Source organism: Hirundo rustica, chromosome Z (genome assembly GCF_015227805.2).
Source record: "Hirundo rustica isolate bHirRus1 chromosome Z, bHirRus1.pri.v3, whole genome shotgun sequence".
Lineage (NCBI taxonomy): Eukaryota > Metazoa > Chordata > Aves > Passeriformes > Hirundinidae > Hirundo > Hirundo rustica.
In genome coordinates, this window is record NC_053488.1 from 74,420,230 (window position 1) to 74,564,408 (window position 144,179).

The 144,179-nt window shown below is 42.4% G+C and overlaps 2 protein-coding genes across 3 annotated transcripts; one reads left to right on the forward strand and one right to left on the reverse strand.

Annotated features, from left to right (window-relative positions):
• The first annotated feature begins 9,415 nt into the window (after window positions 1-9,415).
• NIPSNAP3A (nipsnap homolog 3A) lies at window positions 9,416-18,345 on the forward strand. Its single transcript, XM_040091292.2, has 6 exons — window positions 9,416-9,500; window positions 11,479-11,680; window positions 14,663-14,824; window positions 16,342-16,491; window positions 17,239-17,325; window positions 17,436-18,345. Exons 1-6 carry the CDS (start codon window positions 9,426-9,428, stop codon window positions 17,510-17,512), a joined length of 753 nt encoding a protein of 250 aa, XP_039947226.1. The 5' UTR covers window positions 9,416-9,425; the 3' UTR covers window positions 17,513-18,345.
• A 3,319-nt stretch (window positions 18,346-21,664) lies between these two features.
• ABCA1 (ATP binding cassette subfamily A member 1) lies at window positions 21,665-113,401 on the reverse strand. 2 transcript variants are annotated; one of them, XM_040089368.2, is made up of 50 exons: window positions 113,304-113,401; window positions 98,247-98,389; window positions 92,185-92,278; window positions 88,765-88,906; window positions 87,728-87,849; window positions 69,332-69,453; window positions 65,144-65,335; window positions 58,097-58,183; window positions 53,425-53,665; window positions 52,723-52,862; window positions 52,367-52,483; window positions 49,983-50,171; window positions 48,921-49,126; window positions 48,652-48,828; window positions 47,824-48,046; window positions 47,248-47,469; window positions 46,448-46,652; window positions 45,805-45,918; window positions 45,169-45,340; window positions 44,532-44,663; window positions 43,885-44,024; window positions 42,711-42,848; window positions 41,973-42,193; window positions 41,479-41,551; window positions 40,799-41,001; window positions 39,745-39,793; window positions 38,953-39,066; window positions 38,463-38,614; window positions 37,891-38,015; window positions 37,425-37,523; window positions 36,059-36,248; window positions 35,809-35,903; window positions 35,417-35,449; window positions 34,758-34,863; window positions 33,997-34,071; window positions 33,420-33,589; window positions 32,328-32,505; window positions 31,680-31,795; window positions 31,448-31,592; window positions 30,033-30,156; window positions 29,305-29,434; window positions 29,054-29,174; window positions 28,817-28,879; window positions 28,062-28,168; window positions 27,574-27,715; window positions 26,217-26,351; window positions 25,894-25,997; window positions 25,676-25,768; window positions 25,261-25,504; window positions 21,665-25,059 (listed from the first exon to the last, which is right to left on the reverse strand). In XM_040089368.2, the coding sequence occupies exons 2-50, from the start codon at window positions 98,310-98,312 to the stop codon at window positions 24,919-24,921; spliced, it is 6,789 nt and encodes a 2,262-aa protein (XP_039945302.1). In that variant the 5' UTR covers window positions 98,313-98,389; window positions 113,304-113,401; the 3' UTR covers window positions 21,665-24,918. The 2 variants fall into 2 exon arrangements, with proteins under 2 accessions (XP_039945302.1, XP_039945303.1); XM_040089369.2 differs by having other exon boundaries at window positions 21,666-25,059; window positions 38,463-38,611.
• Between the last annotated feature and the right edge of the window lie 30,778 nt (window positions 113,402-144,179).

Consider the following 144,179-nt stretch of genomic DNA (forward strand, 5'->3'; position numbering starts at 1 on the left):
AAGTGTTGACCAAGGTTTTACAGAATGATATTTTTGCTCCCAAAATGTCAAATAATGCCTCAGTGTAGGGGCAGAGATAGGAGGCTAGGTGCAGATGGGGGGGTATCTTTGTTTTCCCATTGCCCTTGCCAACTGCATGGGCCATGTACGTCTTACGGACTGTTACTCTGTAGTCCATATTTCGCAGGATAAAGATGCTAATCTAGCCCATACCAGCTGTGTGAATGCATGAACATAATTTTAACCATCCTTATTATTTTTGGGCTTGATATCCTTCTTTCTCCCATGTAATCTTTTCAGATGTGTCACTATCTTAACAAGTGGAAAACATCTAATCTATATTTCCCTTCCTGTAATTTCAGCCAGTTGTATTTATCTTATCGAGCAGAGAAAACAGATTATACCTTTCTCTCCTGAAGCACTCCTGTAATTACATGAACAAAGATCATATGACCCCCAAGTTACCTCTTCTCTAAATTAAAACAACCCTGGCTTTTGTTCAGCACTCCTTATAAGTCCTGCTGCCTGTGTAACTTGTTTGTATTGAGACAGGCCTAGCAGCCAGATAAAGCAAAATGTGCAACAGTCCACCTTCTCATTGGACCTGAGCAGTGATTACTGAAGCTACCAAGTGTGAAGAAAATGTCCTGGCTTGCAGACTATAGATTTTGGGACATGGAGCTAGAAATACCTAGATTCAAATTCAGGTTCTGATGCTGCCAGTCTGATCCTGGGCAAATTCAATCCCAGTTCATAGCTCCTTCATTTGACAAGACAGGTCTAGAAATAACAACTTGCTTTACTGAACAAAGGATGGCCAAAGTAATTTAAAACTGAAGATTGTGCAGATGTTGTAAATTCTGATGGAAGAGCTTACTCTTATTACAGTCTTCCAGGTGGCCAGGTGTCCTCTTTTAGAAGTTATTCGATTATTTTTTTTTTTTTTTAAATGTTCCAGGTGTTCTTTTAAAAAATTGAAGTTCTTCAGGAGGACTACATCAAACTGTTGGGATATCAGTAGCTTCCAAGTAAACATGGGAAGTTCAGGACTTCAGAATACCAGGAACCCCCTGGGTAAGTATTGATATTTGAAGCTCTCCAAGTGAATGATTAAACCAATTTGCCTGATGTTGCTGTGACGCATGAGTTTCCCAATATCAAGCTATCCAAGCCTGCTGGAAGGATTCTCTCTGTAATAGGTGTATTCCTTCCTGCAAGTTGATTACAAGTAACAGACTACTTTCCAGTGCAGGCTGTTTTTATTCTTGTTTCACTGTAGGAGAGATCTATATGGAGACACTAAAAACACTAACTGATGAGACTTTTTCTCCAGAGTGGAACTTTCCATAAAATCACCTTCTCTTAATTGTGCTAGCTGAGTGACTCTGTGTCAAAGTTTCACACACATTTCCTAACCTAAAACAAGAAGGGTTTGATTTGTTCTGGATTTAATGATTAAATTCTAGGAAAGATCTCTCTTCAGAAGTATTCACAGAGAATACCATTTCAGAGCATTTTCTGAAATAGTGTGGGCATATGAAAAGACACAAACTTCATTTAACTCTTTATTGAAAGAATATGTCCAATGAGTTGATGTAAGCAAGCAAAAAGAACCCTGTATTTTTTCTTGTAAAAGGGGGTGTACACTGATGTAAATTAACAATCCCCAGGAAAGTCAAGCCCACTTGCAAGCATTCCTCACATTGCGCATCCACTCATTGCACTACAGCCACTCCTGTGTGATAGCAGGAGTGCTGAGGTTTAATCTCACAGCTTTTCTGCTTAATACTACTCTAGGATCTGCTTTGAGGAGCATGGTGGAAGAACTTGTCTGTTCTGCTCCCAGTCTCCATCGTCTTACCCCGTTGGGTTATTTAACTGAGCTATACCCAGCTTAGCATGTTTAACCTGTGTTAACCAGAGCTCACTCACAAGTATATGAAGCAGTTCAGCCTACAGCTCTGCCCATTACACAAGCATCCAGATCAGAAAGACAGAGACAGGGCTGGCACCATGCTGGATAAATGCTGAGGTAGCTGACATGTACTGCTGCAAATTTGCCCTGTGTGATTAGCACCAACCTGCAGCTCATTGCCCTAAAGAAAGATCAGTAGTGCCTCCTGAATTTTAGCAAGAGGCATGGTATAGCAGGGAACCTCTCATCTTGCAATACCAAGAAAAGCAAGTTTTTTAAGGCTTGAGGGAAGAGCAACCAAGGCAGAAACAGACTCCTATTATCAGTGCTCATTTCAATGCAACTTCAAGCAGAGGAAGCCTTGAAAGAGGTTATTTACTAAGAGTGACAGAAGGAACAACTTTTCTAGGCAAGAGGGACAAGGCTGTTTTTTCTACAAAAAAGAGATATTTATCTAAGCAATGCATCAATAATTAGGAGAGGTGAGCATCTGGAATTATTAAGACTTGCTTAGAAATCTCACTCATTATTTTTGGCTTTTTAAAAAATCTTCTAGGACTTTATCCCAAACTCAGGAGCTGAACTAGGACAGAGGAACTTGCTCACAACAAAAGAGCAACAAGGCTTGCTGCCTCTGACCCTAAGGAGGCCAAGTGCAGCCATCAGGGAGTTCCTTTCATTAACACAGGCATTGGGACTTTCGCTGCAGGCTGCATGGGTCGTCTCATGAGCAGTATTACTGGTATTACAGTGGGTAACATATAAAGAGATAAAGAACAAAATACCTAGAAATTAGATGCTTACTATGTGCCAGCATTGGTGGATCTCCACCCAGCTTGATGAGTCCCACAGTAAATGAGCAGTGGTGTCCTTAGACTTGGGGCAGCACAAGGGTCAGTCACGCCCTCCCCACACACACTTGTTACACCTGCAGAGGACTGTGTCTTTTCCCCACCTATGGGCTGGGCCTGGCATGACATTGCAAGGTAAAGAAGGTGCCTTCTCCAGTCAGCTGCTGGACATTGGACTCTCTCTTCCTTTACAAAAATTTGAGGCAAGGGGTATTTTGTCACCTCTATGACATAGGGCATAGGGGTATTTTGTCACCTCTATGACATAAGGCATAGGGGTATTTTGTCACCTCTATGACATATGGTCTCAGAAAAACTAGGAGGTTAGAAGGCATATTATTGTTCCTCAGCTGAAACCACTCAGGATTTCTGCAAGTTAAATATGGCCAGGTCTCTATGTAGAAGACAGAAAACATGGGGCCAAGGAATGGTGGGATGCCCCTGAAATAATGATCTGTGCTACCTGGCTTTACCTGCTGTCATACAAGAGATGTTAGAGCCTAAAACAATATTTAGCTCCCCTCTTACATTCACTTCTCTTCAAGAAAGCAGGAGTTCACAATGATGTCCAGGTGTAGAAAGACAAATTACTTGTTGGTAGAACTGTCTTGTTAAGGTTTAAAACTTAACATGCTTCAGTAATTTCAGAGCTAGTGGGAGGTTAACAAAGCTTGGGGAGAAGGATGTACTGCTGATAGTGGACAAAAACAAAGCAGAATTTATGTGCCACAAGGACTTTTGGCACAACTCCTACAATAAGGAAGAAACTAATAAAGCAAACAGAGCAACTGCGCTGAGACCAGCTCAGACTGGGTAAAAAGCAATTCTGGAAGAAGGACACAGAAATCCCCAACTCACAGCCCACCAACTAAAGAAACCTACTGCCTCAAAAGAAAAAAAATCTGCAAGTGTGAACTAATTATTCACTAATTGTCATACACATAAAGGAGAAGTATGTAAGAGAAGCCTATAGAGAGTTTTAACTAAGGAGAGGTGATTGGGGTGATTTATCAGCATCATTTAAGATCTTAATTTTATTAGGGAAAATGTTAATTGAGCTAGTTAGTACCAGTGAAGTAAAAAGTCAACCCAGTTAGGTCTTCCCCATATAAGCTTCTCATGCTGAATCTTTTCAGTGCTCTTTGTAGCAAAGGCCTCCCAGTTCTCAGCTTCATCATGCTTTAAATACTCTACAGTGTGAGAAGCTACCTTATGTCACCCCATCTGTGAAGACATGCAAGCACAGCATTCATTTTTTTTTTTCCCAATTAACTAAAAATGGATTTATTAAAAGGAATATTTCACTCTCAGCTTCTAAAAATATAATTTGCAAAGCCCAAGTAGATATTCTGAAAGGAACCACTGCAATTAGACTGGTAAAGTAATAAGCATAAACAATACAATTTTTAAATATTGTAATATTTTTGGCCTGTTGACATGGAAGAGGTTTTTTTAATATATATAATTCAGAAGTTTTGAATAAAGCCCTTTGTACAAAAACAAGTGGAGGATTTCGGAGTGTGCATTAACATGTCCTTCTTCTGTAATCATTAAACTTTTACAGATTTCCCAGGAAATAAAAAGAAAGGAAAAATCCATTAATGAAGTGTGTAAGAAACAGGCCTTCTAAAAAAAGAACAGGGAGCATTTATGAATATTTTCTTTTGAGCTTAATTCAAATGGGCACAGTGCTACGAGGTTTGTGCTACTTGAGCAGAGAGCACTTTGATACAGTAGAATTTATCTCCTCCAAGATTTGATATAAGCATTGACACAAAGTGTCATGATGACAAACATCAGAATTAAGTGTTTTAAAAAACCCAAGCAGTATGAAGCAGTTCCCTAATTTCCTTCTACACAGCCATAAGTACCTGCTCTACCCTTTTTCTTCCAACTGTGCAGCTCTGGAAGGCAGTCTCTCAACCAGTCCAAGAGAACTGATGTTCTCCATGCTGGTGTGGTCAGAGAATGTGCCAAAGCTCAGCGTATATTTGGGTGTGGAGTGGATAAATCCAGAGGGAACAACACAGACCTGCTTCTCAGAGAGACAAAGTGCTATGTTGTTGTCCTGCTGCCTTCTCCATCAAAGCAAAAACATAGAACCAATTTTCTCTGTGCTCATTCACTGCCTGGTAGAGCACCTGCATATGACTCTGGTTCAACCATGTCCCCAGGCCCTAGGTACAAAGAATGCTAAGGTGACTCTTACCCCTGTTAAACACAAAGATGGCATTGGTTCTTTCAGGCATTCTAATCAGTTCTACACAATAAATATTTATACACAAAACAGATTGTTTTAATGAGATAAGGAATGCATACTGGCTAGGAAAAATAGGGAAGAAAATACCAAGTTTGCTAAGTTGTTATCCAGATTTTCATATGTTACAGCTGAGAGAATGGAAACCAGAGGATATTTACATGTTCTGACCTACTGGGAACATACCAAGAGGCTGCATTACATTCAGGAATGCTGCCTTGTGTGCATAGCAGGAAACCACTTGTTGCTTGCTCACACAGCAGCAGATTGAGAGAGAGGAAGAGAAGCACTCAGTGTGAGAGATCTGTGAAAAGCTAGCAGCAAAAACCCCATGTCTAACAAACTAAACAAGCTTGTTGCACATCTTTCTCAAGCCTACAAACAGCACAGCACTATGTAATGGAAACCCTACTGCTACTGAAAGAAAATGCGTGGTGTGTTATACCCTCCTATACTTTTGAAAACTTCCTTTCTGAGAAAGGAATTCAAGCTAAAAGATTTATGAAGAAATAGAAGTAAATGTTCTTGTTTTATCACTCATGCAATAGCAAACTGGAAGCTGTGATTTGCTGGAAGCAAATGGGAACATCCCCCCAGCAAAGGAACAGGTATTGTGCTTTCTTGTTTTTCAAAATTCTGAGTTACCTGGTGTTTAAGTAAACATCACAAAGGAAGTTTAAGCTGCTTTTGAAAGCATTGAACCTTTTGGTACTTTTATCCATTACCACTGTCTCACATGGAGTATAACCCCATCCCACACCTTCATGCCCACATTCACAAAACACATACAGGTAAGAATAAAAGTGTTTCCTGTTCCCTGGCAAAATGAGAATGGATGAAAATATTTCATGCAGGGATTACAATGTGCACATATCACCTTCTTACATTTTGTCTACGTGGAGCTGTGGCTTTCAATAGAAAAAACCCAGCTTTAATAAACTTCTTGTACTTGGGCAGCTCTGTCAGTCACAGCTATAAAAATTGAACATAGCATATGATTCATGAATTCAGTACCAAACTAAAAACATCTCATCAAAAACAGGATACTACTCAGTATGAGTTCTTCCACAAGATCAATACAGTCATTCCCAGATGTTCAGTACCATGTAAGTTGTCTGTGAAGCACAGCTCTGGTTCACCATTCTGTGTATTGGAAAACAGCCTTTCAAGTGGCTGACAGGAGTTGGAGCTACAATCCTCTCTTCTTCACTGTTGCTGCCACATCCTCATAAAAAGACAGAGATACCCATGGACTTCTAGAAGAATATGAATAAGAAAACCAGGAAGTATGACAAACCCAAATTCCAGGCAAAATCAAGCTGAAATAACAGTCTTCTCAACAAATTTCATCTTAGTCACTTATTTGACTGCAGTTTTCTCAGATTTACTTGCTGTGCAAAATCATTTGCTTGTTTCAGGGAATCATTTCAGGCCTTCATTGAATTCCAGCACAGTTTTGTACATTTTAACTCTGCACCGTTTTGAACTGTTATGCTCAGTTATGACAATCATGATCACTTTTGTATTTCCTGACTGCACAAAAATAAATTAAAAATCAAAGCTTCTTCTTGGCTATTCAGGTTAGCAAGAACAAAAACTGCTTTTTATCACTACTCACTTCAAATCCTGGCTTGTGTGAACTTTACTGATGAGAAACCAAACACAGAAAATGTTCAAACAATAGAAATAATAATAATAAAATATTTTAGAAATGTGAAGGAATATTCCACTACGTGGTTATGAAGAGCATTACTTCAACCATACAAAGAGATAACAATGGAGAAGTTTAAATATTTTAGAATTTGTCGTCTCATTCTTTGCCTTCAGCTGAAACACAATTTTTTCATAAGTGAAAAAAAAAACCCTTCCATGTTAAACCAATTTTAAACTGGCAGCAACTGCATCAGTAATCACATTTCATGTCATTCTGTGATTATGTGATTCTGCTGGAGAAACTCCGAGACTTATTTCATGCTATATTGCAAAAAATCCGTAACAAATGTAACCACTTGCAAAATAACATATAACATATACAAAACAGAGGTGTTTCTTTCTTTCTTTCCACAATACTCTTTTAATATGTTAAAACAACTTTTTCTATCTTATGTTAATTTAGACAATCTCTCTTCCTGAATTTGTCTTTAACAAAATAAAAAATTGTTTATTGTGAGAAAAAGCATGAAAGCTCTACAGGCATGAATTATAATTCCTCTTATCACGTTTAATTCCATGCAGAGACTGTCAAAATCAATTATTTGGTGTAGAGGAAGGAATGTGCTGCCCTTGTTAAGAGGAATCATAAAAGATGCCTTGCAAATTTAGGTAGTCTTCCATAAAGCATCCTTTCCTAGGAGCTGATTTGTCTCCCAAGGTAAAACTCTAGATTTCACAGATACCAGAAGAAAGCTTATCTTTATGTTCATCATAGTGAATATTTGACCCTGTGTCTTGGTTTGAAAGACAGGTAACTGCTAGGGAGGGGTGGGGCCTCTCTAGGAATGGGGAATTCCAATCCCTTCCCTCCAAATTATTATAATTAAGAAGATTAAAGAAGCATTTCAGGCAGAGCTATGGGGAAAGGAATAACAGTTCTTCACTAGCAAGTATAACAAGACAAACAAACAACAACAACTACAGCATTAATAATAAACAGAACCAGGAATCTCGAGGGGCTTTGTTTCACAAAGCCCGGGGCAGTCTGATCCCTTGGGACTCTGAGAGCACCAAGGTGGAACGGTGGAAACTCCCGGGCTGGTGGCTGGAATGGCAGGATGTCCCCAGCAGGCAGGGGGGTGTCTCGGCAAAGTCAGCAGTGCTGAAGGAGCTGCGACAGCTGGGCAGGGCTGGCCCAGCTCCAGCTGGGCAGGCGAAGGGGCTCAGAATTCCTGGGCACTCCAGCAGATGATGGATGGTGGCAGAATTCCCAGGACCGGACCCTCCGTTAACAGTGAACTCCTCACGCAGCTAGCCGTCGCCCGACAGTCCTCTCTGAAACCGAGAGCAGAAAAACACCCTGAGCTCCCGAAGCCCCCAAGCCTTTCCCCGCCCCCCCCCAAACTAAGTGATCTACCGCCCTTATCACTTCTTTTGTGTGGGTCAAGTACCCTTTAAGTATCAATATTTAGCCTCTTAGCAACTTGGGGGGGGGGGGGGGGGTAGAATTCTAGAGGGAAAGAAAACATAAGAAATCAAAACAACAACAACAACCACCAAACTTAACCCCTAACACCCTGCAAAGATAAAGTCTCAGCCATCATAAAATCTCATCCCTTAGTAACTATGTGGTTAGAAGAAGTATACAATTAGGCCCAGAGCTGTAATGGGGTGAGGATTCCTGGTGCTGTGCACTGCTGGCACCTCTGGTTTCACCCAAAAGAACACAACAGAAGTGTGCCATACGATTTTCTTATGGAGGAGAACTGCTGATGAAGGATTTGTGTCTGCACAATTTGAAGTTTGATTCTGCAAAGGAGGATCAGTATGGGCAGTTTGATCAGTTTGAATTTCATCGTGGGCTGCGGGTGACTTATAGTGACTGATTTTCCCCAGGGCAGCCTGTGAGGAACAAGGTCTCCCCAAGCAGTTAGGATACTTTTTATTGTATTCAGGAGCATGGGCAGAGGTACAGATACCACATTTCAGGCATCGATGCCGGGTAATTTAAACGAGCAATTTTTAGCTGTTGCCCCTAGTTACAGCTAAGGTAGAGTTAGCATCTTCTTCGTAGATACTACAGGGCTGTGTTTTGGATTTGGAATAAGAATGCTCTTGATAACACACTGATGGTTCGGTATTTTGCCAAACCCTAAATCAAGAACTTTTTCCACCCCCCCCCCTTCTCTCTGCCAGGGAGGTGGTTCGGTAATGAAAGTGGGAGGGAGCATGGCCAGGGCAGGTGACCAGAGCTGACCAAAGGGATGTTCCACATACAGAACGTCACGCCCGGCATTTGAACTGGCGAAAGTAACCTGGAAGGGTGCATGATCTGGTTTCGGGCAGGGGCGTCTGGCCCAGTCCGGGGGTAGAGAGCAACTTCATTGTTGCGTTTGTTGTTGCTTCAATTATTAAACTCTTCTTATGTCAACATACAGCTTTTAATTCGATTCTCCTCCGCATTGCACCGACATGAGGGGAAAAGAAAGGGAGGGGCGGGAAGAAGTTGAGCGGGGACACGCTTCATCTCCAGCTGAGCTTAAAAGCACAACAGCTACGCCTTCCACATCCCAGTCCGTGCCCCCCGCCCCGCTCCATGCAGCGACGGCTCGCTGCGCGGGCGGCAGGCCGGCTCGCAGAGGCGGCCCCGGCGGCGCCCCGCCCGCAGCAGGGAGGGCCCGGCCCCCGTGCACGCCCCGTGGCGGGCGGGCAGCGGCGGGGCGGTGTCTGTGGCCGGGCCGTGCCCGCCATGCTGCCGCCGGTGCTGCTCCGCCGCCCGCTCGCCGCCGCCGCCCGCCTGGCCCTGCCGCTGGCCGGCCCGCAGGTAGCGGCGGGGGCGCGGGGCGGGGCGGGGGCGATATGCGCTCCGGCGGGGCCTGTCGCTGCGCCGTCTGTCACGAGCCTGGCGCCGGGCCCTGCCCAGAGTCTTGTGGGGTCCTTTGGGATCCATCCCCGGGTCACGGGGTCGATCCGGTTGGAAAAGACCGCTGAGATCAGCGAGTCCAACCCATGCTCGAACACCAACACTGGGTGAAGCAGATCGTGGCACCGTGTCACGTCCAGCCTTTCCTTAAAACACCTCGAGGAACGGGGATTCTACCACGTCCCTGGGCAGCCCATTCCCATGTCCTGTCGCCCCTTCTGTCAAGAATTTCTTTCTGATGTCCAATCTGCACCTTTCCCGCTGCAGCTTGAGACTATAACGTCTTGTCCTGTCACTGTCCTCGGCCTGTAAGAAGAGGCTGGGCCCCACCTGGCTATATCCTCCTTTCAGGCAGTTGTGGAGGGTGATAAGGTCACCCCTGAGCCTCTTTTTCTCCAGGATAAACAAACCCAATTCCCTGAGCTTCTCAAAAGACTTGTGTTCCAGACTCTCCACCAGCTCAGCTGCCCTTCTCTGGAACAGACGTGGTCCTGCAGGGTCCCAGTTTCTGCCCAAGCAGCAGAAGGCTTCAGAGCCTCTCATTTCCTGCAGAAATCCAGTGTGGAATGGGTCACTACTGCCAGCTCCCCACTCAGGATCCTGCAGGGGTTTATAACAGCCCCAAGGAGCTGTGACTCGTGGCAGCCAGTACTAGATGTGTCATGCTGCACAGGGCCATTGAAGAACAGAGCCATTGGTTTTCATCTTCTGTATTCCACGACCTGGAAGTGCAGGCAATGGGGTCTCAGGCTCTCCTCCCAGGTAACAAGTGACAGAATTAGAGGAAGTGGCCTCAAACCAGGGGAGGTTTAGATTGGATATTAGGAAAAATATTCACTGAAAGTGTTGTAAAACACTGAAACAGGCTGCACAGGGGAGTGGTAGAGTCACCATCTCGGGAAGTGTTCAAAAAACGGGTAGATAAGTTACCTGAGGATACAGTTTAGTGGTGGACATGGCACACTTGGATTCACAATGGATAGGATAATCTTAAAGTAATTTCTAAACGTAAAATTCTGTTTTGTGGCTTGAGTTGCATGGTGCTCATGCCTGCAAATTCTTGTGAAGTAAACATGTCTAAAATCCATCCTGTATCTGCCTCTGTTCAAATATGGGTTAAGGCCAAAGCTGTGTTTTGGCCTTAATTTTTCATGTTTCATTTGAGAGGCAAGTAGCATGTTCCAGGTTATTGATGTAGTTGCAAAAGTACACTTGGTCTGGGACTCCCAACGGGTTTTGTCTAATTTGAACAGAAAAACTGTTCTTGATCAGCTCTTGGGAAGCAGCCAATAAAGGGCTAGGATGCGGACTTAAGCAATTTTGTATTGGAACAAATCACTCTTTCACAAGTGTTGGTATCTTTTTCTTTCATTTGCCAGTAATATGTAATTTGCTAATACTGGTATAAGATTATAAGTAGAAAACACGATGCAGCACCCTGAGTTGGTTGGGTAAGTGCAACACAGGCAGATGTTGGTGTTGCTTCCTCTTTGGTGGCATCTCCGCAGTCTTGATTTTGAATAAAGCCAAATGCATCTTGCTGCTGACTTGTGGAGGAAGAGGTTGAGAAAAGGAAAATCCTGCTTTGTTATGAGCTAATAATTAAACAGTTGAATGCATCAAATAAAAGACACATCACAGTCTGTTGCCTTGCCAAAAGGAGTGGCAGTAAATAGTGGACATTGGAAGTACTTCCAAGAAAAGTGTCAAGAGGTATTTTTTTTGTAGTGGATGTCATGAAGTAAGTACTTCTCTCTCAACCTGCAGTAACAGATCCTTCTGTAGTATTGCATTAATTTAAAAAAAAAAAAAAATAGGCAGAATACAATTTTCTGGCTTGAGGATTATTTTTACTATTTTTCTTACTATTTTCTTTCAGGTACGCCTTACTACAGGGCCCAGACAAAATAATGGCATTTTCTATGAAATTCGTACATATGATATTAAGCCAGCAAAGATGAAGGAGTTTTTGGAAATGGTCAACAAGTACTTTCACTTTCGCACAGCTCACTCAGAGCTGGTGGGATTCTGGTACTCGGAGCTGGGAGCGATGAACAAGGTGTTTCACATTTGGAAGTACGGTATGGTCGGCATCCCTTTGCGCTGCTCTGCTCTCTCTGTGTCCCCTGTCTCCTAGGCAAGAAGGTGAGGGGCATGCTTACCGGGCATGCTTACCAGGCATTTGTTGCACTTATTGTAAGGAGGTGCCCCCAAAACATTGCTCCTGTACTTCTTAGTGACAAGAACATTTCAGAGCTTGTCAGGACAACTTTGATGTGATGGGATGAGAAAGTTACAAATGTTCTTGATCAGCAGTCTCTGTTCAAAACAGGTATAATAAGGAGCTGTGACAGACTGGCTCATTCTTGGTAAATATTTTTAACTTAGGGTCAGTTCCACACATGTCTTGAAACTTTCAAAATGAATGGAAGAAAGGAAATGCGCACACATATGCAGTCTGTGTGTGTTATATGCATGTATAATTTTGTTGTATTTTAGCTCAGAGTACCAGTCACTCCCATTAAAAAATGTGCATGCAATTTGCATGATTAAACTCCCTTCTGCAGTGGGCCTGCAGTACTGAGGTAGGAAACCACTCCACCAGGTCTGACTTCTCAAGTGTGCAGTGTTTTTGTTACAGCTTAAACCTTGCCAGCAATGTAATTTTTGCAGTATGATCAACTTTGTGTGTTGTTGGAGTTGGTGCTGACATGGAAGGTGCAGGTGAACCAAAAAAAGCTACTGTTATCCTAAAAACTAGGCGTGCTGGCTGTGCTTTTTGTGGAGCTCAAGGGAAGTGTTACTTGGGTTACAGAGGGGTGGGAAGGCACACTGGTATAATTCCCCTTGAACACCTGCGGCAGTCCAGGTATATCTGCATGCTGAGGCTGTGCTCACTGAAGTCCAGTGTGATCACAGTACCTGTTTAGACTAAAGGATCCCCCTTTTTGTTTTGGAGGTAAGAATTGTGGAATCATAGACTCAGAGAATTGTTTGGTTCCTCTCAACCATGTTGCTCAGGGCCACATCCGGCCCGGCCTCTAACCCTTCCAGGGATCGGGCATCCACAGCTTCTCTGAGCAATCTGCTCCAGTGCCTCAACATTCTCACAGTGAAGAATTCCTTCATTATATCTAATCTAAATCTTGCTCCATCCCAGAAGGTATTTAAGGCCAGGCTGGATGGATCTCTGAGCAACCTGGTCTAGTGGCAGGTGTCCCTGCACATGGCCAAGGGGTTGAAACTTGGTGATGTTTAGGGATTCTTCCAATCCAAAACATCTTGTCATTCTAAACCTCCCCTCTGTCAGTTCAAAGCCATTCCCTCTTGTCCTGTCACTACATACCCTTGTAAAAAGTGCCTCTCCAGCTCTCTACAGGCTCTCTTTAGGTGCTGGAATCCTGCTGTAAGGTCTCCCTCAAGCCTTCTATTCTTCAGGCTGAATAGCCCAAACTGTTTCAGCCTGTCTTCACAGGAGAGATGTTTGAGCATTTGGATCATTTTTGTCACTTCCTCTGGTCATTCTTCCCACATCCACCAAAGCTATAACCCCATCACAGAAGGCCATGAAAATAGCTAGGCACAATTTGCCCTTTAGTGAAGCCATGTTGGTTGTCACCAGTCACCTCACGGTCTTCTGTGAACCTTAGCATAGTTTCCATAAGGATCTGCACCTTGATCTTTCCATGCACAGAGGTGAGACTGACCAAGCTGTAGTTCTGCAGTTCTTCCGTACGTTCCTTTTTAAAAATGGGTTGCCATGACTTCTCAAATACAACAAATTGTGGCTTAGCCACTTCCTCTGACAGTTTCCTCAGGACCTGTATCTCATTTGAGCCCCACTGATTTGTGCACCTTCATGTCCCTTAGATGGTATCATACCTGAACTTTTCCTATAGCAGGTGGTTCTTCATTCTCACAGTCCCTGCCTTTGCCTTCTGTGACTAGCGAGATCTGGCTGGAGCACTTGCAGTGCAGACCAAGGCAAAAAAGGACACTGAGTACCTCAACATTTTTCATGACCTGGGCAGCCGTGTCTTTTCCTTCAAGAGAGGGCCATTCATTTGGCAATTTTTTGAGTTTGCTTATTTGAATTTATAAATTGTCTTGCTTCTCAGAACATTTTAGTCTTGGCTATTGTTACAATCACAAAATAAAATAAAATAAAATAATCTATGGGAAACCTTTGAAATGCAAAACTAAGGGAAAACTGGTGCCTTTTGTTTCCTAACAGTGTTTTACATGTCTGACTGTGGTGGTTCCTACCCCCACCCTGAGACCACACTATGATCTGAGAAATTAACAAACTTTACAACATCCTTCCTCCTTGATTCATCAGACCCCTGCTTACATAATTGCTATATTTACCTCTTAGTCTCAGGATACTGGTATTTCTCAAGGTTCTTCCCATTGTCATATGCTGGATTTTTCTTTCGTAATACTGGGGCTGTCTGCATAATTATATTGCTTAAGATACCGCTGTAGCCTAAGCAGTTGAAATTCACACTCTTAATTAAGTGGATTTGTTTTCCATTAAGGAAAAAAAAAAAAAAAAAAGAAGAAAAGGTTTTGCTCTTGGGCATTTAGCATCTTTTTATGTTAACTGAACACACAAACATTAATTCTACACTTTTAATGTCATTTTATGTAAGCCAAACCACATTTATGCATTTTTTCTTGATAGGAAAGATTCTTCTGATTTTTTTTCCACTTCATTCCAAATCTTATCCTTGGTGACTGTTACCACATCCAGTAGTCGCTGCAATTGCCATGTGTAAATCCTTTTTAACAGTAAAATTGCTTAACTTGTTACAGCTTCTGTGAACTTTCTGGGAAAATTTCATTTGGCTTGACTCCATTTTAATCTGAGAGCTAAAGCAGATTTTAAAGGAAGTTTTCCAGAATTTAAAGGAAACTTGCCACATCTGCTTTGAGCTAATATGATATCTAAAAAGACCAGTTTCAAAATCAGTTAAGTATAGTTTGCCTTCTTGTAATCATACATTTTGATTGAGTCTGACATATGGTTTTGGGGTTTTTTGGGTTTTTTTCCTTTCTTACAGATAATTTTGCCCACAGAACAGCAGTCCGGCATGCACTAGCAAATGACAAAGACTGGCAGGGGAAATTCATCTCTGCAGCTCTCCCCTTGATAGAGAAGCAGCACAATGAGGTTGCTTACCTGGTGCCCTGGTGTCAACTTGGGAAGCCTCCAAAGGAAGGGGGTGAGCTTATATTTTCTTTTGCTGATTAAAGTTACTAACAAAAAATGGTTTAAACTTTAAACCAGGTATTGCGTAGTTTTATGACCCTTTATGTGACAAATGGTACATGCACCCATGCAGAAAAGGTGACATAACACAGATGAGGGACAGAGTTTTTCAGAAGTATTTTACACTAACATACATCAATAACTGACTAGAGTGCTGATCATTAAGGTTGTTAATGATCAGAATTGTGACTTGCTAAATGAAAATGCAAAATGGCAATGCCATAGTAGTTTTCAGAGCAGTCATCACTGACTTGTCCATCAGTGAGAGGGCATTTCCTTGTCCTCTTTCACAGTGATTTTCCTCTTATCAATTTGTTTTGGCATTACTGCTTCTTTCAGATAAAGTTTAAAAGATTTCCTACTTTTTTAAAGATACACCAAAGTCAAACATAAGGATCTGCTCCATGATCTTGCCAGGTACAGAGGTAAGACTGACCAAGCTGTAGTTCTGCAGTTCTTCCTTATGTTTCTTTTAGTAACAATCATAGATTAGGTGTAGAAGTCATCTTCCTATATATTTTAATTCTCTCTGTAGCAAAATCTGATGTTAATATTGACTGTTCCCCAATTTATGAACATCAGCAGGCTTTCTTGCATGAAGTGACAGGGAACAGACCTTGCTTCAGCCCTCAGCACATGTATAGATATAGTAGTCTTAGTTCTTTATTTCCCCAGGATTTGGAATTTTATGCTGCTACTGTTGAATTTGACAGCAGTCCAGTTTTCTCTAAAACCTGGAGAGACGACTTCAAACATTGTTGTAGTTTATCTCCAGCCCTTTGCTGGAGAAAGACACCTTACTGCCAAGTAGTGTCTGGCTTTCTAATACCATGTCAACAGCTGTGATCTGAAGTAATCGCCTGAACAGAAAGAAGACAAGTAGCTTTTAGCAGGACTGGAGTATTTGTAGGATCTCCGTACAAGCAAGGGAGATCGGCACAGCAGAGGTGCTAAACTAGTCCTGGTGTGTTGGTTATACTGTCAGATCTTATTGTGGCTAGCTGCCAGGGGTCAAAGGGCTTTGTAATGTCAAAAACCCACTTCAATGCCAGAAACTATATCCAGTATTACAAAAGACAGTCCTTGCTTAAGCAGACACCAAATCCCTGAAACAAGTATGAGCATTTGTGATATCTGCAAAATAGTCTGAATGTCCCAGGGTTTCCACACAACATTGAAAATTGCAAAGTTGGGCTTTGTGTGAAGCCTTCTGTTCTTCAGGGCCCAGGTACTTAGATTTACACTTGAACTAACTGCAGTTAGTGAACCTGTGCTCTTGTGAGTCTCTGTAAGCTGTGAGTTCTTGTGCATGTTGGGAGGAAGGAGCAGTTTCCTGCTGACCCCAAATGACAGGGAAATGTCATACTGGTCTCACAGCAAATACACTGTGGCCATTAGACATGGTTCAACATATCTGGTTATATTATTTTGTATTTCCTTCCTTGTGGTAGTGTTTGCCTTTTCTTCTAGGTGTATATGAATGGGTTACTTTCCAGATGAAGCCTGGTGGGCCAGCATTGTGGGGTGAAGCATTTCGAGCTGCAATCAATGCTCACATCAACACAGGTTATACAAGCCTAATTGGTGTTTTCCACACAGAATATGGATTACTTAACACAGGTAATCATCAATTTCTGATACAGACTTTGGCATGGGAAGGGACAGAGGCAGAGGAGCAAGACCGCATCCCGGATCAGGAGCGGCCAGCTTACTGAAAGTGTTGATCACCGAAGTCCTGTAAACAGTCCTTGAACCCGGCTTCGTGTATGGGGTTATAGACTTAAGACAGTGGCCACAACCTTAAAAGATGCAGATCTGATGTTATAGTCTGTTGTAATGCATTTATTGGGTTTATATTGTGTTTCATTGGATTTGTAATGTTTTCCCCGTTCCCCTTGGAAACTGTATCACGTTGTTGGTCCCTGCTCAGCGGTGCCCATCCCACACGCTGGAATGTAACCCAACTCTGTTCCAGTCCCACCTTATCCCTGATTGGGCAGTGGCTTGTCCCTGCCTCTGGGCCCGTGCCCCCTGGGAAAAAGCCCGGGCACAGGCCGGGGGGCTCGGACTCTGGCACCGGCGAGGACGGGAAAATAAAGCTGTAACTTCCCCCAGACAAAGAGCAGGCTCTTTCCTTTTGCCATCAGCAGTCGTCTGGGTCTCACTAAAGAAATTCTACAACAGTCAAAGCATTTTACTGAGCTGTACGGTGGCTCAGTAAAAGATTATCCCACCACTGGCATGCCTGGAGAATTATTTCTGCTAACTGCAAGGCATGTGACAGTTGAAGGCAGATTGCTAGAACTTAGGGTTCATGTTGTATTGCAGCATAATAGTGCTCAGCTGACTTTATTTGTACTTTCTCAGTCCATGTGTTATGGTGGAACGAGAGCCCAGATCACCGGGCAGCAGGAAGACACAGTGCCCATGAAGATGCCAGAGTTGTAGCAGCTGGTAAGACATGATGAATCTAGAGAACTCACTTATGTTACCTGCATGCATGCTGAGAAAAGTATTATTTTTCATTGGAGTACTGCCTTAATTAAACATGTGTTTAATTTTAGTGCGTGATAGCGTCAGATTCTTGGAGTCCCAGCAAAATGTGCTTCTGATTCCTCTGCAATGCTCACCGCTGAAGTAACCTTTTTCTAAAGGATGTAACTGATGGCAGAAGAGACGAGATGTAAGTGCTGTCAGCAAGTGATATGGATCCCCATACCCTCATGAGCTGAGCTGTTCTGCAGTTGACAAAAAATGGATGCATATTGCTGATCCACTATGATCAGCACTTTGATACCAGTTGTTAAACAGAAGTTTATGGTGATGTTCCTTCGTCTCCAGGACAAAGAACTTGATCCATATCATAACACAAATCTTGCTTCACCAATCATCAGTTTTAATCCCTAAGTTCTTCATAATTTTTTGCATAGCTAGATCACTTACCAGACTAAGTACTCTTGTCCAGCATTCCAGCCAGGGATGGTATCATTTTTATAACATACTTTGATGCCTCTTATAATTATCACATCTTAGTTATTCCATACAGTTTAAGAAGGAAACCTCCCACATATATATTACCCAATTATGTTTTAATCAGACTTCTCACTGGGATGCTTTGTATTAATTCTGAGCAATGTACAATATCAGTGTTGCTGGAATTGCACTTAAGTGCAACAGTGGGACTGATTAGGTAGTGCATCCTAACAATCTCTGCCATGACACTTTTTACTTAATAACTTGTTAGGGTTCATTTCAGCCTTTTCCTTTTTTGTTCATTAAACACTGCCTCAAAACTATGAATTATCCACACAAGTTTTGCCTTGAGTATTTTAATATTTGTTTAGGGTGCTAAAGGTGATTAGCGCTTCTTGTTCAATTGTGTTATCAGACTCATCTGATTTACATGTGCTGGTATTCTTTGAAATACTTTTTGTCAGACTGTTAAAAGCTAAATAAATGAGCATAAAGCATTAATTTTTAGTGTTTATGGCTCAAGCTCTTACTCTTTTTAAACTATGAAATGATAAATCCCATTCTCCGAAGTACAGTATTCATTTTGCAGGTCTTGGCTTTTGGTCAACAACAAATTGCTTTAGAACCAGTAAACTAGAGTGAATAGCATTAGGGCAGAGGGCACATGGGCTGAGAAGTCAAACTTCTATTTTGTGTACAGTGGTACAGTGCGCCCTCTTCTGCAATTTGTAGGTATTGACTGTAAATTGCAGAGCCCTTGGGAGGCTTTTCTACGTTAAGCATGGATTTGCAGTGAGCAATTGAGTACTGAAGTGTCTTTGTGCAGTTTACCTAATGATTATTGCTTCTTTAAAGTGCATTAAGATCTCACAGAAAGCACTAAAACAAGCTGTAGGCCATTATGCTTGTGTTCAAGGCAGGTGCATGGGATATGGCTGCTGTAGTTAAAGGAGTGTAACAGGTCCCAGCCGCTATATACATATCTTCATACACTGCTCCTTCTAACAAAGCCGTGTTTAGCATTCTCAGGGTGGAACAAACACTACTTCAGAGACCCCTGTCTTACATTTTACAAATCAGCTTTTTAAGGTACAAAGAGCTGATGAACCAGTATATTGTTCAGAACATTGCCTCACAACAGTTCTTTCAGAGGAAGATTTTTTTTTACTAACAAAAACATGGGTGGAAAAACAGGGAGAGGGAGTTAAAAAGACCCTTCTTTTTTTCATTTCAATGTAATAATTGTTCAATGCAATAATTGTTTCACTAAGGTATTTTGGGTGGTTGGTTGGTTTTCTTTTTTTTTTTTTTTTTCCCTAATTTAAACTATTTTCCTTAACACAAGCATTGAGGGTTGACACAGTGCCTGGGAAAACCCCGACTAGCCCCTTCCTGGACCATGCCAAGAGTGGCCACTCCCTGACCACTACTGGTCTGCGTAGCCATTGAGCAGGGCTGCTGCTTTCCTGCACAGCAGCAATGCTGCTCCACAGGACACCTTGGATGCCGAGGCTCAGAGTAAGAGACAACAGAGGGATATTCTGTGGGTTTCCCAAAGAAGGTTTATTTCTGAGGAAGGGTCAGGGACAGAAGACAAAGGACAGGGCTTGACACTGATTTTTAAACGGGGGAGGAACAAGGGGTGGGTACAATCCATTAACCCATAAGGGAAACACCAGGGAGGAGTTTAATGGAGGGCTCACAACGTAACAACCAATGGGGAACAGCAAGGGGAGGATACGTCTTCAAACAACCAATGGGACATTGAAGAACATAGAAACTTCTAGATCTGAAGGTGGGGTTGGTTGTGGATTGACAAACGGGGGAGGCAGGGTCAGGGAGTTTAGCCAAGGTGGGCAGGTCAACAAGGAATGACAGGGAGGTTTCTAGAACAATGGGCAGGAAACAACAAGGATTGACACCTAGGCAGGCAGGTTCAGGGTTTGATGGGCAATAGGGAGAGGGAGGTGACAACTCAGGAGATAACCAAACAACATGGGGGAAAACAGGAATGAACCATTATAGGAAAACCAACAACAACGTACTCTTCTAGAAACCACACACCACCACAGAGAGTAAAGAACATTCAAGATGTTAGGGGTGTGCTTTACCCTGAGGTGCCAGCTGTACACTAGATCAAAATAGAAAACCCAGGAAATTAAAGAGGGCTGGACACTCATCAACTGTATGAAGTTCAACGAGGGAAAGTGCCGGACTCTGCAGATGGGGTAGGGCAACCCTGGCTGTACAGAGAGGCTGGGGAACAAGATGTTAGAAAAGAGCAGGAATGGGCCCTGGGGAGTCCTAGGCGATGACAAGCTGAATGAAATCAGCAATGCTCTGGCAGCCAGGAGGGCCAGCTGTGTCCTGGGGTGCATCAGGCACAGCATCCCCACTCAGGCCAGGGAGGGGATTGTACCGCTCTGCTCTGCACTGGGGCGGCCTCACCTTGAGTGCTGCGGGCAGGTTTGGGTGCCACTGATGCCTTTTGGGACTGCCTAAAAATAGAGGCCAGGCAAAATTAAGGGGAATAAAAAGCAGTTATATTTATTGAAGGGCCTTCAGCTACTTTTCAGGCAGACAAAGCCCCCCCACCCAGGGGCTATACCCAAAAATGGACAACAGGTTTGGGCTTTCAGAGTTTTACAAGTTTGGTCCATTTGCAGATTGGGAGTTAATCTTCCAGTTACAGCTCCAGGTAATGAAGTAATTTACCCAAGTTTGCTCCCCGCCCACTCACTTTTGTTTACATTTCTCAGAGCCTGAGACAGTAAGGTGTCCTTGATTTCCAGGCCAGGAGAAGAATTGTTTTGTCTGACCAAAATGAAAAAACAATAGCTAACACTCTGTATGAAGTTTAGAGTTATACACTAAAGAATTGCAGGATTACAAATATATGAAAAACACGAAAGCTAAAATCCTAAGGCATCGTTACAATGTAAAAAAGATATTAAGCCATTAGAGAGGCTTAACAAGGATGGTGAAGGACCCTCAGAGGAAGTCAAATGAGGAGGATCTCAGGTCCCTTGGTTTGTTCAGCCTGGAGAAGATTGAGGGGAGACCTCATTGCAGTTAAAACTTCCTCCTGAGGGGAAGAGGAGGGGCAGACACTGATCTTTTCTCTCTGGCACCCAGTGACAGGACCTCAGGGAATGGCCTGAAGTTGTGTCATGGGAGGTTTAGGCTGGGTATTGGAAAAATGTTCTTCCCTCAGAGGATGATTGGGCACAGGCTCTCCAGGGAAGTTGATCACAGCACCAGGCCTGACAGAGTTCAAGAAGTATTTGGACAATGCTCTCAGGCACAGGGTGTGACTCTTGGAGATGGTGTGGTGCAGGGCCAGGAATGGGACCTCATGATCCTTTATGATCCATTCCAACTCGGCATATTCTGTGGTACTGTGAAATTTTAATTGGCATCTTATTTCAGGATGAATTTTCCTGATGAGTGTAACTTCATGATTGGTTAGATAGTGGAAGTAGGTTGATGATGATACTATAGACAGTAGCAGACAACATTGTAGGATCAGTTTATCCTTGAACAATTACACCATTGTTCTGCTTTCATTTGTAAACTGTTCAAAATCAGCTGAGTGTATAGGGTGTTTTTAGTAAGGAGGAGCAATCAGCAACTCACATCTCTGTAATAAAAATTCAGAGGCAGGTATTTGAGTTGGGATTTAAACATCCAGAGAAGTTTGTTATGCTTTGGATTTGACAGTTAACCAATTGCTTGGTAGAGACCTTTTTATTTATTAACTTTAGAAGTCTAATGTAGCATGTACCTTTATATCTTGCATTTCCTCATTTACCTGAAAATAGTCTATCTATTCCGTAGTTGTTTTTAGAGCTATTGAAATCTCATGCATCAAAGTTCACAACAAAATAAAACCAGGCAAAACAAAAGCTTCTAGCATGCTCCTTGAAATAACATGCAAAAATTACACTTGTGAAGACCATTGGTGCTATAACAGCTTTATTTTTTACTTAATACAAGGCAATTAGAGTGCCTTTTAATACTTCACATGACAGATATTAGCAAATACAAATATATATACTTTTTTTTTGCTTTTAATGAAAATGTCCATTTTTAAGGGTTTAACTTAGAAATTTCAGTTGTGAAATCTCTCTAGATTTTTGCAAAGTTAACAGATATTCCAGTGCAAAAATAGATCCCATTACAGATAGCATAAAGTGCTTGGACCGAAGGACCAACTATAATTCAGGAGGGAAAGATAAGCACAAAAGTGGTTGTTTAACCATGGGGAAAATACAACAAACTCCTTACTGAAATACAAATGTACTACAAAGAGGGATGCAACATGTCAATAGTACTGAAGTTTAAAATAAGTTAACACCTCAGTGTAGTTTCATTATCAAGAGTGGTTCATATAATGTGTATGACTCTAGAGTGATTTTTCCCCAACACACACTTGAATGAGTAAAAATTAGTGGCTGTCTGAATGTATTCCATGACAAACCTTCATGCCAGTGTTGCATTATGCTGTCTGTTCAGTACAAACAATGCAGATCAGAGCTGTCAAGTAGTTTGGTTAATATCCACATTTACTGCAACATTTTGTCACAGATAGCAGACCCTGTAAGCATGACAGTCATGGGGCGATAGAAATCAAGAACCTGTTTGGTGCGCTAAGGAAAAGTATTACCATGTAACTGTTGTCTCCTGATACATGAATAATTTAAATGAGCAGTTACCACGAGCAAACCACAACCCTTTCAGGACCAAATGTGAATCCTCCTAGAACTCGTTCTAGCTCTACATGCACTAGTTTGGTGCAGTGCAAAACGTTAGCCCTTCACTTCAGTGATGTAATGCTGATTTGTAATAGTGACTTTTAGCAGTGGCAAGCCTCCAGTACACACTACTTGTTTCAATGATACTACAACATACTTGCAAGCCTGTTCTGGAGTAGTCCTGGCTGTAGCTCTGCTGTTTCTGCACCTGGAAGTCTGGTGTATTCATCACCCTGTAACTCATCCCCATAGAGTGATGATGTCATAAAGGTAATAACAAAGCATGTTTTAAGTGAGGTATACCAATCCCCTTTACACTCCTTTTCTCAATCCCCTTAGCAATGAATTATACAGATTTAAAAAAAAAAAAAAAAAAAAAAAAAAAAAAAAAAAAAGTATGAAAAAGGCACTTCAGCAGAGCCTGTACTAAGCTCTTACTTTACCTCAAGGCAGGACACAGAGGGACAAAGAAATTGTTTTAACTGTGTTTTAAAAATATTGAGTTGGCCAGTGTTACCAAGTATACTTGGAAATATGTAATCAATCTTCTTCAGGCTCATACTAGCCTTTTCAGTATTTGCTGGGCCGCTGTGGTCATTCACAGAACAAAATGGTCCATGATTGATTCATGGAGTAGCATCAAAACTAGTGCAGAACCTGTGTGGGTATTTAAGGCAGAGGCACGGCATACAGGAACAGCTCAGGAACTGCACTTGTGTTCAAACCACATTACTGAACCAATTTTTGAATATAAAAGCAACACAGAGGGGCCCAAAAAGCATACTCTCCCATGACCGTTGTACAACGTGAACAAGAATTGGTTATTCTTACTATATAATTTCCCCTCTAATATTAGTCTGGCTTTGTAATACTTGAAAAATTGACTGATGAACTGTAGCACTATTATCTTGAACTCTCTTGTTTTTCAGGGGAATTTTTACTGAAACAGTTGTTTGTCACATGTATAATATAGGTGTATTCTCCAGTTAGGGATCACCTAATGACTGAAACTACACAACAGAAGCAGTAACTTACACATTAAGGTTATATCGGTTTCCAAACAGGAAAAATTTAGGTGAACAACTTGCAGTTGTTTGCAGATAGCAGCTGATTGCTAGAATCTGGAACATGGTCAGATCATGAATGCAGCTATCCACCACATGGATAGAAAGAGAGCATACAGGCATAATGTAAAGAAATACCATGGCTACAAAGATCAACTGAAAGCATCTTCAATCCCTAATTATGCTACCTACCTATTTAAAGTCATAAATAATACTGTTAAAAAAAAAAAAAAATCTACATCTCGTTTCTAGTTTTATCTGGCAAAACCAGAAACAGCAACATGCTTGTGCTAAGCAGTAATTCCAGATGATGGGTACCTTTCTGGTGCAAAGCAGGGGTTAAAGAGCAGATATTACAAATCTGAGTGACATCTCATGATTTAGAATTTGCTCCTGGCATTTAGCAGCTTGTCCAACTACTGAGTTTGCTGCTGTGGTCCAAACCCTATGTCTGCTTCTCACCCACTTCTTTCTACTAGATGTTCATGCAGCTGCGACAGTACCTCAGAGGAGCAGGAAAGTACTTAACTGCACAAACACCTAGTTAGAGTATGTTGTTGTGATGCTGGTGGGACAATCATGCATTTGGAGGGTTCACAGTTCTGCATATTACCACTTGCTGATGAAGATGTATGGTTATGATGGCTTGTCTCTTGCCATCCCACCTGCACAGTACTGCTTTGTGGTCTCAGCTTTGTCACCACTGACCTAACACCAGCCTAGAGAAAGCCAGTTGGTCAGGTAAGTTTTCACACCTTAGGGCTACAACACTGGTGGTGACTTTTCTTGCCACTGACTGTTTTGGTGCTTTCATTGCCAGCAATGGATATAGCACCAGCACATTCACACACCTGACATGAATGTTCTAAAGACTAAAACATGCATGTCTAAAATATCTGTAAATAACCACTGGCCATGATTCCTCAATGAATTATTTTAGCAACCCTAATAAAAACATACTGTACAGAACAAGATACAGTATGGTTGATAGCCCACAGCATCTAGTGGGTGCTTTACCACAGCTTCAGAGTTATCCTGTAATGAGCTAAGTTCAAGTCTTTCACTGGAGAACAGTACAAGACGACTCCATGAGGCACTGCCCCTGTAAAGGAATTGTTTTCATTGCATTGAATTGCATTGCATTGAATGGTTATCAGTAGAGTGTCCAGTTGCTTTTCTTCTAGCTTCTTCGGGAACATCTTATCCCAGGAAAAGGAAGTTTGCATTCTGCTCATCATTTCTTTGACAAAATTGTCTCACACACAACTTTCTTTTACCTTCTCATCTTGCAGGAAGGAGTTAAGGATTGCAATGTCTACCACAGTCTGGTTTTTGTGCAATGACAGGTCCTTAGTGTGGTCGTCGTCACTTTGGTCCTTAGCAAAATTTACAAAAACCTACAAGGAAAAAAAGGCCATGTCACACATGTCACACACCATTAATTCATGGCATTTTGAGCACTGGACATCCTGAAATAGTCCTGGGATTCAGTACTCTACTTTGTTTAAATGCCTTTATAAGACAGGTCAATTAAATTGGTGGATGTACTCCTACCTCTACAAAAGAATCTTTCGGCATCCAAGATACTAAAAACTTACTTGGTCAAGCGTGGTCTGAGAAACGGAGTAGTCTTCTATGTGGAGTCTCTTCTTGTTCTGGGAGAGAATACTGAATATTTTGGCCAGGGAGGATGGTGAAGAGGGAAGTTGGTACTGCAACATATTCCGATGCTTTTCCTTTAGGACACTTCCAGGGAAGGCATGCCCAAAGAACTCCTCAACAGGCTTCAGATCTGGGTTTGCCCCTGCAATTCTCACCACTATAGTGTAACCATCTCCAAACCTGCAAACGAAAATGTCAGTACAAGAGTTAAGTGCTTCTCAAATACAAGTGAGCTAAAAAGCTAGCAGCATTTTTCCTATAGTCAGAATAGCCATGAAAATGCTGCATAAGCCTAACTGTATCTCCCAAAAAATGCAAACTCTGTGGTGTAAGCAAAAATAAACCACCTACCTGTTCTTTAGGTGCTGGACACTGCCCAGGCACCTGAATCGCCCATTGACCATTATCGCCATTCGAGTGCACAGGGCTTCACATTCTTCCATGCTGCAGGCAAAAATAACTTCATTAGTACTGCAAACAACATTGAAGGGCAGAGCAGAAAGGCTGAGCTTAGCATCCGGCCCTGGTAGATGTAAAAGCCAAGGTATGACAAGTGGGTTGCTACTTACCTGTGAGATGTGAGCACCACTGATCTCCCCTCCTTGATTACACTCAGAGCACAGTTCCACAAGAAGCGACGTGCTTTGGGATCCATCCCCGTTGTTGGCTCATCCTGCAAAATGTATAAGAAAAGCTTGTGCTGCTACATTCTACTGATAAATGCCTCATCTTTGAAATGACCTGTCCATTCCTGATTATGGAAACATTGAAAATAAGCAAGTTTGACTCATTTTCTAAAATGAGAAAGTAATTTATGCACCAGAATTTTAATTAGTCTTAATTTCAACCTGTTTTTCAAGAAAATATTGATGAGCAAAGGTTGCAGACTCACCAGGAACACCACAGGTGGCCCTCCAATGAGGGCAATGGCTGTGGAAAGCTTGCGTCTGTTCCCTCCACTGTAATTCCCAGCATATTTTTCTCCATACTTCACAAGGCCCAGTTTCCGAATTGCCCACTCGCCAACCTATGACAGACAGCACACCACCGCCTTCAATCAAGCATAGCAACATCTGCACAAAGAGATTTTTCTTACAACCTTTGGCTTCAAAAGCAGCTTTCAGAAGGGCCGTTCATCTGAGGATCCAATGTGGCATGGATATGGGTTTTGAAATACCCTGCGCGCCCTCTGGATCTGGACATATGTAACCCTGTCCCCAAGAGGCCTGAAAAATCAAACAGCTGCAACTTATTGGCCAGTGGGCATGCGTTCAACATCAGCTGACCCGTATTAACCAACAGTCTAGTGCTCTTAGCAGCATCAACTTCAGCAACCTTTTCTATTGCTGCGAGCTTACAGCAGGGACATGGACACTGCTGACCCACAGCACTCACACCATAGTGTTTCTTAGCCCTTTGGATAGATGGAATCTGGTTTGTTGTTCAGTAAAATCCCTAATGGTGCCAACAGGTAGGCATTGTTGCCCTGCAGACTAAAGCGTGCTATGGGGAATTGGATTCAGCTACAACACAAATCGCACCCAGAACAGGCTCCCTTTTTATATGGAGCTGGTGAGAACATCACATAGAAACACTTGGCAGCAATCTTAGAAGGAGATTGCAGTTTCCACCCTCACAGAAGGACTTGAGCTACTTGGACATACCCTAGATACCATCTACCTAGAGCACTCAGGTGTCATATAGTAAAAACCATTAATTGCAGGAAACAGAGCTTACAAGGGTGCTGCATGGTCCTGGCAGCTGTCATTAATTGCCTAAAGACTGTTACTGTAACCTCATGTCTGAATGCTGAAATAGCAGCACTTTAATGATGCACCACGATCAACTGGAAAGCTTTTAAAACTCAGCACAAGGCTTTTGCTAAGCTCTGGAGTGTTTGCTTCTGGGGACTGTAAAGAATTAACACTGGACAGCAAGTGAGGCTCTGCATGACCTTCAGTTCCACAGCCCTTAAATTCTTAAAGGAAGAAAGATGTTCAGTGGAGAAGAGCATTCATTATGAGAACATAGGACCCAAATTATCTGCCCTTCCATTTAGTACATTTTGCTAGGCAATACTGAAAAAACCGGGCAACTCTAGGATTGCCCTGAAGAAAAGGGGGGCAGATTTCACCACACAGTATCGTCAACAGCTGCACATCATGGCATTACATGACTTGCAGGAGGGTGCATGCAAGCAAGAACTTGCAAACTGGTCACTGGGTTGGTTCCTATGGTCTTTCCTTTACCTTGCAGACTTCTTTTTCTGGAACACCTCTCAGGAGTGCAAAGAACTCCAAGTGCTCTCGCCCGGTCAGCAGTTCATTAACAGCATCAAACTGTGGGCAGTAGCCCATGTTCTGATGAACTTCCTGGATGTTGGACAAGATACTGTAAAAGAAAAAAACCTTTGTCAGGATTTCATGAGCATATGATGCTATTTCAGATGTTTAAAACAGTGTGAAACTGTTTCTGGAATCACTGAAGTAACAAAAATACAGGATCCTAGAAGCCCATCTTGATCAAGTTACTTTTTATCTCTCTCCCTTTTCCCCTCCTTTTTTTATTAAAAATGAAGGGCTGTTAACACAGAAATGACTACCAGACTAAATCGACTTTCCTAAGCCACTAAACAAGGGCTGAAACAGATGCCAGGAGTCATGGAAGAGAGTTTTGACATGGAAAATAACTGTGAAAACTGGAGGAGAAAGCAGAGAAAAGATGCATTGTCTTTCACCTGTTTCCTTTGAGGAAAGCTTCTCCTCCCGTCACATCTGTATCACCAGTTAGCATCTTAAAAGTGGATGACTTGCCAGCACCATTTACTCCCAGGAGTCCAAAACACTGGGGATATAAATGAGCACAGTGTATTTGAGAACAGGATCCAGCTGCATCACTTTCAGCACTGACGAGATGGGAAGAAGCAAACTTGACCCTCAGGACAGCTAGAGGGATTCTTAAGTCCGTTTTCAGAAAAAAAAACAAAACAAAACAAAACAAAACAAAACAAAACAAAAAAAAAAAAAAACAAAAAAAAAAAAAAAAAAAAAAAAAAAAAAAAAACACACATTCCAAACAAAACCAAAAACAAACACACACAAACAAAAATAACAACAAAAAACCACACCAAACAAACAAACTCCCCTCAAAACAAACAAACTCCCCAAACACCTTCTGGGCTTTTATTTTAGGTATAAATCTTTTAGGCTGCGAAGATGAACAAACTGTGGGGTCACATTGCTACACTGTCACCACTGTTCATCTGTGCCAAATCCTGCACACTGGAGTTTGGCTTCTGGTCCTAGACACTGAGAGTTAAGTATCTTCTTCAAAGGCAGAGACGCACAGAACCAGAAATTGCTTCAGTTTCTAATTTCTTTTTGTGTAATTTGAACATTCATCTGGTTTTGATCTTAACTCTACCCTGTGCTGTCTTGCAGCTCCTAAATTCTGCCGTAATAGCAAAACAATGCATTTAACAAATACGCTTACCTCTCCAGGAGGGATTCCAACACAAATCCTGTCAACTGCTGGCTTTCTCTTCATTCTGTAAATCTGAAACCATAAGAAAAAAGAATGAGAAGGACAATGTCAAAGAATTTAAATTAGAGCTGTACATATTCAATACTCCCAACTTGATACAGTTTCGACCCCACTAAATTCCTCTGATGAGGCACAGTGAACTGTGTAGTTTTGTGTCAATGAGTATGAATTCAGAAGTTCTGTCACCTTGGTTAGCTCCTTGATTTCCAAAATGTCACTCTGTCCTCCTCCACTAATTATCCTCTGCCTCTCTCTGGTTACATCCTCATCTTCATCATTCACAGGAGGCAGTTTGGCATAGACAGGCCTGAAGAAAGCAACATGATAAAGCCTTAGCAGAAAGTGACAGGGTCTTCATAGGTAATATTCTCCCCATTTCACAGGTGACGCCAATGAAAACTTCACCTGCCTTAGCAGCACAGTAGAGGACAACCTACCTGGGTTTGATGAAGAACCTGTACTGGATGAGCACTGTGATAAGAAAAAACACAACACCTTCTACTGCCATGGCAAAGAGGTTCCTTCCCACCAGGTCCCATGACAGAGGGGACACAAAACGATTCTCCCCTGCCAAAATGAGATTAAAAGCACAATCACTTTTCCAGAACCAGGGGAGCTGTCTAGCATTTCTTCCAGCAGAGCTCACCAAGTTGGGCACTGGGACAACTGGTGATCAGCCAGTTGCAGGAGGGAAGAGTTAGACCACACAAGGGGCCAGCTGTGGCTGCATGCACATTTTTTACCGTAGCAAAGGTGGGACTCAAGCCCAGAGAATTCAGTCTGCCAAAGAGCTAGCCCACCTTTCCAAAAGGTTAGTGAAGCACAGAAAGACTATGACTCAGGCCTGGCATCTGCATGCCAGAAAAAAAAAATGCATCTTTCCAGAACCTCAGCCAATGCTTACACTAGGCCTAATGATCTCCATATAACTGTCTTTATGCATTTTTATTTAATGCTCTTAATTTAAAACTCTTTGGATCTACCTACCAGTTTCTCTTAACAACTTAGAGTGGAAGGCTATGATGACTTGCCATGTTTGACCAGGTCTGTGCTGCAAATTGTGCACTTTCAGTTCCTGGAAAGTTAGAGGAGCTTGTCTGGAGCAGATTCTAGATTTCTCTGTTCCTTTCAGGCCATGGTCCCTCCAATACACAATTTCACTTACCAAATCTCTCCAGAGCATCAGCCATAGCCTGGTTTTTCACCATGTCAATGAGTCCCCGGCCCAGGCAGAAGTGGGGGAAGATGAGGAAGACAGACTTCAGGATATCATTGATGTCCTTCAGCTTCTGTTAAAAAAAAAATCAAGTGCCAGTGAGCCAGCTGAGCAGAATGCAGCCACCACCTCCCAAGAGTGACCCATGTTGTGACTGACCCCTCCTTCCCTTCCCCAACACTGCAACCCCACAAAAATTCAAGGATTAGAATTGTTCTCCCACGAGCCAGGGCCATGGCTCCTCTAAACAGTCAGTGTTGTTGTGTTGCTCAAGATTATATTAACCCAAGCAAACTGCAATAAAAGTTTTTTTCCAAATAGACACAGTCTAAAAGGCAGTGTCAGCAAACAATGATATGCAAAAAGGCTACTGGGTGAGGACACAGGGAAGTTGAACTTGCACAGACTGGTTATGTCAGTGCCTGTAGGGAGTTCCTTCCTATCCCATATTGGAAGCTTTAATGCTTTTTCTTTGTTATCTTCCAGATGGCTTAGCCCATGGATTGAACTGATAGCACCCTGAGTTCTTGTTCTGCCAGATAATCATCCCTGAGCATGTACTCATTTTTACTGAGCTAGAACAGGCTTTGTAACAAAAGGAACTATCATCAAGGACTGTGTCCTTATGCCCACAGGAAGAGGTACAATCACCATGGTGTCTCCTGAGCCTCCTCCCACAAGGAACATTTCACACCACTGTGGGTCAAACAGTGCTTGCTAAGACACCTTGTTGTCTACAAGCATGAGAGAAACTTGTACCTTCCCCAGGAGGCATCTGGTGTTGAAAAACTGAAGTGTAATGTGTAAGTTCCCCAACATAGCTAGAGAGGTACCTACAACAGGAGGCAAAATTCAGGACAACTAAATTGTTGGGTGATTAAATGACCTTCATAGATGGAAAATGTCCTTCATTAAGAACATACAAGAAACTCCATTTCAAAAATTCTATTTTTTTTTTTACTCTAAGAATGACTATAAAGTGGAAAAGGTTGTCCAGAGAGACTATGGAGCCTCTCCCTGGAAATGTAAAAAAACTAATGGCCCTGAGCAACGTGCTTTGTAGTAGTTTGACCTTGGCCCCCACTATGGAAAACCAGGCCACGCAAACCCAATACACTGCTGTATCTTGAGGTTGGATTAAACAATCTGAGGAGCTCCTTCCCTACCTTAACTACTCTGTGAGCTTTTCTAAAGGGGTCTTTAACCCATTTCCACCAGAACCCTATTTAAACTGCTGCTGAAGCTAATGCATGCAGGCCAGGGCCTAGCTTTTCTGGAGATCTGGCTGGTAAAAGCAACATAGAACCAACATGGAACTAGATTGTAGCAGCACAAGACAGTGAGGAGTCTCTGGAAAAACATACATTGTTGGTGAAGAGCTCCAGGACAAAGGTGGCCACACTCCCATTGATACCAATGAAGAGATTCACACTGGTCAGCACAACATATGCCGTGCTAGGGATTTTGAACACAAAGGAGGCCGGATACATGAGAGGGGTGATGGACCACCTGGCAAGAGAAAAGGCAGCAACATCAGGTAAGAACCTTCCAAGTCCAAGAGCCTTCCCAGCCATCCTCTGATGAGAAATCCCTTACCCATACAGAAACAGAAGGAGAGCCAGCACAGGCAAGTTGGAGGAGGATACATAGGACTTCTGTTGGAAGCAGATGAAGATGATGACAACTAGTGTGGCTGGAACAATGTAGTTGCACTGGAAGGTGAAAAACATGACCTTGGTTTTCTTTCCAGATGACATAAAAAAGGAGAGATGTTTTTCTGCTCTAATCCAATAGTTTTCAAAACTCTTCAGTGTTCTCGAAGTTGTTTTCAATGGGAGACTCTTAAAAGTGTCACATGTGTGAACCGTAATACAGTACATGCGAATTTACATTTCTTGGTCTCTCTGGAAGTAGTCAGTAGACTCTCAGAGGTTTCAGACACCACAGGTTGAGAAAACCTGCTTTGGACAGAGCAGAACAAGGGGCTACCCAAATAAATGGGTTTGGGCAAGTATTTTAGCGTGACATAATAAATGCTAATGATTGAGCTTATGGTGTCCTTCCATCCTCTGTTGTATTCCTTGACCCACTGAGGTGAACCACTGCCCCATGACAGTAAACACAAAAGTCACAGTCACAGTTATTATTCACGGAAATAATGTAGTGCCCACTGGCCCAAACTGCACTTCAAGACACGCTGGAAGAACAGAATGGAAGATAATTTAGCCCAGCCTAAGTCCTTACCATATCCCACACGAAGTTGGCCAGCCAGTAGATCACAGGCTTCACACCACTGATGAACTGTAAGTGCTTAGCCTTGCTGACACGTTCCTGAATAAGGAAAACCACAAAGCTGGCAGGAACAAAGGACATGGCAAAGATCACACAGATGGATACAAGGACATCCACAGAGGTGGTCATCCTGGATAAAAAAAGGAAGAAAGCAAATAGTTTGTATGCTGGCACTGGCTCCTTTGAGATGAAATGACGCAGCTCATGAAGGGCAGAAACTATTTCTTCTTCTGCTATCCTTATTGTGTCTTTACACTCAGAATCCTGAGTAAAGGATTACCGTGCAAGACTCTCTTAATCAAACAGTTCTTCTCCAGCCTTATAGCAAAGGCAACATACACAGTCTGTTGGCATCTCAAGCATAGCATCATGACCTGGAGACTGGTTAATAACTTCAGCATAATAATCTGCTTTCTGCTTTCCTTATCACCACCACTTTGTTTCCCACAAAACCCATTTTCTGGGGTTGTTGGGGTTTGTCTTTTTTGGTGGTGTTTCAAAGTTCAGAAGTATCTGCTCATCATCTGCCACTGTTTTATGGATTGAAGGATATATATGCATACAGATTATGAGTTCTGACCCTGATCGTAGTGGGAGTGGACTAGTCAATGCCTCAGTGAAGTTAACCTGTGTGCCCCCCAGTTTGAGACAAGGGGCAAAACTCAACAAGGACCTATTAGTGGTTCCTAGTCAAATGATGGGGACAAGAGAATGACCATATTCATGGACAGACACCTTTCTGAAGGTGGCTGAGAGGAATTTCCTAGAGTTGCAGAAGGTCTGGTTCCTGGAAAGGACTGGTTCTTAGAAACTACAGCTTCCAGGGACTCAAAGACAGAGAAAGTCTGTACAGCAGTGCTGTTCAACAGCAAGTTCTCAGCAGCACAGTTTGCCATCTGCCCAGACCAGAGAAAATAAGGCCCGCATGTTAAGAGCCTTAATGGCAGAAGCCAGACTGTGCACAGTGACTCCAAAACCCCATGTTGCCTGTTTCCAGTTATCAGCAATGAGTCCAAACCCACCCATATCCATGTCCCAACTTACAGAGCTACTTCAGAGAGCTGCTGCTTGGTGAGGTTGAGTGGGTGATTGAAGGCAGTGATCCCATAAGCACTGGGGTTTTCACCCTGCTGGAGATTGGCTCGAAGGATGGCATTGTTGATCACATTCAGGAAGGATGCAATGGCATGCCAGCCTTTGTTGTTAAACCACACCTACAAGACACCACATCAGCATCAGAAAGGCACCAGGTACATTAGCTACCCAAAAGCTTCCTAAGCCCTGCAGAACACCCCTTCCTCTGTTGAGGGCATATTTCTTCCCACATCCTTCCAAGCCAGCTTGCTGAGGGGCAGAACACACCATTTAATCAATAAGCAGAAGAGGCTGCTGGAAACTATTACTGATCCAGCACTGAACTCCTTTTGGCATCTAGGCCTAGACTCCACAGGAGATTTTGAGGAAGCCCACATAAAACTACAAGCTGCATTTACTCCACTAGCAAACTCTGAGAGCAAACTAGAGAACTCTGGTCTACACAGTTTTCCAAGACAAACTGCTGTGACTCCAAGTCACCAGACCTTCGAATAGCAGGCACAGAAATGAGGATTGGTTAATTTACCTTCACGTTGTTCTTTGTATCCAGACCTTTCATGAAACTTGATAAACTGTTGAGAAATCGATCCCCAGAACTCCCCTGCAAACAGCAAAGGGACAGTTACTTCCCTTCTAGGAATACCTTTATTCATGCCGTGTGGTCTGGCAGAGACTACACAATGTTTTCCACAGCTCTGACAGTTTTCTGCCAATTCAACAGCCTCTACCCACCAAACTGGAGCTGGTAAGAAGGCTGAATAACTGCAGCTTCCTATCACCCTTTCCATTCTGTAGTCTCACTAGCAAGAAGGGTCAGTCTTACGCCTGCTTTTTTCCCAGCAAAATGTATTTACCTAAGTCGCATGCAACCTTCAGAGACACTGCAGCCTACAGGCTGGCAGTCTCAGAGGAAAACAGTGGCCCAAATTCTCTTCTGAGCCAGGGCAGACTCAGCACAGGAAGGTTCAGCTGAGGTTTTGAAGATGACAGCAACTCCAAGACAGCCCACCCTATCCTGCCCACAAAACTTTCAGATGCTTGCAGTCTCCACTGGCTTGCAACTGGTGTTGGGCAGAACCCACATCAGCACTGCAGGCTGAGTTTGTCTTCAAGCCTTCTGCTACTCCCAGACAACAGCTTTGGAGATCCCAGCTCAGAGGTAGTGGGGAGAAGTCAGTGGACACAACTAACATACACATGCTCCTCATTTTATGACTTCCAAATCATCTCCCAAGTAACAAGACTCAGTATTAGTGCACCCTGGGCTTATAGGGAACAACTGCTCACCTGTGCCAGCTCCAAAATCTTCTTCACCTGTTTAATGGCATCAGTGACTTCATGGCTTGGAGGAAGCACAAGGGAACTGCTGGCTCCCAAGGAAAAGCCACCATACCTGAAAGTTCAGATAGACAGAAAGTGATACTAAATCGTGACTATTCACTGACCTCCAGAAAATATCACTCCTCATCCCTCTCCACGTGTCTCCTCTTCCCACAGGACACCCAAAGCTACTGTCCCCACTCTTACATGAAGGGATGACTTTTATTCTCCTACATGGTTGCTTAGCCATGGAATGTTCTACTCTTTGTTTCTGGGGTTAAATACTCATATTACAATTGCTCAGCATGCTGTCCATTTAATAAAGGCAGCTGTTCTCCACTGCATGCAAGGGCAGCTATTCCCCCTGCTGCCCTTGCTTGGAAGAATAGCTTCTTCCAGAATAGAGTACCAGCACGCTAGTCATGCAAATGTTTTCAAGACTGCTCTCTGCATAAGGCAGACATGCTGTCCAGTACTCTGGTGTTGTCCTAGTTTATCTTTAAACATGTTCCTCCAACAGTTGAGTCCTATAATAGAAACTGCAAAGCAGGGTGGATGTGTTCTGCTAAATAGTATGCTCAAGGTTTAGTGGACACTTACAAGCTAAGGAAAAGGCAGTAACTCACCTGAACTCATTCACCCAGATTTTATTCTTTAAGCTGCAGAGAGAAAAAAAGAGTTGATATACAATACCATGTAACCAGAGGAGACACAGACCAAAAAAGCTGCAGGCACATGGCAAGGGAAAAGTGGAAAGGACAAGTGCAATAGCCTCTCACATCTGTTATAGCTCCCACCATTCCTCTTCAGTGTAATCCCTAGGCTTCCCCCATAATCTGCCTATGAGGGTCAGCATACAGAATCACTAACAAAGCAGAAACATTACTTGAGCTGAGGATCAGGACTATCTGAGCACCTGAGTGGATTTGGCTGCTAGAGCTTATTTGCCTGATCTGTGCATCACCCATAGAGCAAGCAGTGTTTCTCAGGGAGGGAAAGGGGAGTGTTCAACAGCTACCTTTTCCCAATGATCTGTGCGTAGGTCTTCACTAGGTAGTCTGATATATTGCGGCCTGTCAGATTCTGGAGAACGTCAGTTGTGTCTTGCTCACGCTGGTGTCACCAGTGAAAACACAGATAAGTGCACATCAGAAAACACAGGTGCTGAGTGAAATAAATCCTGTGCAATGCTGCATGCAAGAACCACACCTAGCCACTCTGCTCTTCATGAACATTCCTCACTGCAGTACCACTGAGCTCCCTCCTACCTGTGGTGGGGGCAGGCCACCTGCACCAGGGGGACACACAGGCAGCATCTTCTTGATCTTCTCACTGCTGCACTCACAAGATGGGGAAGGATTCTCCATGCTCCAGTTGCCTTGCAGGAAGATGTCCCGGACTGACTCTGGGACTGAAGCAGTGGTCCATTCCTTCTGCCCCACAGTGCAAGGAGTGTCTCTGTGTTTCGAAAGAAGAAAGAAAAAAGCAGTGTTTAAGACAAATATGATGGCCTTTGCCTACAAGACATTTAAAGATCAAACTCCACAGTCCCCAGAAGAGGCAGTGTGTTTCTCAAAGGAGCTTGACCTCACTGAGAGAAACTGCCCAGAGCAAAACATCAGACTCTACAGCTTTTAACAGACCCCACTGCCAAAGAAACTGAGGCTGGCCAACACTGAGTACGCCAGACACTCCCCTCTTTGCATTTTAATTAAATGCTTTGTTTCAGTCAGGCCCAACAGGCACATTGTCCAGAGTTCAGGGAGCATCTGGAGAATGCTTTTGGTCATATGGTTTAGTTCGAAGTAGTCCTCTGAGGAGCAGATAGTTGGACTCCATGATTCTCATGGGTCTCTTCCAACTTGAGATATCCTGTGATTTTAAGATCACAGCAGACAATCTTCTTGGACGACTCCTTGGATAATATTTCTGTCTTTGGGGCATCAAAACACTGCTCTTCCCCAAGGTTGCAGTGGGAAGCTTTCTTCCCATGGCTCATTGGTGGAATAGATCAGCTTTCATGCCTGTTATGAAGGATGCAGCTCACTTTCCACCACTGGCCAGTCTATCAGATACATTGCCTCCCTCCCCATCATCCTGTGAACATGAGCTGCAGGTCTTCTGGACACACCATCCCAGACTCTTGGAGTATATACCTCTTCTACATTCCCAGACTAGATCTTCAGTGACTTGCCCAAGGCCATGCACCAAGTCAGGTGGCAGAGTTAGGAAACAACACAAATGCTGTCTGGCTCTCCACTCCTTCTGCTGGTATTTGTGGGGAGCTAACTCAGGTTTCTAATGCAGCTGGAAACAAAGGATCATGGAGTGGGAATAGCTACAGTCAACATACAGCAACATAAATAGGTCCTTTATCATGTTCAGGACTGAACAGTAATTTGAGTGATTTGCTCTCTCCTTTCCATCTATGTCAGCAAGTACTTACACTCAACCTGACTTCCTCACCAGATTGAGGGCTGGCAACTTTTTAGAAGGTTCTGAGCAGAAAATCTGAATGTAATTACAACTCTTTTGGCTAAAATCCTGCTCTGGCCATGTATTACTATAATTTCCTAAAGTCAGCTAGAGCTACCAGGGGTGTGCTTCCTGCTCCCAGACCAGAGTTCTACTTACGGGATGGAATGTCCCTGCATACAGCGTGTCCCAAACCCTGGCTTATCCAGAAGGGCGTCCAAAAGCTTGTGTGTGCCTGCATCTTCTGGAGCATCATTGCTATGGGAACAGCAGAAAAACACTATCGGTCAGCCTGGTAACAAGCACTCGGCAAAAGAAGCAACAGCAAGGCCAAAAGCACAGCGAAAGGAGGTGGGTGGGGATTTGCCCTTGAAGAATGCTTGGCCTAAGAGCATACACACATTCCAAGTATTTGTACACAGTATTAGGAGAGTCGTAGCATCAGTCAGAAATGGATAGGACCTTGCCTGTACTTAGAGCTGGCATTCAAAGGTCAAAGAAGAAAACACCAAGACTTTTTTAAAATGTGCTTCTGAGATAAGAACAAAAACCCGAAACAACCTTTTAACGAACTCAGTAAATCAAGATTGCAAAGATGATAATTTATAGGCCACACAAAACATACCTAATGAAAGTGTACTGCTCATCATACATCCAGGGTTGTAATTCCAGGCTGGGATACTTCCCAAAAGGAGGAACAATCAGACTGAACATGAGAGCGATACACACAAAGACAGCCGGCAGCACAATCTGAAATTGCAAGGAAAAAACAAGTCCTTTTTTTAAGCAAATGTTTCCAGAGGCATCAGGAGTTACGTATGAATCACTTATTGGATCAAAACTTCTTCAAAGTTTCCCAGGAATACCTTTGCTGTTTACACCAAATGCTAGACACCAATGCAAGATCTGTCTTGACATTCAGTCAGGGAATTCACTTCAGATGCAGAGGATTTAGCATACATATGCTGTTTCTCAAGGGCAAAATTACATTCTTCTGCGCAAGAATACTGCAACCACATGGTTTATCATGCAATTCCTTTCACTTGCACAGGCCTCCTTCTGCCCACATGTGCTGTGAAGGCTAATTTTGGCTATCTGCATTCCCTTGAGATTTTCAGCCCACCATCAACTCAGACTACAATACATGGTCCAGAGCTGATCCTGCTGAGGGAGTCTGCTCATGTTGGAGGCTCTCACCTGGGCAAAAAAGCCTTTCCGGCTTCTCTTGGCAATGAGCATCCTCTTCCACAACAGAGCCATGAACTGCTGCTGGGTGAGCTTCCAGCCCTTCATCTGGTAGGAGCCTTTCCCATCCATGCCACTGAGGAGGTCTGTCTCTCTGGATTCTGCTAGCAAGAAGAAATGACCCTCATTCAAAAATTCATATATTCTCTCTGTGCTGAAGCTATCACAAGGTGATAGCTGGAATAGCCACTCCCACTCATCAAAAAAAATCATAGTTAGCAGCAATAAAACCATAAATTTACAGGAATGTATTTTTTCCCCTTTTCTCTGAGCTTTGGAGGGAGGATTGAGCAGGCTGCACATCCTGCTCTGTCCACTATTTCTATAGGCAAACATATCACCACATCACCACTCCTTTGGCAGTCTCAGCCTTCAGATCCACAGTTCTTATAATGTAAAAGAGCATCCACAGGAAGAAAACAGTCTTGAACTCTAGCAATACCTGGATCTATGTCTGAGTCATTAGGATCAAATGCATCATCTTCTGTAAATGGACGAAGGCAGCTCTGTCTGTCTCCAAACACACGTCTGTTCCTTCTGGCTGGCAATGTACCATCTGTAAATAATGAAGTTATGATTAGCTGAACTGCTTCAGGTAATCTCCACCTAGCCCCAGAAAAACCAAAGCAATATCATTTGCATTTTACATGTCTTCCATTTGCAAACTGAAGAGTTGATCTGGAGTGACTTCAGTGCAGGTAAAAGCAAAACCAAGACTGTCACACTGCAATGGGTCATGTTTTATGCATCACACTTTGTATCATGTTCCAGAAACTTCTTCTAGTGCACTTAATGCCTTTTTTTTTTTTCTCCCAAGAGAACAGCCGGCTGCTCTCATTGTAAGAAAACTCACTTGCCACGTGAGAGTCAAATGCAGCCACGTGACTACAAGTGCAATTTGCTGCTATTAGCACTGAGTGTAGTAATCTGCTCTCAGAGAAAGTAATTTGGACCTTGCTGTGGTCTGATGTGTCAGGAGCTCTTCAGAGCAGACAACATTGTCAGTCAAGTAATATGCAATACACTGAAACACTAGAAAGTCTTCACTGTAACAAAATAAACATGCTACCGAGTCAATTGACCTTTACAGCACATAAAAGCAAGCATTAAATACACTAAACCCAGCTATTTCAGGTCATTAAGAATACTAGGGCAGAAGACCTTCAGTTCAGTCTCAATCAGGGTCTGTGACACTTTGGCACGTGTTACTCCTGTAGGGGACAACTGTACCCACCTGAGGTTTCTGCATCCACACCGCTATCATCAGCCACTTTCAGGAAGATCTGAAAAGGAATGATAAGTGTCAGTGAAAAGAAAAAGAGGAGAGATATTATAGGTTTTGCTTCAGAAGATGCCATGTGAGACTGGCAGGTGCAATGAGAGAAGTGAGGACACTGAGTTTATCCTCTGCATGATGGAGATATGGACTTTGTGGCTTCTCTCCATTTTCCGTGAGCCAGACTGCTACCAGCTGGTCCTCTTTTCCAGTATCAATTCTCAGGCCATCCCAAACATGAGCTCTTTCCCGTGTCTCAGAAACAGGCCTAGTAACCAAACTTGGTGAATCTTGTATTACCCCATGTCTAACACCGGTCTTGCTCTTGCTTGAGTAGGCACCTTCATGGAGCTTGACCTATGGACTCTCCTAAACCAGAAATAACCCATTTTCAAATTGCAGATAATGACCAAGGTCTTCACAGCTGTGAAGGACCTAGAGGGCAACCTCAGTAAGTGACAACACCACTGTTTCAGTTTCCCTTGTCCTTCATTAAAAATAAACAAATAAAGATTCCACATAGAGATAATGTACATACTTCTGTGATTTAAAAAAGTGACTTGGCAGCTGGAACACAGTCACATGGAATAAACTCTGAAACCATTAAAAAAATCCCTGTCAAGGGCATATGTCTAAACTGTTTATGTAATGTATGTATCCATACATCAGTACTGAAATGTATGTTTTCAGTTAAATGCAACACAAAGCAGCTCTAAAAATAACACAGACATTAGAAGCCAAATCAGGGGACAACCTACACAGGATATCTCAGCAAAGTGCAGATGAGTACATAGGACCTGTCTGTGCTTGTCTATACCATATTTGAGTTTTTAATGCACACCTCTATGAGCACACACTTACACAGGCAGAAGACAATCCATTTTGGAGACGAATGCAAAGCTGCCCGTTCTGTTTATTTTTACAGGAAGCAACAAGGCTTCATCTCATTCTTAATTCGGCCATGATTTATTTTGCCTAGTTTAAGGCAAATGGGAATCAGCAACTCACTAACCTCCTCCAGAGTAGTTTCAGAGATGCCATAGCTGGAAATGCCAAGATCAGAAAGACGGTCATCAATTTCATGGAACAGCTCCACAAAAGCTCCCTCTTTAGCAGCTTTGTATGGCAAGACATAGGTTAATTCATGACCAATGTCCTCCACCAGTCTCGCCTCAGGAACATGTTTTGTAATGAGATTTGAAATTGCAGAGACATCTAGAAAAAACAAATGTAAAAGATAGTTCTGTTCTGGTTACCGCTCATTATGTGGAAAAAATTCAGTCTTAAAAATCCTGCCAGAAGGACAAAGAGGACATCTCTAGAAATAAGCTCATTTCCATGAAAAGTCTAATTTGTTTTTAATTTAACACAAGCCTGGATAAAAGCCTGGCTACATTTTTCATGCACAGAACTTGGGAGAGCTTATATGTGCTACTGGAAGACCAACAAATCATTGATGTACAGCTTACCAACATTATATATTGTTAACAGGCCAAGCAGCTACATAATTAACTCTCAGGACAGTTTGAATTCAAATGGCTCACTCAAGAAAAGTAATCCAATATTTGTGAATTTAATAATTGTCCCAAGGCTCTAGCTACATAGGAGCAACGAGATTAAGGCAGCTGTCCAAGGTAAGCTACAGAGATATGTCAACTGGGATTCAATCTTAAATTCTTTTCCAAGCCTCACCTATTGTCAATGTGTCACTTTCATGGTCACTGCCAAGGCCAGCATCAGAGCTGCTCTGGGAGACACTGTCATCCTGGTCACAAAAGAGAAGACAAACATTATTTCCTGTTGTTTATTCAGAATGGGGCCCACCTGATGCTACACTCTAGCAGATGCTGCAGATGGTGACATAGCACTGCAAAGAGCTAAAACAGAAGTAAGAGGTCAGGGACATAGGAGCAAGTGTTACAAAAGTGTACTTTACTATTTTGTATCTCTCTAATCAGTTTGGGACTACTGCCACTGAAAGAAACTATAATGGAGATGCATGTCCTACACAACAGTTTAATTAGACATGGTCTGGCACAGTATCCCCAAAACAGGTAATACTTTTTTTATAGAACAAGGGATTTTCCTTTGAGACAGTCTACTAGGGAAAATCTTAGCTGCAGCTTCCAAAAAGCCTACAATTTCATGAAGAAAGAATAAACATGAACAGAAAAGGCCAGCTGTACCTTTTTGAGATAGGAAACTGTGCTGCTGCTGTTTCGGCAGGAGCTCAGAGAGGAATCTACATCCTTTTTGACCAGGGTCAAATAATAGCCTGTTCCCAGCTGGTTCTTCAGGAAGAGAGAAGAGCCGACACAGCAGAGCTTGCCATGAGAAATGATGGCAATCCGGTCCCCCAGAATGTCTGCCTCATCCATGTGGTGCGTGGAGAGAATGATAGTGCGACCTGGAAGAGAGCAAGGAAGACGTGGTAAGTCAAACAAACCTGTGTTGTGATGCCAGAGCCACAATAACCTGCCATGAAGTTGGATGGGGGAGGTTGATGTCACAAGTTTGGCTCCTTTGAACAGGACTAAGAGTATGGAGAAGATTCACAACTGCTGTCATGGGTTTATTCTCCCCACTGCTGGCTCTTGTGCTCAGCAAAGGCAGGTTTACTTTCATGTCTGCATGGAGTACAACAGGACATTGCTCAACACCAAGGGTGATTTTCTGACTTTACCTGCCCTCCCTCATAATCCAGTAAAAATTTTGTTCATGAATTCTGACATGAATAGGAGGAGAAAGGAATACAGATGAGAGATCTGAGCACCCTTGTCCTGCACTATCTTTGTTTATTCGTTGGTAATGCAACAATACATTCACAAAGACACATTGCTATTTTGAGAACAGTCATGAATCAGACTGATTTTCTTTCGCTTTCTACAATGCATTTATTAAGAGTAGAGAAAAAGATGACATACCCTGCCGATACTTCAGAAGCAGTTCCCATATTCCTCTGCGAGAATAAGGATCCACCCCAGCTGTAGGCTCATCCAGAATGACAACCTTGGAGCCACCGACAAACGCTAGGGCAACAGAGAGCTTCCTCTGCATGCCACCTGTCAGGCATGGAAAAAAGAGGTGTTCAGGCTGATGCAGAGATGAGCAGAACAGCAATACTTGCAGCATGATGGATAATAAGCGCTCTGAAAGATGGCAGACTGAGGAGAACAGGTACTGCTGATGTTTCAGGCCTTCAGGGTCCCACTAATTTCTGGACAGTGGATAATTCATCTGGATAGTCACTCATCAGTGGAGTCTAACTCTCCTACTGCAGGGAACCACACCTTGCATGCCCCTCTGTAGGTGAATTATACTGTCTCAGCACCAGGGGTAGCAAATCGCCAGCTTGGAGGCCTAAGCATATTGGAGGATCTGGAATACAGGTCTCCAGAGCCTGAGCTGCAGAAATGTCCCCATGAGACTCCCCTTCCATGGAAGTGTTCCAGGGGAAAAAGCAAGGAATTATATTGCATTGTTCAAAGCAAGGAATTATATTGCATTGTTCAATACTAAAGTCAACTGTGGTCATCTGCCCCCATCCCCAGAGTCAAATCTGCAATCTGTACTGACAGTTGAGTAAGACAAAGGCATCTCAGTCCCTCTAGTATCTGGTACAGACTGGTACAGAAATTCTGCCCCTCCTGAACAAAGGAGAAGGACACTCCAGGTCACCCCTTCTGAAGGGGCAGAAGTCAGCATAAGGAATGCACGTATGGTTCACAAACATCAAGAGACTTGGAGACTATGGTCCAGGCCACTCTCACCTAAACTCATACACCCCAAATATATCAGTAAACTTTGGACCACACACACCAAATGCAGCTGGACTATGTCATAATGGAAACAAGTACAAAATAATCAGAGAAAATTAGTTACTTGCTATGGCCATTAGATAGCTTCAGTCTGTGCAAGATTGTGATGTTTACTAGGATACACTGATTAGGTACTTAATAAATAACTGACATCCTTAGATGCTTAATTGTATAGTAGTCTATATATAATTGCAGGATCTCATCAAGGTCCATAACACAGCCTCTGCAAAAGCTGATGGATTGTTTCTGAGACTGAAAAATGTAAGATATCTGAACCTACCAGAGAGCCTGCTTGTCCTAGCTTTCAGTTTGTGAGGCAAACCAACATCTGTTGCCATCTGCTCCATCTCCTCTTTCACCTTCTTTTCTGGCAGCCCTTTGAGCCGAGCATAGAACCAGATGTGCTCCTCCACAGTCAGCCTAAGGAACAAATGCAGCCTCAGGGCACAGTTTGAAAGCACCATGATGCAATTCATCCCTTTTATTAGCATTACTGCAGGCATTTCTGTTTGCTCAGAAAAACATCTTTTAAGGCTGAGGTTTCAGGCAGAAGCCACAGGCTGGGTGCACTCAGCTTGAGCCTGATTTCAGGGTGTGGCTCTATTCAGCACCCATGTAAGAAATCCTTTTTTAAGAGTGGTTGACAGTACCACAACGCACCCAAATCACTAGGCACTGATTGACCTAGCTGAGTGAAGTAGATTATTAACAGACATGAAAGATGAAAGTATAAGCTTTTGCTGATCATTCCAAGGTACTTAGGAATGTGCTAATAAACAGAATGTTCCCGTACCAATCTCACACCATCTCCTTGTCTCACACCATGCACACACAGATAAAGGGCTGTCTGAAAGCCCACTGCTGTGTCCTAGAGAACCCAAATATCTGCTGGATAGCATCAGTCCTGTGTCTCCAGATGATACTCACAAGTCAAACAGCACATTGTGTTGTGGACATACACCCAGGTTCTGCCTGATGGTGCTAAGCTCAGAGCGGATATCTTTGCCCAGGATGAAGGCTGTACCTGAAGTTGGGGGGAACAAGCCAGTCAAAATGGACCTGAAAGAAAAATAAGAGCAGATCAGCAGGTTCCACCACTAGGAAACAGTAGAAGGCTGAATTAAGAGTAGATAGAAATCCTGGGGAAATACCATATCAAGAAAGTAGCCTGAAAAACACCTCACTAATGGATTTTAAATAAACCAAAGCACAAATCAGCTCCAGTGGTGACCAAAGAACACCCACATAGCTGCTTGAAAGATTTTTTTCCTGTACAAGCTTCTTGTTTTTTCAGTACCAGCTTGCTTTCCTTCACCGGTAAGTCAGAATCACAAACAGCATTACTACAAAATGCCACCTGCAGATTTATTTAACCCAGCCTCAACCTGAACCCCCTGTGGTTCCAGCCCCTTGTATCTGTAGGGCTAACTAGACTAAATCAGCAAAGGCACTCTAGTCTGCACCAGCTTGCACACTGCAGTTATATTGCTAGTTCTACTATATGGATAAGAGTTGCAGTATTCAGTCACTTCCCTACGGTCCTGAATCATTATTTTGTTCTTACATGGTAGTGGTTTTCCCTGCTCCATTATGTCCCAGAAAGGAGGTGATTTGTCCTTCATAGAAGTTAAGTGTGAGACCATCTACAGCAACTTTCTTTCCATCACGATAAACCTTGACCAGGTTCTGGATAGAAACACCAAGACTCAGGTGCATCGGCTCTTCTTCCTTGCATACTGGAAGAAAACACAACAAGGCTGAGAGATATGATAGATTTTAACAGAAATTGCATTGGAGTTGTAACAGACATCACATTCCTCCAAGCCTGTGAAGAAATGAACTATATGAAGAACTGACCACATTTCTTCCTCAGAGACAGGAATCTTCCACAGAAGATTTATCATTTAGCTATTTTCTCTCTCCTGGGCTAATCTGGGAGCTAGAGATCTCCAGTGTTATCAGAGTCAGCAAAAATACAAGCATTTCTCAACTCCATGAGCCTGGAGTATCCAGCTGCACTCAGGTCAGTGGGTTTACATGGATGCACCCACCTGATCGGCACACTCAAACTCTGATAACAAAAGGGGGAGCAGTTTCATCTATCCATGCCAGTACTGCTCCTGCTGTCCTTGGACTCTCATTTCAGAAAAAGGTAGACCTTAACACCTCACTTCAGAAAGGCTCTGTATCCAGCACTTACCTTCTGAAGACCCCTTCTGGTCAGGATGGGGGTGCTGCCTGTCCTGTGCTTCCTCCCCAAACCAATAGGACTTTGTGAAAGGAAAGTACCAGGGTCTGGGAATCCCATACTGGCCTAAAGAGAAAAGCATTACATGAGCCTGAGTGCATTTGTCCCTTTTCTCTTATTAGCTTTCAGGACAAGAAGGGAAGTACTCCAACCCCAGTAAGCCTCCAGATGAAGCAGGACTAAGAAGAAATCTTCCCATATGAAGGCATTGACAGACCCTGGGTAAGAGACATCTAACTTCACTTTAGAGTTAAAAACCCTGTGCTGAAAGGTGCTAAGTAGCACATGTAGTGGTGATACTCTTGACTCCTCCCTTGCAGCACAGTTTGTGAACTTCAGAGGAAGGAACAAGTGAAGTAAGGCAAAGCTTCTGGAGTTAGATCAGCCATGGCCACAATGGGGTCATGCTTCTGTGCTGGACAATACTCACTGCTAGCAGCAGGCACAACCTTGCTCTGATGCTAGTTTTGCCCCATGACCTTTATATAGCTCAGCTTAAAAATGGGCCAAATTTGCATCTTAGTAAGTGAAAAGGGTGAAAGGATTTATTTAAAAAAGCCTTAAGACATTATTACCCCCCAGAAGTAGACCTCACCTGGGAAGACAGATTCAATGTACCAGGTCATGATTCCATACAGGAAGGTATCAAACAACATCATGACAGCTGATGTGGTGATGCTAAAGCCATCTTCTTCCAATGGGCTCTCAAAAAAGTTGTCCCACTGAACGCCAACTCCCTGCTCCTCAAACAGTGCAAAGTACTCGCAACCGAAACCAAAGGCTACTGGAGACAGCAGGCTCTGAAATGGGAGGCATGAACATGCATCGAGTTTTTTACATCTACTCTCCAACTAGTCATCTCAGTTGTAGCACAAGGCTAGGGGACATTGTCCACATGAAAAGTTACATTTCCAAGGACTGTCACTGTATTTGCAGATAGAGAGTGATATATTTGGTCTAGGTTCCAAGAGGCCTGAAATGTCTAGCAGACCTCCATCCAGAATTGTTTGTTTCCCTGTCTTCTTTCCCTTACTCTTTGGATTTTCCTGGAAGGGAACAGGTTGCTAACAGGCACTCTCTCTGGACAGCTGCTGTGCAGAGGAAAGGCTGGTGGTTCCTTCAGCCTGCATGTCTGGTGGTACAGTATCACAGCATACAGAGATCAAGGCAGCTTAGTCCAGATGCATAACTTCTACTACCAAAGCAAACAAAACCCTCCCAGCAGCTTCTACCAGGTTCAGTAAACCTCTTTATCAAGCCCAACCCTGATAGACTCTTACACTGAAAATTACCCTTCCGTTGCCACTTTCCCCTTGTAACAGTGTCCAGCTAGAGAGCTGCTGAGCGCCATACTGGAGGAAACCCAATGCCCAGGAGAGTTTCATCAAGACTCACCGCAAAAATCTTGAGTGAGAAGCTGATGTGGTCCTGCCAGGCAACACACAGCACATAAGGCAGGTAGAGCGTGAAGTAGACAATGCCCCCACAGGCAGCTGCCAGGTTGGCCCTGGAGAACACGGTGCTGATGAGGAAGCACTGGAGGATGGTCACAACACCGAAGATTGAGAGGAAAATGAACACCACGCTAGGATCACTATAAGGCAGCAGATTCCCCATCTGGTGGGCGAAAAATAAGTGCATCAGGTTTTGAAAGGGCTCTCCACGGTACCTCTGCTATAGGCAGCTCTGAAGAGGGGCTGCTCAGGGAAGGCAGGGCTCCCTGCAATTTGCACAACAGCCTTCCCACAGCTGAGGCAGTACCAGAGGCATCTTTTCAAGAGAACTGAATCTACAACATTCCCTCCTGCTGTTTTCAGACACACAGTCCAGTTGTTCCAAAATCCTCTTCCCCAAAAGTGACTGGTCAACACACACCCGCAAACTCCTCCCTACTGTGTCAGCGCAGACCCCTGCTTAGTAGGCTCTAAAAACTCTAGATTCTGCTGCCACAGCCCAAACCTGGAAACTCACCTTCAGGATCAGCACCAGCAGTCCTGCACTCATCAGGAGAGGTACAAGGCTGCTAATGAACCAGCTTAACCAAAGGATGCCATTGTCAAGTCCCATAATCCTCATTGTTTCTTTCAGTCGGGCTTCCTTCTCATACACAATGCCCTTAATTATCACAGCCACTGAGTAGATCCAAGCTAGTGTCATAAAGAGAGGCATGGAGCGGCTCATGACACGCAGAAATCTGAGAAAATGAAGGAAAGGGGCCAGGAGAACTGAGTGAGAAACATCATGGAAACTTCAGACACCGCTTCAAGGACTGTCAGAGCATTGTGACAGCTAAGGCTTCACTGCACAAAGCAGCTGATGTGCAAAGCCTGACACAGGATCCATGTCCCACCGTGAGGTGAGGAGGATGGGTTTAGAGAACGTTGCCAGTTAGGAGTGGAAGCTGGACCTGCAATTGTCATTCAGTGGAAGAGTGGGGGTAAAGAGCTGCCTTGCCTGAGGACTGCTCTCAATTGCCCTCTTTCCCCACTCCTGTGCCTGTCTGCTTTTCTCCCCACTGCTATTTTTGCTTGCATCAGGTGTGGGGATATGGTCACACCTCAGGAAGGTACTTTGCATGTTTAACTCCAGTGCTCACAGTCCCTCTCCTGGGCAGGACTCTGCAGGTCATTACATATTCCAATTCCTCCATGTGGGTGCCCTAATTCTAGGGATTAGGAACACTATGGAGATTGCCTCCTCACTGATAATAGGGACATAAACCATGCCTGAGGAGTGACAAAAGCCCATGCCTCCCAAGCTCATCCTCCTGGGAGCTTTTGAAGCAGCCTGCATACATACATGTCATCCACATAACATGGGTAGGGCATCTGCTGCACATAAACTCCTGTCTTCTTCTCCGTGCCTGTCTGAACCCTGATGATGGCCTGTTCTACCACATCCTGCAGGTAGACAAAGCCTCCCCAGACATAGCGCATGTCCTCAAAGGGGTCAGCACGGGGACCAGGATCCCAGTACCTGCGCCAAGGGAACAAGACGTTTTCATTAGAAATCCTCCTCACCCCATCCTTTGTAAGAAATTGATCATAAGGCAGGATGTCAGGGCTCACCCATCCTTGATCTTGTTGGTCCTTTCCACATTATCAATGTCCATGCGTATCTTGTATTTCACATGTTGAGGAAGATCTGTGCTGTCAGGAGCTATTTCAGTGAAGACTATGCCAGCCCAAAACCTCCGTTCATCCAGAAGCTCCAAGGACTTGTTAATGAGCCGGACTTCTGTGGGCACAGGCTCCAGTTTGTCCAAGTTTACACACTAGACGGGGACAGAATTAGAAGCATCTATGGGATACACCGCCAAATCATAACAGACCTTGTTTAGTTGTGGGGTAGAGGGAAAGTAGAGAACACTCCAATGACAATGTCATGCCCAAGAAAAAGAAAACAGCATCAGACTGTTTTGCAACGGTTTGTTGTAGCCCAGCAAGTTGAAGTCATTACTTCCTGCTTGACAGTCACCTACCAGTCAAATATATATCAATAAGAAATACCTCAGCAAAGACATTTCCTGTACAAGAGGTTAGAGGGCAGTGCAGTATTACCTACAGGATCTCATCTAAGTATCAATTTCCATATATAGTCCTATTTCATCTGTTACCAATAAATCAAGTCTGATTCAAAGCCTCTAAACATCAATGGGGAGACCTAAGGCTTTGGACCAGGCCCTTAACAAGCCATGGCCTGTTTCTGTTCACACTCATCTCCCAAGCTAATGAGGTAAAAAGTAGAACTAATTTTGTTCCCTCAATTTAAAGCAGCTTCTAGCTTCACAACAGCCCCCAGCAAAACCCCAGACTAAAGTATGAGCTGCTACACTGCTGGAGACAGCAGCAGCTTTCAGTCACACAGTAACAGAAGGGCAGGAAACCACACGCAGTGACAAAAGCAAAAACTTCAAAAACAAGGCCTGCAGTTAGGGTCCTACATCTATACTTAGGCATCTGAATAAATGATAATTTTCTCACACACTACTCAGCCCTACTAATGCCTGGCTGTATCCAGAAAATGGATAGAGGAACATCTATCTTCCCTTTCCAGAACACCCACCTGCATGAGCAGAGATCAAGCTGCTGCCCTCCCCCAGCGCCTTACCCACACTAACAGGATCTCACCTCCATGAAGCGGGAGATGGTCTGGATAGCCCGGTCTGTCTCATTGAAGGCATCCACCCAGGTGTACACAGAGCCATTTTCTGTCTCCAAGTCCTCTGGGCTGTTTGACAGGAAACGAGCAATGTCCTCCACTGTCCAGTTGGAAGCTGGCAAGGGCAGGTCCCAGAGGGCTTTGCCTTTCAGCAATGTCTGCAAGTATATTGTTTTCAAAGAAGAAATAATTGTGAGAAGTAATGTTAGATTCCTCTCATAACAAAAACAAGCACTGCAGAGAAACAGCTGTCAAAAAGTGCAGGTTGATGGCCTCTGTCACACTGAGAGGATCAGCTCAGAGGTGTCCTTCCCCTCACCTTCCCTTTGAGAAGGATGTCTCTCCGTCGGTACAGCTGCACCGTAACTGCGTGCTTTGCAGGCTGGCTGGCTGCCCCCATGTCCTGCCGCCCCTCTCCCAAGGAGAGGGCAGCAGAGAGCCATGCACAGCTCTGCACCTCACACACGCAAACCAGGGAAGAGGGAGATGTTTTCCCAGCAGAAACACATTTGGCTAATACTGGTTGCCTAGATCTGCTCACTTCTCCCCGAAAAAATTCTCCTCCTGGCTGGGATGAAGAGCAACTGAGGCATGGCTGAAGGCTCAGTGGTCACTGCGCTGAGCAGAAATACCAGCACCAGAGGCCAGGTGGTTTTTGTATTTTGCTTTTGTGCCATCAGGGCTGGCTGAAGCAGCCCTGTACAGCCATGATGTCCTGCCTTTGACCTCCTGTCTGGGACAGTGTTTTCTTCACCCAGTTTAACTGCTAGCTTTCCAAGGACAGGCTACTGTATGCACAACGCCAGCACAAACGCAGAAACCGGTCCACTGGACAGACAACGTAAGGCCAGGCAGGAAGGGAACCGTAATTGTAAAGGATATAGTTGAATTGAAGTCAGGGAGATAAAAAGAAAAACCTGCACAAGAGAGAAAACTGCAAAAATCCTTATGATTAAGAACAGGAAGTGGATTTTTTTTGCCACAACAAAAAAGAAAGCGAGGTAAAGAGCTTCCCCATACTTTGCTGTTACCAGCAAACCAGAAAGTAGTGGGTCACAGTTACAGAACCAGCTTTGCAAACTGGAAAAACAGAACAGACGAAGCTAGCAAAGGAAAACATACAAAAAGAAAATCCAAGCAAACAGGTACTGGATGTGCTGTGCTCTCTTCTCATTTGGTCTCCAAAGTTAACTTCTGTCATCACGCCTGCAAGGGATATGGCTCAACCTCATCTTGTTCAAGTCCAGCATTAAAGCTCATTAACCGTAGGGGCATGTGTCGCCCTTCCTGAAGTTCACAGGTGCATTAGCATCAAGCTAGAAGTGGCAGAGATGGGCAAGCAAAGCACTTTAGTCTCCCTCAGCAGGAAGAAATATGCCAAACAGATTGTACAACCCAGAAAGTTGAGAGATGATGGCTGCTTAACCCAGAAGCAGGGCAACTGAAGGGGATGCTGTCTGGAAGCTGGCAAGGAGTTGAAAATGAAGCACTCCTACTTGTGTGAATGTCAACGGGTGAGAACAAAGGGACCCCTGTTATTACACTGGTACAGAGAACACCAGATTACTGGTAAGATAAATAATTAACTACCAGAGGCAATAGGTTAACAAGCAACATAAAATAATGAAACCATAAAAATCCAGAGCTATGTAAAATTAAAAAGTAGGAACAACATTCAGTTTTCAGAGGACGTCACTGCAAATCAATGTTTTGGACTTCAACCTTCTGCTTGAACTTCCCAACAATCTGTTAAACTGTCTCTGGCACTCTAGTATGTCATGTTGATGGAGAAGTACAACAGGGCAGGTCACAGATTATTCAGCAGAGCATTTCACTCAGGTAAAAAAGGAATGAATGTCAAGGTTTATAAGACCTGGAGAGGTCTCTGTACACAAGAAGATGCACTGTGATACCCAACCGTGTTCCAGAGACAGCTGGAAAAGCTACTCTGCACTGGTCCCTCTGTTTCTTGATGCCAGTTTTACACTGCTGCGCTTCCCAAGACATCAGCACAGGGTGCAAAAGATCCACCCCTTAGAGCTGCACCTGTGGAACCACGGTGATGCACTTATGACACATTTGGGCAACACCGTGGACAAAACAGCACATTTTCCAACAGAATTAGAATTGGTTGTTAAATGTGCACTGCTCCTGTTTGCAGAAGACTGTTACAAGAAAGAAGGAATGCCAAGCACAATACAAGATGAGTATAATCAAAATCTCTTTCAAGAAGGGGTCCCATCCATAATAATTATCTGCCCAATTCAGCACTGAAGCACCATCTAAAATAAATATTTCATCACTTATGGCAAAAAAACAACAGTGATGGTTCAAGCAAAGACAGCATACTGACCCGAATGAGATCCATTTCCTGACTACTTTCCATAAATGTCCAAATCTTTGGGCTTATCTCCTCCCACATTCCCCCAAGGTCACGAAACACACCCAGCTCCTGGAATGTCCTGTTCACCTGTCACAAAGAGGAGAGGAAGGTTATTTCCAAAAGCTGGCAGAGACCCATCACAGGCTGAGAGGGTGCATTGAGCCTTCAACAGTAAGTGCATGGGAGGTGAGAGATTAGGGAGGCTGTGCTTTTGCAGGCAATCCTTTCTAGGCTTGTGTTTGGGTCCAGTTCAACTAGAGAGGATCAGCTGCACAGCCAGAGGACTTAGCTAATGCTACATTATCAGAGGACAGGGGTAGAGTTACCTCAGACATGACCTTCCTTACAGCTGGCGTATCTGGAGTGTACAAGATCTTCCCAATCAGCAAGGGTTTCAAAGCCCTCCAGATAATCCTGGAAAGAGGGCTAGATTCCAGGTTCTTCATTAGCTCATTGCAGTAGGGTGCTGAGGAAGAGTACAAAGGTGAGTGGCTGAACAGCACAGTGATAACTGCAGAAGGCATAGAGCTTCAAGAACAATCAAAGCTGAAAGCAAAGCAATTTTCAGACACAAACCCCCTCCTTTACTGCAAAGGTCCACAAAAAGCCCCTTTCAGCCCAAGCCTGCATAGTCTGCCTAGTGAACAAGGAGCGAGCAGGTAGCCTCCAACACTAAGAGCCACAGTACTAGTTCTACAACACTCCCACAACCCCGATGCATAGCACAAACAAAATTTGTCCAGAAAAGGTCAGATTTCCAGAGGCTGCACATGACTGTGCTCCCTCTCTCACTAAAACAGGTCCACTGCACAGCTTTCTGTGGACTCTGCAGAAGGTCACTGGGAGACTGCAGTTGGTAACTTACTGGCCTTAAGGGAATATGCAGGACAATATGCGTATGCCTTTCTAAAACAGCAGTGAATATGTCCCTCAGGAACACCTGCTTTCATCTGTGGAAGTTTGGAAAACACTAGTGATGACAATCATGAAGTAGATGGGATCTCAGACCATGCCATTGTTACACTTACTTGTGGAGTTATCATAGAAGTTAATCACATCATCTTCAGTGCTGTTGCCTCCAAAGAGTGCTTTGTAATTGTTATCCTCATACCAGTTGAGGGATTTAATTTTGAGTCCTCCACCTTCAGGATGGCCACACACAATGCGTGACACAGCCTGATAGATCTGCGTAGACGAGTTTGAAGCATTCACATTGGTCAGGAACATCACCTCCTGCCTCATGTCACTCCAGCTCTTCATGCTCAGCAGCTGGAGGGGAAGGGCAGAGAAAAGAATTGAAGCAAGTATTAAACAGGATTAGCAAAAGGAGAAGTTCTTTCCATGTACCTTCAAACCACAGAACAGATTTTTGAAGAGATGAGAATCCCCTTGAACACAACAACAAAGTAAGAACCAGGGAAAGCATTTGCCTTCCACCAGATTGAAGACTGTAGAGGGAAGTCTCTTCTGTGCAAGTACTTGGAATGTATCACTGCCAAGTTCTTTACTCTTGAGTTTTCTCCTCCAGTGATGTGGCTGGCTGGCTCTTGGCCTCTCTGCCCTCTAACATGGAAGCTGCTTGTCCTCCTGGTTGCACAATGGCTTACATTCCACTGGAGTACCCTCACAAGGACAGGTGGGGTGGGGTACATCGAGTCAGAATAGGAATTAAAGGAACAGCACCAAGTGACTGCAGCTCATGAGTCACAAACTGGATGAGCCACAGGTCACAGCAGTGTCACCTGGCACAATTTCACCAAGCCTCCACTGATTTACACCAGGCAGTCAAGTTTGACCTCCTAAACTGGCATCACTTATCCCTGCCCCAGAAACTCCTTTTCCCATTGTCAACAGCATTCCCAGAAAATCCTTGAAATCCTGCCCTGCTGCAGAGCCAGGAGCCTGAATTACAGCATAAGCTTTGCACACAGCCAGTCACAGCAAGGAGCCTTCTCCTGGCCAGCTGACCTGACACCAGGCCTGAGGTGATAACATACAACCAGCCAGCATGATTAGTACTTCTAGACTCATTTGAGTGGCATATGCCAGACAGTAAGCCTGCAATGTGTCATGAACAAAAGCACCTTGCCCTCAGCCTGAGATACTCATTTGCATTAATGCTGCCATACTTGGGCATGGCCAAGCCCACCACAACAGGAAAAGCAACCCACCTGCATGAGCACTGGTTTCATGCTACACTGGAGTGTTGCTTTGAGACCCCTGTATCTTGAGATGTCACAACATCACCTCTTTGATGACGACAATAAGTAGATGTTATGAAGAAATAAGACAAAGGCAAGAATCTAGGATACTTCCCCTAAGTAACCTTCCATCTTCCATTTATTTTCAGCTCACTTCTATATCCTAACACTCAATGAATTTCTTCCATGGTAAACTCCTAGAATTTAGAATATCCACAAGTATTCAATATTCAGCATCACAGAAAAGAACCTCTTCTCTCTCTCCTTATCTGGCTATGGTTAGTTTCATCTGGTGTCGTGTGTTTTTTGGTTTTTTTTACTGCAAGAGACAGTGAATGTTCAATCCCTATCTCCTCTTCATGTGCCACTCAACTCTATAGGTCTTTGTCATATCCCCAACTCATCTCTATTGCAAGCTGAACATTCTCAACCTATTCTCTTGTTCCTTTTGTGAAAGCCATTATACTCATAAATGTCCTAACTGCCCTTCTCTGAACTTTATTCCAGTTCTGCTATCCCTTTTCAGAGAACCAGAGCCTAGATCTGTGTTCTGTATCAAAGGGTTTTGTATAGTATCATGGTAAGATGCTACAGCTGGTTCTCTATCCCTTTTTAAGTGTTTTCTAGAATTTTATCTTGAGTACTGCTGAAGTATCAAGTGACATTAACTTGGACGTTCTTACTGTGCTGTCCAGAACAGGTACATGTGCTAAACAGGGCAAGCAGAGCTGCTTATTTGTAACTGCCCATCAACCTCAACTCAGAAACAACTTCAGATGCTGTGCTCCAACTGCCCTGTTTTCAGAGACAATAACAGAGTCAAAGACCATCTGCCACTTTTTCTCACTGTGCATTGGTCTGTCACCTTTGTTTAAATAAAATGCAGATAACCAAAGTCTAAGACAGCTGGTAAAGTCAGTCAGCAGGAACGCTGAAAGCAGCAGTGTGCTGGACAATTCAATCCAAGTTTACATAAGGAAAGCACACTCGAGACTCTTTGGCCTTACAGTGGGAAGTAAACCTGACCCTTTGTGTGACCCATCTGTAGAACTGTGCATGTTTTTTAGGTGTGTCAGCATCTGGAGAAAAATTCTTAATACTGAACAACAGCTACTACATGTCACCTACACAAGAAGCCTCTATTTTCAGATGCCTAAAAGCACATGACACACTGATACATTGGAAGACAGCTGTGAGAACAGCAAAAGCCTATGTGCAAATGTCCAGATTAACTGATCCAAGTGTACTTTCATTTCCTTGCTACTCACTGCTGCCTTTGCCTGCAGCCTGGTGCCACTCAACCTGGCTACACAGGTTCAGGTGGCCTACAGGGCACCAGCATCGTGGAACACGAATGAAAACTGTCACACAACTATTTTTGTTTGTTACATATGTTCATGCAGATTTTTGGATTTGATTATTCCTCACTCAAAAGGCCCAGGCTGCATTTCAGGTGTGACAGTTTGAGTGTGCAATTCAAAGTTTTTGGAGAGTTTTTGATGTCTTAGCTAAAACAGCTCATTTTTGCTCAGCAAAAAGTAACAAACTCCTCAGCATAATGACCAAAGGTACTCAAATCAGAAGTGCAGCTAATTCCCATGAACATATGAAGTGTTAACCATCTTAAAGACGAATTGCACTTGCAAATACATTTCTACATATTATTTTGAAACAGCTTGAGCAAGGAACTTTGTTTCATCTTCAGCACCAGCATCTTTACAATTTACATGCAGAACTGATCTTTTTACCCTCTGGAAGCAAACATCTCAAACATGAAGGGTTACTAAGCTATTTCTTCTCCCAGACATCAGACCTGGCTCCCTAAGCATTTCTAAATAGTTGTCCTTGCTCTTGGTGTTTAATCTGTCCTCCTAGAATTTGATTTAAAGAGTCCAAGGACACAGATCCAATCAATCCTCATACTCCAAGACAAATATTTCGTTCAGACCATTTTCTAATTAAAATTCCCTGCTAGAAAGACTCCTAGACATGGCACAAACAACCGTTCTCCCCACCCCCTCAAGCTGCTGCTCTTTGAAACGAGGGCGCAAGTCCCTCCTTTTCACACAGAAATCTGCCTGACAGACAATAAGAAGTAACTTTCGGTCAAGCCATCTGGAGCAGCTCATGCTGTACACAGAGCAAAAAGCTGCCTTTGTTTGCACAGCAGGGCAGAATAAAAGGCAGTCCCTACCCATAACAGCTGCCAAGCAAAAGGCACGTTACCCTGGGACGTTTTCGGCCACATCAGCAAACTGAGTATCACGTGGTTTCAATTATTTTTATCCCAGACATGAAAAAAAGCCAAGCTTAAATGACGTAACAGGAAACAGCTGTAGTCAAACTCTGAAGGGCAGCCTCCCTACTAAGCAACAAAAGCTATTCCATGGTCCTAAATGGAGTTGATCCTGGAATCGTCTTAATTTCGATGTGAAGGGGACTGCACAGCAGGTTGTAGGACTCGGGGAGGGGTGCGTGCCAGGAATTGTTGGCTGGCATGGCGCAGGCTCCCGGCAGCTGCCCCTCCGTGGGAGTGAGGCGCGTGTTAACCTGGAGTGACCTGCTCTCGTGCATGCTCCCAGAGGTTACTGCCGTTCACGGGCGCGGAGCTCTCTCGCTCTGATGCGAAGACGGAAGACTGGTGAAGGGAGGAGGAGGCAGCAGCATTGTTTAGCTTAGACGGAGGCGGCGGCACTGTTTAGCTTAGATGGTTGTGATTTCTGCTCCAGGGAGAGAATGTTTTTGACTAATAGCAGCACTTCAAAGTCAGAGCCAGACAAAAAAAACTAGGCTAAGTTTCTGGCTCAACAACCACCTCCTATCCCAGAAGTCCAGAATATGGACTTCTGATTCCTACTTAGGTATGCAGGGCTTTTTTTCTTAATCGATCATTTCACCTGCAAAACCAAATACTTGCAGCCTCTAGAATGTCAGTTTGACTATGCAAATTGCTGTTTATGTTTACTGTTGTGATGCCATTGTACTGAGTGCCCCACAAGACTGGAAAGCAATCTCTGGCCCAAAAAGCAAGATTAAGAGGAAACAGTAGCCTACCACTACTAATTTAAATTATAACAGCCACAGCACCTTTTCCACATGCCGTACCCTCACTGCACACAAAACCCAGCAGATACAACCAAGTAATAACCCTGATGTGGGTTGGCAACTGGATGGAAAAAAATAGAAAGGAAAGCCTCAACATGTAGTTTGCAAGGCACTACCCAGCAGCAGATGTACTGCAAGCCCAATCATTGTGCCACTGTGAAAAGGCAAAACAGTACAGAAAATGTCCTAATTTCTATTATGTTATTTGTAACTTGAAGTGCCAAGAGGTTGCAAAGTGCATGCTGCCTGCACTGACACAGGGAAAACAGCAGTAGGACAGGGAAAAGTTTCAAAACAAGCCGGAGATTTGACTTTGAGTTGCCTCTTGTACTCAATCACAGGCTAAGATAGCAACTACAGTGCTGGGTTCTCCTGACAAAAATACTCTTCTTACCTCTTTAACAAGCTTCCCAATGCTCTCTCTCAAAGTTTCCACAGTTTCTGACAGATCCCACAAGGAAGAATTGAAAGAAAGTTGTCTCTGCAGGAATAGAGAAATGGAAACTAGAAGTTATTGCAAAGCACAAATGAAGAAATTAAACTCTTATAAACATTCTTGTATAGAGCAGTTAAGACTGTTTACATTGGTGAGGAAGATGGAGCTGGCTTTCTGTCTAACCTTGAACTTAAAATACCATGGGCTTCTGCACCCTGCAACATGCCAGGATCACGCCTTTCTCTTTTCACAGGTTAAGTACATAGACATCATAATCAGAACCATACCAATAAAATGTTACATGCATGCACATACGCTTACAATGCAAAGGGATGGCTTGCATTCCTGGTCACAAAACAAGGACAGTTTACAGTACAGCACATGAAATCCTGCAAGCCAGTGCTAAGAAGGGGATGCAAAGTCAGTACAGTGGTGGAAAAGACAATTTGGTGGGTACAAGTTTTCAGTGAGACTACACAGATACCAGCTCAGATACAAAGGACTCCCTACTGCAGTGCACATTATCACTCAAGTCCTCCCATCACGTCTTGAAGTTCTTTATCCAAACCAAGGGTGTATTTTAAAACAAACAGCTTCCAGGACACAGCTGGCATCCACTGTTACTGCATGCCAAAGAGCAAGACTAATGGGCTTCCAGAAGTGGAAGGCATAGTTTTCAGGAAATTATTTGTCACGTTGAAGACAACTCCTTGTTTCCAATTGCTCTACATGTAACTCGTGGCCTGGAGTTTGGTTTGTGGGGCTCTTTTTGCCTTCTGTTCACATATCTAGACTACCTTGCATGGAAAACATTGGGGCACAATCCTTGTTTCAAGGGAATGAAGAATAAAATAAATTAATAAGATTTCACATTAGTAGCTGCATGTTGCAGCATTTGAAAGCATACTAAAGTTACAGCATTGCAACACACAGATGAACAACCAGGGCCCTTGATTTTAGCACACATCTTTTGAGCTGAATCTCTTCATTTTAATATCTTTCTTGGGGCAATCTCTGGAAACAAAACTGTGAGGTTTAGACTTGACCTGCTGGAGATGGGTAAGACCTGGCCAGTGCCAGCTGGTGCAAATGGGCATTCTTCTGCTGATCTGCTGAGATGTTTAAAACTCAGCTAACTTTTCTGAGTGCACAGTTAGTCTTTGCTCCAGTGCAGTTGCAAATTCAGGGAGGATTCTCTAACCTCTGTGAATCTCTACTAAATGCAGTCCTTAAGGTTTGGATAATAAAAACCATATCATCTAGGAGAAAAGCAATTAAAAATCCCCACAGGCTTAGACCTTAAAGACATATTTAAAGAAATTTAGCCAGCAATACATATCTGCTCTATCAGTTCAACTTCAGCAGTAAAATGAGGTAGAAAGTTCCAGATTCATGCATAACAAGAGATGTGTTTGTTCAGCTCCAGATAGTTCATCAATTTCCACACAGATTTGCGTTCACTGCACCCAAAGGTGATTCTGGGACAGAGTGGATGAGGAAAAGTTTTCTGAAGATTCTAATTGGTTCAGAACAGTGAAAAGTCAAAATCCAATTGCAAAGGATTAGTGAACATCCTCCTACTGACACACTGTTACAAAGTGCCAGACAAAATTCAGCACTGCAAAGTAAAGTATATAGGGAAAAGACAGTTCTACCTAAAGATACCCCTTATATGGCCCTGAATTAGCTAATGCCACTCAAAAAGAGAGAGACATTAGAAATACAGTGATAAAACAGATCAACATCAACATAAATCCACAATGTAATCCTGGTTCTCAAGTATTATGTGTAATTTTGGGTTCTCCATCTCTGAAGGAGCTCAGGTACAAAGGCCACAATTCAAGGTAAGAATGGTTTTTGAAGGAAGGACAATAGACCGCAATTCTTCCAATGGGACATGTAAGGACAAACAGAGGTTATGACAAAGGTCTGTAGTCTTACAAGTGGGATGTGGAATGGAAGTGGGATGATTGCTTTCTGTGCCTCACCATACGTAGAAAGCTTCCAATGAAATGATCAGTTTAAAAAAAAAAAAAAAAAACCACACACCAAAGGAATGTCTGCATACACAACTTAGTCAAAACAGAAAAAAATCAATGCAATGCTGAAAGTGAGTTTGAGGAAGACTTAAAAGAATTCACTGAACATAAAAGTCTTACCAAATGCTATTAAACAAGATGCAGTACCTCTTGCACATCTTGCAGTACATCTACAAGCAGTAGATGAGAAAGTCTGGGCTGCAAGCCCCCTGAAGAACAGGACATTGCACTGAAGAAACATTGTTATGTACTTGCCCAATGGCTGCATCCTTTCACATGCCTCCATTAAGGGCCACTGCTGGACTATCAGTCGAGGACACTGAGCTTAACAAGACTTTTTCCTGACCTCATACATAAGTCTTAGGTGATTAAAGGAGCTTGCAAACCTTACCCTTAAATGTGAGGAGTACCCATCTATCCTTTGATAGCACAGCACCCTGACTTCCCTTCCCTAAGAAATTCATATAACTTCAAGATAATTTCTCACCAGAACTTGCAATATTATCATTGATATGGAGAAAATGTTACTCTCTCTACCACTTCTTGAAACTCAAAGCCCACTCAGGAAGCCTCTCATAAGTGATCTCCTGAAACAAAACAAACCCCAAAAACCCAAACAAACAAACAATCAAAAACACACACACACAAAAAAACCCAAACAAACAAAAAACCAAAACAAAACAAAAACCCCCCAAGAGTCACAAAGGTCAGTCTTCTCTGAACAGATGAGCATGACATTAATTTACCTGTAATATACATCTTTGTAGTAACTCACTAAGTAGTTAATTACATTAATAAGAAACATCTAGATTCAGGGTAGATCCTGGAAGACTGTTCCTACTGTGAGACTGTCTTTAGCAGATATCTGCACTACATCTAGGGGCTGGGGAGGGCATTGACTAATTCACTGGCGATGTGCAGCAAAAACATCACCTGTCTGTTCTAGGCACACTGCAGAAAGACAAAGCTCTAGCAGATTTTGAACACAACTGCCCTCTACAATTACTGTGGTTGTGGCTAGCAAGTCACTAAATTTGTCTTTTGGAGCAGCTAACATCGAAATACTCTTGAGGTACTGAGTGCACTGGGTGGGGGACAGGGACTCTGTGCTAGTATGTGCGTGCTGCAAGATTTACTCTAGTGACAAGTACTTGAGATTGCTGGAGTTGACAGACAAGCCTTGAATAGATTCACGTGAGACTTACAGGGGATGGACAAATCTGTTTAACATACATGAGAATGCATGCGTATAAAGTGTTGGGAAGTCAAAACATTCAGCCAAAAATCAGTCTGCATCATACATCTGACATACATCTTGACTGTTTCTCCTTAATAAAGACAACTCTGCCACATTTGTTTTGAAATAGTTATTACAACTTTATACTGATCTTACCAGAAACTTTCCACTGGCCTCTGCAGAAAAGTCATGTGCTTTAAGCTTCTGCTTTTGTTTCCTGAGAGTGGAAGTCTCAAACCACTGCTGTTTAAAAGGATGATATCATTCTGCTTGACTGAAAATGCTCTCAAAAGACCAAGGAAAGCTATGAGTTCAATTGCAGCACATATTTTCATTAGGAAACCTTTTCTAAAAGCCATTTTTCAACTGCAATGCATTTATTATCTAATGCTTAGTTCATGCTAACCATTTGACAAAACACCACCCATATTTAGGAGGGAGAAAAAACCATTGGATTTTCATGTGCTCATCCACAGTCATCCAAGGACCACTGTAGTATACAAGGCACAGCATACTTATGGCTTATTACAGATCCATACAACTGGAAGTGACTATGGCAAAGCCCTTATAGGCAGTGCTGTCTAAGAGATGAAATCCCACAGGAGCAGTCTGAATTACCATTTGACTTTCTCCCACCAAATCACATTCAAAACTGGGGAGAATTGCAGAGGAGCTTGTACAATGTGTCCGATGTTCCGTAGTATTATTGGTCAAAAGGCTTCAGAGAATGGATGCTGATTAAGACATAGGTCATGGAACAGGGAATTTGACATTTTGAAACATTTTTTTCATCTTGTGGAGTGAACATGCAGAGAAGAAGGAAACTTGATCCTTTGCCTTGATGCCCTGTGATCACACCCAGATTTTCTGCTGGGTTTTGATCTAGACAGCCTGCCTCAAGTAAGTTCTTACATGCAAATGAGTAAGGACACAGATCTTAACCTCCATACCATATCTCCATGTGCTTGGCTGTTTTACTACAGAAGAGGATAAACTGAAGTAATACAAAAGATCGGTGACAGAACTAGAATCCTAGTGTGAAAGTTTAATTAGAAGTTCTTGTCTTAACTGTATCACTGCCCTTTGGGCAACACTCAGGGATCTCTGGATAGAACTAAGAAGCAGGTATGTGAAGTGTTTTTTCCTTGACTTTCTTTTTAAAGAAACTCAACGGTGCTGTGATATTTAGAGCTCATACCTTTCATCATGCATGCACTTTATTTTTTTTAAAACCTTGATCTGTCCATAATTTGCTAGTGATTACCACACTTTTGAGAGCTACTTATAACACTTAGAATTTCCCTGAGGCTGCAAATGCACACACACTTTAAGCCAGCAGAACTGAGTGTTAGCATCAGGGTCTCAGCCCACACACACTCCCTCATCATAGGGTTCTCAATCTTCCAGCCTCCCCTTTAACATAAATACTTTTGTAAACATACAATTAGGTCAAACACTTTTAATCCGGATCAATTCCATGATGAAATTTACCGCATCATCTTGCAGAGGGAACAACAAACAGGAATGCAGAGGGGAAAACAAACAAAACAAACAAAAAAAAATCCAACACAGGTGGATGTCAGGCTAAGTCATATGTATTAAAACACTTCAAGCAACCATAGCCACTTCACTGACCAGATAACAGAGAGGCACAAATTCCCCGTTTACAATTCAAGCCTTTGGTGTTGAATTTACAGAGTTCTTGCACACAGTTGCAAGCCTTTGTATTAACCTTCTTGTACTAAGACACTGCCTCTCAATTAATCACAAAATAGTGCAACCAGTGAAGCCCATGTCCAATCACACAAGCTAAAAACGTGTCTCCAAATTGCTGTTGCACCTGCACTTGACTTGGCCCTTATTTTGCTTACTGAAACACCTTGATGAAAAGTACATCAAAAGAATTAAGAGAAAAAAAATAATTAATCTCTTGACAAATTGTTGGCATTGGTTTACAGACTCTGTAGTAGATACAGAGCATGCTATCTTCAGTGTGCATGTCCAAGATTTGACACAATGCCTTCAATAAGCTGCATCAAAAGCCTCCTTTGTTCATGAACAGAAAGTTCCCTCTTTGTTCAAAGATGTTACTGCAGGTCAGGGCACTTTTTAGCATCTAAAGATACTAAGTTTCAAACCTGTTGGGTGCAATCCTACAGTTCATTTATCCATTTTGCCTGGCCATATTGAAGCCAGTTAGTTTTTGCTTCAGTCACAACAACGGGATACACTGTGACACATTTCTGAGGAAAACTGCGGACCTTAACCAGACAACCATGCACAGCAGGTTTAGAACTGCTGGCTTCTAGACTCCAGCTTTTTTCCCCTTGGAGACAAGATCGTGACTCAGCTTCTCAGAAGCCCCCCAAAACTGCACATAAAGTCTTAAACCTACACTGCTGTTGCCAAGAGGCACGGAGTGGTTTATGAGTGTTTCCTTTCACCAACAAGCAATATAGACCTAAGAACAGACATACTCACTACCTGCTTCAGTCAGCTAAGCTGCAGAAGCTTCCATAAATAAGAAAATCAAGCCTGAGTCTCCACAGGGCCCAGAAAACCAGTTCTGAGTGGTACAATAGCTGGCTATTTGCAACCCTCTCAGACCCCAAAATTCTAGCATCTTTGAATGGTTTAAAGTAAAATATGTATATATGTGCACATACACATACAACTGAAGACAAGAAACAAGTTACAGCCATTCCTCTCTAAACAGCCCATCTTAGTTACAATTTAGTGCTGTTACCCCATCTCTTAATGCTTATGGGTTGTCTCGCTCTTCCAGCAGGAAAGACAAAGTGCAGATGGAGGACATGTGGAAAACAGAAGATGAGCTGTGGAGGGAGGAAGTCACTGACCGCTAGTGTGCAGAAGAGTAATATGATTCCAGTACTTGATAATGACCTTCTTTGACTGGGGACAAAGCCAAGCAAGTGGTACATGACTTCTGAGTACTGAAAGACTCATCAAATCTGAAAACTCACACAGCACACAATAGAATATTTGTTTTAGTGGGTTTAATGTTTAGTGTGGGTTTAGGGTTTAGTGTGGGTTTAGGGTTTAGTGTGGCCCCTTTTTCACTCTACTGTCATTTCCAGCACTGAATTCCTCAAACTTCCACATTTTAACAGATATTACAAATCTGTACAAAACACCACTGGAGTTTCCTAGATCCAAGTCTTCTCTAATCTCCAGTCACCCTGCAGATACTGTATTTGTTTGAAGATGAATGAATTCTTCCGCCAATACCCATTCAGTTGGTTAATTTTTGAAACAGGACTTTAAAACTTGACCCACTTCACATGATCAAAACCTACTTAAAGACTGTGTGAATGGCTAGAAACTTCTGCACTTGGTACATCCTTGCTAAGGGCAGTGGCATATATAGCACAAGCTAGGCTTGTATCTGAGCTCATTTCAGCCAAGATACAGCCATTTGACTAAAACACAGGGACAGCCAAGAGCCTGTTTTTTATTGTGCAACATAAAGACTTTCCTCTTGACAAACTGAACTGCAGACCATGTACACTTATGCTCTGCAAGTAGCAGACTGAACAGGAAGGGTAAGAATGACAGGAAGAAGCAATGTTGTTCATGACAAAGACCGTCCTTCTTCCTAATTGCCTCTAAGCAGTTCTGGAAATGCAGGGATGAGTTCCTAAACTGAAAGTCATGGAAAATGTCACTGTGTCAATGACAGACTCTCACTGGTGGGGCCAGTGAACTCACCTGAAGAGGCTTCAAAGGATTCAGGTTAGCACGGAAGGCTTGCTCAGCTGCATGGAGTTTTTCCTTTGACAAGGAGCAAATGAAGGCTTCAGAGTCCATGGCCGCTGTCTGATTTTGGGCCATAAGAAATTCAGACAATGTCGAGCTGTTGCAGAGATCTTGCAGGCGCATTCGATAACCATACACAAAGACCTATGAAAGCGAGAAAAGCATGTCAGCCTGCCTTCATCTCCAACAAAAGAACTTTGCTCAAGTTATTGCTCAGACAAAGTAAACCATTCATAACATTTCCAGATAGAGGTGAGGGGGCATTCTTCTCTCCAGGTTGAGCAGCCCTGATTCATATGCAACTCAGTTCCAAGAAAAACTCTTCCCTGCTGAGAACATGGGAGAGAAGTCCTGGGGGAGGCAGGTCTCTCTTCACTTCCCTGCAAATATGCACAAAGCAGCAGTGAGCCTGTACTCCACAGCAGCCATTTCCTCCAACCAAGGGTACATGCATTGCCTAACGTTCAGTCTTCTGGGAACTGAGCCACAGAGAAAAACAAGGCTTGTGACCAGACACAAGTCTGACAAATCTATGTGAAGGGCAAAAAACCTATGTCCCAAACTACTTAGATGTATCTGGCAGCCACATTTTCTGTGCAGCAGTGATTCAGAAACATCTCCCTTAAATCTGAAGTACGTACTCACTAACTGCTGTGACAAACATTTTGTAGAGTTTTTGAGCAAATAATGTATCAGCAAAAAAAAGTTATCTTACTGGCTGCAACAAAAGAGATAAGATCCTAGAGTCTTCCTTCACAGGCATACTTTCTTAAGGCAATGGTTCCCTTGTCAATAATGTTTCCTAATCCACATGCAATCACCTTATTAACGAAATTGATAAAATCCCTCTGGGTTATCACCAGACTGTTTCAGATCTGATAAACAAATTCTTTTAATAAGGTCAGTTACCAACTTCATGTTTGCTGAACAACAAAGTCCATGTCAAAAAGCTGCATGCTCCTCAAAGGTGATAAACAAGGAAAAATCCAGAGTCTACTATTGGAAAGAAACTTTTGTTTGCCTTGGGACTAGACAGATGGAACCATTTTACTGTAAATGCACAGGTAACAACAGCTGTGGACTTAATTTCTTCTTTCTGTCATTTCGTAACACCTAGTGTGCATTGCCCAACTTACAACAACAACTAAAGAGGATTGATCTACATTCCACAAGAGTTAGCAGCTCCTGAACCAGGCTGGTAAGTCAGAAATTTTTTTGCTGTCAAAACCAAAGGAGTAGGCACAATCTGGGGGAAAAGGTGAATTACGTTCAGGAAACAAGCAAATGGAACTGACAGGAGAGAAAAGGGATTTTTAATGCAATACTCATGCAATCCTTTAACTTAGGTCTGAATCCATATGCCAAAAATAGGATCTTTCAATGTTGCACAGTTCTCACATCCAAAAGACTTGCCCTTTGAAAGTTTGTGATATTTTTTCTCTTGCTAGCAGAGATACTACAACCAGTGTTACAGCCAGGAGGTATTTGTGGGGCACTGAAATAACACTCCCAGAACAAGCTTCCCTGGGTGGATATATAGAAAAAACAGTGTTTCCCAGTGCCTCAGTGTTCACTCACAGAAAGTGAAGGTGACCAACCTTCCACTCTTCTGAAAATGTCCACCTTTTTCACCCAGATTTTATACTCCCTTGGAGAGAATTTCCCTTTTCAAGCACTGAGGTCCATAGCATGAGACCTGAGAAAAAACACTCTACCTATCCACCCCAGACTGAAACTCCTAGTCTTACCAAGTCAGCAAGTTCTCTAACCACTTGCAGTCATCTGAATCCATGGTGTCTTCAGCAGGCAAAAATACAGCCTAAATGACAGTTTTAGCACCCCCTAAGGAGTCTTAAAATGCCAGGCTCATGCTTGCAAGTAGTCTTAGGTAATTGCTCAGTCCTTACATGTCACATAATTCTCCCTTTTCCTGCTTCATGAGACAGATTTGTTCCAAGCAGAATATGCACTGGTCATTACTACTGGCCATTCTTCACTGCTATTCAATGCATCAGGCTGCAGCACAGGCCCAGGACCTCACTGTGCCTTCACCTTTTCAGAGGGACAGCACCTACTCCTACCTCCAAGCCACATGAGAGCTGTCTGGCCACACCTGTGCAACAGCAGCATACCAGACTTGATTACATAGCTGCCTGCCCACTGCTGACCCAGGCACCTTCCAAATCCCACACCCTTCTGAGCACACCTGCCACCACTGGAAAAACAGAGGACTGAGCCACTCAGCCCCAGGAAGCAACATGCCCATCAAGACAAGGCTTTGGTCACTGTTATCTGTTTGCACTAATTCTAGTATGCTGGACACACAACCCTGCTGGACACGCTGGAGCGCTGTCCTTACAGTAACATTGGTGAGCAGTCCCATCTCCTTGGCGACTTCAGTTCCTTACGTGATGGCATATCATAACATCCAGCCTCACTGAACAACCCCAGGGCACCAACAGACTGCCAAAGAAGGCTGCATTTTCTGTGAAAAGTTAGCATACTCTGGATAGGCCCTTTTACTATATGACTACTGAATGAAGCTGTGGCCCACTCATTCAGAGACTAACAAATACTGCCTATTAATACTGAAGTCAATAGTCAGCTCAGTCAGCAGAGAGGTCAGATCTCCAGCAAAATCAAAGAAGTCCATTTTGTGAGTCAGATACAAGTCATTCTGCAGGAAGGGAGAGGTCTGCATCTCTCATTACCGTCTGTATTAGAAAAGTGCTCAAAGATAATTTGGTGGATCAGTGCTCTGCTCTGCAGCTTAATGTCCTGATGCTCAAGATTAGCTTTTCTTGCCATCCCTTTCTTGCCATCACAGAACGCTGTTATGACTTAGCAGCATCACTCCCAAGCTTTTAGCAGAATCAGCTCAAAAATTACACAAGACCACAGCTCAAAGCGTTCAAGGAAGAACTAGGTGACTGACCAGCCTTTCACCACCCTCCAGCCACACTGTGTAGATAAAAACTAAGCTTTTATCCTCCTTCCGTTTCCATATACAACCAATACAGTATGGCCATCGCACAATGTATGGTGAGGTTTTTTTCTCTTTGAAAATTTTTCTGCCTCTCCACTAACTTAGGGAGAATGATGAGAATTCTGTTGCTGCAATCTTCCAGCTGCCCTCTCAGAATCATCTGTAGCATGATTCTGTCTTAATCTGATCAGTTTCAAGTAAAACAAAGCTTGCAGCCTAAAACGGGTAAGAACTTTTTCTCTGCTTTACATTTTTTATGCTTGGAGGATAACTTATCAAACTGCACTAAAACAGATGGCTTGAAAGAAGTCACTGAAAAACAAGACAATGCGTACATCTGTAACTATAGGAAAGACTAAAAGGACAACTAATCCATTCCACTTCAATGGAAAGATCTGATATGGAGTTGAGGATCAAAATGGATTTCCTCCTCCTTTTGCATACCATCTTTTGCACGCTTTCAAGAGAACCCGGGTCTTTCTTTGCAGTCTGTTCTGCCTTCTTCATTAGAAAGGATGCAGGTGGACTAATTCATCAAGCCTAGCAAAAAACATGTCACAAGCTTGACAATGACAGACAGCCATCACAAGACAGGGCTCTAGCCCACTGTCACCACCAGCTATGTTTATGTCACTGCAGTTAAGACTGCAACCATGGAGCACTCAGGATAGCAGGACTCTTGTACTAAATAATTTATAAGGTGTCTGTCTTGATGCATTGGCCACAAACCTAAAAGAAATGCTCCTTCTGCTGTACAGCAATGTAAGGCACAGCAAGACCTAGAAACCCTGCTCCAGTTCAAGTTGAGTGACTGAAAACAATCAGAACAGTGCTAGCAGCTTAATTAATGTTTTACTTCCATTAAAAAAAAAAAAAAAAAAAAAAAAGGAAGGAAAAAAGACCAGTTTAGCTTGAGGATATTATTTTCTTATGCAGGTCAAAACATTTGCTCAAGGGGTCCCAGTGTCCTTTTACAGCTTAAAATCGTATAAGACAGTAAATTGAGGGCAAGAGGGAGGACAGAGGCAGGGAATACATTTTCTTCCCTGTTTCTACAGCACCTAGCACAGAGGGTTCCAGAGCTGTGGATCTTGGCACTACAGCTAAACAAACAACAGACAAGCATTATGTTAGGAGTTGAAAGTACTCTTTACCTGCTGGAGGTTGATCCCTGCATCCAGTAGCTCCTCTACTGCAGATGATGGCATGGACATATTATGATGGAGGAAGTCAGAGAATGTCTCATTGTCAATCAGGAAATCCCGAAGTTTCAAGTCTGGAAAATGACAAAACAAGAAAAATTCTGGTCACAGCAAAGCCAAAAGTAAACTCAGATGTGAAAGCACTGAACAGGAAAAGTCAGGCTGACAAATGGGGGAGAGGGAATTACATAAATTATAATACAAAAGGAAGAGAAGCTGCTGGTAAAAGTGCTCTGAAACTTGGCAGGCTTCAGAAATGTCAATCCATGATGTCTTGGTCTCATAAAAACTCCTGAACCAACAACAAAAAAAGCAATCAGCCTTCAAAACTAACTCCCATTAATATCATTACTTCAGGTCAATTTGCTCATACATACACAGAAGCAAGGCACACCAAGTTGCTCCACTGATCTGAAACCTACCACAGCATTAGCACTTAATCCCTGTATTGTTACTGAACACAGGACTGAGCTGGTGCATGGACCACTGAGGGATTTACTAGCCTTTAGTTAATTATGTGAACAGCTAATGTACTCTACCATAAATTTGCAAACCTGACATATGCAGACACACAGGTATGACACAGAAGTGCACATAGACCTAGGAAACAATCTTAGCTACTTGGAATTCAAAAACACATTTGCAGCATTGTTTCCATTTTCTTTCCCCAGTGCCCCACCTTCTCAAGCCATGGGTATTTCAGCTCTTGACTTTGAAACAAATTTGTATCTACATGACAGCAGAGGGGAACCATCTGGAAATTACAATCCAAGCATACTAATAAAGTCCACAAAACTGGATCTTCAGAAGCTGACTCTCAGAGCTGACACTGTTTGGGGGGGTGGTGGGGATTTTTCTGTGTGGGGTTTTTTTGTGTGTGTGTGTGTATGTGTGTGTGTTTTTGTTTGTTTCTGGGAGAGGTTTTGTTTGGGGGTTTTTTGTGGTTTTCATTTGCTTGTTTGTTTTGTGGTTGGTTGGGGTTTTTGGGGGGGTGGGGGAGCAGTGTTTAGTTTTGGTTTGTTTTTCGTTGATTCTGTTTCTTTAAGAGACAGAGAGGACAATTCTATCTCCACAATGCTTAAACAAGAAGCGATGAGCAAAGCAGCTACGTCAGGAGGAGGTGAGAGACCAAGTCCTGTAGGAGTTAGCAGAGTGAGGTAAGACAACTAGCTAGGTGTCATGCTATATTTTCTACTTTAGGAAGACAGGATTCTGCAACCCCAAACCAATACTGGAAAGCAATGAGCTCTAAAGAGAAAGTAATGATATGGAAGAATGAGGGGCTTGTACCTTTCCCGTCCTATAAGGGACAGCTGTAACAAACTTGTCCCTCACCTCTTAGGCTGGAGGGGTTGTTTGGTTTGGGATTTTGTTTTCTTGTTGTTTGGTTTGGGGTTTGCTTTTTTTGGGGTTTTTTTTTTGTGGGTTTGGGTTTTATTTTTGTTTGTTGTTGTTGTTGCTTTGTTTTGTTGGGGGGGGTTGGTTTGTTTTGTTTGTTTGGGGTTTTTTGGGTTGGCTTTTGTTTTGTAGGGAGTGGGGGTTTGGCTTAGCTTGGGTAGGTGATTCTGTCACAAATGGGCCCCATCAGCAAAAAGTATGGTCTGCAGCTGGGGTGGCACTGGAGGTGACAGGGAGACGGGCAGTTCGGGTGCCACTTCTGTTTCCCAGCCTTCCTGGTGAAGGAGCCGGCAAGGGGAGGAACCACAAGGGGAGGAACCACGCGCTCTGCTCTTGAGGCATGAAGTACACGGGGTTACTGACGGTCATTGCTCCCTCATCTACATATCCAGTTACAAATTCCCCGTTGCCTTTTTGTTCCACACGAAAAAGTAAATCACCCGCCTCAGCTGAGGCAACGCAGAGGTTACTCTGGGGCAGAAGTTTCTCCCTCACCCTCCTCTCTCCCACGCAGCAGGACCACTCATGAATATGCTGGTTTTGAGCAACACCCCTCTTGAACCCCGCTAGCAAAATCCACCATCACCCCCCACTCCCTTCCCAGGGAAAGGCTGGGAAAAGATCTGGCTCCTGCAATAACATAAAACCATACTTTTCTTTCCAGCACCCTCCTTCACTGCAAGTGGAGGAAAAACTTCGCCCACCCCGATTCCTTGGTTACTTCCTACATGTGCCAAACTCCCGTAACACTCCTGCAGCTTGTTTATTTTTTGGTGAGATCATCAAATGTTCAGAAAGTCAGATGGACAAAGGGGTGGCTGACTGAAGGCACACTGGCATGCAAAGATCAGATGTTTGCAAGCTTTTTCATTGAATCTGCCCCTACTTAAGATATTTTTCAAGCTTCTCTTAAAGGACCACATGCCTTATTAAAAATAAATAAATAATAATAATAATAATATTTTTTTAAAAAAAGTAGCCAAGCAATAATTTTTCCACTTTTCTGTTTCCTCAGTGACTCAGTGATGTGCTGCTTTTTGGTTTGGCTAGTCTATTTTTTCTGGGTTTGGCTTGGAGGTTTTGTGCCATATGGAGGCATGATTGCCACGGTCAGGGAGATATTCTATAAGCAATTGCAGGAATGCAACCAGAACTACACTGAGATTCCTGCTGACCCCCCTGTAATCATGAGGGGGGGTAACAAAGAATCACTATCTTTCACAGTTGTAATTAACCAGCCCAGCATTAGCAGAGCATTCATCCCCTGCCCTTCTTGTCATGCCAAGTTTTTTCAGACTTGCTTAGCTCTAGAATTTGCTGAAAATCAATGCTCCCTTCCAAGGAACTCCTACAAACATCTGAACAAGTTTTCATCATCATTTGGAGCAAACCATGAAGGAAATAGAACAAAGTTACCAGAACTGCAGGGCAGTGTTTGGCTTCCAGACAGCTGATCATGAAGCTGCGATCACTACCCAAGACCACATGTGAAAGCTCTGCAAGACCAAGGCACCAAACCCCAACACCACGGTCCTGGCTGCTGTGCCCTAAGCCAGCCTTTTGTACCATACATTTTCTCCCCCCACCCCATCTGGTCCTACTTCCAGAACTTGTGGGTCAGTGTCTTATGCAATCCCTCTTGAATATGGAGGTGTGTGTAACAGCTTACACATGAAACCACGGAAAGCACCAAACCCTGCAATGCATCTAAAGTCTTTCTCTGGATACCTTAAAAAGTCGAGAGTTAACAGAGTTTTCTCTTGAAAACAGCCCTTCCCATCCAACATGACTGCTTGCCCACTAAGGCCTAAGGAAATTATTTAGAAAAAGCCCTCCAAAAATAGAAAGCAAACAAAACAGACAAGTCTTCTGAAGGCTAATAACAAGGTTACTTAATAATGGAAACACTTGGAGTGGAAGAACACATTTTACCACCATGGGCCTACTACTGCAATATTTTCCTGCCATAAAAATTTAGATGCACTATCAAGTTACTCAAATACACGAGACAAAGTGTCAGCTCAAACATGATAAAACTTGCGCATCCCTTCTCTTGCTTGAGACAGGCCAAGAGCATCATTACAGGCAGGCACTGCAAGCTTGTAGGCGCAGAACAATGCCAGGCAGCACACTGGAGAGCAATCTCTCCATGTACTTTGACATGGAACTCAGCCTCTCCTTGCCCCCTGCCTCATCCTCCACAGAAAAGCAAGGGAGCTGCAGCCCTGCAGGCTCGCTCAACCCCAGCACAGGGTTCAGCAAGCAAGCCAAGCCCTAGGCACAAATGGGGAGATAAACTTGAGGTCACACTGAGCAAACACACACAAAGACTCTCAAATCTGATGTCAACCATCTTGCTGATTCAGTGGTGGGATAGTCAGCAGAAATAATACTGAGACAGCTTTTCCCCATGGCAGACTACTTTTGCAGTTTCAGTCCTGACATCGAGGTAGCAACAGCAGACAGAGACCTTTGCTTATAAACCATGCAAATAACCCCTAAAACCAGCAACAGGGCTGAAATGTCTTTTTTGTAGTCAGCTCCAGTTTGGGCACAATATGACAACACAACAGGAGACCATCCCCATCCACAAGAAACAAGCAGAAGAGATGTCCATATCCCACAGGGGACAGGGAGAAAGATCCTTCGTATGGTCCCATAAAGAAGCTTCCAGCACAAGTCAGAACTCCCAGACCTGGAGGTCTTGTGCCTTAACCACGAAACATCCCTTCCTCTCTGAAGTCACCAGTCAGGATTAGACAATCACACATGGCAGCATTTAACAGATATTGTGTTCACAAAAGGCACAGCTGTCCTTCATTTCCATACAGCTCAAATGAACATGTATTCTGGGCATTAAAACCAGAAACTCCCAGATTTTCGAATTGCGGAGCATGTCCTACTGTAACACTGTATTACATTCTAAAATTTACATTTTACTGACAACCTAACCTTTTTGCAGAACCTTCATGCCTGGGCACAGCTGTAGGCCAGCAGCCAGTCCTTGCTTAATAATCAAATCCTTGTGACCAAAAAAACAAACCCAAAACCCAAAAAATGTATACAAAGAGCTCAAGACAATTGCATGAATCAGTGAAGAAAAACAACCTCTATGCTTGCTATATTACTGATTAAAATGAACATCAAAATAAAAATATGCATTATAAAAAAATAGCAAATCAGTGCTACGTGGGGCTCTCTGGTTCCATGCAGACCAGAGCTGAACACTGATTGTGCAGTGAAGGAAGTATCTGTGGTCCGAAAGCTGCAGGATTTTAGTTTCTTCATTCCAGAAACACATTCCTAGTTACTTTCACAAGTTCAAAAGGTGGGTCAAAGTGCAAGAGAAGCCACAGCTAGGAAGCAGTTCTAATTTGCTGATCTTACTACAGTTATGATTGTAACAGGTCCCATAGTGAGCAATGACAATTCTCAACTGGGAAGATCGACAGAGGAGTGAAGAAACTAAAAGCTTCTAGGGGCAGGTTACAGGACAAGACTCTTCTCAAACTTCTCTCCTATTATTTCTTCCTTCACTAAGAAGCACAGAGGTCTCTTACCTTCCTTCAGAAACTTAATGGTGCAGTGTCCTTTAAAATTAAACGGCAGAGTGGGAAAACAGAACCCCACAGAAATTGTCACTATGTTTTTCATATCCTGAATGCCGTGTTCTAAAAATAAAAGGCACGCAAATGGTATTCAACGTTATCTCAACCCACTGTAGAGTACAAAGCTCACCAAATCTCATGTTAATTTGTGGGGGGTTTGCCCATAATCTACAATATACCAGGTTTTCAGCCACTTTAAAGTTAACAAGCTCAGTGTGACAGTCAGACCTAATTCCCAGCTTCACACACCTTAACTCCCTATAAAAAACAAATTAAGGGAAAGGGAGAAAGAGCTTCATGCCTAAAGTTAATTCAGCATCTAAGTGGAAAAGAGGGCAATATGTCTGATCTACAGACATGGCTTTTTGTCATCAGATTTCTCTCTACTGAATAAACATGCAAGAGTGAAAACAATAACACTGCTTTCTTTATATCCACTGCAGCTGGGGACACTTGGTAACCTTTGGCTAAACCTGTATTCATCATAGCCAAATATCAACCCAACACATAAGCTGGTAGACTGCTCATAGGGCAACCCAATCATTTTTGCAACAGCAGCTAAGGTATCACAGCAAGATGTAACAGTGAGATAGTATGAGACACAAGACACTAGCTTAGCTTCCCTTTTTTTTTTTTTTTTTTTTTTTTGAATCTGCAAGGTTCCACAAGTCCCCAAAGGAGCCAAAAGAAAGAGAAGTTGTCTCCCAGCTCAGCACCTGTCTCCACCAATTAACAGAAGGAGCAAAGCAAGGAAGAATGTCAAGCATGCAAACAAGGTACTTTCTTGTCCCTGTTCAAAGACTTCAGATTCACAATTCTCCATCCAGGTAAAACTACACTTCTACAGTAAGGGAAGGCCCAGCCCGATTGCACATCTTGGTGTCAAGTCTGTGCAAAACTGTGCCCAGGCGTGGCTGGAGAACAAGGTCACAAGGCACCCTGGTCACACAGGCCTGCTTCTTCACTGATCATGCTTCCAGCAACAGGAGATTTGGACAACACAGGCCCATGGAGATGCTGAAGCAGAGACCAAGAGCAGAAGCTCCAGCAGCTGAGAGCATTTACTGGTAGCACCATTACAAAGATTCTGGCTAGAAACCTGTCTTTTAGGAAAAACATGGTGAGATGACCAGGGCAGGCAAATCAAATGCTGTCACAGAATTACCTTGTGCTCTGGAAGTTTGAACTAATTTTTCATTATCTGGGAAATATTCCTCTTGAATAGGTGACAGGTCCACGTGGAACACCTGATTCACACTCATTACCTATCACTGTGATTTATTGACAAAAGATGTCTGAAGCTACTTCCCATAAAAATAAAAATGGGCTCTGAAATAATTTCAACAGTAGAACCAAAGATTAAATGACTTGTAATTTTATGGCCATCTGGAGTAAACTGACAACCATCCAGAGGAAACAGTAATCTCCTAATGGTGAATCATGCTACTGCAGTGTACCCTACTGAGCCAATGACCATGACTGACAATGTGAAAAGCAAATTTTCACAGTGCTGGGCAAACAATAAGTTTTCACCTGCCTTCAGTATACCCCTAACCTTGGACAACACATCCAAAAAGCATGATAAAGTAATATTTTTAAAGATTTTTGGTCCTGGCTTTTTTAGCAGTTACAATGTTTTAATGATTCTTTCCCTCTAGGGCAGCTTTTATCCTGTGAGGGGAGACCAGCTCTCAGAGCTGCCTGCATACCTATTAATGCTGGCAAGAACTAAACTGTCCTCTGAAAAAGCTGGACAGCCATACCCTGATTTGCTTACAAGAAATCAAGCAGCTCAGCAGGCCTGTTGTACAGGATCGACTAGTGTGAAAATACAAGCCTAATTTGCTCACAGTCAAAGTGCTGTTCCTTCCTCAGCCACAGCCTGACCTGTATTTATAGCAGGCCAGAGCTCTCTGCTCTGAAGCCATCACACATCAAACAGTGCTGCCTCTGCAGACACTAGATAATACCAAAGTGAGCACCCCATTAACCAGGGCCCATCATCTTCATATATTTGCCATGCCCAAAGGGTGATGTGAGTAAAGAGGAGGCAGCCTGCCATCAATCTCCAGCAGCTAGCATCTCTCCTGAGAGAAAGGAAAATGCTGCACAACAGTCCCAGGTCTTCCCTCTTATCTTGGGACTGTGACATTGGGACCACCTCCATTCCTCCATAAGTCACTATTTTTGCCTAGAAGAGCTTTAAATAGAAAAAAAGTCCAGCACAATTACTCTGGCAGAAAGCACAGCTCTCAGCATGTACTAACACACATACACAAACCAGTTCTCAGCTAGCCTTCACTGGGGGTACACTGCCTTCAGGCGTGCAGAGCCCATGAAGCTGAGATCCCACCTCTGCCCTGCGTGGGAAGCCAGCAGCAAACACAAGGCTAATACACCCCTTTGTGCAGCTGTTTTGTGTGAAAGCCATCAGCCCCTCTTCCTGTATGACACACAGAACAAGAGAAAGACTGTGTCAGAAAGCCAAGACACAAGGCACAGAGGCAAAAGCCTCAGGCTGGTCACCACAGCCCTGCCAGAAACAGCCTGCAGAGCTCCTGCCTGAGGAAGGTCACACCCAACAATCTCCCCCAAGCCCCACATTATGGCTCAGAATAGATATTCTCATGACTTTCCCCACTACAAGGCAATTTCTGTTGTCTGCACTGACAACCGTGAAATAGAGCTCACCGATGAAAAAGCAGAAAGAAATAACACAGACTTCTCACAATGCAAAGAAATTAAGCAGGCTTAAAGAAACACCCCACAAATAGTCATTGTATTACTTTAAAAAGCAAATCCTGAGCAGTGCTCCAAGCTGTATGGCATTATTACTTGTTGAAAATTCTTCTGCTAATGTTCACAAAATAAGGACAAACTGCAAATTTCTTAGCCTCTGAACTGGCTTGCCAGTCACAGAGATGATGAACCAGAGATGTGATGATACAAAATATTTCATTATTACAGCAAAATTATTTTCAGGAGTGGTAAACCAAACACATTCAGGGATGGTATAAACCACGAAGAAGGCCCTCCAAAGGTCAAACCCAGCTCAGGGCAAGATGGGTTCTTCCTTCTGCATTAGGAATATTATGCCCTGGATAATACACAGGTTTTAGATGTTTCAAAACTTCAGTTCAGAAAGTAAAAGATATTAAAAAACCTTCAAACAATAGAGAGACTAAAAACTAAATGCCGTGGTCACATCCAGTCACATACCACGATTCCAATGGCAAACATAAGCACATAAGGAATGGCACTATGCTATTAAAAATGCATGGAGCTAAGTGGAATTTGAAGGAGTAAGCTGTCACCAAGGAGGAACCTGACCAGAATTCCTTGTGCTTGAGCAAGTGGCCGTAAATTTAGGAAAAAGCAGGGCTGGACATTTTAATTAAATGACTATTACTAATAGCAGAAGTGTTTTCATAAGCTGGCTATGTAAGCATGCATCCATGAGACTGGTTCAAATGCAACCAGAAGACACTTAGATAAGAATCATTCTGAACCCCTAAAACAAGCAGGCATAATGAATACAGCAGCATCTTCCTACTTGGAAATTGTCACAGCACCACCTAACCAGTCTGAAGCACTTCTCCCATGAAACTGGCATTGGTAATGAACCTTAAGCAAAACAGCAGGCAGAGCTTTCCAAGATCAAAGCACACTGACTGTCCTGCACTCATACAATTTCTCCTTACACAGAAAGGCTGATGAGAAGAGAAAAAGCTACCCCTCCCTTGGGTGTGAAGGTTCATCCTGCCAGATATCTGTTCCTCTCACTTGTCACAAATTCTGGGAACCCAACTGGCATCTGACTTATTCTAAAGTTTAGCAAGATACCAAGTCTGCAGTCAGCAGATCATAGTAGCTCTTACTTCTTCTGTGTTCAGGAAGACCTGACACTTCTGCATTCAGTGCCAAGTCCTAATGCTCCTTTATCTAGGACACTGCAGCATAAGCCACCTTCAGAAGAAAGAGTAAAACCAATCAAAAAATGCTGACAATTAACAATAAGCCGATCATCATACTGCACTTAGTTTAACCAGAAACACTGTCTACTTCCACTGAAAACTTATGTACATCTAAATCATTTCAACATCCCATGACTGCTCCCCGCATTTCAATTTAGTTGGTCACTGCAAAGTTACCCTAATAGATAGTTGTTTGGGTTTGCTTTTGAGTCTCAAGTCCAATGGCAGGGAATAAAACTCTCAAACTTCAGCACTAAAGAAAAGATGATGTCTTCTGTGCCTAGTTTAGGGCAATCTTTGCAACCATTCAAGCCCTTCACAACTATAAATCAGACTGTTGAGCAACAGCTCTTCAAAATAATAGAAGAACTTTCTCACTCTTTGGGAAAGACTGAAAAACAGATGCTTAGTAGATAATGACTGCACAAATTCACATAAAGTTTTGGCTAGAAATCATGTCTCTCATATTCCAAGTGTGACACTATACTACACTACATCAGGATGGTCCCAACAGACCCTGCCTTGGTAGTGTCAGGAGCTCATCCTTCCAGCTGGTTTTCTATTGGACTGTTGACATACTAACCAGTCCTTCCCTTTGGTACTGACATAACTTGCTGGCTGAAAATAGACCCTGGAGTATTTGCACCACTCTGTTTTACACAGACCACTGGATTACTTCTAGGCACATAGAAGAGCAGTGCCTCCTGGTACTTTAGGAACGTGATTCTGTGTGCCAGAGTCACAAACCACTCAATTACCTGAAGAAAATGGAGTATGAACTGCTGGAGAGGCCTTATGCATCATTTCTATGGATACACTGGTAAAATTCCTTTCACTTAGCAGTAGCAGCAGAGCTAACATGAAAAAGAAGGAAAAAGACCAGGTAGGTGAAGACACTTGGGGTCTTAAAGGGCTGCTTCATTGTTTAGATTTGTGTTCTCTGTTTTTACAGCACAGTGTTCCCCACCTGCTAGGCAGGAAGCATAAGAACAGAGGAAGGTATGACCATAGGTGATGGCTCCTGACCTCGTCGTCAGAGAGTTGTGCCTTTGCCACCATGAAAATTGTTGGGACAATGGATTTCCAATAGATGTCCACATCATGTCTCGAGTGTCAAAACCACTTTTTTTTTCTCCCTACTGTTCTGAAGTCGTTTTTGTTGGGTAGACAGCAGTGCTGCTTTCTTAAGGAGGTGTTTGGCACAATCCAGAATAGGCACTCAGACTTCAGATATCTTTGCAGTAAGCTGTTTTTGCCCTATCAGCAAATCACCTTCTGGCACATATCTATTCTCAGTCAGCTTCAGATATGGTCCAGTTACATTTCAGCCGCACTCATTAGAATAGATAGAGAACTATAAGGAAAAGACCTCCAAATTTATTAATAGTTTATGCTTATTAAGTTCTGACTGTCTGTGGTTACGTAAACCCTCTGACAATGAACACAAGAAAAATACACCTACATACTACCTCAGGTAGTATGTTCCTCTAAAGACATGTTTAGAAGAACAGAAAGGTTCAGGGAGGGCAAAAAAATCCCACTACCAAACACCAAAACTCACAGGAAAGGGTCTTATTTTTAAATCCTTTTAAAGGGTCTTTTATTGCACCATTCTTAAAACTAAAGCTAAATTAGAAAGGGAAGGAAACTCTGGCTGTTTACAGAGGACGTGTGTCACAGAACAGCATGAATCTCCCCCACATACAGCACACAGAGTGCTGCCAGGTCAGCATAATAAAAAAGCTAGGGCAAGATCTTCAGCTAACAGATGAAGTACACTCCACTAAATTTTCAAAGCTACACCAATTTTTTATCAGCTGAGGATTCCTGATACACAGGCCTAAGCACTATGCAGTTTTAACAAACTGATAATTATTGACACCCAGTAAATACATAAGCACATGCCCATTTTTTTTTTTTAAATTCTGCAGCTCTTGCATTTAATTCAATGGATTTTTCCATTGAAATTTTGAAAATAAAGCATATGAACGTGTGAACATAAAACCCATAAACTGAACTAAAAACATATTTCAAACAACTCACAACTACTAAATAAAACACAACAAAAAATTCTAGGGTTGGAAGTGGAGAATGTCATTTTAATGAAGCTGCAAAAAAATTCAGCAACAGGTGGCAGAATTTTTTGCTCCATTTTAGTCAGGATCCTGGAATTAACACTCATTTTATGACCAAAAATATTTAAATAGAACATGAAAGACTGACATGTATTTAAAAAAAAAAAAAAAAAAAAAAAATCAGGCAAGCAGTGCTCTGTCCTCTTGCCTGAGTAAAAAAGATCTTGAGAGATCATCAACATTTTTTAAAAGCCATCAACTTTCATTGCATCCTGACTGCATTGAAAACTGCCACATCCTACTGTTTCAGAATGAGGGCAGCTGTTTATTTATTTAGCTCACAGGAAGGCTGTAAAACTCAGGTAATGAGTGTTCATAAAGTATGCTGAAGATAAAATGTATTATTACTAAAGACAGCTCCAAAGCTGAATATTAACTTGAGAGATATGGGAGGTCAGACCCAAATTAGGCACTCTGGCCTTAGTACCAATCAAACACAGAAGTGTACAGGGCTTTTTCCAAATGAGGCAATTTCATAATGTCCACTCTCATGAGAGCTCAGGCCCACAGAAATCCCTCGAGAAAGCTGAACTTTTCATCAGATAACAGTGTTACAAATTTCCTAGGGGACTACTAACGCTAAGCTCAATGTGGAAATTCTCTATCCTGCTGTCTCAACAAACCTCAGACTGCAGCTCAAACAAATCCAGTGGAATCTTCCACAAATCAGGCAGTTTCTCAAGATTCTGAGATTAGACGTCAATGAAAACAAATGCAGAATTTGCCAGAGTGGAAAACAGAAAATAAATGCAAATTGAAACTAAAACAGCATAAATTTCGGCAACATAGTTCTGACATTAACAGGCCGTACTGACAAGGCTACATACAAAGAGGGAGATAATAGCAAAGTGTGAGAGGTTAAACGTCACTTAACGCTGACCACCTTATTAGCTGGTTTAAAATGAAAGTCAGTGTTGACACACACGGCTAAAGACTAAAGAGAACACCCAGAACTTTTAAAAATGGTCCTACCTCTGCAGCACGCACTGATACTAAATACTGACAAGCACAGCAAGCAACTCCTGTTTTCCTTTATCATAGTGTCTTTATCTAGACTAGCTAAGAAAGATAAAAGTAAGAAAATTAATTAATTGCAATTCAGTATCTACTGGAATAGTTCTGTTGCTAATTGCAGTTATCAGCGCTGTTGATGCCCCTACACACAGTCAAACCATCAGGTTAGCTGGTTCTAAAGTAACCATACTGCTTGTGATCCTCATGCTGACAAGCTTGCAGTTTTCCTCGTGTTTAACGGATTTCACACAATCTTCTGCGACAGGATTCTCAACTGTTTTTCTCAAGCTCCTGTCACCTAGTATAATTCAGGCACCACAGCAAGGCCAGATTTAACATAACACTACATATGTATTTTCAATTCCACATTCAAAGAGATTTCGGTCTTGCTCAATTGTATCCATACACATCTACCTGGAATCCAAGCTGGCATAATTCTAAACTTCTGTCTTCAAAAGCATCCCTGTACAAAGGATGTTCAGACTAAAAAAGAAAGCCCAGTTCTACAGAATCAAAATACAGCAACACACATTATATGTTTACCCATCTCAGCCTCTAAGCAAAGCCATATAGTAACAACTGCTCACGAACAGTCCCAGGGAAAACAAGAATGATTCTCCTGGAAACAGATTTTAAAGTACAGGAGACCTTTGTACCTTGACCTCTATCAAGATAATTTTATTAGTTTAATCACATCTTTGGCTTCCAAATAATAAGGAAAGCAGAAGCAGGCTCTACTGAAAGTGATAATTCCATACCTAGTTATACTGTAGTTACAGGATGCTGTTTTCTGAATTATGCAAATATCATGCTACCTAACTAATTAAAGCTATATACCTAATTGCCCAATAAAAAACCTGAGACCAATGCTGCCCTAAGAATCCTTTTCTACCTTTGCCTGTCTCTTGACTGACAGCCTCCCCATTTCAGTTGAGGACAGAAAAAAATAACAGACCCACTGGATTCACAGAGAGACTTTGTCCACAACCTGTAGTAAGGGACCTAAAGTGCCCTTCCAAGAATATTTTAGAAATGTTTTCCCAGAAGATCTGCAGTTGCCTAAACAATTTCCATTAACTTGAAAAAATAAACTCTAAGGACATTCATGTCTATGCCTGTTCAGCAGCACAGATATTTAAAGAAAAAATTAATTAGGAAAATATGGGAAAAACTGCCATATGTACCTGAATCTCCTATTCAGTCAACATGGCACACCACAATCTTTTTGCGACCCAAGTACCCAGCACTGGCCACTTCCCTCCACTTGCTCATTGTGACAGGCTGCATCTGACCACAGCAGAAATCACAGTGGTTCCCACACAGACCCAGACTCCCCTTCCTGGAGGGATGCTTTAGGCTGGGAGGCAGTAGCAGCCAGGAATGACCTAGGGAGTTCTTCTGAGGGCTAGTCCAAGGTAACTGGTACTGAAAACACAAAGGCAAAGTAGCTTTCCTACCTTCCCCAATAAATCAAGACCTCTTTGATACCACAGGGCAGCATTTTCTGCACGTTTTTCCCTGGCCTAAAGGAAAGGCAAGGACCTGAATGTCGTATGGAGCACACTATCAGGGAACCCAGGTGTGTATTTATGTGCAGCCAACAGGAATGCCACCCTGCCACAGTCGGTGCTTGCAAGTGTTTCTGGGCATGAAGGCCACCAGGACATATGGTTTGCTAATCTTCATTCTAGCCTGGCTGGTTTTTGCTAGGATTCTTCCCAAAGGAAGTCAGGGAGGAAACCAGTGTAATTAGGCAGGTGTAGGCAGGTATAAGAATCAATCTGAAAGTTTAGCTTGAGGGTGTGGGTTTAATTTTGTTAGGAACAAGACACTGAGGAGGGAATTAGCTATCACCTTAATGTCCCCTAGCAGATAATGTATGACATCCTGTTTCTCTGAGCACCCTGTAATCATACAGTAATACACAAGCCAGCAGAAAACCTCTCCAAAGGCTGTTCTTTAGCACAAGCCTTCTACCATCCTTCACCTGTTAAATTAAAGAACTACTAATAGCACTGACCAGACAGGTTGCAAACTCCTTCAGTCTCAACATCTCTGTGCAGCAGAGTGCAACATCAGCAAAGAATGCCACCCAGCTGATGTTTGTCTCTTCTACCACAAGCAATGTTAATCCAGCAAACAACCAGGACAGGCAGGGCACATGTGGAATAATAGCCCGAGATCTGATGCAATTTCTTAGGCGATGTTTGTTTCCCTCTGCCTGTTTCATTGTTCCATTTTTGTTTAGTTGGGTTGGCTTCAAGAAAAATAGAACAGTGCCCTTTGGGATCACTGAAAACTAAAAGCAATGCAATAAATACTAGCGAGGCAGGCTTATATCTGCAACTTTTAGCACCAACAAAAGAAGATGCCTTTAATTATACCTGTGGCACTGCAGAACGAAGTATTTTGGAGTCTTGTTGATAAGAGGAATAAAGGCAGTGTGCCTCAGAGTCAATAGCAAGCTGTATCTCCATCTTTCAAAACAGAAGAAAAGCTTAGCTCTTGTAAACACTTAGCCTGATAAAATGCAACTGAGGCCAGCTACAAATACAGTGCCTGCAAGCAGCAATCCAAACCTACTGCAGCTGGCAATCCCAGCAGCCTTGTCATGCTCTTGAAAGTGCCGTCACCAAGGTCTTTGACTCCCTGTACTGATTTGCACTCTGCCTTATCATGAGTGTTAAAGACCTTGGTGACATTGCTGGACAGAGATGTAACAAGTGGGAACAGAGAGGGCACCTGGCACCTGCCTGCAAAATTGATTATGTTATGGTATGTGTGTGCCTGCACGTAGATTTCACTGCTCAGGGCTTGCTGGAAGCAGCCACACAACAGCAGCTCCCATAGAGTGTGACAGCTGCAAATGTTGAACTCCCTCACACCAGCACTTAGACTTGTATCCTGGCATCCTGGCCAAAAAAGGTGCTACATGAAGCAACTGGACTGTTCCCTACTGATAACACCTTCCTCTCCAACAGAGAGCTCTTCTCTGCTGTTCCTCCTTGAACTCCTGCACAAACAACTGTAGTGAGGAATATTCCTATTATAAGGAATTATCTCCCACCTTATCAAGAAGTACCTAAGGAACAAACCCTGTTGGAATGAGTGAATAGTGCAGCCTAGAACAAAACCTTTCTGTCCTACCTAGTCTTTAACAAAGGCACTGATTTGCACATACCTGTGCCAGGAACGTGAGCAATCTGCCATCTTAAGCAAGTCTCTCATCCCCAAGGTTCAGCTCATTCCTAACTTCAGATGAGATGACTAAGAGTCACACCTTGAACATTAGTTTGTGAAGGTTGTTTTAAAGAAGGTTCAAGCGAAAGGACTTTGGCAAATGCTCTCTGAACAGGTTTAGACATCAGAAGCCAGATACAGACATGAATGCTCTGCATGACTAGCATTAGCTCCAATTTATATGCTAGCAATGAGAGATCAACTCCTAGAAGTCTGTTTCAAAATTATCAGGAAGTAGTGGGAAGAGTGTGTGACAGGAGAAGGGGACTGCGGACACTCCAACAGAGTCCATGTCACACACCAAGGAGCATACAGTCTGTCCCACTGGGGAAGCTGCAGAGTTGCACCTGTCTGCACAATTCACATGGCTTCAGGTCAAGGACAGAGTTAAAACATACAGGATATTACCTTTTCAATTATTAGCTTATCAATAATTAGCCCTCCTGCTACTGGGGGAAACACTTGTATAAAGACAGTGCTTTCAGGCTGGGTGGTGTACTTATATCTGACATCCACTCCTGTTGTCTCCTTAAGTTCCCAGAGCCACTGAAGGAAATGCCCCAGAGTGAAGAGGATTTGCATCTCTCACACCTCATCATCAACAGCAACAGAGTTGACCTTCCTTGCACAAGAATCTAAGCACTGCTAAGTATAAATGAGTGCTTCTAAGATTAGAGGATGCTGTTTCATGCCTGCTGTCAGAGAATGAATCATACAGCCAAGGAGTGGGCAGCAGGGTCCACCAATCTGGATGGCTTTGTAAATGAGCATGAGAAAGACAAACAGGCTTTGTCCTTCAAAACCCTTACCAACAATGGACATTCTGTCATTCTAATGACACAGAGGCCTGATTTTTTGATTACACATTTGAAGTATAATCTGTGATGACTGGGTCTGAGGCTTGTTTTTGCAGTCAGTCCACTAGTCTTTACAGTAGAGAGAAACATGAGCCTTCTGACTTCCAGCTTGCATAGTATTCCATATGCAAAACTCTTCTTGGATCACGCCTCTCCCTCAGACGTTCCCAGAAGCAAGAACTTCAGCTTATGGCTTTGATAGTGTCCATGTCTGACATTCACTGCATGTCTCAATACAAAACACCATGCCAGGATCTACTCTTTGGAAAACTAACTTGCCAATAAAAGTTTAAAAGTAGTACTACTAAAGAGTAAAACACTACTACTAGAAGTATAAAATCAGTGACAACAATACCTGTCATTCTGATGGAGAGCTTGTTCCCAGCATATCAAACCAGGTAACTGAAGATACCCATGAAAACAGTGTCAAACTTCTCCTTTGGAAATCTTAACTTAAGATTAATAATCCTAAGTCATCTTAACTCATTTTGGCCGTGTTCATTATGCATCCATCTCTGCACAAAGGGTTCACTCTGCATCCCCTGCCCCCTGAATCTGCTGCAGATTTAAGTAAAAACATGAGAATGCCACTCACCAGTTCTCTGAGTAAAAAGAGAAGAGGCCTGGTGGTATGGATACTGAGCTCCTCAGCAAGGAGGAGTGTCCTTTATACACAAATATCAACTAATGGTCAGAGTCAGTAGACCACAGTATCATATGCAGATCTGATCGCATCAGAATTCTGCACAACCCTGAAGGGGAGAGAGAGGGGTTAAATATCCAAGACAAACACCTTGCAGTCCATGTCTGTACATGCATTCAGCACATACCTGTCACTAACAGTACAGATTATTCCAAGGTGACTTGCAATCTACTGTGCAACACAGAAAAGAATGTAAAAACATCTGTGCTTCAAGTGTGCTCCGTACACAGTACACACATGACACTATTCACATCATACCAGGTCAGATATTTTTCTTCCTGCAGCCTGCCTGAGCCATCCTCAAATGATGAAACATAAGAAGAACTATTGCTGTGAAAAGAAGGACAATTTCCACAAAACACTAAAATAGCACCTGTGTTGGAAGAGCTCTGCATTGGGCATAAAGGCTGTAGGGTAAAGACCCTCAACGGGCTGTGCTCCCTTTTCGATTTCCCTGCTGTATGTCTTTCTAAACCATTACGTTCCACCACTTCAACGAGACACGTGCCACACCAACACAGCAGCCAAGATAGACAACCTTTCAGGAAAGAATACGCCAAAAAACTTTTACAAGGTGCCGTGTCAGAGAGACCTGGCAAAAACAAGAGATCCACCACATTTCCTGAGATCGGACAGAGCTCTTTCATGTCCCAGCTCTGCTGCAAGCTTCCCATGTGACCTCACAATAGTCAATCATTCATCTGCACACGATGGGAAGGCACCCTGTCTTCTCACACAAGTTAAAAATGGGAGGATTCTAACTTTTCATAGGAAATAGGGCTGTGAAAGCCCCTCAGGCAGTTTTCTTTTGTACCCTGTCATTCAAAATCCTGCCAGACAATATCAGAGAGTATACTACACCAAACAGTCATATAGGAACAATTTAAAAAACAAAACAACCTCTAAAACCAAACACAAGAAGGGAAATGGATATTTCATTGTCAGATAATAACCAGCTTTGAGTCTGTAAACTGGAAGCCAACATCAGCTTTTCCCCACCTGTGTTCTTCCAGTACACTTCCCTCTGGAGCTCAGGGGGTAGAACACTAAATTGTAGCTACATTGTATTCACTGCTTCACAAAATATCAAAATAACTAGTGCTTTCCAAAAAAGACACATTACTTCGGCTCCTTTGAGAAAACAAGCACTTTGACTAACTTCAGTGCGCCCAGGATTACAGTTTCACATCCAAAACAGCTGTTGTTCTTGGCATTACACACCACACCTCTTTTCTTCCACCAAATAAATTAAAGAGCACATAAAGCTCTGATACAGGAAAGGCTTAAGGTACTTCTGCAGGATTGTAAAAGGTTCAATAAGCTGTAAGTTATAATCGCACACATTCCTGAAATTTACATCCACACAGAATTAACCAGGCCAAAAATACCAGATATTGACTCTTTCTATCAGGCTGTTACCTAAGCCAGAGGAATTTCCCAATTTGCGTAGCTTTCCCAGGACCTTCTGGACATCCTTTATACTTGTGTCCTGTTGGCTGTACAACAGTAACCTCCTGGCATCTGAGAACAGGCGGGAAACACTGCAGGAAAAACAGAAAAACAACTAAGCAGTCATCAACTCTGTGAGCCACCATCTACAGATACAGTTTTACATACCAATACAATTGTTTGGAATAACAATTCCAAACTTTAATCCCCTTTAGTTATGTCACTCTAGCACAAAAAACTCTTTCTTCAATGACTACCCTGTGACAATCCAAGGAGTCTAATGAAAGATGTCTGCTAATGCAGCATCAATCTAAGTTGCACTGGGAACATAATGCACCTGAATGCATTTCATGCATTTGAAAGCATTTTTAGGACCAGGGTGGAGAGGGCTTTCTGCTGCCTATAGCCTGCTGCTTCTTAGAAGCACAATAATTTAAGAATAACCTTGCTCCTTTCAAATGCTTCTCCAGGTTGCAGATGTATTACACTTGGCATTAAGCCTATCTTTCCTGGCACTACGAATGTAGCAAGTAAGGCAAAGGAAGCACAGGAAAGCTGGCCATAAACTGTGCTTCCTGCATCATGTTAGCCAGTAACAGGTAACCAACATCAGGAGTATTCCCTAAACCTGTTCAACTGCCTCTCACTCTATGCTCTTCAGAGGTTCATTAACCAGGGAAAAAGATGCTCTGAAAAAAGAGCATCTTAAAAAGCCTTACTTTTTATGAGTCAAATTCTGAGCTCAGGTAAGAGAATGGACTCAGCCCTTACCCAAGCAAAACTGCATTCACCAAGAGCTTCAGGTGCTTGGACTCGGGAATTCTGGACACCTACCAGCTGTCTGCTAGTCTCTATGAACTTGTTAACTGAAGAATCTGGTTCTTAAGAAGTGGTAGAAACTGCAAAACCCTCACATAGTGTAAGATTTCACAAGTGATAGGTGACTTCCAAATATCCCTTTCCCCCATGTTTCCCCAAGAACAGAGACGAGGCAAAAGTAGACTCACATGGAGGCATTGAAGTTTCCAACAATACCAGGGGATTCCCCAGGAGTTGGGTAGCGGAAACATGGGTTGTTGGCATTGCAGATGATCCCCTGTATCCATGGCAAGGTTCCTGCTGAAGGCATAGCTTTATTTGGAAAGTGACCTAGAATAGAAACACAGGAGTTAGAAGACAAACACATGATAAAAGCCTCTACCACACAGCATTGTATTTGAAGAGCAGCACTGACCCTGCACTAGTTGTTGCCCCAAAGTGCTATGAAAGAGCAGAACAGCCAACACTAAGAAGAACTGAACCTGTATTGGACTCACCATACTGCTCTTCCAAATCTTTTTGCTGAAGTCTAAACCTTTCCACTAAAGAACTAGTGAAGTCATAAGCCAAAGTTTACATCCTGTTTAAGAACAAAGCAGAAACAAACTACCCATGGCAGATATACACCAGTATGTCACTTATATACTTGTAAATCCCATACCCCCCAATGACTGGGGAAGAAAGAACTCCCTTGCACAATCCTGCACCTTACATAAGCTGTCAGGCTGTTTTTTGCCACAAGCTTGGTCCCTCACTCCCACACTAGGGAAGGGGTCCTGGAGGAAGGTTATGCCCCCTCCCCAGTATCTCAAAGCTCAATACTTTGAGGACCAGATGCCCACCCTCCCCGCTCTGGTGCCCACCTTGTCCTACCAGCATGTCTGCAATCACTCAGGGGGCTGGCTCCCTACCTCCACAACCCCAACAGAAGTACCAAAGCTCAAGAAAGAACTAGTATCAAAGCTGTTAAATTACAGCAAGGCTGATTAATGTGGGTGGCTGAAGAAAGATGGGAATCTTAACAGCCCTCCCTAGAGAAAGCCAAGGACTCTGTGCAGGAGAAAGGTTAAGGAAATGAAGGTTTATTGTTTCCAGTACCCAGGGAACTCTTGCTCCTAACTTCTCTCTTTAAAATAGAAGAGCTATTTACCTGACCTGTCTGACTTTTGTTTCATTTTGCTTTTTTGTTCTTCTTGCCTGAGGGGCATTGGGGGGAAGGTGAGGAGGGAGAAAGAAGAAGAATGCTAAGACTTTCAGATTCTTCTTGTAAAATTTCCCAGAGCATCACCTTCTCTGCCCTCCATGTCTTTCATTTTACATTGTTAGTAACTCCAAGAAAATGTTCAGAGCAATGTAGAAAGAGTTTATGGTCATTTTTTTACACATAGTGATGCTTGTAGTACCAGTTTCTCCAAGAGTAAAGCAGTAATCTCTTGGTTTTAAATCAGATGACATATACAGAAAACAGTGCAACAGCACATAATTTTCAATTACATTGCTGCAAACATCTAGCTTTTTGGAAGAGATTAGTTAGTTCTTGTCAGATTCTCTCCCTCCCACTGCCAAAATAATGCATTTTGAATACCTTGAAGGGTGACAGGAACAGCAAAAGTTCTACCCGACACAAGACAGTACTCTGGCCCAATAGCAATCTAATATGTCTTCTCTGACTGGTCTGGTGAAAGGCACATAACTATTACTTCAAACTTAATTGTCCCTCCATGTTTAAAGAGAAAACTTCCTCACACTAAGCCAAGCCATTAGAAGCAAGAAGCCCTGACAACAGTCCAATATTTGGTTCTTCTCAAACAGGGAAAGAAAACTGAAAACTTTACTTGTTGGTTGAAAATGACTACCATCAAAATTTGGAGGCTATGTGGAGACTACAAAGCACTTGCACACAGCTCTGTTACTATCACCAGGCATTTACCTACAAGTGATTTCATAACAGCGTACAACACTGCCACTACAGATAACAATCCTACTTCCCTTAAGGCATCCACAGGGTTGCCAAAGAGCCCACAATCAACCCAAAAGCCTTAGTTTTTTTCTATCTCTGCTCACAGTTCAGCAAAATATGCTTCACTTCACAACACATCCACAGCTGTCAGCATAAGTGAACACTCAGTGAAATCAATCCAAACACCACAGTTCAGAAACCTATTCACAGAAGCTCTTCAAAAAACGAGGAAGTAAATTAAAAGTTACCAGATGCCTTGTGCTCTATAACTGCTGAGGACAATGTAAGAAGGTGGACAAAGCAATAACAGTCAACATAACTGGGAGGGGAAAAGGACTGCAGGTGAAAGACTCAAAACTGTATTTATGACACCATGGGGCCAGAGCAAATGTTTTACAAGAAGGCTACTGACTAGTAAGATCAAACAAAGCAGGTCTAGGAAATCACAGCTCTTGCTAAGTTTGAGTTTATACACAGCCCTGCCATACCTGAAATTAATTACCACTGAGGTTGCTAGTTATTTATAAAAGCTGAGTAGAATGCTTATTGCTTCTCTTCAGCTTCATGTCTATATTACAGATATCTCTCCTAATGTCACCGTAACATTCAGTCTGAAGAGGCAGTTCAAATTCCATGTAAAGTATGAGATTTAACTTAGAGAAGCTTCAACTATGCTGTCAAGTGCTGGAAAAAGTGAGTTAGGCAGTACATGAAATCGGAAGAGTCCAAAGTGTAATGGGAAACTGCAAACACTACCACTTCAGCTTTTAAAGATACCAGATTGAACACCCAGCAAAAAGCACAGAATGCTCCAGCCACTGCAAAGACAGGGTAAGTGTTGTAAAAGGGAGTTCTTTCTTCATTTTAAGAAAGAGGGCCCATTCTTAAGGGGGCCCCTTAAGAAACTTGTTTTGCTGACCCTTAAACCTTACCTTGTGGTAATCAGGTTAAGAATAATAAACAGAGAGCTCTTCCATAATCAGTTAATTGCAGTGTGAAGCTGTCACCAAACACAGTGAAACAACATCAAGTTGCTAATAAACAAGTCATGCTTCCTAAATCAAATGGCAACTAAAGAGGCCTATAGATAGTCATTTATAAAGAGCAAACTTCCTTTGAAAGAAAAGCAGAAATGTGCCCAAAGAGAAAAATAGAATTTTTTTTTTTTTGTCAGCAGTGCATGACTGCTGAATCTACTAAATGTAGAGCTGAAACTGTAATCATTTGAAGGAATGGAATTGCTCTTGTGCTCTTTAATGTGGTACATTAATGCCCTTTACTACCTGGGAAGATAATTTTCTTAGAGATCAGAACAGTGCACTCTTTTATGCTAAGTCACACACAGATCAAAAAAGAAAAATAAAATTGGAGTTCTGTGAAGGTTTTACAGATATGTCAGAGGCAAATTCTCAAGAAATATAAATGCAAAATGAAAATCAGCAAGAAAAAGAGCAGCAATGTACAGTCCTGGGGCAACATCATCAGCTAACTGCAGATCCTGAGTTGGAAGCAAAGGAGTTATAAAGCCCTCTTGCAGATTTCTGACAGAGTAGGGAACCACTGGTCTCTGCATCATGCCAGATGCCTTATTATGTTCTAACCATGAAACAACAAGATTCTGGATGCAGCTGCTGTGCTTGATACTTACATTCATGCTGCTCGTAGGGCGGATATGAAAGTCTTACAGAGATCAGGATGAAGAAGATAAACAGAGGCCAGGCAACTTCGATCAGCAGCTGGAACTGGAAACAATAAAGGCAAAGAATTAAGACATCATATTCAAAATAAAGGTCAGAACAGAAGTTCTAGGACAATCCACTTGTAAGCCAGAACAGTTTTGTAAGCAATGTCTCACTTTGCTTTGCCTTTGCATTCCAGGACTAAGAAGTTTGTTCCTCCAGTTTCAGAGGATAATCTGCAAAGAATTAGTTTTTTCTCATTGATATGTGCCAGTTATTCAACTAAAATGGGTGTGCTTAAGGGCTATTTTTGGCTTCTTTTTATAGTTTTCTGTCCTCTGACTGAAAGAAACCTCCTAGTGAATCTTTCTAGCAATTAGCTGAATTTTTTAACCCATATTTTGAGGTAGTGGGATACTTCTATCCCACTCTCAAAGTAGACCATTAAGCTTCTACCCTAACATATCAGGCATAGAAACTGTGATGATGCATGCTATGCTAACTCTTTCAGAACTGCAGAAATATATTGGTGTCTAGAAAGCAGAGCGACTAAGATTATGCTCTGTTGTCCTAATTTATGTTTTTTTCCTGAAATTAGGCAGCACCCACTGGTGCAGGTCACCTACAGAAAGACTGAGTATCAGGTAAATAAATAAAGAACTCAGTTATTTAGAGGGACGAGACAAGAAGAGGAAAAGGCCTGCTATTAAATATACAACATTTCTTAGAGAATTAAGTGCAGAAATATTCTCTGAGGTGTGTCACATCTCACAGCAGCATGTGAACAAAGCAACTCTCCTGCCTAGAGCTTCTGAGACACAAGCTGAAGTTTCCTAGACTTGAGTTTCACTAGCCACACCCCTACTTTTCCACTCCAGAAAGACTGCCCAAACATGAACTTTCAGTAAACTATGAGACAAGGAAAACCTGAAAGCTTTTTATGCTGCTACTTCATATGTTTCTCATATATTACTAGTAGGAGAACAGAGTGTTTTCTTGATTAAATGAAGAAAAATCTCACCCACTTCTTTCCTGAAAAACTTAAGTCTTTTCTAATAAGAGGTCTACATCATTCTCCTTAAAAGCCAGTAACACCTGCAACCCAGTGGTAAGCAGAATTCCCACCCACAAACAGGTTTTTGCATGTTGCATCATGAACAGCTAAAACTGGATTCTCAACACTCAGCACTCCATGCAAACTTTGAGGTGACACTTCTAGGTAACTACTGCAGCTCAAAATAAGCTCACTCTGTAAAAACAGGGCATTTAAACAAAGGCCACTTGATCAGCAGAGGAAATTATGTAGGATGGCTTTTCACAGATACCTTTCATAGCTAACATCAAACAGCAAATAGCACCCCTATCCTAAAAGGCATAAAATTTGAGCATCAGTTTCCCAGGCACTCCTGGTAACAGTGCCAGTCTCTTCAAGATAATTTTTGAATACTGTTACCCATTGGATCCTGAGATTAGCTCAGCTGGTTAGAGTACAGTGTTAATAACACCAAGGTTGCCAATGGGCCATTCACTTAGCAGCTGGGCTTGATGACCCTTGTGGGTGCCTTCTAGCTCAGAATATTCTGTCATTTGTTATTGTCATGCACACTCTGTACAACTACTGGGTAAGAAAATCCACTGAGACCACACTAACTGAGGTGCCAGGAAGATGCCTCAGTATCTTTGGTCTCCTATTAAAATACACAGTGTAGTGGCAGCACAGACTCAGCCATTAACATTGACAGCCTGCTTCCATCTGCATTAAACAGCGCTCTGACTCCCAGAGATCAAAGATGTTTAGACCCAGGACAGTGACAACTTGTCTACTCCTGTTTTCAGGATACTCTTATGGTGGCTGCCAGGATAGCACAGCAGGACTTTTCCTCCACTTGACAGAAAAGTGGCTACGAAACTAGGACAAGTCGATTCCATCTTCCAGCATCAGTGGTCATGCTCTAGCACACGTCACAGCCCTCTGCCACCCTGGCCGTAAACAAGCAGCCTGCACCCCAAACAACTGCTGATAGACTGTTTGGAGAAGAGTAGTATCAGCTGCGCTTGTGGAGGCTGCCTCGGGTGACCAGGTGGACAGACAGCCTCTCACAGCCCGTTAACGGCTACAGAATCAACGAGAAAATGCTGCCCTTGAGCTCAAGCCCTAAGTTGCTCAGAGAAATATCAGCCCCAGCCACATCACACTGGGGTGGAGAGCAGTGCCCAAGCGCCCTGATGCTGAAGGGGGAAGTGGCCACCCGCGCACACAGCTCCTCTTCTGCACGCCTGGTTACACAGGCACAGAGGTAACCACGTGTGCGCTGCATGCACAACACACCTAACCTGGCACACCAACAGGCTCAGGGAGGATAGAGAAAGGAGGGATTCAGCTCAGACTGACCGAGTTGCACCTTTACAGCTGAAGGCAAGCATCATAGCAGGCACCAAAATGCTACACTGTGAGAGACAGCTGGCAACTGCTGCACCAGAGGCTTGCACAGGGACAAGATCAGAGTGTCAGGAGCATGTCAGTAGAGACTCCTCAGCAAGTCTCTTGTGCTGCTCAAAAAAAACTGAGTTATCTTCCTTTGGTTCTAAAGGTCAACAGGTTCTCTCCCCTACTGCTTCCTGACGCTGCTGTGACAGCACTTTTAATCCGCTGTGGCCTTTCCAGATAAGGACATAGAGACACTAAAAGGGAACGTCTCACTGATATTCATTCTAAGTAGATACTGAAAAATCAAGTCTCCTCTGCCACTTCTGTGCTGCAACAACCAGCCTGGTAAATAATGAAATGTACCCTCAAGCACCCAACCCCTCACCTATCCCTGCTCCATCTGGAGTCGAAGAAGGAACATCCCGTTTGCACACAGCAGGTGGATTCAGCTAACAAATTTGTCCTAATTTTACCAAGGTTAATCCCTAAAGCATGCCAAATTTATACCAGTTGCCTGATTCAGGATGCCATTAAACACTGAGCTCTACATTGTGTCAACAGGAAATTTGTTGAGCAAGAACTAAGCAGACTACCACCCCATCCCACTGTCAACTCCCCTTCCCACCTTTATGGTCCAGTTTCAATGCAGGGAGATATCAGAGCCCTGATCAGTCTCTCCATGCAAATCTGAGGTGTCACCTCACTTGCACGAAAGCAGGGAGAAAAGTGTTTTTACACAGTGACCCCTGAACATAATTTTCTTTCCTCTCTCCCCGTATGAGCTCCTTCCCCCCACTCCAGTGCTGCTGGAAGTTATCCAGTATAAAGTAACACTTGAACTGCACACATCAGGATGAGCTTTGAACCCAGCTTTCGCAATGCAGCCCAAACTCACAGCAGCCAACGAGGGGGTTCAGTGGGAAGCCAAGGCTAGCCACATTTTTCATGAGAAGGGTAAGGATCAAACTATTTCTAGGCTAAACCTTCAGTAAGTATAAATGGGAGAGAGCCTTCATCAGCATAACCCAACTCAAGGACAACGGTCTCCTAACGGGAAAGCAAAGGGATGAAGACGTGTACAGCTGTGATAACAGCATGGTGAGAGGAGATGATCTGCTCCTTCTCTTCTGTTTCCTGTTAAATGGGCTTCTCCTCCTGACATCTCCTGGTAAATCCCAAATGAGAACCATTAATGAGAAAAACACTGCATAACTGAGGAGCCCCACAAAAACAAGCCGTATCTCAGGCCTTCATTAGGAATTGACTAATGATTAGTGTGGAACAGAGATTATGAGAAGTTTCATGCCCTCTGGGATACTTGATGGGAAGCCAGTACAGCAGCTGCCAGAAGGTATCAAGAAATAGCTGCACAGATCCTGAATGGTTAGCCTACTGTATTTCTCTGGCACCACCAAAGGATATGAATACACCTCTGCTGCCCAGTAAGCCTACAGCTACCTTGACATGACATGTACGCTAAACTCAGACCTTTTCACACCTGATGCAACACTGGGGTCGTTCAGCCTCGATAAACACTCTTTAAAACTACCTGAAATGAGGTTATAGCAAGATGGAGATTGTTTCCCAAGGGACTAGTGACAAGACCAGAGGACATAGCCTCTAGCTGTCTCAGGGGTCAGGTCAGACATCAGGAACAATTTTTTCACTGCAAGGGTGGTCAGGCATTGGGACAGGCTGCCCAGGGAGGTGGTGGTGTTGCTGTCCCTGGAGCATTCAAAAAATGACTGGACATGGCACCTAGTGCTAGAGTTTAGTTGGCATGGTGGTGCTTGGACAAAGGCCACATTTGATGATCTTGGAGGTCTTTTCCAAAGACTGACTCTATGATTCTATTATTTTCAGAAGACTCTGACAAAAGAATACTAAGCCATCATTCTCAGTATAAAATCCAGCTTCCCTGAAATAGCCTCCTGGTTTAAACATCACTCCAGAAATTCCCGAAATGCTCTAGAGTTCCCCTACTTTTTAAGGGCAGTCTGGTAATAGGCAATAGTTAGACCTCTAGTAGCAAGATAGGAAGAGTGGTTTTAGCTCTTAGGGCCTAGGTTACATGGGCAATAGCTGAGAAGAGCCAACCTTAAGGAGTCACAGCCAGTTTTAAGACTACTTCCCCAGCTTCATTTGCAACATTTTTCTAAACTGTGAGGCTGTTCACAAAGCCAGGATGTGACCCACATCCAGAGACCAGACAGTCTTGCTCCTTGCAGATGGCACAGTCTGGTGGGCAGTCCTGTCATGGGAGACCAAGATCCATGAAAGGCAAAAACATGCAAAACACAAACTTTGTCATCATTAGCAGCTCTGTTTATATACAAGAAAAGACAAAGAGGCCATGAGTCCCTTTTGTCTGTTTTATTTAATGGATTAATTCCAGCTCTGAATTCACTGGACCCAAGTCCTGTATAAACAAGCCTCAGACACCTGAGTGAAGACTTCAGAGACTGTGACCATTACACCAGTGGTGAATATGATAGCCTTTCCTCCCTTGTGACACTGAGTTTCTAAAACAACCCAACCCAAACCAACCAGCTGGCAAGCATCCTGACATTTCCAGGATTCATAAAGCTTATCAGAGACCACTTTCCACTCACCACTTCAGTAACTTGTGTTCCTTTCACATTCCCTCCTGATACCTCCTCAAGGTCTGATCTCACAGGGCAGATCCTCTGAACAAGCCTGTTGCACAAATCATGCCCTTGTCCAACACAGGTATTCCCTAAACCTCTAGAGGTTCAATACCATGTCTTCTCAGACATTTAGTTGTTTGCAAGAGGCATAGCATCCTATGAGGTCTCAATCTAAAGGCAAAAGAATTTTAAGAACACCAGACTGGATCCACACACCTGTGCCCTTTTTATTACAAGGAGAAACTCTTCTTACATATTGCCTATTCTTAAATAAATTTCCACACTGTTAACAGATGGTGAGGACAGCATTTTAGCCACTCAGAATACACCTTGGCAGAAGAACATCAGTCGCCTGGGTTTATCCTCATGCCGATACAAGAACGTGCTTCATGTCAGCCACTTAATCTATATCTTCTGTTGTAAAGTTACATAGCATGTTTGGGATTTTCTCAATGATTAAAGTGACTGGAGACATCTGCTATTGCCTCTGCCACCAGGAAGTGGCAGGATTTTGTTGCAGCTTGCGGCATTCAAAGGGTTTTAGACTCATGGGCACATCCCTGCATCCTACCAATGCCTCACCCATAGAGCAGAGCAGGTCTCAGCATAGGTTTTCATTTCACATCTTTGTTGCTAAACACAGCAGTCATGCACCCTCTCTGCCTGATCCAACACCAGTGTTTCAGTACTCTAACACTCTCTCACACTGGAATTCGGGACAGAAATCTTGAGCACCTTCAAGCCTCCTGGTTTCTGTCCACCCAACACTCTCTCCTGTTTGAATAGGGTCTTTCCAAAGCCAGACCCAGTTGCTCAGCCACAGATCACTAGAGGAGGAGGAGCAACATTAAGTAAGATACAAGATATTTCCCGGGTTTTCTTGAAAAGCTATATAGTCTTGTAAGCTACAAGACTGTAACTTAAGATCTCAAAACATTTTTAGGCTAATACTTACAGTCTGTCTTCTTCTGTAGGTAAAGTTCTTCCATAGCAGCAATCCCAGCTGCGTCCAGAAAGCCATCTTCCTTCAGCAAAGCCAGAAGCTCCCTTTGTGTAGCAGCAGCAGTATACAGTACAGATGTTATGGCTAGGCATTAACTAGTGAAAGAAAAGAAAAACAGGAAAAATGTTGAAAGGGAAAGTTCTGTCATTCAAAACAGAAAAGGCAACAAGATAGGGAAAGACAAGAGGCTGCACTCTGTTACCTTGCAGCCCCTCCATGGAACACCCCCTGCCTTTCTTTCTTACCCCATGCACTCCAGCCAAGTCTCATGGGTCTCAGTAAGCTCAGATTTAGACTCATTCTTTCTTATCTCAGAGCTCCAAAGCACAAAAAGAGGTTTGCAATACAATTCTCTTATTTTCTGCCCCAGAAATTCCAAGAGCAAGGACAGAGCAGATTGAGAATAAGCAACAGGCTTTGAAAATTTATTTTCAAATCCCTCTGAGTAAGAATGAACCATACAATTCAACCCTTTTCCTTAAAGCCTCTTTCCATATTTGCTTTTATAATGGTGAAAAGCTGGCTGCCGAATTAGGAAACCTTTGTTTGGAAGTCCATTCAACACTGCTTGTAGTAGAGTGCTTTTAAGTGCTTGCATTTAACAGGCAAGGGAAAAATGACCACTCCCTTGGAGGTAAGTAACTAAGAAGGATGCTAGAGTTGTTAACATTTAGATGAAGTAAATGGAAAATTGTTGTTTAGTCAATGTTCAGGTCTTGCAACCACTTGGCCTCCAACGCTGTTGTGAATTAGATGGGTTAAGTGTGTGTCTTGCTACAGTATGAGAGCACAGAGGACTAAAAAATAATAATTATAATTATTTTTTAAAAAGAAAATACCTTTGGTGGCAATTAATAAAAGCATAGTATAGGCTTAGTATGCATATCCATCCAGCAAGACTCAGTCTTTAAGCTCTAAGGTGAGCTTTCAATATGTTAGTTAAATGTCATGAAACCTTTTTTCCAGAATTAATTCAGCATATCTCCATTTACTTCTGAGTTTTAAGGCCACTTCAAATTAAGAGCAGTTGAATCCTGGGAAAATCTGCACAGGAACCTAGTTTATCCACATTAAATTAATTCTGGTTTATGTACCTGAATATACTCTGTTAACAGAATCTGCATCAAGATGACAACTAGCAGTTGATTCAAACACACCCCAAGAGAACCACTCTTTCCAACACCCATTAAATTGGGAACACACACACTTTTGATTCTGGTGTCCCACATAACAGTACCCTAGCCCTAAGATTCAGAGTTGCATGTCTGCAAATTGCATTGAAAAGATTGAAAAATCCATGAATGTGCTAGGAACATAAGACTTCCTCAGGAAATGCTCTGACCAGTCCTACTCTGGAGTAAGACTAGGTGAAAAATTCTGGATGTGAGCTTTGAGATGATGAACAATTGTTGTCTTAAAGTCTCATCCAAAAGTAAATTCCATTATTACAATGACTTGTGGATTAAAAACTGGTCTCTTAATAATGTAGGTCTGTGTTACCAAAAAAATTCTCCAACACGGCTTACAAAAATATACCTGTTACACTGAGTTCTGTAGATGATCACACAGTACTATCACAACAGGACAACAGTGCTTCTTAACACCAATACAGAGAACCAAAGAGCAGTAACAGATGCCTACAAAACCTTTCAAACTGAACCTCACACCAAGCAGTACAGCATACAGTCAGCATGGGCTTGTTGACTTCTGCCAGATGCTGCTCTAACTCACTGACAGGACCTCCACAGATGCTCCTTACAGAGGGATGCCCAACTCATCAGACAGAACAGCCATCCTTCCCTCCTGGCTGGAACACCCTGGCACTAACACATTGCAGATGTGTGCACATCTGGCTGTTAGACCATGAATCCCCAGACATACTTAGAGAAAGGCACTTGGCAGGCTACTGGCATATCCGCAGCAGGGAAAAGGCCTGCCCTTTGTGGGAAACCCTGGCTGATGACTGCACCCATGCTCATGGGACACAAAGCACACCTCTGCTTACAGCCTTGGACATGGGCGGTCCTTGAAGCACCTCCTCTCCATGTCTGTACTACATATCTAAAGCTGCAAACACCCTAGCAACAAAATTAGGTAGGGAATATTGTTATCCCTCCTTTGTACTACCTCCACTCAAGTTTCTGCATAATATTTGGAGGATTTGGCAACACTTTTACTCATCTAAAGAGAAACTTCTCACATAGTACACAGGCATTTACTGACCAGTAACGTGGCACAAAAATCTTTCTAAGAACATAAAGAGAATTGCTCTTTTCAAGTATTTTTTGCAGGATATGGGTACTGGTCTGTGAGTCACAGACCTCCATTTGATTGTTTTGTGCTGTCCACCATTCCACAAAACGTAACTTTTGCTGCCTGAGTCTAATCCTGCAGCCACTGCACATGTTTGGGATATAGAAGAAGAGGACTGGAAAGGACTGCACAGCCTTCTACAGTTACTGGTAGTTATGCAACAGGTGTTTTTTATCTTTAGAAGGGTGTTCAGAGTACCCACTCCATACTTCATGCTCAGGCCCCCAACACTGTTAAAACTCTGCAAAAAAACTACTTTCCAAGGCTTTCCTGAAATTAAAGCTAAACACCAAAACCAGTAAGAATAAAGTGCCACAAGAAGAGTACAAAAAGTATTCCATGGAGAATCAAAGGGACTTCTGGTGTCCTCATCAATAGAATTAAGACCCTAATCCTGCACCGTAATACCCCGCACAGAGGTAAAACAGAAATTCAACCAGTCTGTGGAATGAGCAAATCAAAGGGCAGCAGGTTTAATGCACGTAACTGAAAATTCAGATACTGATCCCTTGCAACTGCAGTCAGTCCACAGGATGCAGAACACAGAAATACTGCTTTATAGAGATTGCAACATTTATATCACATTAGCAAACTGTAGTGAGCTAAGGGCACATATTTTATCATTTAACTCATCTCAGCTGATCAGTAGAAGTGTTCACAGCCAGAAAGACTCAGCTGTGCCACCTGCTTGAACTTCAGTTCTCTGGAGTTAAACTAAATTTTACTGGGAACAAAGCAAGTGATCTGGCCTGTTCTGCCTAGACAAAAGTTTGAAATTACATCAAAATACTGACTTTTAAGGACTGCCCAGATGTAGGCATAAAAGTAGGGCACGGGAGCCCAACAGTAGACTAATCACCAAGAGCACAACACCTGAGCCTGAAGTGTATCCAGTTCTTCCAGCCACGCTTGGTGACAGCTGCAACGACACTGTATGCCCCAGGCAGTATCTGCTACAGAGCAGGGAACAGGTTTTTTAGTAGTCACCTCTGATTTTCATCCACAGCGGCTGACATTCTTGGTTCACTGCTGACACAGGTTAATTAGGTTCACTTGAATTACTGATCCATCAGAAAACACTCAGCAAAGTAGTACCAGAGGATAATGGCTTAGCGTCCTTTCAGACACTCTTCCAGCTCACAATAGGCAAGAACTGTAAGCCAGAGATGCAGAGCAGTGATCAACCCAAAACTTTCAGCTTGGTTAGAGCTGAAATCCCACTTTATCTCCACTTCAGACCAGTCTGATAAGTTCAACATAGCCATGAAAAGCAACTTTCCATTTAGTAACACAGTGCCAAAACTTGGTTAGCTTCCAATGATGGCTTTTATGTCTCACCTGTGTAAAATTTCGAGCCAACAGCAGGTATCAGTGATCATTCCTGGCACTCACCCAGAACTCCCTGTAGCAGAAATACTGCTTTCTGTCTAGAGTAAGAAAAGCTGCAGGAATCCATCCCCACAGCATTACTTTTCCTGTAATATAAAGCACCACAACACAACACCCGCCTGCAGAGTCCACACACTCATCCCATGGTCTGCCTTTGCAGAAGACTCCCTGCACAACATTTCACCCTGCTGTAGAAATCCTGAACAGCCTCCCAACCTACATGGTTGCAATTTCATCTCATTTTCTGCAATTCAGAAAATTACTCATGAGAAAGTTAGGCTACAGGGCAACCTCTGAAAATTATGACAATGAAACATATCCTCTGGCCAGCCCTTTCTTTCAAGAAGGGTGCTAGTCACTATTTCAAAGAATGGCTGTTGAAAAGTCCATTAGCTGGTATACCAACAGTCTCCAGATCTAATCCTTCTAAATAAATGTATTTTTACAGCCATAAATTTAAAGAGTAAAAAGCTCAAGTGGCAGAAAATCAGTTCCCCACCCCCATGCCTGGTGTCTGTACTAAGTAAACATAAAACAGCCTTCAAAAGCAGCTTTCTGCAAACAATGCAGCTGTTTGCTTTCTTTTGGGAGGCAAAAAACCTTTCCCCTAGAGAAAAAAAAAAAAATGAAATCACTATTTCAAGAGGGAACAAAGTGAACTTACCAAACTTTATGAGACCGGAACATTTCAGGGCTCTGGCAAGATGCTATAGACAATTTAAACTAAGTCCTTGTCAGCAGAGCTAAAAAGCTTTCACCAGTTGATGGAAGGCTCAGTGGCCTCCATGAAATAAGCTAGCAAGCCCTGTCCTCTCAGTCAGATTTTCCTTAACACAGAAGCTACCACCACTGGCAACTCTCCACAGATCAAGTGGCCATGGAGAGTACCAATCTAACAGCTACATATGGCACCCTTATGAGCTACAAGAGCCAGCACTTTCCTTTCTCAAAAGCAGACGTGATCCAGCATTTCTGCTTCCTGCCCCAGACAAAAAATTTATACATCTGCTTAACTCCAATAGATCTTGTCTACACAAGTATCAAGTCAAATGAGATTAATTTTTGAAGTAAAGTAGCAATTAAAACAAACATTGGATTTCTGCAGAAATATAGTCTTCTTTATGAACACCGATAAATGTATTGACGTTTAATTTCTTTTAGGTAGTGTCAAGCTGCATTTTGTGAAGGAAATAATATCATAAGCCATGTGAATTCTGAAAATCCCAGATCTAGAGTCCCCCAGTGATCTATATGCCACCAGTGGGGACCTGATCCCTCTAAGGATTGTGCATATGAAGGCAGAACAGAAGGGCCTGACTCATGAACTGACATTCTGATCTACACAAGACAAACCACCAGAGGACTAGTGGCCTGGATGGGCATCAGTCTAACAGAGGTGAAATTAAGTCCAGAACTAAATCCCTATCTCCCAAATCAAAGCCTAGTGCCTTGGCCACTTCTCTGCCAAACACCAGGATTTCCCTTCTTCCAGCACAGCAGCTGTAACTAGATGGAAAAAAGAGTATTGATGTCCATTAAGTTAAAATTAGGCTAGATAAAGAGCAACTGTGGGCAAGTGCAAGCGATTTTTGTCCTGCTACTAGAGATCTAACAGGACATAAAATCCCCCAGCAGAAACAGGCAGTGCATAAAGAAGCAAAAGTAATGTCCATTCTGTGATCTGAAGTCACACTAAGCTTGCAAAATCCAAAATAACAAATCTGACATTCCCATCTCTAAAACTTCCACGCAGTCAAAAAACTTATGACATCTAGCTCTAGGGAAGAGGGGAGACTGCCACCTGAACAATGACAATTTTATACAAATAACAGTACTGATCTTTTAAAGTAATCTTTTAACCCAAAGAGCCTGAAATAGGTTACAAAAAGGTGCCATAAAAAGCATTAGCTGCACAGTTCAAGCAACTCACCTAAGGCCACAAGCAAGCAAAAACAGAGATTAGAATGAAACCATCAGATCCCACACATTCGTCTCCTGGCTTAATCACTGCTAGAGTCTGTAGCAGTCACAACCAGTGCAGGATCAGCAGTGGAGGTGTGAGCTTTGGACCTTCGGGCTACTGCCTGGGACACAGGATCGTTATCAGTGGAGGCACACAGACACTAAAAGCTAGTCTTTCACAACCTCCTCACAGAGGAGGTTTCTCTCCCTTTTGCCAAATATGGGACACGAAGTTTTCTACTCCATCTAAAGAGTCCCTCAGTGAGAACTGCTTTCCTCTTCAAAATCACCCAGGTCACGTCAGAGTTTACACCATCTCCTTGTTCCTAGCAATGTGACTGGAGATATTCTGGGTCAGCAGACAAGAAATTGATTAGGGCGACAAACCACAATATTTTAGTGGCAGTTCTTGGCAAGATCCCCTACTGGTTTACTTCCTACACTGACTACTGGGCCTTGGGTTAGGTAGTAAACAGATTCTGGTCTTGTTCTCCAGTGCTTACTAATACTGAAGGCAAATAGTAAATGGCTTTTAACATGGACATCCAGTTGAACTAATTTTCCCTCCTTGAGGAGGATGTAAAATTTAGAAAAAACAACATTTTAAGGATTAAAACCAGATTCAAAGGATAACACCAAAATATCAGGAAGCTGATGAAAACAGTCTCATGAAATACCTCCAGCAACCTGCCATCTCTGGTCAAAGACACACAGCTTCTCACTCATCCACAGGACCCTTAAGGCAGCATGCATACAGCTACAAAACACCAAATAAATCATTTGACATTGTTATTTAAGGGGGCTCCAACCTCATAGAATATTGGAGACAGTCAATGGAAAAGGACTCCTTTCAGCACAGGCCAACAATAAAATACTTATTCACAACCTGCTCAAACTGCTGCTATGAAAAAACTAGTGAGAGAACCCAAGCCCAATATTAGGTTCTACTTGCTGCACTAGATACTACACAGAGAAGCAAGCCTGGGTCTTGCTCTGACATGACTCAAGCCCAACATTATGTCATGTCAGGAGCAGAAATCTGGCTTTCCAAGTCTTTAGGCAAAACAGCAAGGGGCTTCTAAAGTTATTTAGCCTTGGCATGAGAACTGAGCAAATTTCATAAGTCAGTATATTATGTGCTGAGCTCTTCTGAATGTTTCACTACGAACAGATAAGCAGATGATCATTTTGAAAGACCTGGCCCAAAATTAATACTATGAGCACTGACATCCCTGATCCTAAACTGTTCAGAGTATCTAACTTGCCTCTCCTTCAAACCCAAACTCCTAGGATGTATTTCTGAGACACTGGTGACCCTATCCTTACCAATCACAAAACAACAAAAACAACAACAAAACAACAAACAAACAAAAAACCACACCAGCGCACATGGGACAGTTCCTCATATCCTCACACAGAAAAGCACTGTCTTACAAACCGCTCCATAATAAAGACTGAACTACATTTTTTAGAGTCCTCAGTATCTCCTTAGAACATTTACACAGATGCACATTTTCAAAAATGGCTGCTGCTTTACAACCTCCCTTGTGACACAACATGCCAAGTAATTTTGAAAAACCTGTCACAGGTCAGCAATATCTGCCTACCAGAATGACCACAACAAATGATTTTCATTACTTCTAGCATGTTTATAGAGGGCTCATCGATGAAAACAAGCTCATTGATGAACTCCAATGCAATGGAAGATGTCAAGTTTGCAAGCACTTGGCATGCTGGACCCACCCTAAGGAATGCACATGCAAGGGACTGTGGCATGCATTTAGGCAAGAGGATTTCTTGTCCTAAGTGTCAAGTATAATACGCAAAATGCAGCCATCTGTGTTACAAAAAAAAAAAAAACACCAAAAAAACCCCTTCCACTAGAAGGTTGTGAAATATGTGAAGCATTTCAACTTCCAACATTACACTGAGTGTCCCCTACTTTCCCCATGGCAAAAAAAAAAAAAAAAAAAAAAGAAACCTAGTCCATTCTTTGGCAAAAACAAACACGAAATGTGATTTGCTTTATCACGGCCAATGTCCAAAAATCCATAGTCCATATTAGCAGATGATTTTTTTTTTTTTTCTCTCAAATAATGACTCTTTTCTAGCGGAATGTAGAAATAATAGAACATCCTGCTAAAATAATAATTATGACGTTTGAGCTCAATTCATGCCATTAAGCTTTGATCTCTGAGCAAGTATAGTATCATCAGCACATGGTTTGCAAAAAGCTGCACTACACAGTCCCAGTCACTTTTTACAGCTTTTGACACATCCTGTTTAAAGACAATGTAACTGCAGCTAGAAGAAAGGGATAAAGAATTTCACATCGCAAAAGGTGTCTTTCTGCTTGGCAGTGACCACGAAGTAGAGAAGAAAGACACAGCTTCCCCAAGAAAGCCGTTTTTCCCAAAAGAAATCCACACATTCAGACAATATTAGGACAGAAACACTTTCAACCACCACCCCTTCCCCAGGACATCCTGGTGACTGAATCATTTACACTAATCTGCCAGATACCTGGTTTTAAAAAGTGCAACACTGACAGGTGCTCCATGATCCTGTCAGAGTCACTGAAGCATCTGGCATATTTCTATCTTCTACTGAACAAAGTTATGAAGCCTTGTGCCTTTATCATTGCATTCATAGGGACTTTTCCGGAAGGGAATGACTTCTCCTACATCCTGCTTTTGGAACTTGCTGTTTATCTTGGGACAAGACGAGGACACCAACCATGTTCTGTACAAGATTAAACTGCAGTTTGAGAGTATGCCTGTCCTGTAACAACAAAAGAAACTGTAGTGTCACTTTCCCCTCCATCTTTGCCATCTGGGAACATCATGCCATAAACCAGCACATTTTCAGTAACGGAGCAGAACACAACATGGCTTACAGTGCAGAGAACACCCACAGTGGTGCCTTTGAGATTCAGAGGCAGAAAGAATAAGCTGTCTGTTAAGCTTGATATCTACAAAACTGGACCAATATCTGTGGCACAGCTACAAGTAACAGCAAATTAAACAAAAATATCCCTGAAATATGCAGAAAAACACCAGCCAAGAAAAAGCCTCTAGCACAATGAAAGGAAATGACATTGACGAAAGAAAGCAATAAACTGGCAAAGTCAGTATTTAGCAGCCATTGTCAGTTTGAGCAGAGTTAGTCTGTGAAGCCTAGAACAAGACCTCAGCTCCCACATGGCTACCATCCAACTGTGCTGATATGGAAGATGGTAATCCACTAAAGTGATAAAGAGATGCCCAAGTACTATTGAAATCAGTGAGTGTGAGCTATAAAGAGGAAGGAATTTCTGATCAATCTTGGCAACCCATACCAACTTCAATAACCACTTATCTCTAAAGTTATTTGTAGAAGAATATGAAAATAGCTGGCAAGCATGATAAGGCAGCCCACATACCTGCTGAGTCAGGTGTGGCACAGGGCAGTTAGCTCGGAGCACTGCCAGAAAGAGTGTGCCAATCTTCCCATTTTGCCTGATCCACACAGTGAAGAGTTGTTACTCACACTTTCTATTCTTCAGCTCCACCTGCACCCCCACCATTGAAGCTTCAATCCTTAGGGTGAGCATGGTAGTTAAGGCAATGAAAAGCAGTCTAATGTATGCCTAATTCAAAATCATGCACAGATATATCCAGGAAAGAAGGATGACAGAATTTGTTAAAGTCCTAAGCTACACCTCACAACTCCAAAGTATATTCAGGATGGAACTCCATTAGTTTGCTCCTAAACCTTCAAGGGACTAAGCATAGAGTTAAAGAGCAGTGGTCAACTAAATTTCAACCAAATGACTCCAAACAGCAGGCAAGTGCAGAAGTAGAATGAAGTGGGAAAAGCAGTAAGCTTACAAGAGAGCAAGGTGAGCAAAAAGAAACTTTGCAAGTTTTTTTATAGATAAAGGCTCCAAAACATACTTTTTTTTACATTAAGTTTAGAATATCCTTAATCATGTTGAGAAAGTTCCACTGGAGCCAAAGCACATCGCAACAGAAAACACCATTCTGCAATTATATTTGGTTTTATATATGAACATAATTGGGAGAATAGATGTAGAGATGTGAACGTTAGGAGTATGTCACAAGACCAGGGAATGCATCTCTGGGAGACGTGGCTAGCAACCAAGAACAAAAAAAAATTATCTGGGAAAAATAAAATTTGTAGAAATATGAAAACTGATGGTGGACAGGTGATTGCATTATTTTGCTACAAGAAAGGAGTCCAGATCTCTCCAAACACAATAGAAAAACTTATTTCTTGCTTTAGCATGAATATTTAAATTTAGGTTTGAGAGAGATGGGAAACAAAGCAGTAAGAACTCCTACTCAGATTTAATAGGGTAAAAATAATTAAAACATCTAAAATAACTTAAACCAAATTAAATATAAAGCACTTTTTTCCCCCCATTGGCAGAATAAAAATACAAATGCAGGATCCATTCATTCATTTTATTAAATAAGAACATTGAGTCCAGAGGAAGAGTAGATTTTTGAACTTTGGCTCCTGTACTAGTACCACAAAGAAATACCCACGGATCTGCATTCAGAAAAGCTCAGTGCTGCTTTATTGTTTGGAATAGTGTACTGGGTTTTTTTAAACCATTGAAGTTTGGTCTTAACTGTTTTTATTGGCAGTCATAGCCAAACTCTTGTTGCAGGAACATAATTAAAATAACAGGAGGAGAAAAAAAGCCACCAATAGATCCCTAGAATATATTATATAATATCAATACATTCCTCATGAATACAGCTCTCAAAGAACATTTATGATAACTTGCTTGTTTCTTTTTATGGCACAGAAGCTCAACTGTAAAAACAGGCATATCTCTAAAAACACTGGACTTAAACCCAGGTTGCTGGCACTAGCAACTCAGCCTGAAGTCTTTAAAAAAAGATGCTACCTGCTGAACGTGAGAAAAAACACACTTTGACTTCTATCTCTAAAGAGTATAAACTTTGGTCATGACATTGCTAGAACAATGGTGAAAGATGATAAGAGGAAACAGTCAAGTCATGACAAGAAGGGCAGAAGTGCTAGGAACCGAGTTTCCTGGTCCCTAATCTTGCTCTTGTCACCTACATAACCAAAACTGCTCCTCAGAGACCTTCCACATGGCTTAATTTTGACCTTTACTAACCTAACAAGTACTATGCTAATGACTATTAGCTGCATGGCTTGCTTGCTCCCAGGAATAATGACTCATTTGGAAACAGGCTAGTAAAATTGCAAGTTGTTTCAGAGAGCCGAGCAAGTAGAGTGCTAACAGGTTCTGGCCACCTCTGTCTTCCACACAACCCTGCCTGCTATTTGCTAAAAAGGAAATCAGATCCCCAGAATGATCTCTGAACTGTGTGGTAAAAGGCTCCAATTATGTTCCTTCACAGAGAATAACCTTGCTATCTAGCCCAAGCCAGAACAGTCTTAGAAAGGCTCTTTGCTCTCCTTTTTCTGTTCAACTCCAATTGTTCTCTAACAAAGTCAGCATAACACAAACCAATCTCATTGCATTAGACAGAGCTCTGCTAAGCAACACTCCTCCAGAAAACTAACAAAAGAGGAAAAAGGTCAGCTTGCACGTGGATACTTATGGCATTCAAACTGACACACATTTTTATCACCTATGATCAAGCCTTTTTGGTAATAACCCACAAATAAAGATCTGAATGCTCCTATTTTTCCTACAGTGTTAGCCTGTTGTGTCTGGAAAGCTGCACCAACAGTATTCCCTCCTACTCTGTCTCTCTCTCAGTCCTTGAAGCAAGCAAAAATACTTTTTCTCCCCATAAAAAATGCTAAAAAAGACAGGATTAGCTTTACTGACATGCATTTTAAAGAAAGGCAACAGGGTACTTCAGGTACTCCATTCAGTACTTTTAGTCACAGCATTTCTTCTGAATTATCTGTATTACTTTCACGCAACCAACACAAGCAAGACATGCAGCTACAGAATGAGACAATTTAACTTTCGGGTTTTTCTGCAGTGATCATCTTTTAAACACTAGAAGCAGTGTCTTACCATGGTATTTTTTATCTGATACTTAGTATCAGTAACTGCATACGTGCATGCTTATCAACCACACCAAAAAAGTTTCAAGCATTCAGAATTCAAATCCTTAGCTGGCAAAAATATGAAATAATCTTAGAGAGAATGAATTTCTGCCATGCCAACCCCAAAGAAAGTGGGCAGAGTCCCTAGCAGCCTCACATAATCAAGAAAAAAATATATAAAATGTGTTTTACTAAACAGAGTAAACCCTGACTCTAGCTCCTCTCACAGGAGTCATCAAGAATAACTAGGAAAAGAGAAACATGATGATATTTGGTCAGTCATGGCCTCTGGACTTATTTCAGGATTTGGTGTGTTACCTGGCATAGAAGACCTACATAAACACTGAGGGTGCCTGCTTCAAGGTTACTCAAACAAAGCAGTAGTTTGGGTCCCTCTCTGCTCCCTTCTGTCACCAGTGCTCACAAAGCCATGAAAAGACTCTGAACACAGGATGCTGGGGTGAAGAAAAAAAAACAAAAAAAAAAAACACCACCACCAAGCAAAAAAGAAGAGAGTTTGTTGTTTTCAATTACTCACCCTGGGTTGGTGAACTCCAGTGCCTGCACAAAGGATGAAACAGACAATGGAGCAGAAAGAACAGGCAGACCAGGAGAAATGAAGCAGGTCCATTACTAGCTCACTAGCAATCTTCAATTACTCTGGATTAAAGTTCTGGAGAAACCACACCCTAAAAAATACTGAGTCTGCATGGTGCAATGCATAAACACTAGCAGAGCTGATCATATTTGGCCACAGACAGATGAGTTCAGTACCAATTCTTCTGCTCTGTCTTCGTGAGTCCAACTCTCTCACGTGAACTCACTGCTGAGAGAACAGCCTTGCAGAGATGCAGGCAAGGGAAGACATCCTTTCTCAAATGCGTGTATTACACTCGATTAACAGGTGAGAATGCTTCAATCCAGAATCCACATAGAAGATCTGCTGTCACTTTATTTAAGCCACTAAGGCTTGTTTCTGAATCACAGAAGACTAATTTACACTCGTATAGAAGGGGAGAAATATAGTCTAAGGAAATCTAGAGAAAAGGCTGCTCCTTTTTTCTAAGGAACAAAGGCCAAAATAAGTGTACTTGCCTTTTTTTAAGCTAATGGCGTTTCATCCCCCAGTAGTTCAGCACTTCACCAGGAGCTACTCTTTATACACCTAATCTGGTGACAGATCAAGTCTCTCATCACAGCAATACAGCACTGAGTGATGTTTGGGTTTGAAAAAAAAAAAATTAGCATTACAAAAAAGGTTTGATAGCAAGTGCCTATGGCACACTGATTTATAAGTGTGCTTCAGTGGGTGAAGAGACCATCAAGACTTTCAACATACCCGTTTGCACTGCTATGTAGCTCTATTCAGAGGATATTTGCAGCTTATGTCCAAAAGATTACCGTGACTCCTGGAAACAGTACAGTCTTACATATAGCTGCACCCAAGGTGTTTATGTCACATAACTACCATACCACTACATATCCTTCAGCAACAACTTATTGGGGGAGAGTTACTGTGAGTAGTTTTGGGCTAGTTGCTGGATTATTACACTCTAGTGCCAAATTATAGCAAATTGTGATTTCTTGTAGTCCAGAGGCCAGCTAGTAACCCCCTCAGAATGCCTCCAAAAACATGCCTACACCGTGATATTTTATTATTTAATGCTAAATAGTCTCAACTCAATAGGTTCAACCTAAATTCTACTATGCAACACTTGTGTTCCACACTACCGAACTTACAGCCCCATCTTTTTTTTTAAGGGCTGACTTCTAATTTTTACCATAATCAGCCCTACTAAATTATGAGAAACAAGGTGCTTCATGTCATGAGTAAAGGCATCAAGCTCCTGCCCACACCAGATATACTGTCACACAACTCACTCTAACATAAATTAAAATTCAGATGTGCACAATGAGGACCCACCAAGACCATTTTTTCCTGTTACATCAGTAAAACACAGCAGAGTCCCAGGTACTACTCATTTAGCTTAACATCCTATTGTATCTTCACAGAATCACACACCGATTTGAATGACAGGAAAGTGTCAGCATACGTCGCCATTCCCACTTGCTAGGGAGTCAAGCTGTGCCACAAGCACAAAAAACACAAAAAGCATTTGCACTGAATGTTTACTACCATGACCCCCTTTCAAAAGGAAGCAAGACCGCTCCATTACAATAGCCTTTCGACAGCAGGCTTGACCATCTGTTGTTAATGGAACATCCCCAAGATATGGGTGTTCTCCACAGCACAAGGACCGGACCGACTCATTTTCAAAAGTGAAAATAAATTCTAATGCATTAAACCAAAGCAGTAATTTTCAAAAAAGTTCCACTCATTTTAGGCTTTAATTTAGATGTTTACACCCCTCTGGCTTCAAGGAGGTCTATTCCAACACACTTGAAACCAACTTTGATCCTTTAAGTATGTTTTTGTACAGACTTTAAAATCTCCCAGGCCAACAGCTTGTGGGAAAGGGAGAACTTCTGGTAAAAAACTAGGACAAAATAGGGTTTAATAAGAACTTTTAATTTAGTATTCGTGTATCTTTCCAGGCATGTCTTAAGCGTCTGGGCTGCTGTGCCGCTCGTCTTTTGTAGCAACAGCCTGACGATAGGTTTCAGCGTAGCTCTCCAGACTTCACAAGAGTCTGGCACGCAGCAGCACGACTTGTTGCATAGAACCGAGCCTTCTGCCCATCACAAAGGCAGCAACATCGGGTTTTTTTATTATTATTTTTACTCTCCCTCCCCATCCCAAGGCCCTCCCCTTCTGCCACCCCCGCGACTTTACAGGATTCACGCAGGAGCGAAGGGGATGAACACCCTCCCGTTATCTTCTCGCACCCACCGGGGCTGGGAGAGGCAGCGGTAAGGTGAGCCACCCTCCGTCAGCGCTGCCAAGTCAGAGTCGCCTCGCGCAGGATAAGCTAAAATAAACCAACTATTTTTTTAAAAAAATGAGCACACACAACCACGCCCCTCACACACACAAACACTATTAGCCCCTTCCCGACGCCCCGCTACGCCGTAAACCCTCCTCCGAGCCGCGCTGCCGACAGGCTCGGCACAGAAAACGACACCACGTCGGAAGACAGAAACCCCAAAGCGATAAGAAAATAAACAAGCAAAGCACCAAAACAATAACAGAACACACCCCCGCCTCACCACCACTCATTCGCATTTTCTCTCCCGCTTTGTGCCGCCCGTTCCAGGCGGAGGGGGGAAAAGTGGGGAGCCCCCGAGACAGCTGCCCGCGATGCGCCCCCCCCCGCCTACCTCCCGGGCCCGCAGCCGCCGTCGGTCCCGCGGGGAGCCGCCGCCTGCTCCGCGCTGCGATCCCCTCCGGCGCCGCTCCCGGCCCCGACGCCGGCCCCGCTGCCGCTACCGGGCGCCCCCGCCCCGCAGCGCCCTCTTATAGGGCGGCGGGCGCTGCCCCCGGCGGGCCAGCCCGCCCCTTGCGCGGCCGGAGCCGCCCAGCGCGCTGCTTTTCCCCTCCCTCTGGGTCTTCTCGCCTTTGGCTTTTCTCTTTCCTCTTTCCTTTCTTCTTTTTCTTCTCTCCTGTCCTCCATGCCCTCCTTCCCCCCCCCCCCCTTTTTTTTTTTTTTTAATTTTCCCTCGGTAGCTGCTGCTATTAAAAGTGGGGGTGGGCGCGGCGATTTGCACGTAGACGTGCACAGTGCAGCCGAAAACAAACTGCGAGGATGAGTGTGTCCGCCCCGGCCCCGCACGGCGGGACGGCGCTTCGTGGGCTACCCGCGCTCCCTGCTTTTTGTGGAACTCCGCGCTCCCAGGTGCGTCGAGAAGCATCCCAGCCCCTCGGGTGGCTGCCGGGGCGCCTTTTCCCGGGGACTGCGGGAAGAAAGAGCAGAAACCCGGGAACGGAGTTATCTGCGACGTGAGCGTGCTCCAGCCGCCCACGTCTCCAGGCCTGCACCGCTCCCCGCATCTCCTAAGCTGAGCCGGTACAAACTGGGCACGGATCCGTCCTCGGCTGTGCAGCTGCAGAGGTACTGAGTGTACCAAGAGTGTTGGCCTGAAAGGAATCAATCAATAATAAACAGCTTTCACAGGACCAGATGTTCTGTACCTCATGTCACTTATGGCAATATAAAGGCAAGGAACTGTGAAAGGTAACACTTCGTTAGATAGCATAAATAAGGATGAATTCAGTTTTGTTGGTTTATGGAGAAATATACAGCTATTCGCAAACTTTATAAACGCAGATCGCAATTTATTTTTAACGGTTCACAGTGAGCAAGCTGACTTGCTCCAAATACAAAATCTGCGGATGACAGTGTGTTCTGTCTACCAGAGAAATGGTCGGGTCTTAGCAATGTTGTCTCATGGCTGAAGGTGTCCTCCAACATGGGATTCTCCCTTAGAAGCCACCCATCATGCAAACTCTTCCAGATTTTTTGCTTGTTACATGTCAGGAGCCCTGTAAAATCATGCAGTGCAATCTGTGAAAGTATAGCAGTGCATTTTCAAGGCATAAAATGCACCGCGAATGAAAACAAGTAATGCACAAAAGGCAGTCAACTCTAAATTATGGTTCCCTCTACAGACACAACGCACTGCCATTTCTCTTCTGCAGTGAAGTGGTTGGTGTTATCGTTCATGCTATTAATGCTTTGCCTTATTGTGAGCAATCTGGATGACACATGGTTACACATGGATGGTTACTGAGGGAACGGTATCTTATGAGTTTCCTGGCTTTTATTTCCATGCTCAGGCTACCACCGTGGTATTTTTTCAAGTGGCACAGAAATACAAACACCTGAAAGCAAATTCCAGTGAGCTCAGGCAGATTGTAATCTGACATAATGCACTCGACTATCATAGGTAGCAGTGAATACTCAAATTAATAATGCAGACCCTTCTACACTGAGAAAAAGATGACACATTCATTTTCACAGTGTCCCTAGCTCCTTCCCTTAGTACTGTATGTCAACATCTCACAAATGCGCTCAGGGCTGGACAAAATAAAAAAAATTCCTAGTTCTGACCATGGTTTCCCCTGTGTAACTGCTGCATAATGTCACTGACTTCAACAGATTCATTGTTTGTACCTTAATCTGGTGATAAAACTGAAATAAAAACAAGGTCTTTATTTAGTGTATAAATGCAGCTGTGTGTTTTTCACCATATGCTAGAGCTTTGCGTTTTACACATTTCCAAACATTGCTGGATTGTAATTTTAAATTCTAAAACAAATAATTTCTGCATGGTTAGTCAGAACACAGGGAGAAAGAGCATATTTAGTTTACAATCAACAAAGCATTATCCCTCATCCCACATAAAAAGGAGTTTGAAGAAGAGGCTATATTGGATGGAATTTTTTAAAGTATTAGTGATTTAACTTCTGTGGAAACAGAGGTATGTCAGTACTAAAGAGCTGACAATTGCTCTGCTGCTGATGTCTATTCAAACCTAGGTTCCTTTAAGGAAAGTGTCAATTTTTGCAACATCATCAGAACGCTGGAATTTTTAAATTCCAGGAATTGGTGCGAACTGTTAAAACATTTGAACAACATTTTCCAATAAGATAGCTAATATACAGCTGTTCATGTGAAGAAAATGGAGCATTTGATTTATTTTGTTCTGTTAAAATACCTGTAGGATGGTGGGAAATCCTTGTGCAACACTGGATATCATTTCTCCAGTTTTGCTTCTCCCTGTGGCGTGGCAGTGATGTGAGGTCACTGAGGCACAAGCACTGACAAATGATACAAGGATGAGAGGGGAAGGGAGCACAGTTAGATCCAATGAGTAGGCTGAACAAAGCTAACAGCCACATTGCAAACATTCTTTATAAATGAACATTCTAAGAACATTCTTACCTTTGAATAATTTTGAGTAGTTTGAAATCTCAAGGCAGATGAGCACATGTGACTCCTATAAATTTCTCGAAGACATTTGTATCTCCCAACTCTTTCATGCACAGCAAATATTCTGGCTTCTGCCTCCTGTGGAATGTATGATAGGTCTTTGCAGATAAAGCAGTCTCACATGGGGCTTCCTGCTTAATTTAATTTATTGATGGCTAACAAAATTTCAACTACTGATTAAAATACAGAGAGGAAAAAGGCAGACATACACACTTAGGGAACGACCTTTCTCCTTCCTTCCCAAACTCAAGTTAAGCACCTCTTCTACCCCTTTCTGGTCTCGACATCCCTTGCTTTTAATAGGTGTTAATGATCAGTCCATTTGCCCCAATCTTTTCTGTGAGGCACTGGGTAATGTGGACAGTTCGGATCAGTGTGTAATGGTTCTTTCTGCAGTTGCTTACTTCTTACTCACTTTCCTTCTTGCCTTACTATTCCACTGTTTCACAGTGAGTCCTCCATGGGCCACAGTTCCCTACAGGGTGTCCCTTCTTTGGCACAGAGTGACTCCTTCCAAGACTGTCTCTTCCTTCCATGTGTCTCCTCCACTTTCTCCATCTCACAGATATCCCCACATTTTCTCCTGTCCTAAGGGCTGCTCTTTTCTTAAATATGTTTGAGCAGAAATGCCATGTGCTGCTCTCACCTTGCTGAGGTTTTGGCATGCAGTAAGTTGTTTTCATCCCTTTCAAACCAGCTGACAGCAGTTGTAACTTGCTCAGAGGACTCCATGGCCCCTCTTCCCTTGCAGCTTCCAGTAATAGGGCCTGCCAGTTATGCCCAATATGCAGTTCACATAACATGCACTTTCATGTAAGACCCGATCCCTTTTCTTTTTCCAAAAGCTAGTCCTCTCTTTCAACCCATTGCCTCGTTACACTGGCTTTGGACAAGCAGCCCACAGCAGGGTCCAAGGCTGGGTGGAAGGGAGAGGCTGCAGACCTGCAAAGGAACCGTTAGCTGCACCAGTTACTGAGAGGTCAGAGGACATGTAAATTGCTGTTCATGGAGAAGGCATTATGTAGTGGAATGAAGGGGTGGAACTGAAAATAGGAAAACACACTGTGTTCTCACAGGAGGAAGTGAGGAGGAAGTTGTTTCTTTGTACTTGTAACTTCTACAAGGCAAAACATACCATTGTTAGCTCTGAAAGATTGATGTTTCCTAATGTCAGGATAGTACAGAAGACTGTGGGCTTAGTCAAGCACACCAAGAAATGTCTTGCTATAAACCAAAAATTTCTATGACAGATTTCAGTAATAAAGAAAGCTGGAGTTCAATTCACCTTCAGTTGTCAGCTCTTTTCATCTGGAAATCCAAGTTCTTTTTAGTCCTGGATAAGATAGTTTGGACTAAATTCAAGAGGCTGGAAAGACAGCAGATCAGCAATACTTCCATTTTTAAGAATTACTTTTCAAAGAACTTTGCTCACCTCTATTTTTTACTTGGCATTCTTGTTGCAGATGCATAGCTTTAAGATTCCTCACTCTTATCTCGGGACACACACTGAAGATTATTCTGTATTTCAAGCATCTGTTCTGTCTTGGTTTACATTCCCTTGATTTGAAATATCTGAGTCATAGGATGGTGACAGCTTTTGTAAGGTCTTCTTGGAAAGAGCTTCTGTTACTTTATAGCAACCTAGGCTCTCCCTGAACATCCAAGCTTCGATTTATATTACCTAGCAGGGGAGTGTTAGTCACTCCAGCCTGGTGTATGGCCCAGTGAGTACAAGTGACAACAACATGCTGTTTACTGCAACCTTCCAAGCACAGTTTTCTTCCCATCCTACTTACAGGAAAAAAGTAGGTAAGAGTTGCTGTTTAGTTCTTACACCTGCAAAGAAACAGAAGGTTTAAATACATCCTCTGCTATGCCCTGCAGTGGGGAAGCTTTGAAGTGCTTATCTGTGCCATGTGAAGAAGTGAATCTGGGAAGCTGCTGCCTCCCAATCAAAGAGTATTGCAGGCCTGTCCCAGTGCCTGACAGGGACAAAAGAGCTTGTGCTCATCCTCTCCATATTTCAAGATAAACATAGGCTTCGAACTGGAAGCAGTCATTAATAAGATGGTTCTAAGGCCTTTAAATAAAATATAAATACATTGTAGCTCAGATAAGAGCAAGCCACAGTTAAGGCAATTACTAGAAACACTTCTTAAATGTTATCTTGTGTTTGAGAAGGGTGATTTAAAAGACATTTCTCATGCGGGTTAGTTGCCAGATGACTGATGTTGTTTTAAGAAGAAATACCATCATCACAAGCATTACCTTGTAATTTGCCACAGACACTTAACATCAGTATGAGTGAAATTACATCTGCAGTTAGCTATATAAAGTAGGGTGCTGTGAAGCTCACTATTAACAAAATTACTGTTTTTTAGATGTAAAATATATATGCAGCTAAATGTTTAGGTGGTAAAAATTCTTTGACTTTGACAGAAATAAACTGATTTTCCCAACCATGGACCTAACTTACAGTTTGTGGAACAAGGAAAATATATAGAGTAAAATGTAAAATACTGGAAGTTTATATAAGGTAGCAGTTTTAAATCGATATGAAATTTTTGCTTTCCTCAGATTCTCCAGGTGTACAATTCCTAATGGCATCCAGCAAGAAAGTATTTTTAATGTTTCGTCTTTTCTCTATGCAATTGTATATCTTCTAAAAATTACCCCATAGTAGGACTCCTGTGGAAATATTTTAGTATGCATTACATATGCAGTGCCAGACAGGGATATGGGGATAGGTTGGCCTGTGCGAGTCAGGATTTCTGTGCCAGCCATGGGACTGAAGGGATAGCTATGCAAAATGTTAAAGTTCAGTGCAAAATCCTTCAAAAATTCTGCACTTCATCTCCTATTATAAGTTTACATGTTAATAACATCCCCAGTGCATGGACCGAGGAAGAAAAAATTCATCATAAAACAGAGGTGAAGCCTAGTAGACATAGAACCTGATCAAATGCAAAGAAAGCCAAATAAAAGAATGTGTTATGTTTTTATCCAACTTCAGATTAGGTACTGATGGGTGAATCTTCATGGATCATCCAAGATACAAACTTCACCAAATTAAGCTCCTAAGATGTTAAAACGGTCAATTACCAAAACTTCCTTGAGGTCAGCCAAATGAATTTGCTGAATTACTTTAGTTTCTTAAGCTTTAAACAAACAAACAAACAAACAAACAAAAACAAATAAATGCCTGTTTAAGATCTTTCATCAGTTGTTATGGAACTCAATGCAACTTTTTCCTGAATAAAGACTCCTACACAGAGTTTGTTACTAGAAAAGTTTCAGCCTTTTATATAAACATCATAGATTTGAGTAGCCCAATTAAATCAGCGGAGATAAGCACCTGGGATTTTGACTACATGTGCTGGCTGTAGATTTAAATGAAGTTAGTCCCTGATTAACAAAAATTCTTTCACCCACAGCTTCTGGGCTGCACACAACAATATTCAGTGCAAATCTTAGTGGCAAGGGGATAAGTTTTAGGAAGTGATGTTTTTCCTTCACTAGATAATGACATTCCACAAGGGAAGAAAATGCACCATCATGTGTTCAAAACCAGTCTGTGAACCAGAAGAAAAGACAAGATGGAACTAGTCCATAAGTGTACTGCTTGCTTCAGCACCAGCATGACCAGAGGCCATAAGGGAAAGTGTGTTTTCCCCCACCTCTGGTCTTAAAAGTAACACCCAGAGCAAGCCATCCTCAGGCCCTGGAAGGTTTTTACCAAGCCTTACTGCAATACACAGGCCAATGAGCCTTGTGGCCTCCACACAAGCAGAGGTGTGTTTTAGGCTCTCCATCACTTCCTCAGCTCACACTGCATCCTTCTTGGGGCCAGAAGAGTGCCTCAGACCTTCTGACAGCATCTCACACAATTGCAGAATGAGTTGGGTTGGAAGGCCCCTCTGCATGCCATCTAGTCCAACCTCCCTTGCCCCAGCAGGGTCCCCTCAAGCCTGTCATTCAGAAATGTCTCCACATGCCTTCTGAACACCTCCACTAAAGGACTCACCACCATCTCTGTGCAACCTGTGCCCATGTTTAAAAGAAGGGAGGATAAAAGCCTCTTGTCTAGCATAAACTACAGTGCCCTCAAAGAAGGGGACACCCTTTCTTGCTGTTGTCAAAACTGTATCCTTCTCTTGTCCCATCTCCTTGCCTCTACTGAGCTCATGAGTACTCTGCATTACTGAGCTTTTCTGCATCCATGCTTACAAGCAAGGATTTGCTTTCCAGAAGGCAAGAAGAACCTCCTTTATTCTTCCTTTTTACAGAGAAAGGACTGTGGTTTTGCTTCTGTTCTCTTTATGGTCAGAAAGTGAACTTTAGGTGTGTATCTTCAAATCTTGAGCTTCCTCAAACATCAAGAAAAACCCATAATGCCAAATGAAGGATTTCTATTCAAACCCAAAATTTTCCAAAGCTGCTTGGATCTGCCAGTTGAAATCTACACTTAAGAGACCTTCAGTCTTCTCTATAGAGCCTAATTTGTTCTCCTTTAACTTGATTGCTCAGATTGGGGGTTGCTTGGCACTGTTGCTGTACACAAAAAAATCAGGCAGCTTTTGAGTTCTGCCAGCTGTTACATTTTGGCCCATTGAAATATCAGCACTTTTTAAATATTTCCAGCACTTTTATCAAAGCAGTCAGTTTGACCTCTACATTTTTTAGCTGCTTTAGGCATCTCGGGCTTTAGGCATCCAAGGCTGGATCTTGGGTGTAGGCAGCTTTCTCTGAGACACGGTCCTGTTCTTGGCTTCAGGATGAGCCAGTTCCTGCTTCTGCTCATTTTGTCATTATATGAAGAACAGGTATCTCTCTCTGTGTCTGTTAACTATCGCTGTAGCATCTGCAGCAAAAGGACAAAGTCAAATTTAATCTTCCCTGTGCACCCTCACCCCTCCCATCCATTACTGTGTCATCTTGTGAAGTAGTTGTATAGACTAATTCTCTTGCTGCCTTTAACCTGCCACCAGTGTTGCTGCTGGAGTCTGTGCAGCCACTAGTGAAGGTATCAACACAGTTTCAGGGGATTCAATGGGCTCACAATCTATCATACCTTTCTACAGAGGTTCCAGTGCCTAAGCTATGACCTTTACATTCTTGGCCAGTTTCCCTGTTTATACCGTGACATGCCCAAGTGAAATACTGCCTTGTGATTGTCCAGCATACAAACTCACTGACTTCAGTATCCAGATCCTGCCTCTCCTTCAAAAGATGTTCTTTCTGTTTCTTTCCACTTCAGAAGACCCCCTTCTCACTTTGGTGTTCCTGCTTCAGCCTATTCCCACCTCCTCCTGTTTGGGAAAGGACAAAGCGATCAACCTCCATTTCTCTGTCCTCATGTCTTTACACAGTCATTCTCTCCTGCTGCACAGGCTCCTGGACATGCTAGACAGAACCAACAAAAAGTAATAATTCTGGGGCTTCTTATTTCTCGTATGAGCTGTTTCCTCCATTTCTTAAGCATCAGAATATCACTCATAATTGCACAGGATTCAGCTATCTTTGCTGACTCTACTACCTTAAAAGGAAAAAAATACTCTGGTCTTCTTTCTTTCCCCAAGTCAGGATCTACTAGATCAAGGCTCTCCCAGGCAGCCATTAAAATATTTTCTTTAGAAAAGCAATGTCTTCAGCATTATCCCCATCAGAATTACAGAGCAATAAGATACCTTTCTGTTTTTCTTGATAGCTGTAAAAACTTGTTCACTTTCTTATTGCACATTTGGGGAAGAATTTTATTACAATTGCTGTATTCTGTGATCTCTGTCCAGGCTGCTAACCTGAGTTGCTCATCAGTATTGACATTTATATCTTTCTCAAAGTGTTTATAATCAGGGACAACCTTTGTGACTAAGATTTCCAGGACTTCTCTTTAGCGGTGGGTAATCTGAATCCATGTAGCCTGCCAGGAAGAAATCTGCAGAGAAAATAATTCCTAATAATCAGCACAAAATTATTAGTTTTCAAAAGATATATATAAAGGAATGGAAGGCATGAGAAAATTGGGTATATAATGTTAAAAGCAGGGGATGCAGACCCTACAGAAAGATGCAATACAAGTTTTATTTGTATGACATCATATAAACTTCTCCCAAGATCAGCCATAAGATAAATATGCATTCTAGACTTTGGTGTATTTTACTTTCTTTATTAAAATCAATGAAGTATTACCAGGACAAATTTTTGGAATCCATGTGCCAGTAAGAGTGTTACCTCATAAGAAGCTATGATCAAGAAAACTACATATGAAATCTATGCAATCTCATTTCTGTAAAAACATATTTTTCCATTATAGCCCTTTAGATTTTATGTCATATGGTGTGCTAATCTTAGAGAGATATGGAGTTTGTAGCTTTGTATAGGCTTCAATATAACTTCAGTGTTTACACACATATTTAAGACGTGGTTGTGATCACTTTTAGAAATTAATTAGTTGGACTATTTTGCTTCTTCCACTCCTCTAGGATTCTATTCACTCTAAACATACACTCTTCTGATTAAATGGATGTTACTTCAGTAGTTTAACTTCAGATACAGGGGTTTTTTTTCATAGATTATCTTTCATGTTGAAGCAGGCCCAACTGGTTATTATTCATTTTATTTTCCCCATCCCATTACTACTGTTTTGGTCATAAAAACCAAGAAACTACATGGATTCCTGTTAAAATACAGAAGGGTTCTCATTTGCAATAAATGTTTATCACGCACAGATTTCGTCTACAGAACTTCAGACTCTTCTTCAGAGTCAACCTGCTACTCACTGGGCTCAATGTGTTTCTGTCAGGACAGAAAGATTAGAATCACCTGCATGTTTTACAGTCCCTTTAGCACATAAAAGTAAAGCACTTCACTGACTCTGAAAAGTAAACTAAGGTTGGATTTTAAACGCTGCCAAGTGATTTTAGTCCTCAATTAAGTGCTTGTCTGAATTTTGCCACTTCAAAAAATCCATTCAGAGTTACATGTTTAGAAGTTCGCTCTTGATCTCCAAGACCACTTTAGAAATGTTTGAGTTTGGACATTCAGGTTTCATTTCCCTATGTTGTTTTCAGTTCCAGTTAGAGATTTTATGAGTCTTTCACAAATTAGTATTTTTCAAGATACCAACAATCACTAGAAATTCTTCACAACACTCTGGAGTTACAGCTCTGGAGCCACAATGTTTCACCTGTTTTTGTCTTCTACACATTGCACTCAACGATTAGGGTGCTGTTCAAAGGTAATATTGATGATCCATTTATATACATTCCAGTATGCATTATAAGTAACTTTCTGATAGCAGAAAGCTTATGCAATATTCTTCCCTGTGCAACTACTGTTTAGACGTAAAAGCACACAATGCTGCATAACAATCCTGTGCCCTGAATAGATTCCTGTAGATAAGATCATATATGATCTTATATGATATGATATGATATGATATGATATAATAGGATTTGTAGGGTATTAGAGCTGGGAAATCTCAGGCTACACGGACAGAACAAAGGTTTTAGAAACAGCTGGGTGCAGGTTTTGCTGTCCCCCAAACTAGCCTCTAAAAATGGAAGATGATTTTTCTAGCAAAATAAGAATGAAAAAAAAAAAAAAAAAAAAAAGGAGTGAAAATCTGTTGTCTACAGAATAATAATAAAACAAAATCTTACCCTAAACTGAGGTGTAAAAGGACTCCATCTTCTCCACCTTCTTTCTTCTTTTCTTCCACTGCCCTTGCTGCCATGGTTTCAATGGAATTTAAAACAAACAAGAAAATCTAGGAAGAGCTAGAAAGAACATGAGACGGCAAATGGAAAATGCATTAAGAAGCACAAAGTCTTCATTTTTGTATCAGCCACAGATCAGTGCTTTCAGAGAATAATTACAGATTTTTTTTATCAGTTCTGTCTAATCAGCTTATTCTTCATTAGCTTGTTGCATGTGGACACATAAGAACAGCAGTGATTGGTGGATGCAGTGTGACCCTGCCTACACAAGCAAAAAGTCCTTCCAGAGGAAAAAAAAAAAGGGGTTTTTTTCCCCCCCCAAGATTTTCTTTGGGTCAGTTTTCAAGGAGAACTGACCATCCTTTATGCATTGAGCAGCTTAGCTATTTCAGCCCCAATGTAGTGTGTCCCTGAAGGCTACAGCTGGATTATAACCCTTCTTATAGACCAACACTCTGAGAAATGTACTGCAACTTGACACAGAATGACAGTAAGAAGCGGGAATCCATCTTGATTTACACTATTATATTTATTTTGCTGTTTCTTTTATCTTCCCTCAGTGTGCATCTTTAATCTTCCCTCAGTGTATCAACCCATGGCAATTTTACTCCTTGTACTCCAAGAAAATTTGGCTAACTATTCTATTAGGAAAACTTTATGTTTAGTTGATCCTACTTTGGAAAAACATGGTGGAAAAAAATGACTTCTTAAGGTATCTTCCCACCCTGTCTTTCCATGTTACTATCCCTGCAAAGGAACAGAGCCTAACTATAAAGTACACCTGCACACTGCTGTATCACAATCACACTCAGCTGCACATGCTTCCATAAGGGAGCTGGAGGACATGTCAAACTGAGGAGGTCATCATGGTTGGATGCCCTGTTCTCACAGGAAAATATGCAGTAAAAAAGTCCAACTATGCTGTAACTGCTAGCAGGGGGACCAGCAGTCAAGAGCTTTGTGTAACCTCCTCCTTTTGCACAGTATCTACAACCTTGGGAATGTCAGAGTAAATTTACTGCTTACTGTCACTGCTATAAAGCTTTATGCAAGCCACTGTGTTACAGATTTAAATTTTCCAGCAGTACAGGAGTTTCTGGCTCCCTCACCAACTAGAACTGGTTCTGGAGACTTGAATGATGTACTGCTGTACATAGATGCTCTCCCTGTTTTGAAAGTTGCCATGCACAAAAAACAAGTTTGATGTATGCAATTAATCTGTTTGGTATTAGCAAATAATAGAAATTAAACACATGTCTTTGTCACTTCAATTCCACACTTCTTGGCCACTTAAAATTCCAGACAATATCCTCACTGCCCAATTTTCTGGCATGTGTCTAAGATTTGAGAACATGTAGTCTTGGATATCTAAACTGTTCACTGAGAAAAACTGGTGAAGAAAAAGTAAGGCTGCTTTTATGAAAAACAGCAATTGACCCTAAGATTAGTTCACTTGGTTAGAGCATGGTGTAGTGGTAATAACAAAAAGATTTGTGGGTCCAACCCCCTTATGGACCATTTACTTAGAAGAGTTGGACTTGATGGTCCTGGATCCCTTCCCTTCCAACTCAAAATCTTCTGTGAAGCAAACTCTAGTTTTTAACCAGTGTCTTCAAATATCAATAGTAATATACATTGCACTGAATTACATATTCCATAACACACTCTGAGTTATTACAACTGCATGCAAATCCTGCATTCTCGTATTTTACCTATACTGTACTCAGAATCTCAAAACCCTGGTTCTTTCACCTTGTTGTTCTTGGGACTGATTTGCAGACAATACAGTTTTTGTATTTGCATCTCTTCACTTACAGTCCCTGGCACCTCCTAGGTGGATGGAAGCTGCCGGCAGCTAAGTTCTGACATGCTGTTTGTATTCTGTGGGATTTTGGCAGCAGTGGTACAGAGCAGATGGCAGGCTTTTCTCCTTTCTTCAAGATGCACTGACCGACTTGGAGCTGTGGAGGCCACGAAGCAGAGGCTGAATGCAACCAGTATAGGAGAGAGGGGCTGCAAAAAACCACACAAATGACCCCACTTCTGACACTTCAAAAATCACTGTCACTCATCTCTGAGTCAGGTTTATCCCTGCTGCTCTGGATAAGAGAAGTGATTCTCTGATATCACTGGAGACTAGCTACAAAGTAAAGTTTTGCTCAGCTCTGTATAAACACAAAATAAAGGAGAGGACGAAAATCAGCCTTCTTCTTTCCTACAAAACCAATTTCAAATTCAGTTGCTAAACCACTGGTAAACTTCATATCAGCCTTTCATATATTCATGCATCAAAATGACAGTATTTTTTTCTACTTGGAAGTTACAGTTTCATCATCTCCAATACCACTACTGATCTATATGGGTCTGCATTAGAGAACTTGGGCATATATATATGTATATATATTAATATACATATATTAAAGGGAAAACATTTTCAAATTTTTCTGTCAAACCAGTCTAAGTGAAAAGCTTCCTTTCACCACATAAAAACTGGCATCCAAATCCTGCAGGCCTATGGCTGCAGGATAATATTAGCTGTGATTAAAAATTAATCTCTCGTAGCAAAGCTTGTGCTTCTAAAATTTTCACAAGCTTAATTAATTACTCACATGTTTAATGAGCTTTAATGACTTGGATGAGCTTGGATGACTTCTCATCTGTTGGTGTTATTGAAACTATTCAAATTACCTGGAGCACCCTGTTTTATCTCTTTTCTCTTTGAGAAGACTGGTTTCTAAACCATCAAATCAATAATTATCTTGAGGAAAAATGTAGTACCAAAGGAAATATCAACAAGCTTCCATGTGAACAGAGAGAAAATAACTCAGGAGATTTATTGTTTATGCCAGTTCAGCCCTTACCCTCCCTTACACTTTCCTCCTACCTCTTCCCCTGCAAAATGAAGCTAATTTCTGCCTATGCCCAGCCCGTACAAACAGCCCTCACCAGTTAACAGCAGCACACAAAGGTGGAGTCTGTGAAAGGATAAACCAGAGTGTTCTTAGCTACATCATGTCATTCCAGACCAGTGTGAAAGCCTGGCTTATGTACATTTGCTCTTTGAAATCAGAAAATCACTGAATTTCTGGGGCAGGCTGCAAATATGTCTCAATTACTGCAAGACATTCCTCCATTTCCATAGACTGCTGGTTTAAACAAAAACTGACCTAGAGCTTGTCAACACAAGGAAGCTACTTCTTAGTGAGGAAGAAGGTTAATTTACATCTGAGTACTATTCTTTTGTGAACACATTCAGGTGAACATATTCAGTGTGCATGGAATAAACTACTGTTCATTCAAGCTTTAAGTCAATATTTTCTCAGGATTCAACCCCTGAAGACTATTCAGTTCAATGCAGATCAGACCTGTGAGACCTAGTGAAGACTAATCAGCCAAACACTCTGAAATACCCAGTTTTTCAAAAAGTGATGAAAAAAGCTAGAAGAAAACCATTAAATTCCTTCAAAGTTATGTTTATCACCCATGGTAATCCATTCTTGATATGCTTCTGCAGCTTGCCAAACAGCTGGCAGTTTAACTGCTTGAAAGTTAACTCCTAAGCAGCCTAGGCAAAGGCTCTTGCTATATCACAGACACACAGGCACACACAAGGTGCATTCTGCTGTAGTCAGGCAGCTGTTAACAGCACTTTTACATTTTTCAAAAGGAAAAGCCTTCCTGGTGCTTTATTTCCTTTTCCATGCTGTGCTGCAAAATTCATTTGCCTTCTACCATCCCTTTCCTAAAATCAGTATTCCTTTGTTAACAAAACTCTTCTGACTGGCCTGGCTCTTTTATATTCAGCTTAACTGTTCCACCCATCAGTTTTTCTCTTTTCTGTCCAATTTGATGTCCCATCCTTTCTGATTTAAAACTGACTAAAGCAGGTAGTTAAACCTTCCTGAAACATTACAGAATAAGACCTATACTCAGTGGGAAGAGGATAGTTTCAAGACATGGCAGCATGGTCTGAAAGTGTCCCTCTTCCAGGTCTATCGGTTACAGATTTGGAATCATGAGGACAATGGTCTGACATCTTCAAAGTATGTAGACTCAGATTTCATAAACACTTTGCACATGGGGCTGCCTTTCTGAGTGATCTGTAAGTAATAAAAGATAAAGCTTGAACTCTCTTGCAAACACTAGACCATGACTAGTACAAATTCCTAAAGAGTCCCACACAGAGCCCCTGTGATTCTGGGATTTGCATGTATATTTGGATGCAAACTTCCAAATAACTTGCAGGAAGAAATGAAAGGTTGTTTGTACCTTCTGTACATGCACTTTTAATCCTTGGGCAAGGCCACTGTTTCTGAAAGCAGAGGCGGTGCTGGTGGAGTTTGGAAGTGTAGGTCTTCCTTCCTCTCACAGACATTTCAGGTACACTGATGCACTACAGAACTTGGAGGACAATAAAGGCTCCACTGTAGCAGCTAAAGCTAAAAATGCTGCTGGTTTGGGTCAGATTTTTTTTTTAGTATTTTTAACAGCCTTTTTTGTTCTCACAGTGACTGAGCAGAAGCCTGTTGAATGCTTTCTAGAATGGGTGAAGACATGCAAAACAAAGCAGAATTTTTTTTCTGTTTGGTGCATGTACAGAAAAAAAATGCAAAACATTATTGTCACCAAAGGTTTGGGCATCACTTAATTCAAGACGGCCCTATGACTTAGAACTGAACAGAACTTCTTTTACAGAATATATGGCAAACTGCCCTCTGTCAGTGAAGAATCATCTGACAGGCAACCTTTGTAATCAATATTACTCATATCCCCAGCCAGAAGTCAATATCCTTCTCTATTTGCGGGAATCGCAGGAAAAAGCTCCATAGAATAACAGAATAAGTAGAATTAGAAGAGACCCACAAGGATCATTACAACTTTTGGCCCTGCACAGGACCATCCCCAAATGTCACACCATGTACCCAAGAGCATTGTCCTAACACTTGAACTCCATCAGGCTGGTGCTGTGACCACTTTCCCAGGGAGCCTGTTCCAGTGCCCAACCACCCTCTGGACGAAGAGCCTTTTCCTGATCGCCAACCTAAACCTCCCCTGACACAGTTTCAGGCCATTGCCTGAGGTCCTGTCACTGGGCACCAGAGACACAAGTCCAGTGTCTGCCCCTCTTCTTCCCCTCACAAGGAAGATTTACTAGTTTCTTTCTTCAGGCACGTTCAGGTGAAGCAAGTTTTCCTGGTACCAAAACATCTCCACAAACCCCTCCCTTTCTCTTCTTTTCATGAAGAGGATTTTGCCACGCATTCCACAAAGTTCCAGGTGTCCAGCTGTAAAGGCTGCTTGTGCACTTTACTGTAACTCTTCTTAGCATGTTAGAGGCCAATTCAGAGAACTGCTTTGGTGGCAAGTGAAGAATGTCAAAAATCACTCATGAACAGAGAATCTCTACATTGTTTATTACATAGGATCACAGTATGCAGTTCAGCAGCCAAACCCAGACTTCTTGCATCCATTTGCATTCACGTATTTGTAATGAGTATCAGGCCTATAAAAATGTATATACTTCACCTTTCTTTTCATGCCACTGAGGTCAGCACATAGGACAATTCTAGCCAAGATCCAAGTCCTGCATCTGAACGGTATTAAGCGCCACATTTAAACTTCATATGTCATATAATGATGTAATGGAAAGGCAGGAATAATGTGTCTCTCCCCTGCCATGACAACTGAACAGAAAAAGGAAGAGCATATATTAGACCTACATGGTGTTTCTGTGGCATGGTCATTTCACCTTCATTTCATCTATCCGGTATTTCCTTTAGGAATAGCTCAACAAATACAATTCCTGATAAAGTGTGATGAGCTGTGAAGATTTCACACTGGTGTCAAGATGACTGTAATCAGGGGAATAAAGAGAAGGCTTGAGACTGTTTGATAAGGTCTGTATTGCATTGCAGGCTCTGGAATAAATTAAAGGAGCAAAGATTCAGCTGCAGAGTTTCATATGATTCTGAATTTTATTCAGGTCAACACTAGAATGCCCAAGTTACATTTTTTTTTAACAGCAATTAGAGGAAAATTACACACCCATTTCCAACTTTTAGATAGATGCATTTATCTTCTGTTTAATTCCTAGCATTCTAAGCCTGCTGAGGTTGTAAAGCTAGGTCTCAGACCCAAGCAGCAGCTTTCAGTTACTGCTAACAGGTAACCATATAAAAAATAAGAGAACAGCGTTTCTTACACAGAAAGAATTGTTATTTACATAGTGCCAGAGCATGCTACAGGCTCTGAAGGGAAAGTTAAATAATGAACATATGATGTAAAGCAATAATCCTGCTCTTACTGTAATAAAAATGAATGTGCTTGCTTCCCTAGGCACAGGACTAGTCTCCACGTTCGTTCTGCTCATGAAGTAGCTGTGTGTTTTTAAATTGCTGTGCTGCAGAGGTTTGTTTTGCTTTGTTTCAGTATTAAACTTCTCAATTCCTCAGCTACAGAACAGGAAGAGATTATTGAGTTCAGCACAGTTCTTGAAGTCAAAAAGAGTTACTTCTCCAATAAGAGGGCTTTTGTTCAGAGCACAAGGCTGTTTAGACAGTGTAGATCTGTAAGCTGTAAGGAACAGCTAGTGCCAGAGAAATTAGCTTGTTCTTTGTACTCATCACCATCTTGGCATGAAAAAAGAAAAGCTGCACACTATTAATAGAAGTATTATTTAAAAGGTGAGACACATCCATAGCCAAAATTCTGCAGCTCACTTTTATTTCAGACCTGTACTGGGCCAATGATTGTGCTGACAAATCCCAAACAGTATCTGGGCATGACCAAAAGACATTCTTTGGATGCTCTGTTCTCGAAATCAAATGCAAGTGCACATGTTCTTGCAGGCTCTCAGTCTGTAGCATCTGTACACACACTGCAGGACAGTCTGACCATTTAAAGCAAATTTAAAGGGAGCTCATTTGAGAAAAGTACCCAAATTCTTGCATGTACAGAGAAATTTCCACCACTTTATTTAATCATATGTTGGATATCCAATTGAAAATAAACAAAGAACTCAGTTTTTCTGAGAGAGGAAATCTTATGTTACAAAATTATTTGTTACGTTAGGTATAACATCCCAAGTTATGTCATACATTTAAGTTGAATAAGTTATGTTACAACTTATTTTTTACTTCACTTTCTTCATAATATTTTGCTTTATTATTTTACCTCTGTCCTCATTCAAAAGCATTTATTATCATTTCATTTATTACATGTGAGAGTTGCCACAAGACATTTTATTGTTTCTGGTGTTGTAATGCATAAGATTTCCAGTTAGTAGTCATGTACTGTGTAAGCACCAAATATGAAGACATTTATTAAGCAGCATATAAGAATTTTTCACATACCTGAAGCACTGTATTTGCAGACCCTAAACTTTTATAAAAATTTAATCCCTTTAGCTCCATACTCAGCCTCATATATTTTACTAAATAATTTCAGAAATCTATTTATAAAATCCCAGTTACATGACTGAAATCTTAATTTCAGCTTGGAGAGGCTAATGGGAATATTCTTGCTAACAGAGAAAAAAATTTAACCAAAAAATCCCACATTTGATATAAGAATGTGTCATTGTAGTTCTTAATGCTAAATTCCTAATTCTCAAAGGGAAGCTGAAAATTAAGACTTAAAGATCCTAACTTCTGCACAGGACTTCTACATGAAGTATAATTGGAGTTCTTGCCTTTGTAGGCCAGATAATGAGTATTCCATTTACACTTGCAAGGAAACTGAATTGGAAATCTGTGCTATTTTTAAAGACAATGCAGTTCACGATAAAATTCCAGCTCAACAAGCTTAGTTTCCAAGCTGACAAGACACGTCCAGTCTTGTCAGAAACATCATAGGGGCATGAGCTTTCTACCATCTGGTATAAGATAACCTTCTTAAGAACAGCTCTCTTACATTTTAAGCAGTCCAGATTAGAAATGTAAAGCTATCTTAAAATACAGTAGGAGAGGAATGATGTTTAAAAGTGCTGTGTGTCTACCTGGATTTCAGCTGACACTGTGAGACACATTAGGTGATGCACTTGCCTGGAGCACAACATTTTCCACTCTTGCAGTCTGGGATTTCTAGCTACAAGTCTGAGTCACCACTGAAGTGACACGAGAAGGGACAAAGATCTGGAGGGACAAAGGGTAAGGGCAGATGAAAAGGAAGCACAAAAAATACAAACACTCACAAGCACAGACCCAAAAGACAATCCATGACAGGCAGGGTCTTTCCAAAGAGGCTGTGATACTAGCTCTGGTATGCTTCTCTTCAAAAGATTGTTTTATCTACACCAGTTTTAGCTTGTAATTCTGTCCTCCCAAGCATACTGACACTTCTTGTAAAGTATGAAAACTGCTTCTTCACTAGTATGCATGCAAGTCCACAGCTACTACAAAATTCAGGAGACAATAAAAATGTGTGAATAATTGTAAATCATAAAATCTCATTACCTCACTAGGAACACAAAAATTACAGCTTTGATAAACTTTATATTCATGAGGAAGTCAGAAGATTCACTTTTATGTTTAATGGGCCCCCAGACAGTTCAGTACTTAGTAAACAGCAATTGTGCAGTTTCCCTTAAATATCTCTGAAGTGAAAGAAAACAAATGCAGGTGGAAAATCTACATCAACAGCTGCGGGCAATTGCAAGGGGAGGGGGAGGGGAAAACAACATCAAAGACTGTAAAGCTGATAGAATGGTTACATTCCTACCACCTCCCTTCATTTCCTATAGCAAATCAAAATGTTTCTCCTCATTGTATTTGTGCCTTTTTTCAGCATAGGGATGACTAGTAAACATCTTCTTTCAGCAGCCTGGAGTCCTGAGATAGAGAGCGAAAGGGAGAGAGAAACCAATCAGTGCTTTAGAAGCAGAGGGAATAAAGTCTGTAAGGGGACAATGGGTGGGATTCCAGTGAAAAACACACCAAAAAAACCCCATGAGATCGCAGAAAAACATCATAAGTATTTACAGCAAATCGCAAAGCTGCTTCTAAGAGTGAGGAGACATTCTTCCTTTTTACTGCTTCATTTTACATTGTTGTCCAAATATCATGATTTCTGCGAGTGTATGCCACGGCTCAAATAGCTAAATAGGAGCAACCTGTACCTCACAAAAGAATAAAAATATTAATTCATTTCTTATGTGTTTAATGACAAACTGTTCATAAAGTTCCTTTATAGACTGGTATGCAATAACCGTGAATGTGTATTATGTTATATATGCTTTAAATTTCCTTCAATATGGTCTCTTCTAGAGCAAATGAGGGCTGTTGTGTTGTGCTTCGAGAGCTTATCCTTCTGTTAAGACAGTTACAAAGAAAAAAAAAAAAAAAAAAAAAAAAAAAAAAAAAAAAAAAAAAAAAAAGACAGTGTCACAAATATCTACAAACACCCCTGAAACTGAGCTAGAAGTCCCCATGGATAACCTGTACCCTCAGTTCACAGGCCACTTAGGATCTTTATAGCATTGTCCTTGAAACATAGGTAGGAACAGCCGTGTTTTAACTACCTACGCTACAAAAGAAGAAACTTCTCACCTGATGTTCCTGGCTGATGACTGCGGGGTAAATTTATGGAATTAACACAAAAGGCCAAATTGAGGCAGGGTAAGTTTTACCTAGAGGAAGCATGTATTTAAACCTCCTCAAGCACAAAATTCAACCAGCTCCAGGATTCACGTCTGGTCTCAGTAAACACATTACAATGTACTTAATTTAGCTGTTTTAAAAATTGCTGTGCATGCCTCATCACTGTGGTTTTAACACTGTAGAGATAGCCAGCTCTTACAGAGTGAGCAAACGTTTCTGTTTGCTCCTAGAAAATACCTCAGAAATGTATTCTTTTTTACTGTTTTCTCCATCTTATACTGCAAGCTCTGAAAAGAATGGTTTGGTGTCGGTGTGGAGGTTTTGTAAGTCTCTTTTGAACACTTTGGGCTGATCCAAGATCAAAATTCCCAGTAGAAGTAATCCTTTCATGCTAAAATCCATACAGTATTGCTGCAAGCTTTGTGCCCAACAGAAGAGTCATTCAGGCAGCGTTACCACTGGGACTACTGAAAATTACTTTGCAGGGTAATTGTGGTGCAGGACGGGCTTGCGTTACGATTTTGCTAGCAGCGTTCAAAGGAAATGCAGAAGTACGGTTTACAGGATCGGAGGCGCTCTGCAGGAGTGGAAAGCGAGCGGCGCAGGCGGCACACGCCCTGCGGCAGTGACCGACAGTAACCCCGCTCTCAGCCACCCTCGGCGAGCAGCGAAAACACTTGCTCCCCTTGCCAGCGTTTGGGATGAGCAAGCTCCGGGGTATCCACAACGCGAGTCCTGAGAACACATAACCTCACGTCTGCACTATAGGTGGTGGCCGTGGGAGCAGGGTGGGAGCCGAACTGACGAATATAACACGCACCGGCTCCTGCCGCACCGGAGAGTCCGCTCCCCTGCTCAAGTGACACTGGCACCTGCGTGGCTCCCGGGGGAAAGGCTGAGGGCCTGGGGGGCGCTGGGGCAGCAGATGGGCTCGGGGTGAGCGGCCGGAGGAGCAGGCTGCGGGAGCGCGGCGGGGCTCGGGCGGCCTGACCGGCAGTAACCCCGCCGCCAGCGCCGCCGCCAAGTAGGTGAAAAGTAACTCGGAGTCATCGCCCGCGGGAAGTGCTTCTCCCGCCCCGCCTGCACCGCGGGGACGGGACGGGGACGGGGGGGCTGCCCGCGGTGGGGGCAGGAAATGCGGAGGGGTAGAACAGAGGTAGGGACGGGGGATGGGCCGGCTGCGGAACAGCGGGTGCTGGTATCGTAGCACAAAGGAGCTGGCGGCCCCAACTTCTGCCTGTCCCTCTCCCCTCCCGAAACGCCTCGTCCAGAGGAAAAATGTCGTTGGTACGTGCGTTTGCTGGGAAGGAGGAGATTGGCGGGCTGGAGAGCCGTGGCTGCCTTTCCTGTCCCCAGCCGTCCCCTCGCTGCTGGGATGGAGGCGAGGGCTGGAAAGGGAGCCCACCGGACAGAGGGAAGCGCTGCTCTGTTTCCACCACCTTCCCGCCAGCGCGCCCCTCTCGGGAGACCTGCCGCTGGTCCCGGCTGCTGCCACGTCTCTCTCCGACACAAGTCGTTCTTCGGTCACATGTGCTGCTGCCGCTCAAACCCAAAGCCCCCCTCAAGCCGCGCACTCCGCCGCGCCTCACCAGCTGCGGCCGCCTCTCCTTTATGAGCCGCTCGGGGTAGACCTTTATTACTAGCAGTAAAGCTGTATTTAGTAACTTCAACAAATTATTGGTATTTGAACAGATTTTTCATCTCTGCGGTGACAGAGACAAGACATACGGCGTCTCTTTAGACTTACTTTTTAGTTGTTTATGATCTCCCTTAGGGAGCTTTGGGTAATTCATGCTGTTGCTAATCCAAACGGGCTCTGACCTCCGTGTTTTTTTCCTGAATGTGGAAAAGAGTCATCGACTCTCGTATGTATGTAATAGTGTGCATATGTATGATTACGTGTAAAATCAGCATCATAGGTGCTGGACTTCATAGTCCTAAGCATCTTCCCGGTAGACTGTGGTGAGGGACGGAAAACCATTCTGGGGAGAGGGTTGCCCCGGGCCAGCTGCTGTGGTGCCGCGGGGCCAGCCGGCTGAGGTGTGACTGGGGCGACGCAGCATCCTGCCCGGGGCAGAACCGGAGGACCGGAGCGCTCCAGCTGGGCAGCTGCTTGTTCTGTAAACAGCCACACACGGAACTTAAAATCCCACAGGGACGCTAATAAATCTCCAGATTTTTTATATATATATATATATTTTTTTTTTTTTTTCCTTCCTTCCTTCACGCACTTGACGGTGCACTTGTTTTGTAAAACATTAGGAAGAGAGTGGCTGTTGTCAATAGTGGCACGGCACAGGTGCTGTAATAGAGACAGGCTTGCAGCATCACACAATCTGTCTTCATGTCTTCATTTCCTCTCCCTGCTCTGGAATTTAATTCCTACTAAGTGTGAATAACTTACTGCAGCTATTTCAAGCTTCAAATGGTACTACAGTTTACAGAGCACAGAGCATTGGTGTTTAATATTTTTTGAGCTTTGGGTATGTCAGAAGATGCGAGATAGTCATTATTATACCCAAACAAAAACACAGTGCCAGGAATTCTGCAGGTACTTTACAGCTGTACATAAAGCTATATGGGTGAAAATCTTAGTTGGTTCATCCTACATCACCACTTCTGCCTTTTGTAAACAAAACATATCAGAGACTTTTGGGCAGATTTCACCTCAAAACATGCTTTTGACTGCATATTAGGCCTTCGCCTGATTAACTATCTTTCTTAAACTGAGTAGGTGTGGTGACAGTAACAACATGTAAAAAACATCATGCCATTACTCAACACAGTATTTTCTAAACCTCTGTATCAATTACATCTATGTGAACTCCTTCCATCTTCTGCTTTCAGCGTAGAGAGATCATCTACTTTTTTTCAAAGGCTGACATGACTGTGTTTCTTCTGTAATGAAAATTCACTGCACACTTGGCTTTTCTTGTTCCTGGGTTTACTAGCCTTCTTTGCAGATGCCTCAGAAACAATTGTTCCAGGTACTATGCCAGTCCTAAGGAACATAAATGCGTTTAACCTCACAGAACACAGTGCTTTCCCGCAACCTGAACATGCTGAAACAAAACACAGCTGCCACAGAGGACAGCACAGATGGGCTGCAAGTATATTTCAGTAGAGGAGCTGGTATGAAATAAAGATGGTATGAACCTTCAAATTATTCAGGAAAGAATGTATTATTTCAAAACCCTTCAAAACCCATATTTGTCCATGTATTATTTCAAAACCCATATTTGTCCAAGCATTTGGACAATGGCATTCTTGAAAGCATACCATTTCTGTCTTACAGCACCCTCAGAAGTGCTAGATAACCTCACAGAAAAAATTGTAAGTTCTGGCTTAAGTGTTTACTCGAGCACGTGATGTTAAATTCAGTTCAAAGTGGTAAACAGCAGACATTTTAGCATTTCATTTCAGGATGCTGGTTCAGAATTGGGTTTACAGAAAACTTCTCCAAGTGTTCACCTTGCTTTGCTTCCTGAATGTGTGGTTAAATTCTTACTGAACCCGGCAAGAGAGGAGTTAATCTCACCCAATTTATGCCTGGAAATCTCGGCGATTAGGAACTGAAGTTTATCAGTTGGATACTAGTAAAGTTGCAATCTGAGTTTACTGTTAGGACCTGTTATCCCTGCTACACACCAAAAGCTTGGCCTGACCTCTCCCATTAAAATTAGACCCTCCATTAAGTATGTTTAATTAAAGCACAGCTTTGTTTTCATGACCTTAGAATGGATCATGCCTCATTGCAGCTACTTAAGTATTGTGCTGCTGATTTTGCCTTCTGTCAAACTTACTTTTTCCTGCTGTGACTTTTCCCACTGTTTTGATTTTTGGAAGGGCACTGGAACATAAGGATGATCTACCGCATGCCTGTCCTTTATGTTGACAACTGAGTCAGGCAGTCACAGAAGAATATTTGGAAAAGCATGAGAAAGGAAGGTAAGCATGCAAGAGAGTCACAGAATGGAAATTGAATACAGGCCTCAGTTCACATTTGGCAACTTAAAAATGCTAGATTTTGGGCCTAGATCCTCATGGCCTATTGAGCTCTGCTCACTGCATTATGATAAGAGAGGGTGCAGCTCTTTTCATATCCCCTGAACTATGTGGCTGCCTAGTGCTCAGGGGTTTTGAGATGCATGAGAAATTTGGCAATTTCATTTCTCTGGAGCTTTTTAGTGCTGAGCTGTTAAAAAATCTGTCCTACATAATGTAAACGTATTCAGCACGTTATTCTTGATGAAGTCATATGGATGCTAGGCTGAAAATTTGCCTCTAATTTGCTCTGATTATACCGCCTGCTTTCAAACATAAGGTGAATGACTTGTTGTAACCCCAGATTGGTTTCAACACCAAGTGATTAAGCCGTGACATCGAGACAAAGTAAATTAAGGAAGTGGTTTCATAGAACAGGCAGACACATGACAGGCACAAAACTAATTCTGTAGCAAAAGAGGGGTGAGTCATACATCTGCTACATGTGCTTTGGTTAAATTCTTGTGGATCTGTATCTCTTGTACATATAAAAACACGAGGGAAGGGATTAAGCTTTCACATCATGCTTGTATAGAACAATACTACTGTAGCAGTATCTGCTTTCAAACATTTCTCCCCATTTTGCACTAGCAGATGACATTGAACATCCCTCTTACCTTAGGGGAGCTATAACTTTCCCCTCTACTGCTGTTTTCTCACCCCAGCTCCCTTTTTTCAGAGAACTGCATCTCCAAAATAAGTTTGCATTGGCTCAGCAGGCCAACACTTTTCTTTAACCGTCATCTGTCAAATCTCAGAACTTACATGGATTCCTTATCTTCTATAGTTTCAAAAAATGAGAACCAGATTCCAAAACCACCCCCCGGTCAGCTCAGGGGAGCAGATTCACCATCATTAGTTGACGGACTTAACCCATATCCCTAGTGAGCTGCTGATGAAACAAGAAAGAGAGGTAGAGGTAGTTCCATTCTGGAGAGATGCAAAACTGTCATCTTGTTGTTAATTATGAATAGATGAAATCTGACTGATACAAATAGGTGGAGTCTGGTGAGCACATGCACTTCATATTCCTCAGTCCGGCCCTAGTCTGTGCTTGCTGACACAATCATCTCAACTCAAGTGAGTTCAGTGTAGAAGAGGATTATGATACTCACTGACTAAATATCTCTTGGAGGCATTTGCTTTTTGCTTTTATTTTTTTCCATCCTAATGTACAGTGTTCCTAGTACTGTAGCTACGTGGGCATATACCATGACATTTTAGGTAGGGAAGAGAGTGGAAAGCAAGTGACTAGACTAAAGGAGATGACAGTGTTAAGTAAAATGTCTCTATTGCCCCGACTTTGCTTCTTCCAGATGCCTGCTCACTTTAGCATTACTTAGGAAACAAGTCAAGGAAACATGTCTCTACCTTTTCCCTGAAGTATTTGTACCATAATTGCAGCTGCTCTGTTAGATTATCTTCAGTTTGTACCAGAAGGTCCTGTCAGACAGTCACAAAATGTGTTCTATAAAGGATCACTGAGCACTGATAATTCTGCTGTTCCCTGACCTTCACATACCTGCTGCACTAGAAGCAGCTGTACGTCTCATTGATCTAGCATGCAAGTATCCACTCTGCAGCAACCACTCCCTGCATTTTACATGTCTGATCTTTCCAAATCCTTCCCCTGTGAGACTGTGAGGTCTCATTTGCACTGAGAGCGCTTGCTTTTACTGAATGGACTTAGCCTTTCCTCATGCTTCCTCAGCAAAACCCCTAGGTACTAGCTGCTTTTAAATAGATTGACATTGAACTTCTATTGGTTCTAGCTGTAGCTGCTGTTGCTAGGCTGTTGTTGTGCAAGGCACACACTGCTCTCCTGCACACTTAGGGTATTCCTCTTTCTTAACTCAGCTGTCTTCTGTTCTTACATATCCTCTGCATTCTGCTGTTAAGGAACTTCCTCCATTTCAGCCTAGAAGTGGCTGCATTCTGCTGGGCAATAAAGCAGCACGCTGCATTTGTCTAATCTCTGAACTGAAGTAACCCCAAAGGAGAACTCTCTCATTATTTTGAGTACTGGAAGAGACCACACAGCAGAAACACATCTTCTTGTCCTGAGTCACCCACACACACACACACACACACACACACACACAAAAAAAAAAAAAAAAAAAAAAACCGGTTTTCAGCACTAAACAGCCAAAAAAAAAAAAAAAAAAAAAAAAAGGCATCTGATTTGCAAAGTAATACATGCTAGGGGGGGCAAGGGACAGCTGGGTTCTGAAATATGCTGGCATAATTTTGGAAGTAATGATCTAGTTTTAGATGCAAATATAAGGAATTTTCTAAGGATGGAAGAGCCAAATTTTAAAAGCTATTTCAGTGTTATGGAAAGTCTCCTAAAGAGCTTAACGCCCTCTTCAGACTCCTTAGTCCTCTGTGCTTCCTCTCAGAGGCACATACGTTTCTCCGGCCTGGATATGGAGATACTCTGGCAAATGTGTTCCTGTAGTTCTCCCTAGTGTACTAGCAGTATTATGCCGTGATGCTCATATTAAGAGTGCTTTCAGCGAATTTTAACAAGAGTTTTGCAGTGAGTCAACCAACAGGACTTTACTGATACAACAGCTTGTAGGTTTTCATTTGCCTGTAAAGGCTGCGAGTGTCTTAAAGACTCTCCTCTACAATGAAATCCAAAACTAGTTTAGGAACTCAAGGCTTTTGAAGTGCCTCCTTTGCAATAGCAACAAACCAGGTAGGAACAGAAGCGCTTTTAAATATGAATGTTCACGTAATGTCACCTCAGGCAGAATTTTAGCCCTAAATTTACTGACTGCATTTTCTAATAGCAGTCCTGATGAATGCAGAGACCTACCAAATCAAAGTAACAGCTGTTCTCTTTGGACCTTTTTTTTTTTTTCCCCCACTGTGTGATTTTGCAAGCAAACTAGAAGGACAGTCTTCTGAAAACTAAACAGGATTTGCAGAGAGAACTGTTTAGAGAAAGCTCAGTTGTTTTGCTGGGCAGAGTGATTTCTGCCAGCTGAAGGCACCCTGCAGCCAGCTGTCTTGTCCTTGTTTAGGAACTGGAAGCTGTTTTCTTCAAGAAGTTCAAGAGTGCAACAGTCACAGGCATTGCCTTAATTATTTTGATTGAGGCTAAACTTTAGTTCAAAGACTCTGAACTCACAGTGCAAAGAGAAGTCGAATTCAAACAACTATGGCACACTGTCTCCAGAAGAGGAGACTGGTTTTACCTGCTAGACTTATATGTGCCATCCCACAGTCATTTGACCTATTTCCTTGCCCTCACCTCAGTCAAACACTTTCCTTCAAGTTCCTAACCTGCTTGCTTGAAATAGTGCAAGGACCAGTAGTCCAAATATCTGAATGCCTTTACACACTGGTGAATGGTGGAAAGGAAAGAGCCATAAAATTTTGCGTGTCAACCAAGGGTTGACGACATGCTGTTGCAACTTGGCTGTGAAGGATTCTCCTGTACCCATCAGACTGACCTGCATGGGTACATCCGGCCATTGCTGCTGGGTTTTATAATTAAACAAGCATTTGAATCACTGGTTGGAGCATCTGAATCAGGAGGTTGGATTGGGGAGAGCAGTGCATGCATCTCTTATACTGTCCTGATGTGGGGATGAGTTGTTAGTCTCTTTATTCCAAACAAAGGAAATTTATTCAAAATCCAAGTAACTGCTAGTGAAGGTAAGGAAAGGTTTGGGTCTTTCTGCAGTCCCTTGATATTTTTCTATTTCAGGTATATGCATTATGGGATTACAGTATGCACTAAATCCTTCCTTTCTCAAACATAACCTCTCACAGCTGCCAGCATAGAAGCATGCCAAAGCAGAGCTAGAGCTAGCTAGCTACGTATCAAGGTGGGCAAAAAAGAGCCACTTAACCATAAGCTCCAGAGCTGCCTTGAGCAACAAGTTCCCATGGATTTGTGCTTTTTCTCTCTTCTGCCCCACCGTGTGCTTGGCTTATTTCAAGCATAAACAGGTTTGCCCAACATACAGATATAATTCTTTAAATGTCAATGAATACTAAAAAAGAGAATAAATTATAATAATTTCCTTCTCTTGAATTAATGAGTCAGTCCCCTAAAGCAAATTCCTATCACTCTTCATGTCTGGTTGCATTTATCTAAATATAATATCTGCAGCACTTACCATGTGCACATCATTATTCAGGGAGTTCTGTTAAAAAAAGTTCCATCTATTAGTGTTAGCCTCATTGACCTAATGTATGTCTATCATGGCTCATTAATCATACATTAAAGACACGTGGGTGCAGTCAAGTTTAGTCCTGGAGCAGGTTCTACTTCAGCGGGCTTTAATGTCACTTCCCGTTGGGATCATTTATTTCCAGAGGAAAGTAACACCTTAGGCTTTTCAGGAAGTTTCATTATCTTTCACATTTTGCCCTTCACCTCATCTAAGTTTCAGTCATCCCTCCTCTTCCTATTACAAACGTGCTTTCCCTGAAGTAATGGTTCGTGGTGTCAGCCAGAAGGAGCACTAGAGAACAACTTGTGATGTTTTTAGCAGTCCAACGTTGTTGCTTCTGTGAAAAATAATAGGCTCATGAGCTCAGCTTCTGCACGTTTTCATCCTTAACCCTCAGAAGTAATTGTCATCTTTCAAAGAGTTATTCAGAGTCTCCAGAATACTTGAGGGTGATGGTGGAGGAGGTGGGGGGGGCGGGGGGGGGGGGGGGGGTATGTGAAGGTGAAGGAGCAGGTGGCATGAATGTCATAGATTAGTTTCACAAATAATTTATATTTGCTTATTTGTTGGAGTCACACGTTCATTTGGAGAACTTCTGCAGTTAAGCAAGAGGAACATGTGTTGCAGATCTTAAACAACTAGAAAGTCTGAGTTTTGGCTAGCACAAATTTGTGCTCCTTATAACAGATATTATAACAGATTCCTGATTTTATACACATATAAGGTGTTAAAGTAAGTTCATCCATGTCTATCAGTAAGCAGGTCCACTAATATTCTGTGAGAACAGTTTAGATGACTTGTATCATCCAGTTTTTATTTTTCTGCTGTGAGAAATAAATAATAGATTTTGCAAGTACTTACACTATAAAACCGAACTGTGAGACTGTTTCTGGGAAGTGTTGCAAAAAAGACTGTGAATATGTGAAAAATTAGTTCTTCTTAGACCCTGAAGGTACCTTTCTGGAGTTCTCCTTTATCCTGGATGTTAATTCACCTGTGGTGTTTCAGGCGAAAAGATTTAGGAACGTTCTCTAAGGTAAGTCAAAATATAGAGCACAGAACTGCATGTCTTGAGAAGCCAAAGGCTCCATGGATATTGTTGGATCTAAGTGGTTTTAAATAACGGGATGGGACTGCTGGGAGACATTCCTCGAACTTTTATTGCAACATCAGCCTCAACAGAGGGTGAGACAATTGAAAGATGGCAACAGCTCACGTTCTGCCAACTGCAGCTGAAATTCTCTGTGTTACAAGGCCTTATAAAAGTTTTCTAACCAATACACATTTGCTGTCCAACACATCTCCTCTAACAGGACTGGCCCTGTCTTATTCTACACATCAGCTAGAACCATGAGGGTTTTATTTAATGGGCTTCTCCATACAGGCCATCTTTAATGGGCCTATATACAGAGGATATATATAATCATACAGACATATCTTTACAAGTTCCGTAGAAATAGTGTTATTATTGTTTTTGATCAGTGTCAGACAGAAAATACCAGAGACTAACTTCATCTAAATGTTCCCAGAAAGAGATGCCATTAAGATAGACAAGAATTAAAAGCCTCTCTGAATTACTAGTAACCCTAAATAATAAAAGAAACAGTGGTACTCAGTCTTCTTCTAGTTACGGATAACATTTTATGAAAAATTAATAAACACAATTTTTAGGATGAAGACCTATTTTCATATTTGGGGCTATTTCTCATTCACTTTTTTAGCCACAAAACTGATTAATAAAAATCAAAGTACTAAATCCCTGCCAATGCTTGAAAAATGCATGCACAACAGTATCTGGAAAACGGAATTCAGAATTTACTGGAGACTAAATGGAGAACTGAGGAAACTCTGAGAGAGACAGTACTACAGAGAAGTATACAGGTACCTTATCACTCTCTACAACTTCCTGAAAGGTAGCTGTAGTCAGGTGACGTTGGTCTCTTTCTCCAGGCAGCAACTGACAGAACGAGAGGACAGTCTTAAGCTGTGCCAAGGGGAATATAAGTAGGATATTAGGAAAAAAAAGTTTTTTATGGAAGGAGTGATAAAGTACTGGAATGGTCTTCCCAGGTAGTTGGCAAAGTCACCATCCCTGGATGTATTTAAAAAAAGATTGGATGTGGCATTCGGTGCCATGGTTTAGTTGAGATGTGAAGGCATGTTCTTAAAGGTCTCTTCCAATCTAGTGATTCTGTGATTTGTTCATTATACATTCCAGGGAGTCTTCCTTCATAATGCTTTATAGGAAAAAAAGCTATAGTGGAAATCAGAAAGAGTCATTTGAGAGGTTAGTGCAAAAATATTGAGCATATGTAAAATTGCCTCCTTTGTTGTCACAGCAATCAATTCAAAGTTGCATTTGTCAGCCACCAAGAGATTAAAGATCTTTTACCTGTACCTAAGGAGTTTATTCTGGAGTTCCAGGAGTGCAGGGAGTCTCAGCCTGGGCTTTCCTTGCCACATAGTTGAAGTTACCAACAGGTGACTCCAGGCACAATGTGTGAAATTCTGATAAGAAGCCATGCCTAACCCATGCTACACTCAAAATCTCACAGGAAAAAAGTAAATATGCCTTATACATAAAGATAATGATTTATCAATAGTATAAATAAAATCTTATTAGGCTAATTAAAAAAAATATTATTGATCCATGTCTAATTATTGCCATGATAAAGAAAAATAAGAATGCAATAAGGAGAAAAATCTCCATAATATT

What these genes read in the sequence shown, in the direction of transcription:
- NIPSNAP3A (XM_040091292.2), top strand. Translation starts at nt 9,426, where the DNA reads ATGCTGCCGCCGGTGCTGCTCCGCCGCCCGCTCGCCGCCGCCGCCCGC. An exon ending in GAAGCCTCCAAAGGAAGGGG is followed by an intron (nt 14,825 to 16,341) that starts GTGAGCTTATAT and finishes CTTTTCTTCTAG; the next exon opens with GTGTATATGAATGGGTTACT. An exon ending in ATATGGATTACTTAACACAG is followed by an intron (nt 16,492 to 17,238) that starts GTAATCATCAAT and finishes GTACTTTCTCAG; the next exon opens with TCCATGTGTTATGGTGGAAC.
- ABCA1 (XM_040089368.2), bottom strand. Translation starts at nt 98,312, where the DNA reads ATGGCTTTCTGGACGCAGCTGGGATTGCTGCTATGGAAGAACTTTACC. An exon ending in CTGAAACTACTCTGGAGGAG is followed by an intron (nt 39,794 to 40,798) that starts GTTAGTGAGTTG and finishes ATTCCTTTTCAG; the next exon opens with ATCTTCCTGAAAGTGGCTGA. An exon ending in TGGAGCTCTTCACCAACAAT is followed by an intron (nt 30,157 to 31,447) that starts GTATGTTTTTCC and finishes TTTTTTTAACAG; the next exon opens with AAGCTGAAGGACATCAATGA.